We start from the raw sequence: 144,179 nt of genomic DNA on the forward strand, positions 1-144,179 counted from the left end.
TACAAGGTAGATACTGTTTCCTTATTGACTGGGGAGGATATGGAGTTTCAGAGGCTTTCATAACTTGCACAAAGAAACATAGTTCTAAATGGCAGAATTGAGATTCAAACACAGCCTGACTCGAGTCCATGCTCTTACTCTATACACCTTTCCAGATCTCTGTTTATGCATATGATGAAAATGTATGTAACATGTTTCCAAGTTCACCTCCTATGGCTAACCTTTCCTTTAACATCCACTTAAAATGGCTTAACACCCCATTCCATGCAACGTGGGAGTCCAGTGTGCCTCCTCTGTAATATTTCTGTGATTTCTTGGAGGTATTTGTGTGGAATCTAAATCCTACTGCCTGGCAGCATCATGTCTAGGCATTTGCTCTCCTCTCTCTTCATCTCTGGATACCACCTTCTTTCTTCTTTTCCCCAGAGTACCACTGATATAAATAAGGCAGTTGTGTGTAGAGAACTTTTCGTGAAGATCTGGGGGTAAAAGAGAGGATTGCAAATAGGGGAAAAAATGAGTACAGTATTTACAATGATTGTTCTCAGAGCCTAAGGGAAAACTAAAACATAAACTTTTTTTTTTTTTAATGTAAACATTTTCCAAGTAGCTCCTCCTTGGGCACACTCCATTTCTCTCTCTCTCTTTTTTTTTTTTAGGTTTTATTGACTTGAGAGTGAGAGCACAAGCAAGGTGAGAGGCTGAGAGTAAGAAGCAGACTCCCTGCCGAGCATGGAGACCGACGTGGGGCTCGATCTCAGGACCTGGGATCGTGACCTGAGCCGAAGGCAGACACCCAATAGACTGAGCCACCCAGGAGCGCCTCCATTTCTTGGTAGTACATACTTTCCTGTCTTGGGAACTTCTTTCTCTCAGACTCTGTCCTTCAGTTACTTTTTTCTCCGTCCAATATCCTTGTCCCCTTTACACCCAGGCCGTCACTCTTAAATACCACATCACTCTTCTCTTATTATGCAGAGTGATATTGCTCTATTTCTAAATTTTCCTTTCCATTTCATGGTAAGCGTTATCTTTCACAACAGAAACATTTTATGGTTGGAACTTGTTTTTCCAGGGGTCCTCAATGGGGATTGATTTCATCCTCCAGAAGATATTTTTGTGTGGAAACAAAGAATTATCCAGCCCCAAATGTCAATAGTGCCAAGGCTGAGAAAATCTGGTGTACAAGAAGTGTCCACCTTCCTTTGGGGATTGTTTTCTCTGAACTGGACAATGCAGTTTTGGTGGAGCCATAAACCATACACCTACTCTCTGACTCAGATGGCAAGGACCTCACTAGGCTGGGTCCAGGTTTGGAGCCCCACTTCCATGGCCATATGACCAAGAATGGACATTTGGATCAACCTGCACCGATCCTGGCCTGGGGATGTATCCTACAGATGCATTCCTACATATGTGCACGGCGATTGACCAGGATATTCAAGAATTATTTGTAATAGCAGTTACCACCCAAATTTTTATCAAAGGGTGACTGATTAAATTATGGTAAAGTCATACAAAGAAATACTGTCTTGTGTTTGTTTGTAAAGAGCTAACTGGGTAAGCTAGAACATTTCCCAGAATGCCCTTTCCTGGAGGATACCTGAGTTAGAATTGTCTAAAAGAGGAATTGGTGGAAGCCTTGGAAGATGGAAGTGATCAGCATCATGACTCTCTTAGGGGCGTAGAAGTGAGATGTAGTGCCAGACAGACTCAGGGGTGCTGGTGGTTTTTAGCAGGCCCTTGCTCTTTTTTACCCCATGTCCAGCTTTGCTCGATGTCCTTTTCTTTGCTCCATGTCTTCCTGACTGGTACTTTGCCACAGACCTGCAGAAGGAACAGCTGCCCATAGACTTGCCCCCCATTTTCCTTTTTGGTCCTGTTTTGGCAGCAGGATGTGCCTGGCTTCTTAGGTTGACTGGTTGGTGATTCCTCTGAAATGTCAACTCCCCCTTTTCGATCTCTGCTTCCCCAGCTACCCCCCAATATAGAGTCTAATTTCTATAATATATCCCTAATATCATAACTCTAAATGGTTTTGCTTCCCTGAGCGAACCCTGGCTGACACAACTGTGTAACCTTTGAAAGCAATGAGGCAGCTCTATATACTGATGTGAATTGATCTCCTAGATATATTACGTGAAAACAGCAAGGTGCTAAACTGATGAAAAATATTACAGATAAAGCTAGAGTCCGTTTTGACCAATAACTCTAATCCTGGTCCCCATTTCTTTTCCCCAGAGGTAAATACTGTTATTCACTCTAAATCAATTCTTATGGTCTGGGGAAGAGTCCTCAGCAAATTGCAACTCCTGTAGGAGTTGTCGTGACAAGATTATTTTATTGACATATAAGTAACGTAGAATAAAATGCACACATTTTAAGTGCTCACCTTGGTGAGTTCTGATAATTGTATAAACCTGTGTAGCCACCGCCCCAAACAAGACATAGACCATCCCTCCTCATTTTTCTGGGTTCTTTTCTGGTCAGTTATCCTACCCACTATTGTAACCACTACCTCATTTCTTTTCTTTCTTTCTTTTTTTAGATTTTATGTATTTATTTATTTATTTTAGAGGAGGGAGAGTGTGTTGGTGCATGCGTGAGTGGTGTCGGTGGGGGGATGGGTGGAGGGGCAGAGGGAGAAGGAACCTCAAGCCGACTCTGCACTCAGCACAGAGCCTGATGCGGGGCTCAAGATCATGAACCTGAGATCACGACCTGAGCTGAAGCCAAGTCGGTTGCTTAACTGACTGAGTCACCCAAGTGCCCCACCACTATCTCATTTCTGTCTCCATTAGTGTTACTTGGCTTTCATATAAATGGAATTATATAGTATGTATTCTTTGAGTCTGGCTTTTTTATTCAGCTTAATGTCTTTTGAGATTTGTCCATATTGTTTTTTATGTATCAGTAGTTGATTCTTTTTATGGCTGAGTAATATTCCATTATATAGATAGGCCCACAGTGTGTTTATCCACTTCCTGTTGCTGGACATTTGGGTTGTTTCCAGTTTGGGGCCGTTATAAACTCTTATAGCATTTTGAATGTAACTAAAAAGAGATTGCTGGGGCCCTTATTTGTAGTATTTTAAAGACTGTGCAAACCACTACCTTAATTTTCCCAGAGAACCTTTACTTCCTCTACAAAGAATCAGAAATTAGATAAGAAATTGTAATTTGTACTTTTTTCCCCCAAAGTCTTACTATAATTTTGGGTAAGAAAATGGATGAATTTATTCTTACTTTACAGATGAAAGACTCATGCCACGTCTTTAAAGGACCTCCAGAATCACAGAAGGAGTCACTTGTGAATCTAGGAGCAGAGGCCAGGCATGGTGTCTCCCTCCAGAGTGCCATCTAGTAGACCACATGTGTATCCAGACCCGTAGTCCTTGGGAAACAGTGGAATGCTGGATCCCTGTCCATAGGCCCCAAAAACAAGTCTAAAGTGCAGTTTTTAAAGGTATGAATGGAACAATTCTAAGCCCAGACCAGAACATAATTTAACAGGAAAGAATATCCAAAGGAAAAAAGACCATCTCTTCAACAAATGGTGTTAGGAAAATTGGACGGCCACATGCAGAAGAATGAAACTGGACCATTTCATTACACCATACACAAAAATAAACTCAAAATGGATGAAAGACTTAAAGATGAGACAGGAATCCATCAAAATCCTAGAGGAGAACACAGGTAGCAACCTCTTCAACCTCGGCCGCAGCAAGTTCTTCCTAGAAACATCTCCAAAGGCAAGGGAAACAAAGGCAAAAATGAACTATTCGGACTTCATCAGGATAAAAAGCTTTTGCACAGTACAGGAAACAGTCGACAAAACCAAAAGACAACTGACAGAATGGGAGAAGATATTTGCAAATGACATATCAGGTAACGGGTTAGTATCCAAAATCTATAAAGAACTTATCAAACTCAACACCCAAAGAACAAATAATTCGATCAAGGAATGGGCAGAAGACATGAACAGACATTTCTCCAAAGAAGACATCCAAATGGCCAACAGACACATGAAAAAGTGCTCAACATCGCTCGGCATCACGGAAATACAAATCAAAACCACAATGAGATACCACCTCACACCAGTGAGAATGGTTAAAATTAACAAGTCAGGAAATGACAGATGTTGGCGATGATGCAGAGAAAGGGAAACCCTCTTACACTGTTGGTGGGAATGCAAGCTGGTGCAGCCACTCGGGGGAACAGTATGGAAGTTCCTCAAAAAGCTGAAAATAGAGCTACCCTACGACCCAGTAATTGTACTACTAGGTATTTACGCCAAAGATAGAAATGTAGTGATCCGAAGGGGCACCTGCACCCCAATGTTTATAGCAGCAATGCCCACAATAGCCAAACTGTGGAAAGAGCCCAGATGTCCATCGACAGATGAATGGAATACAGTGAATACAATGGAATAATATGCAGCCATCAAAAATGGAAATCTTACCATTTGCAATGACATGGATGGAACTAGAGGGTATTATGCTAAGTGAAATAAGTCAATCAGAGAGATAATTATCATATGATCTCACTGATAGGTGGAGTTTAAGAAACAAGGCAGAAGATCATATGGGAAGAGAGGAAAAAATGAAACAAGATGAAACCAGAGAGGGAGACAAACCATAAGAGACTCTTAGTTACAGGAAACAAACTGAGGGTTGGTGGAGGGGAGGGGTGTGGGAGGGATGGGGTAACTGGGTGATGGACATTGGGGAGGGTATGTATTGTAATGAGCACTGGGTATTACATAAGACATGAATGACAGACCTGTACCCCTAAAACAAATAATATATGTTAATTAATTGAATTTAAATTTTTTTAAAAAGGGAAAAAAACATAATTTAAGTTTTCTGTGACATGGTGATGAAAATCTTTACGGGAATTATGAGAGCTGAACTAACAGTTTCCAGATAATTGAAGTATGATAATAAATCCAAAGATGATTTCTTCTTTTTTCTGTGATAGGATTTAAGTGGAACTTTTATTTTTAACTCAAACTAGATCATTAAGACCATTGGAACTGTGACTTAGAGTGTTTCATATTTATTGGAAATTGAACTAAAAAGATTTTTGTTCTATAAACTTTAAAGATCAATGGATTATTTTCCTTTTAACATCTAGTGTTAATTAATGGGGCTGACACAATTAATGGCATCAAGAACATTTAATTATGTTTCTTATAATGATGTAATCACGTAAGTGTTTTAATAGGTTAAGTGATCAGCCTAATCTTTTATCTGTTTTTGCAGCAACTTTATCCTGATTTCTTCTTTGTGAGAAAGCTTTTAGTGCTTTAAAAAATTTGAGATAAACTTTTGTTAAATTAATATGCTAATGAAAAATAGTATGTATTCTTCAATAACGAGATTTTCCTGAACATCATCAAAAGATATGATATTAAGAGGTCTGTTTTTATGATAGCTGCTTTAAATCAAAGATGTTGATGAATTTTGAATTCGACTGCTAAATGTCCAGGCTGATGAGTTGCTTAGAAAACAATAAGAATATTTGCTGAATCCATTTTCAAGGAAGTCTCAATTAATAGAACTGACTCTTAAATCTCCTCCTAAAAGAAGGCATTTCTTTGAAAAAATGCTCTGGGCTCAAAGTTTAAGATATGCAATAATTTATTATGCTCTTAGAGTCTGATCTCAAGCAATTTAATATCATTGTGGCAGATACTTATTTACCATTGAAGTAGGAATCGTTATTTGCTGACACTTTGTGGTTTTTCTTTAAGTAGTCCTATTAGATGTGATAAGAATGAATCAACTTAATTTCATCATAATGCTCATACTTTATTTTTCCAACAGAGGCAGCAAAGCAGTGTTGTTCTATGTTATACACCTAGCTTCTTTCCCCTTAGTGCTGTTTTTATAGTTCATGCCTTCGTGGTAAAAATATGTATGGCTTCTAATTTAAAGGACATTCGACTGGGAACCCAGAATAGTCTTTAAATGTTCCTTAGGTATTTTGAGTGGGTCAGTGCTCTCAAAAGATTGCTTTCATCCAAATGCAGTGTCTATTTGCAGTTTTGTAGTGTAGAATAATGGGCAATGCATAAAAAAGAATAAATGCATTTTCAACATTGTTATTTACCTGTAAGTTCTTTACCTTTATTTTTGCTCTCTCTGCAAGTTAAGTGACCACCCCAAGGTCAGAGTCAGATTTGGAGCTTAGAATCTGAGTCATGAGAGTGCTTTATTCTCTGAGCCAAGCCACGCTTCTTCTTCAGTAAAGGAATTAGTGGAGGCCTCAGCTTTCCTTCCTGAAGATAACTGCTGAGACAGTAAGTCACGCCCTTGTTAAACATTAAAAAAACTTGTTCATCCTTGTTATTGTTTTATGACATCCTAACAGTGCAGAGTGAAGGCTTCTTTGTGAGGGATGTCGACTGAAATCAGGCTGCTGGACAAAGCCATGGGTCTGAGTTTTAGTGGACCACTCTGTATTAATCATGGAGAAATAAGAGACTGAAAGTCAGAAATGACAGTGCATGTGTGAAAAGAAAACCTACATTTTGTGATTTGCCTGAATGAGAAAGTGCTCTCTCCAATGTCTTCTCTGACCTTACCTGTATGCCTATAACACTTCATAGTCTAAATCAGCACACATTTTAGAACTTGCTGACTTATAATACCATGCGTTACTGTTTACTTACTATTTAGGTATCATTCATGTCTCCCTCAGCAGATACTGATCCTTTTGACCACAGAGACTTTTTAAGGATTTGGTGCATAATCATATGGATGCTCTTTCTTGCCCAGCAATACCTACTCTGTGATTTGTGGAGCATGGTTATTAAGAACTTGGGTTCTGGAATCAGAGTGCATTAGTTCTTCTGCTTGCTAACTTTGGGACCTGAGACAAATTCCTTAACCTCTTTGGGCCTCAGTTTCCTCATCTGTAAATGAGAATGACAATGGCAACTACCTCATAGCTTTGTTATGAGCTTGAGATGACTTAATATACACAAAGCACAGAAAACAGTGTCTAGCACATAAGCGTTCAGTATTGCTATTTTAAGACATATTTAATGTCATTGACATTTAGGTTGGCCATAACTTATGGATTCAGGAAACCTAAAGATTCTATTCACAGCTGGCCTAGGACTTCTGTGAGCAATTTTGAGTTATAATGGAGTGGTACGGCTCTGGAAAGTTCCCAGTTGTTCAAATGACATGTGAGAAATGGAGCTGAGCTATGAATATAGCCATTTGGGAGAAATTTGGCCTAAGGTTAAGCTGAAGTAAATGGATTGACTCAGAGATCATGACAGTAGGTTGGCACTATATACTCAAAATTATCTTAGCAAGAAATAATTAAAGACAATTCATTGGAGGATTCCAAGGCTCGATAAAATCCTGAATTCAAAATCTCTTTCAGCAAAGTCCTTTAAAGTTGTAGTAGGTTCCTTGGTTGAAATCCAGTAACTCCACTTTGGTTAAATAATCACGTGGTTCTGAAATACAAATGGTGGTGGAGAATGTGGCTGCTTGTATCCAAAGATGATCCTTGGGGCACCTGGGTGGCTCAGTTGGTGAAGCGTCTGCCTTCGGCTCAGGTCATGATCCCAGGGTCCTGGGATGGATCCCCGTGTTGGGCTCCCTACTCAGCGGGGAGCCTTTTCTCCCTTTCCTTCTGCCATTCCCCCTGCTTGTGCACGCTCTCTCTCTCTCTCAAATAAATAAATAAAATCTTAAAACAACAACAACAACAACAAAAATGGCCCCCAAAGAAGTCTACTTTCCAATATATACACTCGTTCAGTCTTCTCCCCATTACTCTAGGATGGCCATGAGACTTGCTTTTGACCCACAGAATGCAGTGGATGTGACACTCTAGGACGTAGGTCATAAGGCTTTTAGTTTTTGCCTGTTCTGTTGGAATACTAGCTCTGGAGGAAGCCAGTCATCAGGCAAAAAGTCCAATTATCCAGAGAGAGCCATATTATGAAGCAGTGGTGTACCAAGACAGTGGGAGAGGTCCACCAAGGATGTAGAGAATAAAGGGATGCATTGGATATAGAGAATTTGAAAACAATATTAAAATCAACTAAAGGGGCACCTGGGTGGCTCAGTCGTTAAGCCTCTTGCCTTCGGCTCAGGTCATGATCCCAGGGTCCTGGGATCGAATCCCACATTGAGCTCCCTGCTCAGCAGGAAGCCTGCTTCTCCCTCTCCCACTCCCCCTGCTTGTGTTCCCTCTCTCTCTCTGTCTCTCTCTGTCAAATAAATAAAGTCTTAAAAACAACTAAAAATTAGTCTGCTTTTTATTATTACCATGCACAACCAATTATAAACAGTGATAAAATATTCCTTTCCACTCTTGCTGCATCTGTCACTCACCCTACCCCCTGTAAGCCAGTGTGGTGGAGCCCAAAGCAGCCATATGGAAGGAGAGATGTCTGACCAGCCTCCAGATGCACCAGCCATTGCAGACCAGGCACCAGGCACAAAGAGAAGAAGCTATCTAGGGTATCCAACCCACTCTGGCTTTCAGAAGACTCCAGCCCCTGCTGCCATCTGACTGCAATTGCACAAAAGATCAAAACCATAACCATTCAGCTGAGCCTAGTTAAACCACAGAACTCTAAGAGAGAATATAAGTAGTTGTTTTAGGCTACTAACTTTTGGAGTGGTTTATTATGCAGCAGTTGATAAGCAGAAGAGAAAAGAAACATACAAGAAGGAAAAAGCCTCATCTCTCTTTTTTTTTCCCCCTCCTTCTAGGGATAAAATAGCACTCAAGTCTCCTTTGCTGTGTAGGGTATCTAGATATCAGCTTACCTTCATATTAACAAAAATACTTGATTTCACCACTAGATGGAAATTATATCATAATGATGTTGCCAAGCAACAAGGGATTAAAAACCTCTAAGGAGTGGCCATAGAATGCAAAGAATTTGGTCGGCCTACTAAGTTCCTGCTGCACTTCTCTTTTAAAACCTGGTTGTAGGAAGAAGTGATGTCCACGGGGAGAGAAAGAGGAAGGTATCTAGGGACCTTAAAAAGACAGTGCCCACTTAATGATTATTAGCCTGAAATGATGAATGCACAAGAATGTCAACTTATAACCTTGAAAATAGTCATTGTTTGTGATTTAAAAGGACAATAATTTTTAGGAATAAATACTAGGAACTTTGTCTCTTCTCAACCTCACTTCATTTGAAAAAGCATTTGTAAAGGTTAAAATCCTTTTCCCTGAGATACCTTAAAGCTTTGGACATTTATTACAACACTCAAATTCATATGCAATAATGGTTTTCTGAGCTTTACAAGCCTATTATTGAGTGATAAGCAAATTCAATGTTTTTGGGGGAGGAGAAAATCAATAGGTTGGGGGGGCTATAAACTTTTCCTTTGGCTGGTCAAAGAGTAGGGCGGAGACAGGGGTACTCTTACTGAGGGCTTTGGGGATAGCTTAGTAGCAGGTACATATGAAGACACTCATGATCAACATAAAGTGTATGTCCCTTAACTCACCAGAGGTCCTTTTCATTATTTCCTCTGGGTGACCTTTCAGCCCTCCATTTTTTTCCTGATAATTAAGTTTTTTGTTTTTGTGTTGTTTTAATTTATAAGTTGGGTGGGGGGAGGTAAACCCAGAAGAAGTCGAATAGGAATTGAATGCATTTTCAATGTTTTAGCAAAACCTATGTGGAACCCCAAACATGCACATTATGGGGGCACCCCCACATATCCCAAATCTTTCCTGAGACGTGGGTATTGAGGGAGAATAACCATGCACGGTGAGTGGCAGAAACCCGCCCTCAGCCTGCCCGCGTTGCTGTGGTGAACACTCTGCCGAGCGAGCGTGACTAGAGCAGACCCACCAAATCCCATGTAAGTGGTCAGAACACAAATGAGGCTGTCGGTGGGTAGTCCTACCCTATTCATGAGCTCTTTCAGAACAATTTTCATTATTTTTTTTAAATACTGTTTTTGGCAAACACTTGCTACTTGAAATAAAAAATACATGAGTCACCTACTGGGATAGGCACAGTGTGTGGTTCATTGAATTTAGCTAAATTGTGAGTCATCCATCAATAGTCCTCTTGGTGAACATACTTGTAATAATTTCACACGTTACAAACAAAAATCGGTATGATTTTCAGGATTCTTGAAGCTATTTCCCTTGGGGATTTTTTGGATTCTGTTTAGTGTTTTTTTTTGTTTTTTGTTTTTTGGGGTTTTTTTGTCTTGCTAGGTGGCGAGAAACTTATCAGCCTGGTTTTCGGATGGATCCAAGGCTTGTCTCTGTCATGTTGTAAAAGAGGGAGGCTTAAGGGGGGTGGGGGTAGAATGTGGAGCTGGAGACATGAGTTGAGGGAAATAATTAATGATTACTATTTGTCCTTGTCAGATCATTGACTTGTAAGATTAATTGTGGCATCTGAAAAATAATCGGCCCCACTCTCAGAACAGTCTGAGAGCTGCAAGAGTATCCACTGGGGCCCCTTTCTCCTGATAGGGGAGGGCAGGCACGGTGGTCCCGAGTGTCTGTGCACCGCTGCCCTCTATCGGATGGCACTAGCGTCTCTCCGGACCTGCGCCCAGATGGAATGAGTGGTCCTGGTCAGGTGGCCTGTGACCCAAGCAAATAAGCATTGGACTAAGACCAACTCTTTTTTGGGGGGGGGGCGGTTTATAGTTGGCCTGTCTAAACCAAAAGAGACCGCTTTCTGGCTAGAGCAGTGAGTCTAGGGTTTCTGGCTCGAATGGCCCTTGCTTCCATCCCGGTGTCTGCCTGGGAAGACACTGGCATCTGTGTTGATGGCATGACAGGTGTTGTGATTAAAATGCTAAATCTCTGTTTTTTCAAGAGGTGAAAATAATCACAAAAGAGAGTATCCCTACCTGTTATTTTTCTCTCTGATAAGTTGCAATAAAACTTACTATAAAGGGACTTTTGCCTTTGGCTACAACCAGAGGTGAGTTTGTATATGGATATGAGAAGTTATGGTTCTTTGCAAACAATGGGTAAGGTGCCCATATCAACAGGATGTATGCAGGAGGCACAGGAAACTGGCTGGGCAGTTTGCTTCCTTTTGGCACATCTTTCTGCCCTCCTTTACCTTCTCCAGCTGGACTAAGTATCCAGGTGGCAGCCTGGGGGTCCTGACTTGCCTGAGTAACTTGGGAAAGTTGTGTAACTTTCAAAACCTCGTTTTGCTCATGTGTAAAACGAGGCACTCGGAATAGATGATTTCTTAGGATCATTTTATTTCCGAGATGCAGTAAATGATCTTTTCTCCCTGGATGGTAACAGAAACACAAAAATCAATTTAAATATCATACACACACTTTTAGACAAATCACTTTCTTTTGAAAAAGCAGTGTGTTCACTGTGATAATTTAGCACCAGGATGTGAGGTGGTGGAAATAGCTTTGGCTACTTTGGTGCTCTAGTCCTTTCATGAACCAGCTGGATGGGACAGGCATCCTTGCCCAGTGGCCCCGCCAGAGTCTCTAGGGCCAGCAGATGGCGCACTTGCACAGTCCACACGTTTTCCAGGCTCCCAACCTAAACAGTACTGATTAGCATCCAGAAATAACAGCTACTAATGTTTGAATAAATTGCAATATTTTCTAGGCAACTAAAACCATGACTTTTTGAGCTGGAACATTTACTAATATTTGTAATTGTTTGGAAGGTTGTTAATCTATAACACTTTCCACTGCTAAACAGCACCCTTCACCTGGGCCTCAAAAAACCCTTAATGAATTAATTGGCTTATTTTTTTCAGGTGGAGAAATTAGGGTAGAGGATAAGTTGGTTAAGAGCCCCCAGATAATTCAGATCATACTTCCTGGTGATCTTTTAAAATTGTCATTCTTACTCTTCCTTTCTTTAATGCTCATTTCTGATTGTGGAGGGGAATGTGTGTATGTTGGGGGTGTTGACTGAGGGTATGGGAAAAGGAATTGACACCTTAGTCACTTTGGGAGCATTGTCACCTGCCACAGTCACTGTAACTTGACCTCCACAGCCTATATGTGGAAGACCCTGCTATAAGGTAGCTGGAGTTTATTGATTACTTGCTTTGTGCCAGGCATCGTCTAAGCAGTTCTCATATATTAATCATTGAATCCTCCCAACAACCCATAGAGGAGGCAGAGTGAGTGTAACTTGCCTAGAGTAACAGATATTTGTAACTTCCTGGGCTCTGAATCAAAGTGATAAGGGCAATAAATTCTTTTTTAGTGGTAACCACTCTGACCCAGGCTATTTTCCAGCTAATATAGATCATGAACTGATTTTTAACTTTTAAATTATGGGAAATGTACGGGAACTTTGATTATATCATGTCAGCTTTGGCAGTATCAGCTTGTGAGGTTATTGTTCGTTTAGAAGAGTTCCTTCCCCAGTCTCATGCTTAGGAGAAACTGGTCACCGGAAATGCGAATAAGATGTGAATGAAATGGGGAAGTTTGGTGATTTAATTACTCCAGTAATAAATATATTCCAAGCACCACTTTTTCCATTAGCGACCAGTGGCACCAGGGATGTGTAATAAGTCATCAACATTTATTTATTGCAGAAGCCTACAGAGTGCTACGGCCTGTGGGCCAGGTACAAGCATTAGTTCACATAATGAATCACAATTGTGATGAGTCCCGTTTTACAGATGAGGAAACCAAAGTTAGGAGAGTTGAGTATCACAGCGAGTAAGGGGCAGAGCTGGGATTCAAACCAGCCTGTAGGGCTTCTGATCCATGCTGATAACCTGTAGGCTGTGCTACCTCCAGCAGTAAGGAAGCACATATGTTGGCAGGGAGTAGAGCAATTTAGTTAGAGTCAAAGACAGAAAGGAACACTCATGGTGTTGATTTCCTCCTACCTAACAAAAATCCTGGTATAGCAAATAATTTCTAGAAAAGTAAGAGTAAAGGGAAAGAGGAACTATAAAAAACAGGAAACTGCAGGGAGACCTACAGACGTTTCTTTAAATGAGTCTTAAAATTTACTTAGAACAATGATCCATTCTTCCACTGAAGGCTAAACAAGAGGAAGTTGCATTTTCAGAGTTGTGTTGGAGTGCACATTTGGTATCTTTACCCGCCACTCCTATAATGATATCAGCCCCCACTGCATCTTTCCTAGGAGAAAAAGTTTCTTTAACACTAATGTGCATGCAGATCACCTGGGGATCTTGATAAAAATCTGGATTGTGCTTAGATAGGTCTGGAGTGGGGCTTGAGATTCTGTATTTCTAACCAGCTGCTGATACTGCTTCTGTCTGCCTGGCTCTGAGTGGCTAGCCTCCTCCCCGGTGTGGTCTGGACTTGGCCAAATAAGGTTCTTAACTCTTCTCTTGTCCCCAGCTCTCAAACACCTAGGAGAAAGCTGACTTTAGGAGGAGGCAATGAGGCCAATTCACTGAGAGACGCTGAAGGGAAGAAAAAAGGGGAGAAACAGAAAGAGAGGGAGAGAGACCTGCTAACATACCTTGAATTCTGGACACCAGCTCTGTCCTAGAACATCTCAGTCACACAAGCCAAAAAAACTTCCCTTTGGATTAAGCTAATTTGAACAGCTTGTGTTGCTTGTGATTAAAAGGGCTCTAGCTCAGAAGTGATTTAGGTTTGATATGAAAGTAGCTATACAAAAATACTGCAGATCCTGCGCCTGCTACAAATGGAGACCACCCATCCTCTGGACTAGAACAATGCCGGGCTGCTCCACAATGTTGCTTTCTTACGTCAAGGCCTTTTTACTCTTCCTGGAGAATCTTACGCTCTGCACCTGAGCTTGGTTAGTGTTCACTTTGAGAGCAATGAATAGCACCTTATTCCTAGGAAGAGATTCTTCCCTTTAGTTTGTTGTACTAAATGCTGTTGACAAAAAGACTGGGGCTCAGGGCACTGCTTGGAGAAAGATGAGGTAGAGGTTCAGGGTGGATTGCCAAAAAGGCATTAGACTAAAACCCAGATCCCGGGGTTTGTATTGCTACTGAATTCTTTAAGCATATAATTTTTCAAAAGAGGTCTTCAGTCATGTTTATAAAAATACAATGTTCTTTTACTGCCTATACATTTAAAATTTCCATTCTCCAGTGTTTTTACTCAGGGTGCAGTTTTCATGCCAGGTGATCACCATTATGCCTTCTAGAATAATCTTCAGACCTTCTTAAAAGTTAATTCCAATAGACAGAGCCTTCATTTAAAATAATATATTATTCTAAATGTATTAAGTGGAAATGAATATTACAAAAATGTAAGCCTTTAATCTTCAGGATTTTTAGAATGTTAAGTGAAGTTAAAAATATTACAATTTTGTTTTATTAAACATGGTAAAAACCTACCAAAAGGAGCCCAAGAAGAGTCAGTTTTTACAGAGTTATTACAACCATGGTGAACCCTATCTGTAAATGTGCTGTTAATTTCACCAGGAATAGAAGAAATTCTTTGGATTGGTGGACAAAGAACAATGGTGATGGGGAAATTTAATTTCTTTATTTGCTTTAGGCCTCATCACTTTTTTAAAGTAATCTCTACACCCTTGGGGCGTCTGGGTGGCTCAGTCGTTAAGCGTCTGCCTTCGGCTCCGGTCATGATTCCAGGGTCCTGGGATCGAGCCCCACATCGGGCTCCCTGCTCCGCGGGAAGCCTGCTTCTCCCTTTCCCACTCCCCCTGCTTGTGTTCCCTCTCACGCTGTCTCTCTCTCTCTGTCAATTAAATAAATAAATCTTTAAAGTAATCTCTATACCCAAAGTGGGACCTGAACTCATCACTCCAAGATCAAGAGTCATAGGCTCCACTGACTGAGCCAGCCAGGGGCCCTAGCCTAATCACTCTTTCAATGCTTTCTTTGCTTGCTTAGTTTTTTTAAAAAAAGATCTTATTTATCCACTTGAGAGAAAGAGAGCATGAGAGGGGGCAGGGTCAGAGGGAGAAGCCGACTGCCCGCCGAGCAGGGATCCCAATGCAGAACTCGATCCCGGAGCTCCAGGATCATGACCTGAGCCGAAGGCAGTCGCTCAACCAACTGAGACACCCAGGCGCCCCTGCTGACTTAGTTAAAAGGCAAGGGCTGTGCATTAGATGTTCAGGGATCTGGGTTTTAGTCTAATGCCTTTTTGGCAATCCACCCTGAACCTCTACCTCACCTTTCTCCAACCGGTGCCCTGAGCCCCAGTCTTTTTGTCAACAGCATTTAGTACAACAAACCAAAGGGAAGAATCTCCTCCTAGGAATAAGGTGCTATTCATTGCTCTCAAAGTGAACGCTAACCAAGCTCAGGTGCAGAGAGTAAGAATCTCCGGGAAGAGTAAAAAGGCCTCGATGTAAGGAAGCAACATTTTGGATCAGCCTGGCATTGTTCTAGTCCAGAGGATGAGTGGTTTCCAAACCCGGGACTGTGGAAATAGTACCAGAGATCTGTGAGTCCTGAACACACCTCCCAACTCGTGGACACACCGCATGTAGACCTCACACATCCTGGGCTGCTGTTTCCTAATACATGGAAGTGCTGCTTGAAGGATCAAATTCCAAAGTTCCTTCCACAAAGTGATGTGGAAATGAACTCACAGTAGCTTTCTGTTGGACTTTTTCAGAGGAGCCAGATCACAATTCTAGCTCCTCAAACACAGCCCATAGAAGAAGGAAAGATTTTTCTTTCTAAAGAAATAAGACCAGAGTTTAACTATAGAGAACAAACTGATGGTCACCAGAGAGGAGGTAGGTGGGGGATGGGTGAAATAGGGGATGGGGATTAAGGAGGGCACTTGACGTGATGAGCACCCGGTAATGCATGGAAGTGTTGAATCATTATATTGTACACCTAAAACTAATATGACACTGTGTATTAACTACACTGAAATTCAAATCAAAACTTAAAAAAATAACACCAGAGAGTCTAGAATATGGGACACTAGGCGACATGGAGGCTGAAAACTAGAGGGTTTGGTTCCAGTCTACAGATAGAATGTGGATCCTCAGGATGCCTTCCTTAGCCTGTTTCCAGATCACTGGCAAACAGACATTACCCCACTGCCCTGCCTCAGACAGAGGGTTGCATTCGTGTTCTCTCAAACCTGCGCATCTACACCCCAGATACTGACATTTGGGGTTACCTCAGTGAGAAGGTCAACTATTTAATTTCTTTAAATTATATGCATCTGTTAAATTGCAAGAATGGGGTATGAAGATGTCCAGTGTCCTCCTCGGGAGGTTTGCTACTTCCTGGGGTGTGTAGTCATCCTCACTCTGCCTCAGTTTTTCTACTGTCCTTGAACCCTTGTTTTCATGACATTTTATAGGTAACCTGGACTTAAAAAGATGAAAACTGAAATTCTTTCAGCAGCAACTGTTGGTTTTTTTTTTTTTAATTCCCTGGACTGATCAGAGGGTGCTCCTTATATATCCTTAGGACTGTGAAGAATTACCTAGAGGCAAGATAAGAGCTCATTAATTAAACATTTCTGTACTGGACACTCATCATGCCTGACAGTTCTCTCATTATGCCTCTGAGAGGGACACTAGCTGTCAGCAGCTGATGTAAAATAATTTTCTCACTGCTGCAACTGGAGGAGAAAAGGCTTGATAGCAGTTTTTCATGTCTATTAGGTAAATTATTTGAGAAAAATGGTTTTGCACAGAAGGGAAAGTCAAAACATCTCATGTGAAATCTTAAATAATTTATTTTTCATGACAAGAAAAAAATTAACTTTCTTCAAATGTAAACATCTTTTACTGTGCCCTAGGGACCCCTCCACTTTAGCATTTGCTGCCTCTTTCCTCAGGTACATTTGTCTATTTATTATATAGAGAATATTCTACGTGCCCTGATGTACTGTAACAGAAATGCTGAGGTTAAAGAATTCAGTTGTTTTTAGTGAATGTTGTGAACTGAGAAATCCAGTACTCTGTGGACTTTTTGGTGGGTGAGATCTCTGGGTACTTTTCAACATTCTTTTCCTTGACAGAGATGAACATATTTAAAAATCCATATCTATGTCCATGATCTACATTTATATATCTATCTATACCCAAACCTGATGAAAAATTTTGCTTTGTGATTTCATTTTTACATTAATTATAAAAGCAGAGCTCTGGTTATTTGGCCGATCATGCTGGTTTCCATATATAAAACTAGTGGATCATATCCTGATTCCATAGCTGATTATAGCCACATGTAGAAGAATGAAACTGGACCATTTTCTTACACAATACACAAAAATAGACTCAAAATGGATGAAAGACCTAAAGGTGAGACAGGAATCCATCAAAATCCTAGAGGAGAACACAGGCAGCAACCTCTTTGACCTTGGCCACAGCAAGTTCTTGCTAGATGCATCTTCAAAGGCAAGGGAAACAAAGGCAAAAATGAACTGTTGGGACTTCATCAGGATAAAAAGCTTTTGCACAGTACAGGAAACAGTCGACAAAACCAAAAGACAACTGACAGAATGGGAGAAGATATTTGCAAATGACATATCAGGTAAAGGGTTAGTATCCAAAATCTATAAAGAACTTACCAAACTCAACACCCAAAGAACAATTCGATCAAGGAATGGGCAGAAGTCATGAACAGACATTTCTCCAAAGAAGACATCCAAATGGCCAACAGACACATGAAAAAGTGCTCAACATCGCTCGGCATCACGGAAATACAAATCAAAACCACAATGAGAGACCACCTCACACCAGTGAGAATGGTTAAAATTAACAAGTCAGGAAATGACAGATGTTGGTGAGGATGCAGAGAAAGGGAAACCCTCTTACACTGTTGGTGGGAATGCAAGCTGGTGCAGCCACTCGGGGGAACAGTATGGAAGTTCCTCAAAAAGCTGAAAATAGAGCTACCCTACGACCCAGTAATTGTACTACTAGGTATTTACGCCAAAGATAGAAATGTAGTGATCCGAAGGGGCACCTGCACCCCAATGTTTATAGCAGCAATGCCCACAATAGCCAAACTGTGGAAAGAGCCCAGATGTCCATCGACAGATGAATGGAATACAGTGAATACAATGGAATATTATGCAGCCATCAAAATTGGAAATCTTGGGCGCCTGGGTGGCTCAGTTGGTTGAACGACTGCCTTCGGCTCAGGTCATGATCCTGGAGTCCCTGGATCGAGTCCCGCATCGGGCTCCTTGCTCAGCAGGGAGTCTGCTTCTCCCTCTGACCCTCTTCCCTCTCGTGCTCTCTCTCTCTCATTCTCTCTCTCTCAAATAAATAAATAAAATCTTTAAAAAAAAATGGAAATCTTACCATTTGCAATGACATGGATGGAACTAGAGGGTATTATGCTAAGTGAAATAAGTCAATCAGAGAGATAATTATCATATGATCTCAATGATATGTGGAATTTAAGAAAAAAGGCAGAGGATCATAGGGGAAGAGAGGAAAAAAATGAAACAAGATGAAATCAGAGAGGGAGACAAACCATAAGAGACTCTGAATCAGAGGAAACAAACTGAGGGTTGCTGGGGGGGGAGAGGAGGTGGAGGGATCGTGTAACTGGGTGACGGACATTGGGGAGGGTATGTGTTATAATGAGCACTGGGTATTATAGAAGACTGATGAATCACTGAACTCTACCTCTGAAACAAATAATATACTATATGTTAATTAATTGAATTTAAATTAATAATAATAGAATGAAGCAAAGGAAGGCACATCTTGAAGGTCGTCAGAGACTTACCTCCAGGGCAGCACTGGATCCAAAGAGTCTTACAAGCAATTCCTGGAAACTTTCCTGAAAGAAACACTATTTTAAATATTTCAACCCTTCACAATTGGGTTTTATAATAACTGATGCTCAAAGAAAACCATGTATAAAGCTAGCCTGATGCAAAAGTATCAGATTAGAAAAACAAGCGGGACTAAGGTTTATTCTGAAATACAGGTATTGTGGATGTGTTGATGCCCCGCCCACATCAGACTTCCACCAAAGTGAATCCTCAGCTATTCTGCCCCTGGGGCATCTCCCAGCCTAGGGGCTTGAGCTGTCTACAGGCAGGTGCAGCCCAGAGGTGTGCAGGAGTTTATGCCTCAGAGACAACTCACAGCCATTGGGATGAAAACTCAATGAGGATGAATTACAAGGTGCATCATACACAATTCCTCTGAGGGAGCTTAAAAGAAATTGAACACTAGTTGCCCTCAGTAGTCATGAGCTTATCAATGCATCCTTTATTTTCTTCACCTCCTTCCCTGTCTTATTCTCCCCACTCCCTCACTCCAGTTTCCTGGTCACCTCTCAAGTAGACTACCTGTACCAACATACCTGCCTCTGGTTCTGCTCTTGGGGAAACACACTAAGATGTGGAAATGATTCAATATTAGGAAATCTCTTCATGTAATTAATTTCATGAGTATATCCACAGAGAAAAGCAATATAATCCTCTTAACAGATAAAAAAAAATTCACTATAATTCAACATCCATTCTGATGAGAACTACTGTTAAAATTTGAATGGAAAACATTTCCTTACTATATCAGTTAGGGTCCATTTAAAAAAAATAGAAACCACTCTAGACTTGTAAAACAAAAGTAATTTGATATGGGAATTGATTACAAGCATAATGGAAGGACGGGAGGAAGGTAAGGTCACTAAAAACAGTAACCGCAGTGAATGACCAGTATCCTCGGGCTTGAGGGACGAGGTTTTCCAGCAGTTAAGGGAATGATGCCACAGAGGCTCCTGCTTTTTGGTCAGCTGCTACACAGGACTCAGGAGCCTGCACCCCCCAACCACTGTTGGCCATTGCCACGGTCACTGTTGGTGGTGGTGTTGCCACTGTCCTTGCTGTGCTGCCACCAGATATGCCATCAGAGACTGGAAGTAGGAAGAGGGTTCCATCCTCGTCTTCTGGTCTCCCACCAGCAGAAAGATCAAAAGTCAGCTGGTGACAATACCTGCGAAATGCGGTCTTTGGTATTCCAGCCCTCCTACTATATATATCAAAGTACAAACTTGGTAACCAAAATCATACAAAACGGAAATAGTAGCCTGGAATATTTTCCTTTATTGTCAGGGACAAGACAAAGAGGCAAGGTATCACAACTCCTTTAAAATATATATATATGTATATCTGCATATATATATGATGATATACATATATATCATCATCCATTTTAGGTGTACAATTCAGTGATTTTTTAGTATATTCATAGATACATGCAACCAACAGCACAGTCAATTTTTGGCAATTTTTATCACCTCAGAGAGAAATCCTGTGCTCTTTGGCTTATCACCCCCTTTGCCCCCTCCCCTGTCTCCACATGTTTCCTCCATCCAGCCCTAAACAACAATTAATCTATTTTCTGTCTCTTCAGATTTACCTATTCTGGATTTTCATATAAATGTAGTCGTATAATACTTGGTCTTTTGTAACTGGCTTCTTTTGCTTAGAGTATTTTCAGTGTTCACCCATGTCTAGTATGTATCAGTACTTCATCACCCTTTATGGCCGAATAATATTGCATTGTATGAATCTGCCCATATCTCACAACTCTTATTTAATATTTTCCTTAAAACTGTAATTTGGTTGGCTAATATTTTTCTTTAAGTTTCCTTTAAGTTGTAGCTCTTATTTAATATTTTCCTTTAAGTTATGAAAGTAAGCATGACTATTGGAAAATAAGAGAAAATTATCTTTATTTTCCGATTATATGATTGTCTACCTTGAAAACCAAAAGGATTAAGGAAAAATGATTATAACTAATTAAAAAGCTCTGCACAGTGACTTTCCTGTATAACAGCCAGTCAGCAAATACTGTAGAAAAATATTTCATCCATAATATCAACAAATGCTTCTATACTTATTAACAAAACTATGGTGCAATGTACAGGATACCCACACACACAAATCTCAGAAACATGAGACTTCCATAATGAAGCTGTCCTGTTGCTAAAGAGAATATTGTAAATGTACTGTACATTAATTTATAAATATGTTGCTCTCAAATGAAAATCCTAATGACACTTATGTAGGAGCTTTATAAAACAGTTCTTAAGATTACCCAGAAGAATAAATGGATGGGAATATATCAGTAAAATTTTAAAAAAGAAAAATAGTGAAGAGAGAATTTCATTATTAAATATTTAATGTATTACAAATAAAATAATTTAAGCAGTTTTCTTATGTACCAAGAATAGACAGAGTAATTGGTAAAATGTAATATATAATCCAGAGGCAGTGTTAAATATGAGTAAGAAATTAGTATATGATAAAAGTATAATTAAGATTCATCATTATTATTCAATAGGACACCTGACTAGTCATTGCAACCTTGCAGTCATGAACGCTCCTAGTTGCAGACATAAAGAAAAAAAAAACACTTTAATAAGCTGTCTTATGCTACATTAGCTAACATTATTAGGTAGCTTTCAGAATTTTCAGAGTTGAAAGAGAATAACTTGTATACCTAGCAAAAATATCCTTCAGAAAGAAGGTGAAATGAAGGTATTTTCAGGTAAAAACTGAGAGGATTATTCACAAACAGATTTGCAGTAAAAAAAAAAAAAGCTACTAAAGGAAGGTCTTTACGCAAAAGCAAAATGATCCCAGAAGGAAATAGAGAAATACAGGAATAAATGAAGAACCACAGAAGAGGTAAATAGGTAGAAAAATATAATGGATAATGGAAAAATTGTATAAAAAAACCATAATAATGATGTTATTGGGTTTTAAATATATGCACAATTAAAAGGCATGAAAATAAGAGTTTAAAAAGGCGATGGTGATGTAAATGGAGTTGAAATATTCTAAGGACCTAATATTGTCTGGGGAGTGACAGAAGAATTGAATATAGATACAAAAGTTCTAAACAAAATATTTGCAAATAGAGTATCAATTTATTAAAAAAGGTAATATATCATAATCAAGTTACTTCTATTCTAGGTAGGCATGCAAGGTTCTTTAATATTAAAAATGTCAATCAATGTAACTCAACACATTAAAAGAATAAAGGGGAAAAATAATATGATTTTCTCAGAAGATGAACACACAGTTGGTAAAATTCAGTACTTACATTTGTTATTTAAAAACTTAGGAATAGAGAAAGCTTCTTTAATCTGTAAATATGTGTCTTCAAAAAAACCTACAGTAAAATCATAGTTAATGGTGAGATACTGAAAACTTTCCCTCCGATCCCAGGAATGAGACAGATGCCTGCCATCATCACTTCTGTTCAACATTTCCTGGAAATCCTAGGCACAGAAAAAGGCAAACAAAAGAAATAAAATATATAAAAATTTGAAACAAATGAACAAACAAATACATCTTTCATGAATTGTAAATGTCATGATTACATGTCTAGACAATCAAACAAATCTGCAGAAACACTATTAGAATTAATGAGTGAATTTCGGAAGGTCACTAGATATAAGATCAGTATATAAAATTCAAGATGCAACAAACAATTAGAAAATAAAATTTTAAAAATAATATTACAATATCACTGAAAACATTAAATAACTAGGAGGAAGATCTAATAAAAGATATGCAAGACTTTTATACAGGAAACTATAAAACTTTATAAAAACCACAAAACTATATAACTAAACGAGAGATGTATCATTCTCATGGACTGTAAAGCTCAATATTGTAAAGACATAGTCCTCCTAAATTCATCTATAGATTCAATGCAATCCCAAGTAAAATTGCAGCCGACAATATTTACAACAAAACGAGGTGACCATGGGTGGGAGACAAGGACATGTGCCCCTGAAGGAAAGACTGGCTGCCCAGCTCCGAGGAGCTCTCAGCGATTTCAGGATCTGCCTCAGCTGCAGAGAGCCACCTTGCCTGCAATCATACCTTTCCCGGGGCAGGCCACTTCCAAGAGCTGAACAAGAGGAAGTATACACTTGGCGCCGTTTGCATCCACGGTGGGACAGTTGTGACAGGCAATACTTTCTCCAGACCTCTGCTGGGTTGCTGGAGGCATTGCCAGCATGCACTGAAGTTCTGCAAGTCCTTCTGCCCCATCATTCCTTTCATCTGTGTTGTTTCCTAAGAAGCACTCTGCCCTCTAAACTCCATCATAATGGATGCTTCTGGCAATCCCCAACCTGAGACATAAGGCATTCCTGTGAACTGTAAAATACTAGCAAGCAGGAAAAACCAGTAACTATCATGATACCTGCATGGGACCTGCATCTTCACTGGGGGAAAGCAGAGGGAAACAATGCAATGTTTGACCTGAGAAGAGCAGATCTCTAAAGTCGCCTCTAAGTATTTCCTAAAAAGCCTGATGGGCTAGGTTGCAATCCCTGAAAATGATATATCCCCTCTGGGAGAGGTTTTGCCAAGTCTGATAATGGGTTAGTGCAAGGGGACAGTGGTAAGGCCTGAAGAAGATGAAGAAATCTAGCCCTTGTGAATTTTCAAAACTGACCATCCAGGATTCCCTTCTTAGTGTCCCAGATGAGTATGACAGGGATAACAGGTGAGGGGAAGAGCAGGTGTAGGTAAAGGTGGGAGATGGGGACAGACCTGGGGAATATAAGAAGTTAAGCTGCTATATTTTTGAACACCAAGAAAGCAACAGAAGAGGGAGCTCTATAAAGAAAGCTGCCCCGAATTAGGCCTCCATATAAAAGTTGTTTTGTTTTTTTTTTTTTAAGATTTTATTTATTTAGGGCGCCTGGGTGGCTTAGTTATTGTGCGTCTCCCTTCGGCTCGGGTCATGGTCCCGGTGTCCTGGGATCGAGCCCCGCATCGGGCTCCCTGTTCAGCAGGGGGCCTGCTTCTCCCTCTCCCACTCCCCCTGCTTGTGTTGCCTCTCTCGCTGTGTCTCTCTCTCTCAAATAGATAGAATCTTTGAAAAAAAAAAAAAAGATTTTATTTACTTATTTGAGAGAGAGAGAGACAGAGCATGCTCAGGGGGCAAGAGGCAGAGGGAGAGGGAGAAGCAGGCTCCCTGCTGGGCAGGGAGCATGATGCGGGGCTCGATTCCAGGACCCCGATTCAGGGATCATGACCTGAGCGGAAGCCAGACACCTAACCGACTGAGCCACCAAGGCGCCCCTCCATATAAAAGTTTAGGAAAACAAATTTCATGTGATAAATAAGCCACAGAAATTATTGAGGTAAAATCCTACATAAAACTGTAAGAAAAAAAATCACTGTTAGAGATAATTATACCATTCCAGAAAGACAAGCCAATAGGACAGATGAAAACTGTAAACTCCTATTTTAATGTGAGCTAGAAGACATGAAGAAAATACAAGACATGACCCACTCCCCCCCGAAAAAAATCAGAATTAGAAAAACAGAGAAATGAAGTGATAGGACTCAGAAAGAATTAGAAGAAGAAATACCATATGACCCAGCAATCCTGCTTTATCTATCCAAAGGAATTGAAATCAGGGTCTTGAATTGCTATCTTCACTCTCAAATTTATTGCAGCATTATTTACAATAGCCAGGACATGGAAGCAACCTAACTGTTCATCACAAGATGAATGAATAAAGAAGATGTAATATATAAATGCAATGGAATATTCTTCAGCCTTAAAAAAGAAGGAAATCCTGCCATTGGTGACAACATGAATGAACCTGGAGGATATAAGGTAAGTGAAATAAGCCAGACATGGAAGGAAAATTGCTACATGGTACCACTGAAATGAGGAATCTAAAATAGTTAAACTCATAGGAGTTTAGAGAGTAAAATGGTTTAGAGAGTAAAATGGTTTAGTTTAGAGAGTAAAATGGTGGTTGCCACAGCTGGGGGCGGGGAGAAACAGGGAGGTATTAGTCAAAAGCTATGAAGTTTCATTTTTTCAAGATGAATAAGTCAGAGAGATTTACTGTAAAACAGACTGTCTATACATAATAATACTGTATTTTATACTTAAAAATTTGTTAAGAGATCTGATGTTAAGCGTTCTTATCACAAAGCAGTAAAAATAAAAAAAATAAGTAAATAAATAGGGCAGGAGGAAACTTTGGGAGGCAGTGGATATATTTATGGCATAGATTGTGGCAATGGTTTCACAAATGTATATTTACCTCCATATTCAAGTTGTGTCAATTAAATATATACAAATTTTTCTATGTCAATCATACCTCAATAAAGTGGTTTTTAAAAGAGAGAAAGAACTAGAAACTAAAAGAAAACAATAACTTCAGACATAAATACTAAACTAGAAAGAACACAGGGATAAACATTTTGGAAGAGCATTTAAATATTATTTTTATTTATCATGCATGTAGGTTTACATGCTTAATCATGAACATCTAGACTCTTAGACTTCCATTCTTAAGAAAGATATTCACACAGAAAAAAATCTCTCAGTGAATTTATGACATCATGAGTTAGAAAAAAAAAAAAAAGTTCCCTGACTTCAGAGGAAGAACTTTTAAGTCACCCAGCCAATCTTCCCCTCCACCCGCTACCTTTCTTGCACACCTGGAATACTCTCTTGCCCAAGTTGCCAAGGGCTTTACTGCCACACTGACATGGGTTAGAATCTTATTGCATGATCTCAGACAAGTTATTCAACTTCTCTAGGCTCTATCTTCTTGATCTGTAAAAGCAGATAATATATATAATCTACCAATGGTTTAATATGTGAACTAATGTCTGCAAACGATTTGGCACATAATAGTCAGTGCTCGGGAAATGTTAGCACCCTTTCTTATCACTCATGAATTGACCCTTCGGTTTATCATATTTGGCTAGGCCACAGTACCCAGATATTTGGTCAAACATTATTCTAGATGTTTCTGTGAAGATATTTAATTTTTTTTAAATTTTTTTAAATTTTTTTAAAAGATTTTATTTATTTATTTGACAGAGAGAGACACAGCATGAGAGAGAAACAAGCAGGGGGAGTGGGAGAGGGAGAAGCAGGCTTCCCGCCCGGTAGGGAGCGGGATGGGGGGCTCGATCCTAGGACCCTGGGATCATGACCTGAGCCCTGGGATCATGACCTGAGCTGAAGGCAGACGCTTAACCACTGAGCCACCCAGGCGCCCCAGGCTACTGATTTTAAATGTTAATCTCATCTTTAAAATACACAGAGGGGCGCCTGGGTGGCTCAGTCGTTAAGGTTAAGCATCTGCATTCGGCCCAGGTGAAAGAATGAAAGAATCTCTGAAATGTCCTTTTTCTTCTTTTTTTTTTTTTTAAGATTTTATTTATTTGAGAGACAGACAGAATGAGAGAGAAAGCACATGAGATGGGGGGAGGGTCAGAGGGAGAAGCAGACTCCCTGCTGAGCAGGGAGCCCGATGCGGGACTCGATCCCGGGACTCCAGGATCATGACCTGAGCCGAAGGCAGTCGCTCAACCAACTGAGCCACCCAGGCGCCCTGAAATGTCCTTTTTCCCCACTCCTGGCCAAACACTGTGCCCCAAAGCTACCCCTTTTCTCTTGCCTACCTCATCTTATGAATCCTGCTTATGACTGGGGCGCCTGGGGAGATGATGATGCTTTCGAATTGAATACGTTCGGTGCATTCTTCAAGGAGGGCCCTCTCTGGCTCTGACAAAGGCCGTTCAGATCCTAGAGGCTGGGACTTTTGTAGGGACAAACGGCTGAGGGAAAAGAGAAGCAGGCTTTGTGCGAAGCCCTGAATGAAGCACTTTCCATATAGAGAGTCTGAATGGGAGTGGTCTTATCTTGTATTTTTGTGAAAACCAGCTTTCTTTTCCTCTCTTCTCATTCCCTCTATCCCTCTCTGTCTTCCTTCCCTTCCTTCCAAAAAACAGTTAATTAGCTGGTACTATGTTCCTGACACTGTTTATATGTGCCAGAGATGCATCAATGACCAAGACAAAGTACCTGTACTCGTGAAGCATGAGTTCTAGTAGGGGAGAAACACATATAAAATACAGATAAGAACAGACAGTGGCAAGAGCTAGATAGAGAGAGACTGAGAGGTGCTGTTTATCAGGATTAGGCAGGGAAGTCCTCACATTGAGGTTGAAACCTGAATGGAAGGAGGCAACATACAGAACTCTATGGGAATATGATCCTGGACAGAGGGGACAGAGTCAAGAATGTGGTGTGTTTGAGGGATGAAAAGATCAAAGTATCAGGAGCATGGTGGGCGAGGGGAAAATGGCAAGAGATGAGATTGGAGAGGGAGGCAGAGGTCATATCACATGGACTTTGGAGGCCAAGGTAAAGAGTTTGGATTTTATTCTAATAATCGAGGGAAGCCATTGGCAGGTTTTAAGCAGGAGAGTGATGGCGATCTGATTTATGCATTCCATATATTTTTGACCTTTTCACTTGAACCCTGGCTAGTAATTTTGAGTCTGGCAGTGCCATTAGAAAGCCTCAAATTACCAGCTCTAAATCAAATTGGTCAGAAGTGCTGTCACCCTTAGTTGAGAGTTGAAGTCAACATAGGAATCAACCCAATTTAAAAATGAGCAAAGGATTTGAATGACGTTTCGTAAAAGAACATATATGAATGGTCATTAAGCACATAAATACATGAATGAACATTAGTCAGGAAAATGCAAATTAAAATCACAGTGATATGTCACTATACACACACTAGAATGGCTAACATTAAAGACAGACAATATTGAGTGCTGGTAAGGATGTGAAGTAACTGGAACTCACATACAGTGCTGATGGGGCTGCATAATGGTACAGCCAATTTGGAAAATAGTTTGGCAATTTCTTATATTTTCACTTTACTGTAAGATTCAGAAATCCCCCCCTAAATATTTACCCAAGAGAAATGAAAGCATATGTCCACACAAAGACTTGTACACACATGTCCATAGCAGCTTTATTCATAGCATCCAAAACCTGAAAACAATCCAAATATCCATCAACAGGTGAATGGATAAACAAACTGTGGTGTATTCGTACAGTGAAACTCTACTCAGCAGTAGAGAGGAATGAACTTCTGCTACAAACAAGCAGGAATAAATATGAAAAATATTTGTTTAATAAACAAAACATTGTTTAGCAAAAGAAGTGAGATGAAAAGACAGTGTTTAATGTGGGATTCCACTTATATGAAATACAAGAACAGACAATAATCCACATCGACTGAGAGGAGATCAGTGGTCGCCCCCGGGACTTGGGGTGAGACAATAAAAGCCTTGAGGAAATTTCGGGGGATGATGAAAATATCCTGTATCTTGACTGTGGTGATGATTACACTTATGTAAACAAATCAAACCATATATTTAAAATGGGTGCATTTTATTTATGTGACTATAAAAACCAGCAGGAAATACTTGCAGGATATTCCCACGAGGGAGCCCCTGCCTTTCAGAAAAGCTTGTAATCCCAGGCTCTGTTAAGCCTTGGGGAGTCAATACAGAGACACACCTATCTTCTTCCTTCTTTCCTTCCGTTTCCCACTTCTAACTCCAAGTAACCCCAACTCCAAGTTTCCCCACCAACTGAGTCAAGTATGACATGGAATTATCATTTCTAATAGGCAAGACTAATAAGCTACCCAAATATCCAGCAACAGTAGAATGGATAAAAGACATACTACGTAACAACAAAATGAATGAATTACGGCTACCCACAACAAAATGGGAGAATCTCACCAACAGTACCGGGTCCAAAAAAAAAAAAAAAGAGCACTCACCTAAATATACCCCTCTACCCCATGGAGTTTTCTAGGCACCCATGTTGAAAAGCAATTAACCACAAATTTAAGGCTTTGTTTCTGAACTTTCAATTCTGAATTTTTGCGAGTTCTATGCTGTCTACATTATTCTAACGTTGAATAAAGTTTTGGAATGGAAAAGTGTGAATACTAAAATTTTATTCATCTTTTTCAAAACTGTTTTTCACTATTCTGGGTCCCTTCTGTTTCCATATAATTTTAAAATCAGCTTGTCAATTTCTGCAAAAAAGTCAGCTGGGATGTTGAGAGGGATAGCACAGAATATGTAGATCAATTTGGGGAGTACTGCCATTTTAACAATATTAATACTTCTAATCCATGATATCTAGGATGTCTTTCCATTTACGTAGGTCTCCTTTAGTATATTTTGACACTGCTTTGTACTTTTCAAAGTACAAGTGTTGCACTTTTGTTGCTTATTCTTAACAATTATTTCATTTATAAGTATTTTATTCTTTTTAATGTTATCATAATGGAATTTTTTTCTTAAAAAAATCACTTGAGCCTTTGGGTGTGTCTATTTCTGGGTTCTCCACACCATTCCACTGATCTTTATTTCTTCTTACACACTGTGTTGGTAAATAAAGCTAGGTAGTATGCCTTCACATCAGGAAGTGACCCTTCTCACTCTATTCTCCTTATGAAGGCCGTTTTTGCCATTTTAGCCTTGACAAATTAGTTTTAGAATAAGCTTATTGTGTCTAAAAAAGTAAAAACAAAAAACAAAACTTCGGGGCACCTGGGTGGCTCAGTGGTTAAGCATCTGCCTTCGGCTCAGGTCATGCTCTCAGGGTCCTGGGATCGAGCCCAGCGTCAGGCTCCCTGCTCCATGGGGAGCCTGCTTCTCCCTCTCCCACTCCCCCTGCTTGTGTTCCCTCTCTCGCTGTCTCTCTCTCTCTGTCAAATAAATAAATAAAATCTCTTAAAAAAAAAAAAAACCTCGCTGAGATTTTAATGGGAACTGTATTAAACCTATATTCAATTTTAGGAAAACTGGAATTTTATAGTGTCTTTGATTACTTTCACGAACACAGTTATTTTCAGCATACCTAAGATTTTGTTTTCATTAGTACTGCCTATAAGAGTACTTCATTTTTAATTTCAGTTTCCACATGTTGGAAATGGGATTGGTATTTGAGTGGTGATCTTATAATTGGCCACTTCGCTGAACCTATTCATTATCATTAGTTCCAGGTTTTTCATCAGTTCCTTGGGATTGTCTATATACACAATCATGTCGTCTGCAAATGGGGACATTTTTAGTTCTTCCTTTCCAATCTGAATTCCTTTAATTTCCTTTACTTGCCTTATTCTATGTAGCTAGAAATGTCAGTTAAATAACAGTGGTTAAGAACAAACATCCCTGACTTACTCCCAGTCTGAAAGGAGAGGCATTCAGAATTTCACTGTTAAGTATGATGTTGGCTCTATGTTTTTACAGATGCCCTTTAAATATAATTAAGGTAATTACCATCTAATCCAAACTGTGGATAGTTTTTATCATGAATGGGTGTTGGATGTAGTCACATGTTGATATGATCATATAATTTTTTTTTAACCTGTTCATAGAGTGGATTTCACTGGGTGATTTTAGAATGTCACAATGGGCCTTAAGTACCTGGAATAACCTCCACATCATCATGATGTCGAATTTTCTATATATATTGCGGATATCAACACGCAATTATTTTCTTAAAGAATTTTTTTTGTGTCTCTATTCACAGGGAATATTTGTTTTCTCTTGTTGTGCTGTCTTTCTCTTGTGCTGACAGGAGGATAGTAACTGGACTCCTAACACGAGCCTGGGCAGTGTTCCATCCTCAACTATAGTCTGGAAACTACTGTGTAAAAATGACACTAGTCTTCTTTAAGAGTCTCAAGGAATTCTTCATTGAAAACATCTGGACCTAGATATTTCCTTCCTGGAGATTTTAAATTGCTAACTCCATTTCCTTACTGTTTGTAGAACCATTCATACGATCTGTTTAATTCTGACCGAGTTCGGACAGTCTGTGGTTTGGGAAGAATCGGTCCATCTCATCTAAGCTGGGGTACAGCTGTCGGTGGCGTATTCCGCAATGACCCTTTCAATGGCTCGGGACCAGCGGTAATGTCCCCTCTGTCATCCCTGAGATTGGTGAATACTTTTGCTTTCACTGATTTACTATCTTGTCTTCCTATTCTCTGTTTCACTGATCTGCTCTGATATTTATTTCCTTTCTTCTGCATGCATTGGTTTAATTCTGCTCTTCTTCTTCTAGTTTCCCAAGCGAGGAACTTGGATTATTAATTTGAGATCTTAAGTCGGCACTGACTGCTATGAAATTCCCTCTCAGCACTGCTGTACATGCATTCCGTGTACTTTGTTGTCTTTTCATTTTCATGCAGTTATATATATTTTGTTTCTGAGATACTTATCTCATAACTAGAGCACACTGTTTACTTTTCACATATTTTAGAGTTCTCCTGTTGCGCTGTTTCTAGTTTCTACTTTGATTCTACTGTGATGAAACAACCGCTGTATGATTTCAAATTCTTTTCCAATTTTTTGAGGTTTTATGGAAATGCTTTATCTTGGTACATGTTCTATGGACACCTGAAATAAATATGTGCTCTCCTCCTGTTTGGTAGAGTGATCTGTATACGTCAGTTAGATCTGACTGGCGGATTCAGTGAGGATCTTCTGTCACTGCTGATTTCCTGCCCAGCACTTCTATCCAAGGCTCAGAGAGTGGCGCTGAAGTTCTCACTCATAACTGTGGATTTGTCTATTTCTTTTGTTCAGCTCCAACAGTTTTTGATTCATGACTTTTGTGATTCCGTTATCTGGTGAGTGCAAATTGAGGATTATTTTCTTCTTCCTGATGGGTAACCCTGATATCATTATGTGATGTCCTTCTTTATCTCCAGTCATTTTCTTTACTCTGAGCTCTATTTCACTGGATATTAATATAGGCCCTCCTACTTCTGATCAATTTTTTGTGGTTTATCTTTCCCATCCTGTTACTTTCTTTCATCCTACCTGTGTCATTGGATTTAAATTCCTCGTGAATGGCACACAGCTGGGTCTCACTTCTTTATCCACTCTATCTCAGGATTGGTATATTCAGACTGCTCATAATAAAAGTAATTACTGACACATTAGAGTATAAGTCTGCATTTTATTATTTGTTTTCTATTGGTTTCCTCTGGTATTCATTCTTCGGTTTCAAATTTCCTGCTTTCTTGTGTGTTACCTGAACCCTTTTCAGGAGTCCATCTTAGTATCTCAGACTGTATCTCTATGCATATTTTTTGTAGTGTTTGTTCTGGGTACTAAAATATACATGCTAATACTTATTAAATTGTTTAAAATATTTATTAAATTGCATTCCCTCAAAAAAACAGGATAAAGAAACTGTCTTTCAAATTTACCTGTTAAAAAAGATGTTTAGGCTGAGTAACGAAGGAGGACCCCTCAAGTGTCACCTTCAGTCCTGCTCTGCTTGTGTCCCTCTGGATCCTTCTCAAACACCTGGACTTCAGAGCCGATGTTAGGACCTGGACAACCTTCCACTTCTAAGTCTCCTGTTCCAAACAGTTACCCTCCTTGACACATTCCTCAAGTAGTAATATTGAAGTCGACAGATTCGTCTACAATTTTAGGTGCTTCTTAGGAGGGTGCCTTCTTAAGCCAGGAAACAATCTTCTTCGGGTTTTCCTTCTTCGCCCTGCAAGCATGATCTAACCTTGACTCTGCAGAGTTCTAGCCTACCACTTTCTAAGTGCATGTCAATGAGCTGCTTCTCCTACGGAGAGTTTGAGGCTGGAAAACGAGGAGTTTAAACCCGGACTCATCTAACATGAAAGCCCACATTCTACTCTCTCCCATTGTCCAGGCTGCTGCTCTCCTGTGAGCTGTACAACACTCCCTATACCCGCAAACCTGGTCCAGGTTTGGTGAACACACTTCAAACACCCACACAATGACTATCAATACACTAAGTTTAATTTCACATTCAGATACAGAATTAAAAGGGCTACCCTCAAATGTAAAATCCACCATGGAAATATCGAAGCATTAATTCCTGAGTAGCAGTATGGTCAAATAACAGAGAAATTACTTTTCTGGTTAGTGATAAGTACTGCTAGGATCCTTAAATAAAAAATAAAAGGACAAAGCAATTTGCAACCATATTGTTACTATTTCTTTATGATGGTTAAGTCAACCAGTAACTTTTATCACTACAAAAATCACAAAATTGGTTTAACAAATATAAATCCACTAAAAATTTATCATTTCATAGTAATTACTAGAAATTATATCTCAAATTTTTCAATATGAGTGTAAAACTGGAAATATAAAAAAACTAAGTCAGGTACAGAGGCCACCCCTATTTTTTAGCGTACAACAACATTTCCTAAAGGCTAGTGAAAATATTTTAGAAGTCCTGCTGCTACCAAATCTGTAAACATCAGGGTCAGGTAGGGACCGTACACATGCTCGTATACAATATGGATCTAGTGCGGGAGGACTACCCACACCGCGCTGCCCAGGGAGCACTGAAGTGACAAACAGAAAGAAAGACGTACAGCTACCACCGCATTCAAGTAAAACGTTTCCCTGGACGTCTACAAAGGCCCACGTCACTCATCCATCTCTCACAGGTGGAGAGCAACCTGGGGGCCAGAGAGAAGCTCAAGGGGAAGGCCCAGACACAGATCTAGATGTCTGTCTTTCACATCCATCTATAGAACTGAAGAGATGAGCTCTTACAACGTGGCCAAGATGGGCTCACGTGTGACTCAGTAAAAATGGGAGCACCAAAGGGTGCACCACTCCACCAACCTAGGCTGCAAAGGGAAGGAGAATGCGCATAAACAGGAGAGCAAAGGAAATGAGAAGGCCAAACAGCATTCCCTGAATCACAACGAGAGACTATCTGCTCTTCAAACCCCACCATCAACACTATACCGTCTCTTACAAGGGAAACAAGAGGTGATGGAAGTCACTGCTGACAGCAGGTCCCAGCCCCGAGTCCACACTGCTGGCACTCCCACCTTCTCCAGGCAGGCCACTGTGAGCTGCCCTGTGGAGGGCCCCCCCCACCCTCCCCACTGTGGACAGGAATGAGGGAGGCCTCCAGCCAAAATCTCATGGAACTGAGGCGCTGAACCTGCCAACAAGCCTCGAGTGAGCTGGAGGTGACGGCCACTTGGCTGACTACAGCCCCGAGAAGGACCCACACCAATCTATACCCCAATTCCTGACCACAGAAACTGTGAGGTAATCAACACTGGTGTTTGACTCACATATGGCTCAATCATCTCTCATGTCAGCATTTATCCTACAGAAACAGGCAGAGATGGATGTAGAAGGGTGCTCACACAGCACTTTATAATAACAGCACAACACAGACACCACCTGAAAATCTAAGCATGGATCAAAAGCTAGTAACTTACAGTGTCCAGACAACTGAATGCTATAGAAATGAGCTCCAAAATCAGTTTGTTCAATTTAGTCCCATTTTGTAAAATCAAACATACCCAAAAACATTCTCTGTATACAGATTACTGTAGCAAGATAAAGCCCACTTTAGTCTTGAGGAAAAAGACCTTCTTGTACCAAACATCTCCACGATGTGGCTCAGGCTGGGTACATGGCACCAGATGGCAGCATGGGCTCCAACTATTCTTGGAAGAGGCCCTAATAGAACTTCTCAAACAAGAATGTTTTTTCAAAGCTGTTCTAGAGCCTTAAAAACAGAGAGAAAAAAAAAGAAAGAAAGAAAAAGAAAAACCAGAGGCTGTGCATTCATGCACCGTTCCTCAGAGAAGTCAGGACATGCAGAAGTACTGCATCCACAGCAGGTGGCCCACCCAGTCACCCAGCAGGGCACCTGAAAACTTCCCAGTCTGACACTGAGGGGTTTCTTAATGGCCTTTTCCTACAATGGCCTAATAAGCCTTTTCTTTCTAAGATTCTCTTACTTCCACTGACCTTTCCTTCTTCAAGTTTCTCAATCCCAAGAATAATATCCAATTCCCATGTGTAATATATCTGTCTATAAAAGGAGGTTTTAGAAAATGAAACATATTCTAAATAGGTTCTAACTAATGTAATTCTTTGGTCCAATGAAATAATCCTAACAATGCAATATTAAGCAGTTCACACGTCTTCTTTTAGACAAAATACACTTTCACCCGCACACACTGAGTGCACTGAAGCCGGCTCCGGAGAGTCTGGGTTTCCTTTATGTCCATCGTATCTTACACAAGGAGTCACGAGTTAGAATCAGTGTCTCAGACCATTTCTCTTCAGATTCAAAGTTACTGCAATCAGGCTAAACGTTAATCACTGGCATAGACAGGTCTAAAATATATAAAAAATGCATCAACCTTTTCCACTATGATGAGGTCTCCAACTTGTATGTCTGAACTCTTAACGTGCACTTTACCTTAAAAAAAAGAAGTATAATCAACTCAAGGAAACAACAGCACACCAGAGTTAAAGTTTCAATTGACAAATAATACTTCAGAAATAACTTTTGGGGAGGGGGGGAAACACTAGGAATTTATCTGTACTTATACTTTCAAAATAAATTTATTTCACACAGACACAGTCACTAAAAATTAACTTCTCTCAGTCAGCTCCAAAGTGCAAACAGTTAACTGCCCCCCAATCAAAGATGCGGGGTGTGGGACATGGCTCCAGCCGGAAGGTTCTTCCCAAATCTGCCATTATTTCAGGTCTGGGTCCAGCAATGACGACGAGAAGCAGCACTAAAGATGATTTAATGAGTGAATAAAATGAAGATATAAGATCCTCATATTAATATTGTGAATGCCTTGATGGACACGGAACTGACAGAACAAAAGTAAAGAAAACGATACATAAAATCACCGTGCACTGGTAGCTTTACAGATGGTTCCGTACTGGTAACTGATACCGATAAGGCTGAAAGCCTTATCGAGAAGTGATTCTTCTACATGATACAGTGTGTAAATTCTTAGATTATCTATATAATATCTAGTATCATAATCATCTATAAAATTTAACAGACAGCACTATATAATGTGAAGATCATACAGAGTAGATGAAATGTTATATACATAACTCGAGATGCCATCCTACATGAGTAACAAAACTTACTCAAGTTCTCTCTCTCCCTGGGACTCTGGACCCTCCCTCCCTCCGTCAATCTCCCTTTTAGAACTGGCAACAGCCTTGTGGATCTGTTTTTACCTTTTAGTGGCTCTTTTAACATGGGAAAAGACCTATGTCTTTACATTCAATTTATTCTGAAAGCTCACAGAACAAGAGGTAAGTTCCTATCACATTATCAAAAACTAACATTACCAGCCATACCACTTTTAGACCACGTTCAACTTATTACAAACTTATTTCCTAAATACTTCTTGAAGCAGCTGAGTTTCATCAGTGTCACACCTGTTCCTAAAGATGTTTTGAGGACATCAAAAAAAAGTTCTGTAACTATTATATTTTTTCATGTTCCTCAAATATACAATAAACACATAAGGACTAGAACTAGTGGGGGGGAGCTATTTTTTTATTCATATTATAAAATAGCAATGTTCTTTAAAATTACATGTGAAACAAATCTTAAGATATCTTCATAAGTGGTAAGTATACGTCTATTCATAGCCAGAAAGTATACTTACAAAAGAATGTCTATTTTAATTATTTTTTCATTTGGTCCCTTCAAGCTTCATTGTCTGTGCTCCCACGATTATGTTTTCTATAGCTAAGCACCAGGCAGCAAAGTTACTCACTGATCTCATGCTGAGTATTACTCAACAGAATGCCTGTCTTATCACTTAATTTTATTTTCTCTCCTACTATCCAATCCACTTTTGCTTCCCTTCTGCTTTTCTATATTCTTTATAATGGACCCATTCAAAAAGGAGAGGTAGAGAAAGAGCTGTAATCATAAGATAAAATAAATGTATAAACAATTGATACATATTTTGAAACAGAAAAATATATCCTTTTCTGACTCCTTAATCAAGATCTTATATTTCTGAGAAAGAGAGATATTACTCACTCGGTCACATAACAAACACAATTTATATTTAATAGCCTTTAGTTTGGGGGCATTATATAGTGATTTTTATTCGTTTCTATGGAACTTACTTACAATTATATGTTTCAGGAAGACAAGTGAAAGTAAAATACACTGGAGAAAGTTCTCACGTTACGAATATGACAATATGAACAAAACAGAAGAAAGCTATCATGTCAAACCAGTATGGCAATCTGCCTCACATACCTCCTCAAAGTACACACTTCTGAATTTTGAAGAATTGGTCAAATTGCTTAATGGCTCTTGGCTCTCTAACAATTTTAATTAATCTCTGTGCAGGGGACTCCTTGTACTTCCTTTACAGCCTTGGTCCCATGAACTCACTGACTTCTCTTCTCTTTCTTCAAGAGCAGTTAGGACATTAGACAGAAAAGATGGAGGAATATTACTTGCTCCCCAGGCACCTGACCCCCTGCAGTGACAGCCCAGCACCATGACCCTCGCTGCCCAATGGGAACAGCTCATGCCCACAAGAACGGTTTGATTTCCGGCCACCCTTTGTGAACTGAGCTGACAGCTGACCCTAGTGACATACTATTATCAGAGTTGGGGGACTGATAACAGAAGAAAAAAAAGAAAATCCCTAAATTTTACATGTCATAGCACAAAGAAAAGACAGAACTGCCACCTGCTCTCACAACCCAATAGAGCCATCAACAACGCAAAGTGTTTTTGAAATGGGCATTTAATATTTAATAATTTCAGGGGTGCCTGGGTGGCCCAGTTGTTAAGCATCTGCCTTCGGCTCAGGTCATGGTCCCGGGGTCCCGGGATCGAGCCCCGCATTGGGCTCCCTGCTCAGCGGGAAGCCTGCTTCTCCCTCTACCACTCCCCCTGCTTGTGTTCCCTCTCTCACTGTGTCTCTCCCTGTCAAACAAATAAATAAAATCTTAATGAAATAAAATAAAATTTAAGAATTTCAGAGTTACACTTGAGAGAAGCAAGTTCTAAATACAGTAATGATGTATAGGCCAGCACTTATACCTAAGGACAGTTGTTTTTAAAAATACTGTTTTCAATTTACCTGGAGTACAAGCTGGGGCCTTTTCTGGTGAAATGGTTAACAGTGAATGTTACCAAATAAGGTTAACAGCCATCCTTCCCCCTCTCTAAACGACTGCAATGAAATCCTTCCATTAAGCTCTCCTCCTAGCAAAAAATGTTCCCAGCCACCATGCTTCCAAAGTGCAGCAGCTTACATGTTTCTCACAGAAGAAAAGCATTCGACTGGCTTGTTGCATGAACCAAGTTTCACAGGCTTCTTTGAAAGATCAAGAAGTAACTCAAAGGACTACTTCTCCTTACTCCAAAGCTTCTTAAACATAGACCCTGCCCACCAATCTCAGTGCTATTCATTTTTTACCTGAATAAAGAGAATATTCCCCTAAATGGTCTCCATTACTATCAACTCCCTAATTCAATATGAATTCCAGATGAAGTGGGTGGCAAAAGTAAGGATTATGTTTATCTCCACCAAAAAAAAATCTCCATTATTTGACAATTACTTAGAAGATAATTCAGACTTACATCATTATACACATATTCTTCACAACCAATCTCAAATTAATTTTCTGGCTTTAAAAGGGTCTACATTTGCTTTTAGCACTGTATGCTACAACTCTCTGGGGCCCGAGTTCTCTATACTTGCTGTTTCTTTTGACTGGAAGCCCTCCCTTCACAGCCCTCCTTAATTCCACAGCAAACAGAGCCTCCCAAAGCCTTCAGGGACCCACAGGAGCACCCAGTATGCACGCACACCTCTGACAATGTGCTTACCTGCTATGAACAGACTAACATCACAGTGTCTACTAAACCCAGATCCTGTGACAGGTTCAAAGCATAACTGAAATATACTTTTATGACATTTAGTTTGTTTTTTGCAAATGCATCAAACTTACCCCACTTCAAAACAAGACAAGTTTATGACCAATCTATTCTTAATCAGTTAAATGAGCCAAATGTCGTAATGGACCAATGGCAAAGTAGCTCTATAAGCCACACTGAACCAGACACAGATTACCAAATAAGGATGAAATTATATCATTACTTCTTTCCCAACAAAACACACACAGGCAATAAGAGTGGAAGATAATTAAGCAACTTTTTAAAAAAGGAACTGATGACATATAAATGGCACTCTAGAAGGTCACCAGGGGATGACACATGTAGTTCCCAGGCAGACAACTGCACACTACATTAGCAGGTCGTGTGGCTTGTCTTTGTTGTTTGGGTGGGACCGGCACCCCCCACCAACTCTCTCAACACTTTAAGTGGCTGAGGAGGTCGAAGCCGAATTTAACATGGATTATGAAGCAAAGTGGGTAGCTGGGAAATGTAATTAATACGTTTATTTACATATAGAAGTAAACTATATTTTAAAAGAGACCTAGACTCTGAAAAGAAATATTGCTGAGAGAAATTTTAAAACTTAAATAAAGGGAAAGATCTATCTCATTCATGGGTCAGAAGACGTAGTATGAATAAGATGTTGATTCTCCCTCAAATTTATCTATAGATTCAATGCAATCCCAGTCCAAATCGTAGCAGGCATTTTCTACAGAAATCGACAAGCTGATTCTAAAAGTCATATTGAAATACACAGGACCTAGACGACACTCTGAAAATGAGAAACAAAGTTGAAGGGAAAACAGTACATGATTTCAAGAATTATTATACAGCAATGGTAATCAAAAAAGAATGGTATTAGCATAAAGAGACAAACAGATAAATGGAGAAGAGAGTCCAGAAATAAACCCACAGATAAAAGACAAGTGATTTTTTTTTTAAAGATTTTATGTATTTATTTGAGAGAGAAAGAGAGAGAGCACAAGCAGGGGAAGCAGCAGAGGGAGAGGCAGAAGCAGGCTGAGCAGGGAGCCAGATGCGGGACTCGATCCCAGGGCTCTGGGATCATGACCTGAGCCGAAAGCAGGCGCTTAACCGACTGAGCCACGCTTAACCAACTGAGCCACCCAGGCGCCCCAAAACACAACTGATTTTTGACAAAAGTGTAAGGCAATGCCATGTGAAAAACATCACTCTTCCAAAACACGGTGCTAGAAGCATTTGGATATCCACATGCGAAAAAAGTACTTACACAAACACCAGGTACTGGTACAAAACTTTACTCAAAATGGATATACCTAAGGCAAACCCTAAAACCAAAGAACTTCTAGAAGAAGAAACATAGGAGAAATATAGCAGAAAATCTTTCTGAACTTTAGTTAGGCCAAGCAAAAGCACAATCCTAAAGGAAAAAACTGCCAAATCAGACTTCTTCAGCTAGAACATGACAGGGGCTGGAAGCAGCATGAAGGCATTAAGAGCAAGGAATCGGCAGCTGAAAGCCACTGGATCGGGTGTATGAGGGAGGAAGAGGGAGAGACAGGAGGAGTGCCTTGCGCCAGGTGAAGCAGCCCTAGGCCCTGCTTGAAAAACCACCAGCACGTGACAGGGCTGCAGAGGAAGAGCGCACTCAATGAAGTCCAGAAGGTACACCAGGTACATCAGAGAGGTCTGCAGTGGGAGCCAGAGGCAGGGAAGGAACCTGAGGGCTAGAAACACAGCGGAAAAGGCAAGGGTACGAATAGAGATGGACAAAATCTCGTGACAATGAAGGGCGCTTTACAGTCTGAGGCTGGCCCCGGTAAGCGATGGAAACAAAGACGGGCCCCGTGAAACCCGTCTGGGAGCACACAGGCCAGGACTCTGCTCCGGCTGGGTGGCCCATTCTGCCTTCAGCTGAAGGCGGGCAGGGGCAGGGAGGCATGTGGTATCCCTCCCCCAACACAGGCTGGGGGCAAAAGTGGGAACAAAATGGGCAAGGCCCTGCCCACAGGAAACCTACACTCCAGAGAGCTGACAGAAAGCAGAGTGAGATCAAATACAGTGATGTCTGAATGGTAGTAATTACAGCCTAGGAAATTAAAAAAAAAAAAAAAAAAAGGAAATACTGCTGTTTTGGGGTGAGGGTTATAAAGCATCTTGCTGGAAGTAACCAACTTTTACTCTTAAACATTCACTAGCAATAATTAGAGTAGTTTTAAAAAGCATTCTTTAGCAATAACAAAAAAATTAAGATGCTCAAGTTAAACAAAATCAAATCTTTTTCTTGTTCCATCAGTAAAAAAAATGAGATAGCTTTAGAAAGAATATGGAAATAATAAAATATTCTATCGTGGTAAGAAACATTTAAAGCACATAATGTTCTTTACTGGATCAATTATATTAGGCAACCACTTCCCCTCTAAAATGATGTCCCTAGCTAAAACAGTCTATACCATCCATGTAATTACCAACAGAGTTCAGAAGCTGCCAGAAGAGCGTATCCATACAGAATACTTTATAGCCCACCACGGCACACATCTTTTGCCTGAAGCAATATGCAGAACTAAATAATGAAATTAAGTATCGATTGCAATTCACTGCGTTAACTGAAGATTTTGTAGAAAAGTACAAGGGTTTGAAAAATTAGTATCTCAATACTAAATATTTTCTCAACTAACAGGTACAAATGAAAATTTTTAGGGTCTTACTACTGACAGGACATTTCAAAGTCTTGGTGAAGCCTGCTGGTGTTTGCATAAGAGAAATGTCTAATCTTTGTTTTCTGTGCTTAGAAAGAATTGTTATACATCTACCAAATGTTAAAATACAAAATATTGTTAATATGAACAGTCCATAATTAACAAGTTCTAAGGTTCTCAAACACGAAAACCAGAAGCTTTAGGAAAAAGCCTTCCTCTCTCCTGGGCCTACAAAGGTACAAAAACTCCAAGGCCCTACATGAATCAGCATGGTGACATTACTACTGAGAGGTATATGAACTAAAGATGGTTCAAAATTGTCCCTAGTCTCTCATTTCCTTAGATTTTCAATAATCCCATGGCAGTTTCTTACTGCTCAAAGACTCCCAAGCGTGGAGGCTGACATCGATCCTTGGTAGAAGAATGAAGAAATCACGGATGAAGACGGCAAGCCACCATGAGCCTATTTATGAGGTTTCGACTCCACTGGTCTAACTCACAAGCAGAAGGAAAAACTCCCAATCATCTTATATTTAGAGTGTTTCGTGTTTCTCAGGGAAAACAAGAAAAAAATGAAAACGAAAAATAACTGATGGAGAAAGGGAGGGGAGGAGGGAGCGAGGGAAAGATTTTCCAAGACACTAGAACATGCTAAAAAGGAACATTATTTAAAACTGGAATGGAACTGGCACGGAAATCTGGATGAGCCCGTGCAGCAGACAAGAAAGCGAAGAAAAGGGCCCAAACAAATCTGATCCATTTCTCCAAGGTCTGAGAAAAGAGCTTTAGTCACGTTAATAACTGCTTTTAAAGGAACTAACTAACCATTTGAGGAGAAAAAAGAAGACAGATCCCTTTCTCCATACAACGCACACCTGATACGTAAAATTACAAGCGGCTACGGAAAATGAACACACAGAAACACTGTAGGGAGATTAAAACACTCATTTACATCGGGGTTGAATGGACCTTCTAAGATTGAAGTAAAAACCACAGAGGAAAAGATCAGATCTACATACATAAAAAGTACAAATTTATCTACATTTAAAAGAAAAAGATACAAAAATGAGTCAAGACAAAAATATTTGTCACCAGATAAATTTCTTAGAGAAATTATGAAAAGGTAAAGATGTATGAAAAAAGATGAATAAACTTTTATCAAAGATCAAAATGAACAATGAAATGTTAAAAGGTAAGCAGCAAGCAAAACACAAGGAGAGCATTTTTCACCACGGAAGTTGGCAAGTTAAAGAAAGTAAAGCGGGCAAGGACGTCAGGAAAAGGGAACCCTCACTGGGCGGCTGGCTGACAAGATCAGGCTTCAAACTTTTCCTATTTGATCTGGAAATTCCTCGGGTGTCATCCCATTTCCTGAATCCCTACATATGCCAGCCGCCCTGCGTAACTCGGGAGAAAATAGCGGTATGAACACAGCTGAGAAGCCGATAATTAAGGGTGACCACCAGAGTGACACCAGGTAGCAGAGAGAGGTCCCAGATGCTAGCACATATAGGTACCTACACACAAAACAACAATCACTTCTCACCTGTGAAAAGGTACTTTGTGTTAGCCAGTTTTTTCCATTACTTTCTCGTGGCCCCTAATCTCCAAACAATGCAATAAAAAACACGGTGTAAAGGGGGATGCCTGGGTGGCTCAGTCGGTTAAGCGGCTGCCTTCGGCCCGGGTCATGATCCCAGGGTTCTGGGATCAAGTCCCACATCGGGCTCCTTGCTCAGCAGGGAGCCTGCTTCTCCCTCTCTCTCCCTCTGCTTGTGCTCTGTCAAATAAATAAAAAATCTTAAAAAACAAAACAACACAAAACATGGTGTATGAATATCATGAAGTTAAGCTCATACAGATCCTCTTAGGGTGACGTGAGGAAGAAAGACTGGTGAGGGTAATGAGTCCATATCTAGTTCCGGGTATCTATGTCCACCTTGGTACAGCCACAGAGAACTGAACTGATGAGATAACAAATCTCAACTGTCTGTGTGTTCCTGACACATACTAGGATCAAGAACTACTGGGCGCCTGAGTGGCTCAGTTGGTTAAGCGACTGCCTTCAGCTCAGGTCATGATCCTGGAGTCCTGGGATCGAGTCCCGCATCGGGCTCCCTGCTCAGCAGGGAGTCTGCTTCTCCCTCTGACCCTCCCCCCTCTCATGTGCTCTCTATCTCATTCTCTCTCTCAAATAAATAAATAAATAAATCTTAAAAAAAAAAAACTACTATTATATGGTACAAATGTAGTAATGTATACTGTACATTCTTCTATGGATGCTTTCCAAACGCTGCTCAGACCACAGACAGGAAAGAAGACCGCATGATGTAAACACGTGAGAAGGTGAGCACATTTATCAAAGGACTGCTCTGACTACATACAGAAAACACACAGAAAGGACTTCCAAGTACCCACTGTTCTTCATCTGCACTGTCACAAAAGTGGACCACTGAGAGATGAAACCACTCGAATAAGAGAAGGAAAGTCACTGACGCCTCTCTGCGGACTGCATGGCGACAATCCATTCTGATTACTTCTGAGTTTAGGAGCTCTCAAGCAATTTCTGATGGGAAAATTCTGCTAACATTTGAGAATACTGTTTTTTAAAAAACCCAACTATCTGAAGACATGACTGTCACAAAAGGAAATCCTTCTTACCAAGTGGAACATGCAGTAACTCATGAAACCAGTTACATATTAGGATTTCCCTGTGAAAGTGCACATCACCCACAATGTGTAAAAGGCAGTAAAGACGGATTTTAAGATCCCTTGATTTTTCAAGAATAACTATGACACACAATTTCATTAAAAGATGAATTTCATTAAGATAATTCATGATATTTTATGTAAAAAAAAGCTACTAAGAATTTTAACAAGTATGTAGCAACAGTGTTGACGGTAAGGATCAAAGATGCTAAAACAGACAGGAATAAAGGACATGGCCACTTTCTGTGGATAAAGTTCCTTTTTGGCAAGGAAACTGGAACACCAGAAGCATGTAAATATGTAAATGTTCTTCCTCGCATACACACACGTGCACACACGCACAATGCCCACAATGTTCAAAGACAACAGACTTCCCTCTCTCCTATGTCTGAATATTAGAAAGCCCGTTAAATAACAAAATGCCGTAACCATGACAAGAAACAGCTAAGACTGACTGCAGTCATCACCTGCAGTCACCTGCATCATTCTGCAATCACAGAATTCCAGATCCATTTCTGAATCGAAAGTCCCACATTAGCTTTAGGTGTAAATTTGGAATTTCCACCAACAGTGGGTGACACGATGTTGTCCTGCTGAGATCTGGTGGCTGATGAAGACAAAAACAAAACTCTGAATTTATCGTCCCTGCTAGGATAGTGCATGAACTCTTTAAAAAGCGTCGTCCAGGACTTACTCATGTTTGAATCCCGTCAGGTCATCGCAGTGTCTCACACACACTGGGTTCTTAGGGACTATCGGGAACCGAACTGAGAGCCAGCCAGTGGAATGACTGCAGCCAAGTGTGCAGTTCAGACACCTCTCCTGAGCAAGAGGTAAAAAGAATCAAAGTACAGAACGGCCCCACAATTCAAAGTCCTCGTCAGGGATTTTTGTAAGAGCTGCCAACAATTTCACATTCTCCTGCTAGGCTCTGACTCAGATGCTGTCCATTGGGCTAAACATGAAGAATAAAGTCGTCACAAACAGGGAGAAAGCAGTGACAGGGGCAGCAGCAGACACAGAGAATTCCCACACGGCAAGAGAAGCAGCTTCTCAAGTAACGACACATGCAGCTAACTAAACAGCGTCCGTGTCAGGGCACCCGGCTGGCTCCACAGGAAGCACATAACACCCCTGATCTCACGGTCGTGAGTCTGAGCCCCACACTGGGTGCAAAGATAACTAAAACAATAAATCAATAAACTGAAAAAAATAAATAAAGAATCTCAGTGTTGACTGACATTGCATACCAGTTAAAATACTCTCTGCTTCTAACAAAGCACCCCAAAGATAGGAGCATACTTAAAAGTGGACATGGCTTTCCTTTTCCACAGAAAACATAGAGAAAACTTTTCCCAGAGTATTTCTACAAGAATGTGCTTAAGAACTCCAAATACAAAAAGATCAAATACTGTAAATATAACAAACCACAGTTAAGTCACATAAGGAAGTAGCCATCAATGCCATTCAAAGAACAGATCACTACGAAATACTAGAAATTAAGGAGATGAACGTATTCTTCACAAGAAAACAAATTTCAAACTAAAGTCAATGAGCATATACATGCATTTTTTTTTACATCCCAGATTTTACCTATCAGTCATTTGCATCAGAATAACCAGCCACGGAGCAAAGCACTACAGTTGAAAGAACACTGGGTTTGACATCAGAATGGTCTGGGTTCAAATATGAACCCTACCAAAACTGCAGTGGCTCAGGGCAAATCACATGGCCTGAGCTTCAGGTCCCTCACCTGTAACATGGAGATAAGCCAACCTACCTTGAATGGCAGTTATGCAAATGAGCAAGTTACTGACACTCACGAGGAAGTCAAAAAAAAAAGCAGTATCATCATCATCTACACGTAAAAATGTCCTTCCAAAGATCACCAATGATGATCTATCTTGTTTAAAAAGGTAAATTTGCATTTGTCTTTGAAATAAACCCACTGACAATTATTTTTAAAATATTCTGAGTTGGAGTGTCACAGAAGTGTAAAAGATATGATTAGTATGCCTTCTTCATTTTTTACTATTTTTAGGTGACAATGACATAACAAAATCAGCCATTTTAAAGTGAATACAGCACTGAGTCCATTCACGATGTTGTGCAACCCACTCTATCAAGCTCAAAAACATTTTCCTCACCACAGAGGACGTGTCATGCCCACTAAGCAGCTGCCCCCCGCCCGCCGCTGCCGCCACTTCCCAGGGCCGTGGCGACCACAACCTGCTTTCTAGCTCCATTCATCTACCTGTTCTGATACTTCGTGTAAATGACATAGAGTCCGTGACCCTTTGTGTCTGCTTTCTCTCACAGAGTGTAATGTTTCCAAGGGGCATCCGGGTTTATCAGTATTCATTAATTTTTATGGTTGGATAATATTCCAGTGTGAAAAAACACCATAATTTGTCCATTCACCCACCGGTGGACATGTGGGCAATTATAAATAGTGCTGCATGAACATGGGTGGATGCCTATCTGCCTGAGTCCCTGTTTTCGATTCTAAAGGCATCTGGAAATGTCTCAATCCGCCTTCATTTGTGAATGAGAGGTTTACGGACATCCAATGCTTGGTGGATCATTTTTTTCTTTTCCCATCTTAATAATGTCACCCTACGTCCTTCTGACCTCCAGCGTTTCTCACTCAAGAGCCCTTCCTTGTGTGTTTCTCTCTTGCTGCTTTCAGAATATCCTCTTGGTCCTCGGGTTTCAACAGTTTGATTGTCATGTGTCTCAGTGCGGATTTCCTTGCATTTATCTTTCTAGGGATTCACTGATTTTCCCGAGTATGTAGAGTCATGTCTTTCATCAAATTTGGGAAGTTAATGGCTACTACTCCCTACAACATTCTCTCCACCCTTTCTCCCTTCCAAGATGCCCAGTGTGTGCACATGTAGTACACTTGGCACCACCCACAAGTCCCTTAGGACCTGCTTATTTTCCTTCACTCTTCCTTCTGCTTCTGAGAATGGGTAATTCCACTTGAAATTATCTAGTTATTGAAATTACCTAGGTTCAAGGTCACTGATTCCTTCTTCTGCCAGCTCAACTCTGCTGAAACTCTCCAGTGAGTTTTTCCTTTAATTTATTGTACTTTTCAGCACCAGAATTTTTGCCTTTTGCTTCTTTTATAATTTCTATACCTTTATTGGTATTCTGTATGTTAATACATCATTTTTCGGGGTGCCTGGGTGGCTCAGTCGATAAGTGTGTCTGCCTTCGTTTCAGGTCATGATCCCAGGGGTCCTGGGATCGAACCCCACACCTCGGGCTCCCTGCTCAGCGGGAAGCCTGCTGCTCCCTCTCCCTTTGACCCTCCCCCTGCTTATGTGCCCTCTCTCGCTGTGTCTCTGTCAAAGAAAGAAATATAATCTCAAAAAAACAAAACAAAACAAAAAAACCCATCATTTTTCCTAATCCTGTCAGTGTTTTTCAGTTGTTTCCTTTAGCTCCTTGGACAGACTTAAGGCAGCTGATCTAGACTTTGTCTCCTAAGTCCAGAATCTGGGCTTCTGCAGGGACGGTTTCTGTTCATTTCCTCTGTGACTAGGCCACATGGTTTCTCTGCATGTTCTGTAAGTTTTTTGTGGAAACCTGTACACTTTGACTATTATAATCTGGTAACTCAGGAAATCAGGCACTTCCCCCTCTTCTGGGTTTGTTTTGTTGTTCGGTATATGCTGCAGCCATGCACGTAGAGTGACTTTTGTAGACTCATTTTGTAAAGTGTGTATTCTTTGTCATGTATGGAGAGAAGTCTTTCAGCCAGTGTTTTGGAAAGGATTTCCTTGCATGGGGAGGGGGCGAGACTAAGAAAGGGAAGGATGGTGGGAGGGAAGAAGGAAGGCGTTGCGAGGGGGGAGGAACGAAGCAAGGGAGGGAGAAAGGGAGACCAACCTCTCCCGATCGTCGCAGACTGCCTCTGTGCTGGGGACTCCAACACAGAGCCAGGCTGCCTAGAACTCAGCCTGAGCTTTCACCTCTGCTTGCACTGAGCCTAGAGACTGGCCAGAGGCAAAACGCTTTCTCGGGGTCTTTTCTGAGTGTGATCTAGGGCTGGCCTTGGATGTGACTTTCAAAACTCCCCAGGAAACCTTGAACACAGAATGCCAAGTGAAAGAAGCCTGTGACAAAAGCCCACATACTGCACGATTCCACTTCTGTGACCTGTCCTAAGAGGCAAATCCACGGAGACAGAAAGCAGACCGGGGGCTGCCTGGGCCTGGAAGAGGGTCAGAAGGGGCAAGAATGGGATGATGGCTAATATGTTCAGTTTCTTTCTAGAATGTTAAAAATGTTCCAAAATTAGGGGCGCCTGGGTGGCTCAGTTGGTTGGGCGGCTGCCTTCAGCTCAGGTCATGATCCTGGGGTCCTGGGATCAAGCCCCACGTCCAGCTCCCTGCTCAGCAGACAGCCTGCTTCTCCCTCTCCCTCTGCCTGCCACTCTGCCTACTTGTGCTCTCTGTCGAATAAATAAAATCTTTAAAAAAAAAAAAAAAGGTTCCAAAATTAGATGGTGCTAATAGTTTCATAACTCTGTGAACATACCAAAAACCACTGAACTGTATACTTTAAATGGATAAACTTTATGTTATATGAAATATATCCCAATAAGCTACAGAAATATTTTTTGGAGAATTCTTTCAAATAAATAAATCCAGTGTACAAATGTCCACATGTAAACAGAAGATACAAACTCCACTTTAAGCCTCATTTTATAAACAGGCTTCCAAGTTCTTATGCATACTTGTCTAGCTCTTCAGTGCCCTCCTTCACTGTCCCTCGCTGAGGTAATGACTGTCACGGTGTCACTTTCCGACAGGCATAAGGCCCGCCTATAATGGCTTCTCCCACACTCCTCTACACATCGCTTCTTCTCCACTGGGACTGAGAGACCAAATAAACAAGCTCCTTAAAAACATACAATTAGGGAAGGGTTAAAGCCCTGAATGAAGTGAAGGAGAAATGGGCATAAAGCAGTTATCATTTTGGATCATGACATTTATTGTAGGGGCTCCAAGTCCCTTCACTTAAGGCCATGGTACCAGATGTCTGTCCGACCCTTACGACTGCGTTTAAATAGAACACAAACAGAGATTTTAGGTAAGGTGATATTCACAGAAAATGTGCATACACCAGTTGGGTTTCACATGTGTTCTCTTGAAATTGTAGTCATGAGATTACTAAAAAAAATTAATTAGATACCATATGTAATCGAAAAATACTATTTTGTAACAGAATGAAGACACGTTTTCTTTCACTTATGTTCACTCTAAAATGATGATTACAGTTAGCAAATGATAAGCTAGATCAAAAAGGTCTTGCTAACCTCTTACTGTAAGCTTGCTGTAGAGCTGTGAATTCACTTCCTTGTCTCGCTGAAAACGCCGGAATTCATCAATTGCTTCCCTCATGATAGTAACAGCCAAAACAAATCCCTATAAAATAAAATATGGTATTTGAGAAAACTAGCTTTAACAAAAAAGTTAAGGGAATATTCTTTTACCAAAGCAGTTTTACTTCCCCCCCATTTATATTACTTCTAAAACATAAACGAAAACAAAGAAAAAAGACAAAAAAGTAATAATGAAACACTACAAGAGGAATATAACACATACTAAATGATTTACAATTCTCCCTATTCCCAAATAATTTTTTTAAATTCATATCATAACATGTACAAGCTAAACATCAGAAAATACTTAGTAACCCAAAGAAAAAAGAAATCAACAATCTGAAAAAACAAAAAAACAAAAAAAACCCCAGGAATTCTCTTTAGAACGCTCGTGCCTTTAAATATCAAATTACCAAAGGCTGACATAAAATCTTATGCTTTCTGCGCTTGAATTCTGTTGGTGGAAGAAAGCAGGAAGGAACGCGGCGCAATCCCAACACGACAGCCTCCTCCTGTGCAGGCTTGTCCGCTTTGTAAGCAAAACCTCAACAGGTCAACTTGAGGCTACAGAAATAAACTCTGATGTGCTTGTGATCTCTTGTGAAATCTGTTATGCCCCCGACATGTGGCTGACAGCTCAGAGGCTACACTTGTGTTTTCCGAGTGTGAACACTCTTCAAGTCTACCTCTCTATGACCACAGACTCTTCAGAAGGCTGCATGTTACACGGACGCGCATTCCCCAGGCTACTCTGTGAATGACCCAACGCTGGACAACTGCCCTCAAAGGACAACAGTCTGTCACTCCAGGGCTGTGTCTGTGTCACCAACAGGCCACATGAGGTGAGCCCGTGTGTTTACTCAAAGTTGATCCTCCCTGCTACGCTGAGTTGTACCATCACCGTCATCTGACTGTAGACTATTCTCATCACCCCAAAGAGAGAGAAATCCCACACTGGACAGTGGTCACCCTCAGCTCCTCCAGCCCCCAACCCCTGGCAACCACGAGTCCAACTTTCTGTCTCTATGAATTCGCCTCTTCTGGGTGATGTGGCCCGTTTAGCATTTTGATGAACAGCCAAGCTTCCTCCCAAAGTGGTTATAACCCTTAACGTGAGCTTATTGGCCATTCGTATCTTCTTGGGATAAATGTGTGTTCAGATCCTACACCCACTTGTTAACGGTGTCATTTGTCTTTTCACTGTGAAGCTGTAAGAGCTCTTTGTATTATTCTGGAAACAAATACCTCGTTAGACATGGGATTAGCATATGTGAGAGTACAAATATTTTCCCCCACTCTAGGTTATCATTTTATTTTCCTGATGGTATCCTCTGATGTCCAGAAGTTTTTAATTTGGATAAATCCAATTTAAGTTTTTCTTTAGTCACTTGGGCTTTTACCGTCCAAGATCACAAAAACTGGCCTCTATGTTTTCCGCCAGGAGTCTTACAGTTTTAGGTCTTCCGCTGAGGTCTATGATCCATTACGAGGGGTTTTCTGGGTATGACCTGAGGGAGGGGCCCAACTTCCTTCTTTCGCATCCAGCTGTCCAGGTGCCCCAGCACCATTCGTGGAGTGCACTGAACAATCCACCGGACGGTGTGAGCATCCTTGCCGAAAACCAATCTGTCATGAATGTAAAGGTTTATTCCTGGACTCTACGTTGTGTTCGTTGGTCTATTCATTTCTCCTTCTGCCAGTCCCACACCTTCTTGATTACTGTGGCTTTGAAATGAGCTCTGAAATGGGGAAGCAGGAGTCCTCCAATGCTGATCTTCTTTTCTGGGTTGCACTGGCTACTCTGGGTCTCCTGCATTTCCATATGAATTTTAGAGTCAGCTCGTGAGTTTCTGCCAAAAAGCCAAGTGGGATTTTTGACAGATTGTGCTGAATCTGCAGATCAATTTGGAGAGTGCTGCCACTGTAACAATACTGTCTTTCAATTCCTGAACATGGGATGACTTTTATTTATTTAGATCTTTGATTTTTTTTAAAAAAAATGTTTTATTAGTTTCCAGCAGGCAACCCTGTATTTTAGCTAAATCTATTCCTATTGTTTTCTTTCTGATGCCACAACAACGGAACTGTTATTGTAATTTCATTTTCAGATGATCACTGCTGGTATGCAGAAATACAAGTGGTTTTGTGTATCTATGTTGTACCCGACAACCTTCCTACCTCATTTCTTAGTTCTAACATTTCTCTGTGTGTGGACACCTCAGACTTCCCAGTGTACAAGATCACGCCACTGTGAAAAGAGCCCAGGCCTCCTTCTTCCCTTTCTATCTAGATGTGTTTTAGTACAGGTAAAGACAGAGAAAAAACTATGAAAATCCAAAGCAGGAGACACCAAAATATTCTCTTAACAAACTTAGTGTTATCAAAAGCCTTAAAGTTTGCACACACTTTAACCAAACAGTTTCACTTCTGGAAATTTATCCTAAAAAACAAAACAAAACAAAAAAACAAGGATCCCAGCAGCAGCCAATATAAAAAACTGGAAATAACCTGAATGTCTATAAATAGGAAATTCATGGTACACCCATATGTTGAAATACTGTATTTCCTGAATTCAAAGATGTGGTTAGTCTCAGGTGGGAAGACAATACCACTTTAAAAACAAAAACTCTAAGTCTCAACTGAGTTTTAGTAACAGGAAACATAACGCATCCACCGAAGCAGGAAATACAGTTCTATGCAGCTGTTCTCATGCAGGAGAATATTTACTGTTGCACACCATGTTCACAGTGTATATGTAATTCTTACAATTCTACTTGTGACCCCCTTGCCTTGAGAGAGAGAGGGGACAATGGCTGTCAAGCCTATGTTCCTTAGAGACTGAAGACAGTATTGTCAGAGGAGGGGCTCTGAATCAGGCAAACGTGGCACCATCACCGGGAAGGTTTTCTGCACTACAGATCTGCTCGAGCCCTCTGCCTGGGACGTGTACTTTCACCTCCCCTCTCCAAGGAACAGGCCCACACATACATATGTCACCTAGACTCTCCAGGTCAGTCTGCCTTCCACCCTGGACACCTATGACTTAAAGACAGCAAAAGTTACTTCTCCATTCATCAAGTAATTATAAACCACAAAACATAATAGTTCCTAGTGCTTCCAAGAACTCAGGAAGTGAAAATAAGCTCTCATTTCTAAGGCAGTAATATTAGAGAAGATCACCAAATAGGGGCAGGTCCCAACTTCTGAAACTGGAGGGAAGCACTCTTCAAGGAGACAGAGCCCTGGTCACAGGCAAAGACTGCTAGGACCTGCAAGCCACTCTGGGCCACACCTCAAATCTAGGGTTGACCCGAATACAGGACAGATGTGCAGGACCAGCAACAACCAAGAGGTGTCACGCCCATACTACCATGTCAGTCGCCGGCATATCTACCCTGAGAAAAGCCCCAAGAGCCAGCCTTGCAACATAAAGCAGGTGACGAGAAAGGCACAGCCGATGCCATGCCACCATTTCCTTCTTAACAACTGGAGTCTACCACACATGGGCCTCCACCTTTAGGGTTTAGATCTACTGGGTCGTAACTGGATCAGAACAGACCGGTGGCCTATGGAAGATGTGGACAAGTGGCCCCACAGGAGTACCTGGACCTTCCCGTGACCTCAGCACCAAGCAGGTCAAAGATGGAAGCTACAGTAATGCCACCTAGAAGAGCCAAAAGCAAACCCAAGAGGGTGACGGTATTTCACAGCAAAACCACAGTATTTGTGGCATCAGTCTGTCAGTCACAATGCCTGACAGGAATGTGTCACACAGCCGGTTCATGGGCCGGGACTAAATCTTGTACCACAAAGTAGAATTCCTTCTTCCTACTTCTCCGGATGGCCCAGGGGCCATGTGGAGTAAGTGCCAAAACAAGAGGTATTTTTATAAAAAGAGAAAAAATTCTACTGATATATCATGTATTAAATATTAAATTATATAATTATATAATTCTATTGATAGAATATCAGTTTAACCACACCAGAAACTTTTCTATGTATTTTAAATAAGCTACCTTTTAAATGCCACAGAAACGCTCAGCTCTACTTAAGACAGGGAAACTCAGACACAAGCAGCACACGTACCTTTGCAAAGGTCACACTAAATGTGCAGCTTATGTTAAGCATGTTTGTCTCTGGACAGCAGGAGGTATAAGTCTAGGTATGATTTGGTTTCTCCTTTCTATACTCCATCCACACCTCCAACATGCAGAGACACTCAGAAGAAAGAGTGGACAGAAGGAAGGACCGAAAATCAGAGTCCTCGCAGACTGACTGATCACCTACGCAGTCTATCTGGCTTTCCATTAACAAAATACCACGAACACAGCTTATGTGGAAGATGCCGTGTTAACGATCCAGACCTCCTTTATCTAAGAACCGCTTGCATGGCTAGATCTATTCTACCCGATTAACTGATAGAAGCATTACAATCCGTTTTCTTACTATGATTACACTAGCTTTTCCTCAAAGAGCTGCTGTGGAAACTGAATGATGCAAAAGGTAATCTTCATTCTGACACAAGAATGCAGTAAAATCACTTATTTTCAGTTTGCTCTCCTGTTCTATGGCAAATGTAACAGAAATTAGATCAGAGCTGAAGCTAGTAAATAACATTGCCCAGAGTGCTTGATATAGAAAGATTATTAAACCATCACTGTCTTCAGAAATACCCTCGAGGTGGAGAGCAGAACAAATGTGAAGTGCCCTGTTTAAAACTAGTGGACGTGAGACGTAAGATTTTATAACTGCCGGCTGTATGATGGTTTTATGCTTCCCTGGCAGGCTTCTGGCAAGGAGGAATCTGGAAATGCTAACTAATTCCTTCCTCTGGGCAACCTTACAGGTACTTACAGAACCTGAGAAAGCAGGCAGAGAAAAGACGTCAAACACTGAGTGTGTGTGTAAGGACCACATGCTAGTGCAGGCCCTCGACACAGGACAGGGCCAAACACAGTGGTCAAGAAAGAGCAAGGAATCGGGAGCTAGGAAGGAATCCCGCTGAAGCACACCTCCTTTATTTAAAAAAAAAATATATATAGGGCGCCTGGGTGGCTCAGTTGGTTAAGCGACTGCCTTCCGCTCAGGTCATGATCCTGGAGTCCCGGCATCGAGTCCCGCATCAGGCTCCCTGCTCAGCAGGGAGTCTGCTTCTCCCTCTGACCCTCCCTCCTCTCATGTGCTCTCTCTCTCTCTCTCTCTCATTCTCTCTCTCAAATAAATAATCTTTAAAAAAAATTTAAAAAAAAATAAAAAATATATATATTATGTGTGTGTGTATACATTTACACATTTTAGATGTAGATTTAGTTTAAAGGTTCTTTAAGTTTGCCTAGATTAATAAAAAAGATCTTCTGTATATAATATCTGAATTTTCAGTTTAAAAAAATTTTTTTCTGAGGTGACTTTGGATCAACGAACCAATATACCTCAGCCTGCCTCTTGGATTCAAAGGTGAATCTAATGGACACATCACCCTTTTAAGAGTTTTGCTAAATCAGAGGTTAAGATGTATATAGCAGTGCAAGCATAGATACTAACAAATCTTCAGTATCGATTATCTGATGAAAGGCATCGATCGTGGCTGCTACCCAACCAAAGAACAACAGGACATGGTTTCGTAAAGCAGACCACTTCTGAGGTCTAATGGTGCGGTATGAGAGCAGGGACATGAGAACCTGGCCAGGCATGTCACCAGGCAACATTAAGCGTTACGCAAATGGGAAAAATGGGCTTTTCATCTTTCTTTGGGGCCCCTGACACACAAGTGCAGCAGAGTAACAATGTCCCTTCCCTGAACACCGCAGCAGGGGCTGACCTAGGCACTTCTGTAAATGCAGTCGTTAATTCTCACACGCCAACAAGAGAAGGACTAAGTACTTCCAACGCCTCTAGCTGACAATCGAGTCAGAGGACGTAAACATCACACGGAAGCACAAGAAGGACAGGCACTGACGCTCACACGCACGCTCTCACTCCAGCTCTGGCCGACACAGTCAATTCTGTGCATGAATTCCTCATCAGGAATCCATCTAAAACTAACATTTTCTTTGGTTAAAAGCTACTGAAATCACAGTTAATAGGAAAGATGCAAAAGCAAAACAGAAATGAACACACTTTACCTTAGATTTTTAAGAAGATCTTAAATTCTGAGACTATCACTGCTAAAGTGAATTTCAACCCAAGATGGGAGTGAAACTGAAGAGGTTCAGGGCAACCTCGTGAAGCCGGGGATAGAAAAAGTGGCCAGAAATAAACACACTGAAATCGTAAGTATAGTTGTGTTTTTAGGATGAGCCAGTATTTTCTCTATGCTCTAAAATTTCTGTCATGCTCTACTGCTTTTATTGGAAACTGGGAAAAGTAAGGAGCAGTCTGTCACTCAGACTTCCAGGATGCACACAGCCTAAGGGGTCTCCGGCTCACGTGCACAGGGAACAACATACAATCACAGTGACCATTATAGCAAAGTCTGTAACTGTGAAAAATGAGAAGAAACCTCAAAGTCTCTTTTTCTGGAAAGATGGACATGTTCATTCAATGGAGTACTTCAGAGAAGTGAAAAGTGAATGTGTCATCATGGATCCATTTTAGAAATAAATGATAAGCCAAAAAAGCGTGATACAACAGGAAACGGACAGTAAGATAATCTTTATATAGATTTTTTAAAGCATGCAAACAATACTATTATTGTAGTGACACAAACATAAGTAGTAAAATTATTAGGAGATGTAACAACTGAATTTCAGACGCAGAACAGAAGTTGCCTGCGGGGGAAGAAAGGTGCGAGGAACAAAGCCAACAGTCTCTGTCCTCTCTCCAGAGCTGTCCGGCCTGAACCAGCTGTGCTGTCCTGTGACAAGTGGGGTCCGAGCCTCAGTGTCCTTTGTGTGCTGTGTGACACCCACAGACACAGACAGCTCCCTCTCCCGCTCAGGAGGAGATGGGAGCCCTCACTGACCTGCCTTCCAGCACAGCCACCGCGTCCCTGTGCTCCAGCAGCACCCCAGCACCCGGCCCCTTGGCCTGCACATCTCTTTTCCATGTTCTGCACACGGCCCAGCCACTCTGCCATCTGGAGAGCATTTGAGTGCCGCCCCTCAGAGGGGCCTTCCTTGACCACCCTATTTAAACAACCCCACTGTCCTCCAACCTTGCTAATTTAAAGAGTGGACATGTATTCATTCATTCGGTGATTTTGTATTTGTAGGACAATGCAGTGACTTTCACCGCTCAAATCCATGCTACTCGAAAGTCTGTGTGGATGGGAGCAGGAGGGGCTAGTTGAAGGGACCCCGTCAGGGAGATTTCGGCCCCCTCTGCCAGTCCTCCCCGGTGCATCTGAGAAGACCCTCTCTGGGGGGCCAAAAGGAAGCAGTACGTTTTTCCAGGTGAGAGGAAGAAAGAAGGCACACATTTTGTCTGTATAAGCTGAAAATTAATGAAAATTATTGGCAAACAGCATCAAACCATTAAAACAGCATTATGTCTGAAGTTGAAATATTTGATGTTAAGTGTCATCTGCCTTCCAAAAACTTCCCCACACTGAGCTGCCAACCAGAAACTGTCTGGACTACTGACTGAGCTACTTCAGCCAAAAGGGAAGAAGTGCCCATCTATCAGGATGCCAAGAGAGTCACTGAGGAGACCCCACCCCATCGTTCCCAACAGCGCCATCGGCATGGGGGAGCCGGGCTGGAGAGACAGACCTGGTATCACAGGGCACGTACAGGATGCCCCAAGGAGACCACCCCCCATGCCCGCCAGCAAAGGCGCCCAGTGGCCTTTGAGCCAAGACGCACAGGCAGCGCACGGGCCCAACACCCCTGACGAGGCTGCGAAGTCGGTCAGTGGCAGAGCTCTGGAAAACCCTGTAAGTGAAGTCCAATGGTGCACAGCAGCAGTATCATGCTTCTGAAAACCTGATCGATTTATCTCTCAACCATCTCCACTCTGAAAACCAAATACTAAATATTAATAATTTAACTTAATTTCAAAAATCTTTTCTTTTACCAGAGAAGCCCAGTAGGTGTAGAGATAGCCTATTTTCAATGCTGGTACAAACTGTGAGCAGGATAGAGATTCAAGAAAAACTTGAATTGTTCATATAAAACCTAAAAAGGAAAAGAAAAAATTAACACAATGTCTCCAAGGACAACCTTTAAAACTTCAATTAAATAATTAAATCAGCACAATAGCTAACTATATTTCCATCAAACAGTGACAATATGCCCTCAGTTACAGTAAATTAAGTAATTCTGACACTGGCTTCCCAATAACTAAAGTACATATATATTTATTTAAAATTATATTTAAAATAAACTGAAAAAACAATTAGAACTTCCAATTATGTTAAAAGCATCCTCTAAAAGTTTTTATTTTCTTGTATACAATTTCCAGTTTTGCACACTCCTCTGTAAATCTCTGTATGTATATCAAAGCAAATGAGATAGCGAAATCTTCCCAATGTAAGTCAATAAATATATTATTTATATACACACAAATGTGTATCTTGATAACTCAGAAACTCTCAATGGGAAAGTTCTATTAACCTTATATTTATGAAACGGTAAAAAATAAAATATAATAGCCACGTTTCTGAACACGAACATCTGGGTAGCTTTAAAATAACTGAGCGAGGGGCGCCTGGGTGGCTCAGTTGGTTAAGCAACTGCCTTCGGCTCAGGTCATGATCCTGGAGTCCCGGGATCGAGTCCCACATCTGGCTCGCTGCTCAGCAGGGAGTCTGCTTCTCCCTCTGACCCTCTCCCCTCTCATGCTCTCTATCTCATTCTCTCTCTCAAATAAATAAATAAAATCTTTAAAAAATAAAATAAAATAAAATAACTGAGCGAACAAGCAAAACATACACAATTTGACTTCACAAAAACTGTCTTAATCTCCTCTATTTACTTCTCTCGAAGTATAAGAAATAATGACATAAAAAAGTATGTGAATTGCACACCAACTCCGGAAGACAGCGACCTATATATTCTTTATAATCTCTTGGCAGTTGATCTGCAATAATATTTTCAAATACAAAAGAAGTATCCTTCAACAAAATTTTAGGAATGCAAATCCTGCAACTTTGTTTTTGTTTTTTAATTCAAATAGAGTTATTTTTAAGGAAGAAAACCCAAGAGCCAGTATATTAATAGACTTCTATTTACAAATTCTCAAATTATTAAATTTAAATTGAAAATCAAAATGGAACAAATTTCATGTTTATAGATGAGAATAATTCAAACGGCACACTATCATTGCAATTAAACTTACAACCTTGCAACTTCCAAATCAAAATCTCTTTGGATGCCATTTTATATGCAACTTGGAGGGTATGGAAATTTTAACAAGAGCAGAGCAATGGGTTAAGTACTTATTGTTGACTTTTTAAAGAGTCTGGAACCACAGTTTTTATATAATGAAGTTTTCTACATTACCATACAGCTGTTTGTGCAACTCAAAAATCAGCTACAATGATAACACGTTTCTATTCATAATCATATTCAATTGCTGTCTAAAGATGTTTTGAGTCATTTCATAAATTAATCTCAGCAGGAGAGAAAGCTCTTTCTCCTCAGTGATTTCTTTAAAATCTCAGGTAGCATAAATTATATCTATTAGCAATTCAAAAATTGCCATTTGTGCTAAAAATGGCATAGAATTCCTACTGTGCAATTACCAAATGTTTCTAAAATACTACGTTTTAGATGAAAAGCCTAATTTAAGAGACAATCTAAGAACGAGAATTCACACGGTAACAGTGGTGCAGCCACACCAACAGGTGCTCTCAGGACACAGCCCATCCTGGTGGGCTGCAGGGATTTGCTCTGGTCAGAGTGAGGCTGCACTGTGGGCTTTAAGCCACTGTAATCAATACTCTGTTGTCTACTGAATGAACTCTGTGACCTTTAGGAAAATGTACAATGCTTCGCCAATCTGCGAGTATTTAAAATTTAAAGAAAACAGGGCGCCTGGGTGGCTCAGTTGGTTGGGCAACTGCCTTCGGCTCAGGTCATGATCCTGGAGTCCCCGGATTGAGTCCCGCATCGGGCTCCCTGCTCAGCGGGGAGTCTGCTTCTCCCTCTGACCCTCCCCCCTCTCATGTGCTCTCTCTCTCTCATTCTCTCTGTCTCAAATAAATAAAAAAATCTTTAAAAAAAAAATAAAATTTAAAGAAAACAGTAACTTCATTCAAGAAAGATGAGAATATTTATCTGCCTGAAAGACAGCTTACATTTTATTGTCCTGACAAAAGAGCTGTCTTTTAATGACGGAGACAGTAGTTTTGTGTGTTTTACTAAAGAGTTAATTAGATATGAAGCATTCACCAACTATTAGATGGATGGGGGAGGGTGGTGAGGGGCAATCAATGCCCAGTATAAAATCAGCATGATTATTTAAATTAAAACATGAAAAATAAAACAGCCCTTATTTCACTTTACCAAGACATTTTCTTGTAAAGAGCGTAAGAGCAAATAACTAGAATGTGTCAGAAACTTTGATATAGAAATATAACCAGTACCAGCTTCCTTTTGCCTTTAGAAAGACGAATAAATTGGTCTATAAAAATAGGAAATGTACAAAAACCAAAAATTAGTCAATCATCCTAAATACATACTCAGTTTTGTAACTTAAGCCAAAAATACCACTAGCAACAAAAAAAGTAATCAAATATTTAAACTTCATTATTTACACCTAGCATAATACCTAATTAAAGATAACTAATGATATAACAACATAACATGGCTTGAAATTTATAATGTGAAGTAGAAAATATTATCTATAAATGCTTATAGATATTTTGTTACTGAGTCACGTTTCTATAAAAAATTATTTTACTTTCAGCATGAAGTTCCTTGGCAGGCTTTAAACTTAACATTCCACTTCACCTCCAAACAAAACTTAGGACTTATTTTCTGTTAATTTAATTTAGGCTTGATTATTTCTACAATAATATAAATATATTTATCTAGGACTGAAGTCAAACTATAAATTTTCTCACCTTGAACTTCATGATGTACCCATTAAAAGTGCGCATGAATTATTTAACAACTACTTGAAACATAAATGGTTCAAAAGCAAAAGGTCACTGATTTGGACAGGACACAATTAACGGGAAAAAAAATTAAAAAATAAAAAAAACAGTGAAAACAAAAGGAGCCAGCAATGTCTGATATGAAACCCATTCTTAAGAATGTAATAGTCTTACCCCAGGTATAAAGGTAAATACATTGTATTTTTGATTTTTTATAGAATTTCTGGGACGCTTTTCTTCACACTTTTCAGGATATCCAAGCCACACCGTGCGAGCTTTCAGTTCTCTCTTTCTTTGACAAATATTTATCAGCCAATCACAGCAACTGCATGAAACAAAAGACACTCGTTATATATGCTTTTTAAAAAATGTTTAAATTAATGCTACATATTTAGAGCCAATACTGATTGTTTCTGTATTTACCAGACACCGAAAGCATATCTAATGTTAATCTGTAAAGGTTATCTTCAAATAGGTTATACTGAAATAACTTTGACATAAAACACTGAAAGAGACTTGTATGAGTGCATAATGACTTCTAGAACCTCAGGGAAATGATCTTCCCTGTTTAGACCCTCTCACTGACAAAACCGTTAAGTTTCTGAAGCAATCAATGCTCTTCTATGAGGAGAAAAGGAGAGCCGTGTCGTTTGCAATTCTCAATACACCGCTCAGTGATCCGATGACAAAGGTCCTCGGACATCTACTCTCTCAGGTAATCACTCTTTTCCTCTCTTAAAGAGGACTATTTTAGTAGCATTAATAAAAAATTAAGACTTACGGCTCCATTCAACATTGGGAAAGAACACTGATGTTTAAGGGGATAGGGCCAAAGCTATCTTCCAGTCCGTCCATGTGCCATAGTGTCAGGACTCCAGCAGCACAAACACTTCCACTTCCTGGACATCCAAACCATTATGTTTGGATAGAGAGAATAAACTTTTCTCAAAATACTTAAGAAAATGGTGAAAAGGTATCAAAATCGCCTAAACTAAGCATAAAATAATAATCGTGAATTTAAACTTCAGCATTAACAATTTGGCTTTGCTCAAATCTCCAAACTGCAGAAGGAGACGTAGAATGGCTTATGAAGGCAGGTTGTTGAACTGTATCTTCTAGGTGTAGTCTGGGCTACACCAGCAAGCCAGCAGCAAAAGGCAGAAGCTCTGAACTTCACTCTGTGACAGACTCAGCTGAAAAATTAACATGAAATTTTGTGTGACAATGTCAGTCTCAGGAGGTGTGATTATAAAATGAAGTTGGCATATCAGGACTTCCATCTTGAAATCACTGCATGTCTTCCACGGCAGGTGGGGAGGGCGCACTAGCCCTTTACTCCAATCACACTGACACAATCTTCAGAAGTCGCCTTACTTTGGATAGCACCCACGGTGGCATCCTATAAACTGAAATCGGTGTATCTCTACTGAATCTCTGCCTATTTCTTAGCTGTGCACAGAAAATCTTCAGTCCGGAAGGACAGGAGTGTGCCCTCCAGGTGTGGGCATCCACCTCTCGCCCGCCTGCAGGACTGGGAGCACTGCTACCTTGAGGAGCTCCCTTGGGATGGCAATCCTGAGTGCCAGGGGCACAGCCAAGCAGGTCGGTTCTAAACCACCCCCTAGGACCCATCCCACTTCAACTTTTAAGAACAGATAGCATCCTCCACACATAAAGGATACTTTTAAATCCCAGCAGTTACAAACCAGGATATTGTTAAAGCGATTTAAGATTGCCACAGTACGTATTCCCGCCTTTACTGCCTTTTGTTGGCGGCGGGGGGGGGGGGGGGAGGGTTAAGTAGATTTCAGTAAAATATCAGGGATATGTGATCTTGCTCATGCTTGAATGAAACAAAAACTTAAGTAAGGCTTCAAATACAATATAATCTGCTTCAAATCACTCTTTCTCACCTCCTGTCGCTTTCACCACGCGGCCTGCCCCAAGGTCAGGCTTCTAGCGAGGCTTCTTCCCTCCAGCACGACTCCCCTGGCCACCGGCAGACCTCGCGGCCCCACACGCACCCCTCCCCGCAGCACCAGCCCGCACAGCCCAGCGCTCCAGGGGCGCCTTCCCCAGTCCTTCCCGGCGGCAGCTCTGAATCGCCAACCTCTTACTAGTTGCACACAACACGTTCTCCTGAGGCGCGAACACCTCCGGTCCCGCTGCACCAGACAGACACGCCGCGCGAGCTCGGAGGGGCTCTGCCCTCCTCGGGATGTAATCAGTCCGACACCTGCGGCGGCACCACAGCGACGGGAGACTCACACATTTTACACAGGCGGGAACGGGAGGCCGGAAAGGTACATGATTTCTCTGAGACGAGACAACCAGGCGGGGGCAGAGCGGAGAGCAGAGCCCGACTGCGCGCTGCCCGTCAGCGCAGTGCTCACGCCGCCCCACGGCAGGCCGGGCCCGTCAGAACGCGGCAAACGCCCGGCACAGACGCCACAGGAGCGCCCAGCAGCTCGAGGGGCTGCGTGCGCGTGCGCGAGAGCGCGGGTGATGGGACGGAGCGCGCTGGGGGGCGGGGCGCACCGCGGGGCGCGGCCGGCACCGCGCAGCCGCCCTGAGTCACACTCCGCCGGCTCCAACTCTCCTTCTGGCACAACAAGGGTCCGTGCCTGCGCTGCCCAGCGAAGCGTCCACCGGCCACACGTGACTATTTTCCTACGAATTCACATGAAGTGCAATAAAAAGCCCAGTTCCTCGGTCACATTAGCCACATTTCAAGGGCTCGAGAGCCGTCCTGGCCACTGGCTCCCACAGTGGACACCACAGATCTAGACCATTCCCACGTCACGGGAGTGTCAGGGGCAGGGCTGCCCGTGGGAAGCGCAGCGCAGCAGGTCCAGCAGATGAGACACAAGCCTTCAGCGCTGCAATGACGGCGAAAATCCTCCAGCGAGGTATTCAAATACGAATTCTTGTTCTGAAACACCTAACTGCCTAATATGACAGTTTAATGTACACAAGTCAGACAAATCTAAGATGAAAGAGAAGACGGGCAAAATTAAGTGTGTGAAAAATAAATACAAAATTTAGGAAACGTAATTTTACCGAGTTTACGGCAAAAGGCTCTATAAATGCAAAACCACTCTGTGCGTCACACGAACGCTGCAGACCACAGCCAGAAGAAAAACCTCAACACAACACACTGTGTGCTGTACCTGCAACCGAGGACCCACGAAGTTCCAAAGGCTTCCACGCTATAAACTCTAAATTAAATACCAGGGGCTAAAAACACATATAACTCAACAGTTTACTAATTTTTTTCTCTACAACCTGGTAGAGGGAAAAAAAAAACCCAAGATCCCCAGACTTCCGAGAGGTAACTCAACTATTTGTAACACTTTGCTACTAAGAACTATCAAGAAACAAAAGTGTTATTACTAATTATTTGCTTATGCAAGCACAGAAGCAAGTTGTCGTTAGCCATAATCAAATCACACGCTATTTCACAAAATTAAATGAATACAACGCTTGAGGTTTTACAAGCCTGGAGCACCACCAGAATTGCCACTGGATGATGCAGACAGAAAACAGGACCAGAAAGGAAGACAGGTGACTTGAATGCAAAGAGTAAAGGGCATAAACACCAAACATTTAAAACAAAACGAAACAAAATCTGTAACCCAAAAAGTAAATGTAAGCCTTACTAAGTTGTAGAGCTAAGCAGGAAAATAAAATTATGGACAATTTTTTAGTAAAATATACTGGTAAATACTGATACGGAAAGGGAGAACCTCAGAGACGGTGGGAGAAAATAACCAGGAGCCACAGCTCATAATACTTCCATGCAGACGGAGCATTTTCTAAATGTGTGATCACTCAGGGGACACTCCCCATTTATATATAAGTCACCTGCCATCATCAAGGCAAAGTGACACTAAATCCAATATTGCACAAAGTGTACTCTTCCTTACAACATTGTAGGAGTAGCAGCTTTTCACAAAGGCCTCTATAATCAAAGTAATACTCTCATATTAAATAAAGTACCTTTAATATACCAAGATCCTGTCTCCTAAAGCTTTAACTAGCCATAGTTATATAACTCCCAAACTTTAGAGAGCCTTCTTCCCAACACAACCAAATTTAGACACTTATGCTATCCAACAGGTACCCATGGTTACCAAGAGCGGCACAGCCTACTATCTTCTTCAAAGATTAGCATCTCCCCATGCTTCTGCACTGCAAATGTGCTGCAGGTTCCCTGAAAGTGTAGAGACCCACTAAGAACAGGAACAGTTCCGGTATCTGACATCCCGCCCCCGCCCCCGACCCACCTATCCACCCCACTGTTCCTATGAAAATGCACTCAGTGGCTCCACTTTCCTAAGGGACAGAGTGACTTTTGGTAAGAAGTGAAATCTAAGTCTCCTGAGAAAGACACCACCACCAGCCCCAGAGAACTAGCGTATCGACGTGCATCACAGGAACTCACAGGAAGGACAGTCCAAGTTTTAGAGGGCAGATTACAGTAAAATTTCAATGTGTCAGAGCTGCAATTTTTACCAAATAATAAAAATGAGAAAGCAGTTTTTAAGCCATGAAGAAATTAAAGCCCACTCAGTTGCTAAAACTCGGAAGAATAATTTTAAAATAAGCCTCACTAGTTGGAGTCTACAAACAGAAATACACTGAAATACTTACAACTCATTATTGTTATTTGCTACCTACCTTTATTGCAATATTCACCAACATTTCCTCCTGCAATTAAACTAAGTAATTTTATGTATCTCCTACTCATTGATCCAACACCTAATAATGTTAATAAACATTGTATTTTATAATGCCTAACATTTAGGGGGAAAAAAGTAACAAATACTCAAAAATAAAAATCTGTAAGAAATTAAGAAAATAAAGCTAATCTAAGTTGTTAGATGTACAATTTTGTTGTGTAAGGTGCAGTTTTTATTTATTTTTAAAGATTTTATTTATTTATTTGAGAGAGAAAGAATGAGAGAGAGCATGAGGGGGGGAGGGTCAGAGGGAGAAGCAGACTCCCCGCCGAGCAGGGAGCCCGATGCAGGACTCGATCCCAGGACCCTGGGAGCATGACCTGAGCCGAAGGCAGACGCTTAACCGACTGAGCCACCCAGGCACCCAAGGTGCAGTTTTTAATTTAAACAGTAATTTCTCAGTATGGCAGATAGCACTGAACAAGAAGCGCGCCGACAATATCCCGGATCACTGCTTATTCCGTACAGCAAAAAAGACACACGTCAGTGCCATACAGACTGATTAGAACCCACCAACACGGTTCAGTTAGTTTTATCTACACGATCACCACTTACAGAGATAAAGAGTTTATATACACATCTATTATGTGTTATTGTTTTAATGTCCCCCAAACATGGGTGTTTTGCTAACATCTACATCTGGAATATTAACATTTTCCTTTAAAAAAAAGTAATATATTACAAATAAAATCCAAAATTTGTCTATGTTCCATTTGGTAAAAACAAAGTGCTATAAAAGACCAAACATAATTAATTCCACAATGGGGGCATCTGGCTGGCTCAGTCAGAAAAGCGTGTGATTCTTGATCTCGGGATCGTGAGTTCAAGATCCATGTTGAGTGTGGGGATTACTTAAATCAATAAAACCTTCAAAAAATAAATTCAACAATGTTTTCAACACTATGAAAAGACTCCTAACATTAAAAGTCCGTAACTGTTGGCAACTCTTTGGGAGCACGGATTAAGTACCACTTCCATAGCACACAAGCCCCCTAATTTTAGAGTCCACACCATTAACACTAAACGGTCCATGTCCTCAGAGTTTGTGCCTGTCAGTACCCACGCCCACCTCCTCTGTGTTTTCAGCCATCTCTGACGGCTCCTGTAGCATTCATTCAGTGATTCTCCATGCACACAGATACAGCTTCTCAGCCTCCTCGACTCCAGCGATCCTCATGCCGGGTTCCCCTTAGGATGGCGAGACCGGCCTTTATCCACTTACAGACACCAGTCAGGATTAGTCTTCTTGGGAGCACAACTCCTCACCCTAGCACTTTTCCCAGACCACAGAGCAAAGAGCAAGGGCTTTGGTTTGTCAAAGGAGACCTTGGTTCAGTTTCTGGCTTGGCCCCAGACCATCACAAGAGGGACTTTTCCAGTTCTTGGCTGTAGACAGTGCTGAGCATGGACGCCCAGCTCCCGAAGAAGGTGCGTACCACGGAGAAGAGCACCGGCAGGACGGCTCCCACTCATGCCTTCGCCCTGCGCGCGTGGAGGACACACAGCTGTGAGCTGCACACCACAGCCATGAAAAGATGACTTCTAATGGCGGCTCCACCCAGATTCCTCTGCTGCAAGCTCTTTCCTCGGTTCACAGCCCTGGGCACCCCCCACCCCCAGCTCCCACAGCCACACTTCCACTGCCAAGTCTGCGACAGGTCAGGCTCTCTCACGGACAGACAGTCCTAACATGACACTGGATTCCAAACAAATGCACGACTACTGACCTTCCGTCGTCGGTGACTGATCTCTCCACCAAAGCACGACCGATTCTCCCACGTTCTCAGTCCTCATCTGAATCCCCGTCGCCTCCCCACTCAAATGACCCCACGTTCCCAACTAAGGGTAAAAGTCATCCTCTCCACCACCACTTCACTCTTCCACTCCTACCCTTCCCCCTGCCTAAAAGGATGGACAGTAGTCTGCTTTCCCAAAACTGTCTTTCTCCCCCAAGGTGTCCCTTTCCTTTATTTTTCAAAGACCTACACCACATGTCCCTTGACGTTTTCAGAAACGTCATCCTTCTGTGTGGCTTCCCTTAATCCCAATGATAACAGGACACTGAAACCTCCATCTCCAGATCCTGCTTCTGAATCTGACAGGATTGTCTGTATGGACACTAACCCAATACAAGATAGATTTTAATTAAGAAAACTGTCAATAGTTTTAGATGAGCAATCTAGGAAAAAAAAACAAAAACAAAATCCATCGCTCACATCATACTTAATGGTGAAATACTGAAAGCTTTCTAGGACTATGAACAAGGAGCAAGAAGGTACACTCACCACTGCTATTCCATATAATAGTGTATGTTCCAGACAGACCCATAAGGCAAAAAAAGAAAAGAAAAGGCATACAGGCTATAAAACAAAGACATAAAACTGTTTGCAGATGACAGGATTGTCCAAGTAGAAAATTACACGGAATCTACACAAACACTCTTGGCACTAACAGTAAGTTTAGCAAGGCTATAGGATACAAGACAAACACAAAATCCAACTCTAGTTCTATACACCAGCAATGAACATGTGGAAACCAAAATTTAAAATACCAGTTACAAACATGAAGAAGGAAAAAGAAAAAAAAAAAAAAAGAAGAAGAAATACTTAGGAATAAATCGAACATGTATAAGACCTGTGTACTGAAAACTACAAAATGCTGATAAAAAGGTCAAAGTTCTCAATAAATGGAGAGAGGTAAACCGTGATCTAGACGATTCAACACAATAAAATGTCATTTCCCCCAAGTTAATATACAGGTAAAACATAATTCCTATCAAAATCCCTGAAAAGATTTTACAGACTGGGCTAGATTATTTTAAAATGTCTATGGAAAGGCCTAATAGCTAGATGGCTAAGAAAATCTTGAAAAAGAATAAAATACAAGGAATCAACCTACCCCATTTGAAGACTTAGATAAAGAGACAGTTCTCCAGACTGGGTAGCACTAGCAGGGCAGACGAAGGGACAATACAGGCAACAAGCCCCACTCGTGTGCAGCCAAATGACCAGAGACACAGGCATAAAAGCAGTTCAACAATGGTGCTGGAGCATTTGGATATACATAGGCAAAAAATAAATCTAAACCAAAACTTCCCACCTTGTACAAAAGTAACTCAAAAAGGATCTAAATAATGTTAAACTATAAAACTTACAGAAGAAAATCTTTGAGACACAGGGCTGGGTGAAAAGTTCTTAGACGTGACAATCAAAGTGCAGTGCTCAAAAGAAAAAAAACAAACAGTTGGACTTCATCAAAATGAAAGACTTTGGATCTGTGGAAAAACTCTTAGAGGATGAAAAGACAAGCTACAGAATGGAAGAAAATATTTGCAAACTACCCACCTAACAGAAGACTCACAAGTGAAATATATAAAGAACTCTTAAAACTTCACCAGAAAAAAAACCAAACCAAGAAGAAAATAGAATGGACCTACAGACACATTTACTGAAGAGGACATGCCTATGGCAAATAAGACAGTGAACCTCACTAGGCCTTTAGAAAATGCAAACAACCTGAGGCCACAAAGAGCTGTCAGTACACACATATTCTAACAGCTAAAATAAAAAACAGCGACAACAAGGTTGACAAGGAGATACTGAATCTCTCCTTCACTGCTGGTGGGAATGTGAAATGGTACAACCACTCCGGGAAACAGTTCAGCACTTTCATAAAAAACTAAACATATGCTTATTATGCAACCCAGCAACCGCACTCCTGAGCATTTAGCCCAGAGAGAGGAAAACTTATGTCCATACAAAAAAAAAAAAAACCTGTACATGATGATTCATAGCAGCTTTATTTGGAACATCCAAAAACTTGAAACAATCTAAGTGTCCTATAGTAGGTGAATGCTTAAACAAACATTCATCCATCCCCTGGAATGCCAGTCAGCAGTTAAAAGGAAAAACTATCGATACAACTACGTGAGTGGTTATCAAGGGCCCTGTGTTGACTGGAGTAGGCCAATCTCCAAAAATCACAAGTTGAATGGTTTCACTTATTTGACATTCTCAAAATTAAAATTATAGAAATAGAGACGGATTAGTGGTTGCCAGAGGCTAGGGCCTGGGGTAGGAGAGAGAACATGACTATAGAAGGCAGCAGACAGGAGACACCTGCGGTAATGGGACAGTTCTGTATCTTTACTGCAGTGGTGGTTACACAGACCTACACATGTAGTAAAACGTAGTGAACTATATACAGTTTATACCAGCATCAACTTTCTGGTTCGATGCAACCACTGGGGGGCGCCTGGGTGGCTCAGTCAGTTAAGCGGCTGCCTTTGGCTCGGGGTCCCGTGATCCAGTTGCACCTGGGGCTCCCTGCTCAGCAGGGAGCCTGCTTCTCCCTCTCCCTCGGCCCCTCCCCACCTCAGGCTCACTCTTTCGCTCTCAAACAAATGGATAAAATCTTTAAAAAAAAAAAAAAAAAGATGCAACCACTGGGGGAAACTGGGTGAAGGATAAGCAGGACCCCTCTATACTAAGTTTGCAATTTCCTGTAAAGCTGTAATTATTTCAAAAGAAAAGGTTTTGTTTTTTAAGATTTTATTTATTGAGAGAGGGGGGGAGTGAGAGAGCATGAGCAGGAGAGAGGGGCACGGGTAGAGGGAGAAGCAGGCTCCTGATGTGGGACTGGATCCCAGAACCCTGGGATCATGACATGAGCTGAAAGCAGATGCTTAACGAACTGAGCCACCCAGGCGCCGCCAGAAAAGTTTTTTTTTTTTAAATAAAACAAAGTAAAAGGATGAAAATCATATACCATGCAAATACTAATCAAAGAAAGCTGGGAGAGAGAGAGAGCAAAAGAGAGAGACAAACCAAGAAACAAGTGTTAATAACAGAGGACAGACGGACGCTCACCAGAGGGAGGTGGGTGGGGGAGGGACACAGGTGAAGGGGATGAAGGAGGGCACTTGTGTTAAGCACAGGGTGACGTATGGAAACCTGAAGCTAATATAACGCCGCATGTCAACTAACTGGAATTAAAATAAAGAAATAAAAATAAAGAAAGCTGGTATCATTTCATAATGTCTATTGAAGATAGACATTATGAGCCCACATAGAAGAAATATTATCAGATAAAGATCAATCCAACAGTGAGTTAGTAACCCTACACTCGCATCATCTAATAACATACTCTAAAATATATAAAGCAAAATGACATAATTTAAAGCAGTAGACACATCCTCAAAGATGTTGAGACTCACACAAGCTTCTCAGTAACTGATAAGTAAACTTCGAATATGAATACAGAAGATTCAAACAAGACTATTAACAAATTAATCAAATAAGTGGATAAAATCTTTTTAAAAAAAAAAGCAACACAGAGCAACACAGTCAACAAAAAAGGACAAATTCTTTTCAAATACACACAGAAAATTGACTAACACTGCCCATATACGATGAATCATAAAGTAAGTCTCAACACATTACAGAGACTGAAAGAAAAAAATCCCAAGTATGTTCTCGGGCCACAGTGGAATTAAGATAAAGTCGATCACATGGCACCGGGGTGGCTCAGTCCATGAAGCGTCTGACTTCAACTCAGATCATGATCTCAGGACCCTGGGATCCAGCCCCAGTGTCTCCAGTCTCCCAGCTCAGCAGGGAGTCTGCTTCTCCCTCTCCATCTGCCCCTCTCCCACCGCTTATGCTCTCTCTCTCTTGCTCTCACTTTCTCTCCCTCAAATAAAAAATAAAATCTTTAAAAAAAAAAAGATAACAGTCAATTACAAAAAGATAATCAGGAAAATTCCTGACTGGAAATTAATCAGCATGGTTCTAAACTGAACATCAACTAAAGCAGAAATGGCAATGTAAATCAAAATATTTTGAACTAAATAGTAATAATAATACCATGTGTCAAAACTGAAATGCATCTATTTTTAAAAAAGAAAAAAGTACAATGCTGGTGACCTGAGAATCCATCTAACGAAGCCAGAAAAAGAAAGGCAAGTTAAACTCAGTATGAAAAAAATTAAGGGCAGACCAGACTTCAATGACACAGGAAGCAGACATCCTAAGAGGGACACAGTGTCACTCATACAGTGTCCCAGAGAATGTTTAACCTGAATCTAATGGCGAGGAGACCTCAGACAGACCAAAACCTGAAATGTTCTATAAAATACCTGTTGTGTAGTTCCCATAAACATCAATGGAATGCAAGACAAAGTTAGGGCAAGAGTGGCTCCAGATTCATGGAGATGGCTCATGGAGATGGCCACCTAAATGCCAGGCCAGCCTAGAGAGGAAGGGTGCTCTGTGGGCAGGAGACAGAGCTGTGTCAGAGCAAAATCTCCTGAACGTGGCAACTGCCTGGTGGCCATGTACGAAAATAGCCTCTTCCTAAGAAACATGCACGGAACACTAAGATCAAAGAGGAGTGAGGTAACAAGCAACCTCGTCTGAAATCACTCTGAAAATAACAGTGAGATATAAAGAGAATGGTCAATAAATGTGGCAAAAGATTAAACATTAGTGATCTTAGGCAAAGGGCATAGGAGGAATTCTTGCAACTTTTCTATAAGTTTGGATTTATTTCAAGATAAAAGTGAATTTATTTCAAGTCTGGATTTATTTCATGATAAAAGCTTAAAATTTCAAAAGCAAAGACAACACCAGAAGTTTGGCTCTTTGAAAAGAACTGATAACCTCCTATCAAGATTAACAGGGAAAAGGGAGAGATAAATTAACAATATCAGGAATAATAAAATGTGACATCCCTCCAGAACCTCATACATTTTCTATTACAGGAATTTATATATTTGAAAGTAGATAAACCCCTTGAAAAGCACAAAGCATCACAAGGGACACAAGAAAAAACAATTCTGCATAGCCCTGCAAGTGTTAAAAGGAATTAAGTCTAGACAAGGTTAAGTACCCCCAAAGAATACTCCAGGAATATTGGCTATTTAACCTAGAAAATGTTTTGTGAAAAAACTGTCTCACTCATTAAAAATTAATAACACAAGTCAGTGATTTCTAAAGCCTTGTTTAGCCATGAAATTGCTTCTTCATATGAACAGCTTACAATATACAGGAAAGATAAAGACAGACACTAATTGGAAGCTGAGAGGGGGTGATAAGCCTAAATCCTGCTCAGGCTCACTTCCCGATTCTGCGTGGTCGATCTCTTTGAGGGATTCCTCAGAGTCCCTGGGAGTCCACACACCACTGTTTGAATACCACTATGTGAGCCGACCCCAAAATCAAATTGGTTGTAAAAACATCTTTTTACAAACTTCTAAAGAGATAATGAGGATGATATATAAGGTATCTTTCTACAATGACTTGTATCTCTTTTATGGTCAAAGGGATCTAAGTTCATGATGGTTAAGAAAGGCACTGACCACAAACTTTAAAGAGCAGAAAGACTATCAAAGCAGTAATTTATTCGACATACCCCACTCAAGTTATGTTGGCATCAGTCAGCTGAAATCTTGCTCTACCCGTCCCTAGGGCTGGAGGACAGTCAATGGCCAAGTGTCCTAGACACAGAGTGTGGTTTCACAGACCAGCCTCTAAAGTCAAGGGTGAGCACAGCTGATGAAGTTTATCTCAACCACCAGTGAACTTGTTTAAATATGAGCAGGTCTTACCTTTGTTTCTTTCTGGTTAAATTTACTGAAGAATCTTCTTCCAAGTCAAAGCATTTGAGTCAAATAATACACAGAGTTCCAGTATTATTAAACTGCATTTTACAGGCCCATAATACACAGAGTTACAGTATTATTAAACTGCATTTTACAGGCCCCTACCTGCCTTTCTGGATGAGAGCAGGACCGAAGATGGAAGAGAGCACGGTTTACAAATGCTGACACAGTGACCAGAATTGACTCTACCATGCAATCAATACAAAACCACTAATCTTTCTCCACTTTCTAAACATTTAAACGTCGCATGAAAAAAGTGAACTTGAGGACGCCTGGGTGGTTCCGTCGATTAAGCGTCTGCCTTCAGCTCAAGGTCATGATCCCAGGGTCCTGGGATCGAGCCCCACATCAGGCTCCTTGCTCAGCGGGGAGTCTGCTTGTCCCTCTGCCGCTCCCCCTGCTTGTGCTCTCTGTTTCCCTCTGACCAATAAATAAATACAATCTTTAAAAAAAGAAAGTGACCTTGGCATTCTGTCCTTTTCTGATTAGCAATGTTTGGTTTTGACTAATGTTTAACACTTTCCGTTATGTCATTTTATTGAGAGTGTCTTCTTTATTTGATATAAAAATAAGTATGTTAGAAGCCGAGTTTCTAAATACCTTAACTGTATACCTGAGGGCATAGGAAATTAGGCAGCAAGAGATCACAAACCTGGTGCAGAGGAACTTCCATCCTCCACAGACAAACCACTCTAGTCCTCTTCTTCTCTGTCTGATCCTAGCTCGTGGTAACGTGTGGTAATCACTTTCATCATTCTCGAAGCCTTCTTCAGACATCATTAATGGCATTTCATCCAAATGGGCAGACTCATCTTCCAGCTGGTACCTGGTCAGAGGTAAGGAGAGAATGCTGAGGCAGGCCAAGCAGCCTTCTGTCACCGGTAAGGGTATTATTTAAGACAAGAGCTGGTCCCATTCTACTAACCACATTTTTCTTTTTTCTTCAAACTAAGCTGTCTACAGCAGAGGCAAACCATTATAAATGAGGGATGCTACTTTCCTTTACAAAAAATGTATTTAGCCAGGGTCAGAAGGAAAGGAACAGGCTGCCCAAGGAAGCGAACATGACCACGCTAGAAGGGGAGCCCTCCACAAAGCCACTGGTGTGAACAGTCAGCTCAACAGTACCACCCACTCATGGTGTTCAATTCAGGAATATAAAAACAATCACCCAAAATATTAGCAAAAAATGTATACTTCCAGGTCATATCTAAATACTCTGCTACAGATCGATTGGATATAAAATGTGCCCAACTTTACATTCATCAATCAAAGTCGTGGAAGTGACTTTTGAACTATGGAAGTATCTTCTTTTGAAAGGTGGGAACACGGTCCCTTGGTTTGTTGTCAGATTTGATATACGCAGCAAGGATGCTATGTCCCACTTACACTTACTCTCTGTCTCTGTTATTCCCTTTTCTGAATTTTCTATTCAAGGAAATAATTTCCTCCACAACCAGCATCCCTTTCAGAGTTCAATAATCCTCTTCTGATTCCAAAAACAGGCAGCCTACTGTATCAAGTTCCCATTTTATCTCTCCTCAATCACAGACATATGTACATTTTAAAACTAAAAGCTTACTTTGAGAACCAAAAATTCATCAGAAAGTAGATTGCAGAGCCCACGAATGCTATCTTATTTGATTTTACATCAAACCTGTGGTAGGTATTCACCTCAATTGTAAAAATCAGAGCACAGACCTGTGTGTCCCCGGGACATGATGGTAGTCACTGAAACTGAAATTTCCCATCGCACCCTCTGAAGTCCACAGACTTTATACAAGACAAATAAAACCAACCAAGCCCACAACTACAGCATAAATGAGTGCCAGACAATACTACAATCTACTTAAAGACAACAGCAAGCTGAAACAGGATAAAGTCAAAGGAAATCACAAAAAGCACACTCATCAAACTACTCGAAGCAAAGATGAAGGAAAAATTCTTGGAAGGAGCCAGAAGAAAACAACTCATTACATGGAGAAGCCCATCAATTCAAATGCCCATGGACTTCTCATGGAGAGAGATGAGGCCAGAGGACAGGAACTCCATGTCTAAGTGCTGAAAGGGAAAAAGGCTCAACCCAGAATTCTATATCCAGCAAAAAGATCCTCCAGGAATGAAGGCAGAACAAAAACATTCTCAGATGAAAGATAAAACTTGGAGGGTATGTTACCATCTGACCTCATACAAAAGAAAGCTAAAGAAAGTTTCAAGACGAAGAAAAATGATACCATCAAGAAACTTGGATTTTTGGAAATAAAGAACACAAAATTCTTTAAAACGTGTATGACTATTGAAAGCAAAAGCTGTCACATCATCTGGTGAAGTTTTCAGTGTAGAAAGATGTGAATGGATATGGCGGCTATCCTGTAAGAAGCAGGCAATTCCATAGCTTACATTAAGTGTAAAATATGAACAGTGAAAAGTTAGCTATGTATATTGCAATCCTTAGCGTGGAGCTTCTCAACAGCGGTACCATTAACATTTTGGGTCTCAGAATTCTGTTGATGGAGCTGTCCTGTGCATTGTGGAGCGTTCAACAGCAAACCAGGCCACTACACATTTGATGCCAGTAGCAGTATTCCCCCAGTCGTGACAATAAAAATGTGTCCAGATGTCACCAAATGTCACCTGGAGGACAAAAATCACTACCTACAAAAAAATAAAAATACTTGAAATATAATGGCATATAATGTTAAAAGATTAAAAGTAAAAAGATGGAAAAAGATATGATACAAATACTCGTTCAAAGGAAAAAAAGTAGCTACTATAAGACAAAGAAGACATCAAAAAAATAAAATGAAAGAACCGCCCAGGATAAAGAAGAACATTACATAATGATAAAAGATCAAATCACCCATAAGCTCTAACAATCATAAATGTGCATGCACCTACCACCAGTTTCAAAGTACACAAAGTATGAAATATGTAAGTAAAAGGAGAAAGAAACAAATCCATAATACTGCCGGAAGACTTCGTAACTCCTCTCTCAGTAATTAATGGAAGAAACAGTATCAGAAAGGACAGAAAGACATGGTCAGCACTGTCAGCCAACCTACCCTGGCACTCCACCCTGTCCGGCAGAATGTTCTCATCAAGTGCACCATGAACACTCATCCCCACGGACCACAACCTGGGCCATAACACAAACTAACAAATTCAAAAGAACTGAAATTAGACAAAGTATGTTCTCTTACCATAAAGGAATTTCTTTTTTTTATAAAGATTTTATTTATTTATTTCACAGAGAGAGACACAGCGAGAGAGGGAACACAAGCAGGGGAAGTGGGAGAGGGAGGAGCAGACTCCCCGCTGAGCAGGGAGCCCGATGTGGGGCTCGATGCCAGGACCCTGAGATCATGACCTGAGCTGAAGGCAGATGTTTAACGACTGAGCCACCCAGGCGCCCCATAAAGGAATTTCTTTTAAAAATCAGTAACAGAAAGGGACGCCTGGGTGGCTCAGGTGCTTAAGGGTCTGCCTCAGCTCAGGTCATGATCTTAGGGTCCTGGGATCGAGTCCTGCTTCTGGCTCCATGCTCAGTGGGGAGTCTGCTTCTCCCTCTTCCCTTCCCCCCACTCATGCTTGCACTCTCTCTCTCTCTGAAACAAATAAATAAATCTTAAAAAAAAAAAATCAGGGGCACCTAGGTGACTCAGCCAGTTAAGCGTCTGCCTACAGCTCAGGTCGTGATCCCAGGGTCCTGGGATCAAGCTCTCTGCTCAGCGGGGAGTCTGCTTCTCCCTCTGCCACTCTCTCCCTGCTCATGCTCTCTTTCTCTCACTCTCTCTCAAATAAAATCTTTAAAAATAACTTTAGAAATAAATCAGTAACAGAAAGATATTTGGAAAATCCACTAATAACTGGCGGGGGGGGGGATTTGGGAACAAATTTGGGAAGCAGCATTTGGGAACAAAACTGTCACGATGCTGGAGAATCATCCAATTCTTCACAACTGCAAATGGAAACTTACGAACAGCAGAAATTCTACAGAGATCAGCACCTTAAGCTAGAACTCACACTCAGAACCAGTCACCACAGGACAACCTGATGTCTGCCTGCTGGTGTGATACAAGCAGCAGCAGATCCAGCATTCCTGCCAACACATGTACACATTTACCGTATTTACTCAATCCCAGAGCAGTGGTTCTCAAAGTGCAGTCCCCAGAAATTCTTGGAGCCACCCCCAGAAACAAGAAACTTCTGGAAGTAGCCTACAGTTGGTATCAAGAGCCCTCGCACTCTGCTGCTTGAGAAGCACTGCTCTGGGGCTAATTTTCACGTGACGGGAAGTGCACAAAATAAGAGCACTACACCCAACTCCAGGAGGTACTAATCCAGACACTACCAACCACCAGCCTGGACTCTTCAAAAATGCCACATGAGAAGAAAGAAAACCACCACAAAGATTTCTCCAAATTAAAAGAAATTAAAAAGATATAACCAAATGAGGGGCGCCTGGGTGGCTCAGTTGTTAAGCGTCTGCCTTGGGCTCAGGTCATGACCCCGGGATTCTGGGATCGGGGGACTCCCTGCTCTGTGGGAAGCCTGCTTCTCCCTCACCCACTCCCCCTGTTTGTGTTCCCTCTCTCACGGTGTCTCTCCCTATCAAATAAATAAAATCTTTAAAAAAAGAATGAAAATGGTGAGTGCTACTCCAGATGGTCAGGAATATCCAAGAACAGAATTATTTCCATTCTGCTCTAAGACGTTATTGAAATACATCTTCTACAGTACATAACAAGCTTTAAATGTATATGAAGTATACACCCAGTGCAGAGTACATAAACGAGCTTTATATGTGCCAACTTAGCAGTCCCTCAGGGAATCTGTGGATGTGGGTGTTCACACACCTGCATGTGTGTGGGGGCGTGTGCATGTGCGGGTATATGCAGTGACGGTGCCAGGCAGTCCTTTGCTTACTAGGATTCTGTGAAAAGGTCAGAAGGCAAGATTCCAGAAGACTCCACCTTCTTGAAACTTTATTTTTTTGAAACAGGTGCCTAGCTGTCAAGAATCCAAACACAAGTGGGGCGCCTGGGTGGCTCAGTTGGTTAAGCGACTGCCTTCGGCTCGGGTCATGGTCCTGGAGTCCCGGGATCGAGTCCCGCATCGGGCTCCCTGCTCAGCAGGGAGTCTGCTTCTCCCTCTGACCCGCTTCCGTCTCGTCCTCTCCATCTCTCATTCTCTCTCAAGTAAATAAATACAATCTTTAAAAAAGAAAAAAAAGAATCCAAACACAAGTGGAATTCAATGACTATAAAGATGTCCTTGGACAATAAGGCCAATGCTGACCTGCTACCTAAGCTCCTTTTACCATCTTTTTAACATGTGGTAACTAAAAAAATAAGCCAGCAAGTGGATTACTGAGTTAAAGGTTACTGAGGTATCCCCCACTGTTGGACAGAGAAAACATTTATAAATTCCCACTAAATAACGTTTCCGTGCAAATATCTGTACACAGAACTTTCTCCATATTTTTACATGAATTCTTTCAAAGAATCCCAGAACTGCAATAGTTTGTACAAAGTCATAAGCTCTAAAACACTTGAAATATTATTGCCAACTGCAAATTTAAACTCCCACCACTGAGTGCTATGAATAATGCCAAAAGCAATTTTACCTCACCCTCATCAGATGAGAGCTAAATACATGTACCCTTCGCTTAAATAAAGGGAGGAAAATGGCATCTTGTCATCACCGGCACCGATTCACGTTTGCTAGCACACGGGGTCCTGCACTACTACTTACAAACTGTGGCTAAGGCTGCTCCCCATGCTGTTCAGTGGAGCTGGGCGTATTTGGGGCGTGTGCACTGGGGGCACCCCCGGAACTAGGACCCTCTCCCGTGGCACCAGCCTCCTCACAGGTAAATCTTCACTGGCCAGGAACTCAATGTGCCCCTTCAGCAAATGTCACCAGAACTATGACGGTTTTTGTTAGTGATGTGGTCCCCAGTGGTCTGCCCTAACTTACTTTTGCCCATAAACCCTGTTACTTCCAGCGAGCATTTCTACGAAATACGAAGTTTTGCAGGGATATATATACTATACAACAACAGAAATGGCGATGTTATTTATGCAAGAGTCCATCTCTTCCACACTGATTGGTAGTATCTCTTAAATGTATCGTATTAGAGTAATTTGGGCGCAAGAAAACAGGACTTTAACCTACAACCACATGGAACTGGACTCTCTGCAAGGACCTACAGGAGGAGATGCTGCATATTGACACCCTGACTGTAGCCCTGTGAGTCCATACGGTTCTGACCTTCAGAACTGGAAAATAATACATTTGTTTTAAGCCACTACATTTAGGATAATTTTAGAACAGCAATAGGACACTGATACAACTGCATAGCAATTAATGACGATTTTTTTCTTTGTATTCTGAGTCAATTTGACAATCCTGCTTCCCGCGACCTCGCTCTCATCTTTCCTCCCTCATGTGAAACGGCCCTCGGATAAGAGAGGGTGGTGAGGTGAAGACAGAGGTGCTCTCCTCGTGGAGGATGTAAGTGTGCCGACGGCCTGTGCTGAGGCTCCCCCGGGCACTCTGGTGCTTCAGTGCAGTGCCGATTAGGCATCGAGGGGACCCGACACACAGCACACGACAAACACAGGCACCACCTGCCCTGAGACCGTAAAGCAGAGAATAAGCCTGAGGAGACGGTGGGCAGATCTTTAGCAAACACTAACCACGCAAACACTTCTCCTCCTCCCAATATAATGTCATATAAAAAATAAAAACCACGAGACCTCTGAAAATACTGGAGTACAAAGAGTACGTTAGGCTGAGGACCCCAAGAAAAATCACCTCTCAAAATCCTTACAGGAAGGTGAGAAAACGCTCTGCAAGCCGTTTGGCTGTGCTGGGTACATACCCTCAGTCACCTGCTGAGCACCACTACATGCGTGCCCACACTGAAGACACGGCAGTCAGTAACGGACACAGCTTGTAACTCACAAGCTCAGACTCACTCACCAGGAAATCTTAAATGATAGCAGTGGCTACTGGCGAGACAGTCCCCTAGCCCTTGGAAGGTGCCGACTGAGCTCAGGCTGCAGGGGCTGCATCCAGGTAGAGGGGCAGGGTGCGTGTGGAATGACCACTGCGGACGGGAAGGTAGGGAAGGTAGGTGGGGCAGCGCACAGCTCAGGAAGGACTGCCAGTCCCCCAAGCTCAGCCACAGCTATCCGTGAGAATTCTGGAACTGGAGCTGGGACACAGAAGGCAGCCTGCTTCGAGATAACTACAACTGTCAACTCCTGTAAGGACAGCGACGAGAGGTCTACACCGCTCTGCAGATTAGGACGCCCAGAACAGCTGTCTTCTGAAAGAGAAAACACAGACAGACAGACACACAGGTAGAAAGGATTAGAAAGTGTTTCCCATAAAAATGGAAGATTAAATACACGACTGCCTTCAATACCAAAAACACTGCTTTTTCTTAAAGCTGAAACCTACAGAACAGAAAACAAGAGATGATAACAAAATGCAGAAAGCTAGAGAGCAGATAGATGGATGGTAAATAAGCAGATCCAAGAAAAACAGGAGTCTCAGCACAGCCGCGAGGAGGCAGGAGAACCCTGGGACCCCGGAGGGGCGGGCCTGGCGTCAGGGGGACCTCTGAAGTGGGTGGGGAGGGAGGAAAGAGTAGGAACTGACTGAAAGCTACTGAAGACCATCTGGATCCTCAGGTGACCCCTCCCAGCTACAGAGCAAGGGACAGCTACCCCCTGGGGGAGGGAAAGCAGAGGGCGAGGCTGAAGGAAGGACAGTGAACGTGGGTGCAAGCCAGCGTGGCCTCCCTTCCCTGCTGCCCAGGTAGAAATTCAGCGTTGAGAGGAGGAGGAGGGACAGGAGAAGCCGGCGGCCAGTGTTTGCTGAAACTGTCAGGCATGAATTTAAGCACCTCGCCTACGTTCATTTAATTCCTAGTTTTAGACAATTAACATAGGAAATTCTTACTATAAAAAAGAAAAATAACTGAAATGTCCAAGACCAAAGGTGGTCTATCCATACCACGTGACATCACCCGGTTTAAAAGAAGTAGGCAATGTGACGTGTGCCATGGCACGAAGCTTGAAAACATTTCGCTCAGTGCAATAAGCCAGACGCAATACGACAGACCCCGAAGGGCTCCACCTCCACGAGGTGACAGCAGTCAACTCCACAGACACGGAGGTACAGAAAGGCTACGGGGGCCGGGGAGGGGGGACAGCGAGGCGTCTCCCGGGTGCAGAGCTTGGGTTTGGGAGGAGGAAGGAGGCCTGGGGGCGGGAGGTGAGGACAGTGGTACAACAGCGTGAATGTGCTCACGGCCACTGCACTGCACGCTTGGGTAGACGTGCTTAAGATGGTAAGTTTTATGTTAGGTCTGATAAATTTTTTAAAAAGGAACACATTCTATAAATATCGCTGAAATCCAGCTTCCTAGCAGCCGCGTAACCCCCGGAAGATGGGTATTTCCTCATCACTACCCACATCTCCAACATACGAAGCTGGTTTCTACCCTGGGGTCGGCCTGAACGCACCACCAGGCCCCTTCCCCTCACCCTCCTGCCGGCTGCCGCAGTTAAGGAACTAGAATCGGTATGGCTATCCTGGAAAAGCCAAATCCTCACACACCAGGCACATTCAGGCAAGAGTTTGATCACTTGGGGAGCTGGCCTGTCAATGAGACCAAACACCAGAAGGAGAGAGAACACTCCTGAAGGCCTCCTGGACTGTGAGGCCCTGGAGAAGGGGGCTGGGGTCTACGGAGCCCTTCCCACAACCGGGCACCCAGGGTACCTGTATTCTGCATGGTCCAAGAAGAAAAGTTTAGCGCAAATGAGAAACTTTTACAGCACATGACAGTAAAACCATTCCTCAGAAACAGTTCTCACAAATAAAATTTAAAAAAAGCAAACACTTGGGTGCCTGGGTGGCTCAGTTGGTTAAGCGACTGCCTTCAGCTCAGGTCACGATCCTGGAGTCCCAGGATTGAGTCCCGCATCGGGCTCCCTGCTCGGTGGAGAGCCTGCTTCTCCCTCTCCCTCTGCCTGCCTCTCTGCCTACTTGTGCTCTCTCTCTATCTCCGTCAAATAAATAAATAAAATCTTTAAAAAAAAAAGCAAACACTTTGAATGACAGATGAGCAAAGACAATTCATAAAAAAAGAAATACAGCTGTACTTAGAGAATTATGTGCAGCCACATTAGGAACTCTAACCCTTCCCACACACACCTGAGGGACCGCCCTGGGCGAGCGCTGTCCCGACGAGGACAAGCACAAGAAGCGGGCTGCCTACTTGCAAAGGGAGACGTGCTGGGAAGACTCTAATACAGAAGGCGCGAGGGCCAGAAGGAAGCCGAGTCTCAAGAGGAGACACCTGCATGAAAGGAACCAACCACAGAAGGTCTTGGGAGACCTGGAAGGGGCTGCAGAGCCTTGAGGGCTCAGGACTGGAGAGAAAGCCGGGGCAGCTGGAGTGGGCAAGGCACGGGAGGGACACCGGATGCGGCTGAAGGGGTGGGCAGGGCTGAGTCCCGTGGGCACGGCCTGCCAGGATAAGGAGTCTCACTTTAACTCTCAGGGGAAGGGAAGTCAGTGGAAGGTTTTAAGACTAGGAGTCATTTTTGTTTCCAAGAGAACTTCTAAAACACGCAAATTAAAACAACTGAAAAAAATTCTTCACCCTTAGCATTCTTAACAGTCTTGGTTAACGAAGCACTCTTAATGGCTAGCAAGAGTGTGAACAACTTTTATGGAGGACAGTTTGTGAAAATGCCCTGACAGCCCTTTTTTGTAATGGGAGTAACTTTAACCATAGCTTCTAATGATCCATGAAAGCAAATATTTGAAAACATGAAAAATGTACAAAAGATTGATCTACCAAGATGACCATGACTGTGCTGTGCTGCTCAAAAGTCTACCCAAAAAGCACGGAAGACTTTAGTTCCAGTGATGAGACCCGGTCCCGGGTGTCGGACACCCACACACTGTCGCTGACAGCAGTAAGGCGGAGGGAGGGCCTTCCGAGAGTCACAGGGAGGAGCGGCAGCACCTGTCCCCGCCCCGACCAGCACCCAGGGTCCCCTCGCTCCAGTCACCATCCACACACCACACAACATCACAACAGGAGACTCGTCATTTGAGGGGCTCACACAAAAGCTCCTCTCAGCTGTGAGGGAGCGGGCCTAAAACAGAGTCAATAGGTTTCCTCAGAAAAATTCCTTTTTTCTCATTCTCTGCATAAGATCACTTCTTTTAAAACAGTCAACTAGAAAATGAATATTTATACAAAATGCAATTAAAATTCAAAATGCCACTTAAATATATTATAATATAGTATACAAAATGAGATTTTTAGTCTTTTTCATTAAGTTCTTTCAGCGATTGTGCTGCATTTTAGCAAAAGTCACAATCTTATCAAGTTTCATGCTAGAAAAGTAGTACAAAGAGTCTGAAAGATAATGAACATAAGCAACATCACGTTTAGTAACCTCCACTTCAGAGATGGAGCCTTTGAACTGGCAAGCAATTTATTCCATTTCCAAAGCAATTTTCCTATCGTATTGAAAATTTTACCTCAGTATTTAAAAACAATAAGATGATGAATAATGGATTTTTTCAGAGACAGGATAAGCAGAAAATCCTAAGTGTCTGTGTTGCCTAGTGTCATACACACTTAATTGGTTTGTCACTCAAGAAAAATCAACGTTTCCAGCAATTAAGTATAATTCTGGAAACATATTTTTAAAAAGAGTAAAAACAATGTGAACAAAGAGACAGAACAGATGATACCAAACCCAAGAGTACTGCCACACTAAGAAACGGAGACAACTCTCTTAGCTGCTGCCAAAGGTTTAGAAAAATTGGGAACCTTCAACAAAAAACACTCAAGTACTAGAAGGTGCGTAATTTACATGTATCTAAGTAAAAGTAGGTCAATACAGTAACTAGCTTAAACTCACATTAAGTATGTAATAGCCTTATTGTTTCCATTTTGAGGAGAAGCATTGCTGAGAAGCCAACTGATAGTAAAGGGAGAAACCATTTAAAATATGCCTAATGCTTAAACCTTCTTTAAGAAAAATAAACACTGCCCTCTTTGCCTACATGTTAATAGAGTAGAAAAACAAAGCAACAAAGTACTATAAAGAAATGGGTATGTTTCCTTCATCAAACACAGCTTCCAAGTTCAAGCGTGTCACTGATGAGTCACTAATAAGCAGCAAAACTGTATACTGGGAAACTGGGACTCTTCCCTTCCTACAGTAGCAGAGGAGTTAAACAGCAGAATAGTTGTGTAGAAAAAAAAAAAAAAAAAGGAAAGGAACATTGCCTGAAAGGCACGCCTTGACCTCAGCAATAAAAACAAGCAAGACGCGCAAGGGCCAGTCAGTGCCCACGCCCGGAGATGCCCCCCATGTGGACTATGGACACAGTAACCTCGGAGCCACCGACTCCTCTTCCACGGCGTTCTGTAAAAAAACCTCAATACCAATTTCTTAACATAAGAAATTACACCAACGCTATACATGAATCGAAACAAGCCTCTAAATTAGAGTAATGGGACAATATCTAATATTATGTAAACGCCAATCCAGATATTAAAAACATACGTGGGCCGATTAGCTCAGGACACATGACCCAGTTATACCCAAAACTGTCATGTTCACAATCACCAAATCTATCTTCATGCTAATACTGTCAGCTGTAGAAACTACAGTGAAACAGACCTGTTCTGGCAGGTTTAAAGAATTTCATGAACTCGAGTGAACTACAGATCCTTAAAAATATGTCTCTGATTCCAAGGAGTCCTGGGCCTGAGCACTTTGATAAACACTATCTTAAGAATCATTTGGTAGCGGCACCTGGGCGGCTCAGTCACTAGCGTCTGCCTTCGGCTCAGGTCGTGATCCCAGGGTCCTGGGATCGAGTCCCACACTGGATTCCCAGGGGGTCCGCTTCTCCCTCTGCCCCTCCCCCTGCTTGTGCTCTCTCTTTCTCTCACTCTCTGTCAAATAAATAAATAAATCTTAAAAAAAAAAAACAAAGGAAGAATCATTTGGTACTTGAAAAAACCTTTTCAGCTGTGAAAACACAAAAAAGAAGTTTCATCTTTATAACTAGAGTAAAGGCATTTTTTTAGATCATCATAACTGTAAAATTTTTAAAGATTCAGAGGAAATCGTGTATAGACACTCATTCTGAGTGTCTATAAAAAAAACTGTGTTGCCTCTATTAAGAAACACACGAATATTTTAGAGATAATCAGACAAGAGCCATCTGTTCTCAGCATGACTCTCTTCTCAAACACTAAAGTTTAACCATTATAATATTGCAAATGACTCTAGGCAGGGCCAAAAGCCACACTGCAACATGAAGCAAAGAATAGGTACTAATAGACATGGATAAACACAATGATGTCCAGTGTCAGTCATTCTCTTTTCAAATGTGAAGATAATTTGAATGACATGGGTACCATTTAAAAGACAGAAATGAAAAATATCAAATTAACAAATACCTTACTTTTACCCACCTATACATACTACAAGAAGAAAATCAATGCCTCACATTAGTTCACAGAAAATGATCTTAACAAGTAATTGCACTCTTACTGAACTATTAAATACTATGCGTGGGACACAGCATTTCATTCACCTAGTAACTTCCAAAAAAAAAAAAAAAACCCACCCCCCCAAAAAAAACCAAGAACATCCTCCTGTATTAACCATACTCAAATCATATCTAATTTGTCCCCTTGAAATTTTCATAAAGTACAAACCCAATGATGAAAAATTTTATACCAGTTGTAATAATTTATGATCACTACATGTTAAATATATTGTGTCCTAAACTAGCATGATTATAATGAAATAAAAGTAGTTTCACTCCAAGGAAAACCTGAAAACCTTTAAAATACATTACTACAGTTCCTTATACCTTATGAACACAAAATGACATTTTTATATGGTCAAAAAAAAGCCTTTTAAAGCTCACAAAGCAAGAAAAGCCCGTGTCAAAGCTGTTTTTCTAACAACTAATTAGCTTTCAATTGCCAATGTGGAAGAAAAAGACCCCATAATATAAACTTTTGTTATTGGAAATAGAAGACTGAATTTGCACTTTTTATTTTTTTATCTATTTTTTTAGCTGTCTTCTAATTTACAGCACACATTTCCCAAAACAGAAATACTAGAAAAGCCATAATTTGGATATAAAACTTTACTCACTTTACAGTTCTGAAATATGAAATTAGAGATTTGTTATATATTAAGTCAAAAGTACCCTAAACACAGTTAGCTTTGTTAAGTATATCTCACTGCAGTAAGAAAACCTCCAGAGATGAGGTGCGGGAGGTGCTGAGAGGCGGGGCGCTAGGTCTCTCTCAGAGGTGAAGAAAATCTTCCAACCCTGCCCGTGGTGATGGCTGCATTTACCTTGTGAATACATAAATAGTGTATTTTTTGAATACACTGAATTTTACACTCCAAACGGGAGGCCTGTAGCCAAAACTTGTTAGTGAATGGAAAAATAAATAATAAGACGGACTTTCAAATACAAAGAGTAAAGACAAAAACAGAACAAAGGTAAATGACTCCTTCCTGCCAGTTCCAGAACAAGACTTGAGCAGACAGGGCGCCCTCCCCCTCTCCCCCATAAGCTATAACCCTGGAGACGACAGAGGGAAAGGTGAAGAGAAGGAGGCAGACCAGGAGGGACCCAGACCCCAGAGGTCACACAACAGGGAGTTCCCAATGCGCTCCTTCAGCCTCATTTATCCCAAATTGTGTACCAGAGAGTCAGCAGCCAGAAAAACCACGGATATAAACCAAAGAGAGCCCCAAGAACAGCCCAGGCCCTCCTGCCCATCCCTACCACTGGGTTCACAGGAACCCAGACGTAAAGGCCCCCCAGGCCATACTGCAGGAGGCCAGAGGCTGCAATAAACAGGCATTCCTCCCCTCCCCAGACAAGGGGACATCAGCAGAGCCCCACGCGGCACCGCAGACCCCATGTCTGCCCAGCGGTGAAGGGGGCACCCTCTTCTCCCAGGTGTCAAAGGGAACCCAGCTTTCACCCCATCTGCCAGCAACAAGGCAGCACCACCTCATCCCACCTCCCTAACCCCAGTCCCATGGGGTGTCAGAGGAGGCCTGATAAAACAGAAGATTATTTGAATAAAGTCCAGAACCTCCCAGCATAATACCCAAAATGTCCAGGATACAATTTAAAAAAAAAAAAAGGACTCATTATACCAAAAGCCAGGAAAATCTCTAATCCTGAAGGAAAAATAACCAACAAATGCCAACACCAAAGGGATGCATATGGTGAAATTATCTGACAAGGATTCTCATATCCATCATAAAAATGTGTCTATGGGCAATTACAAACATACTTGAAGCAAATGAAAACAAACAAACAGCTATTTCAGCAAAGAAAGCTAATATGAAGAAGAACCAAATGGAAATTCTAAAACTAAAAAATACAATAATGGAGATTTGAAAACAATGCATAGGGTTCAGGGGCAGAAAAGAAGAGACAAAGGAAAAGTCAATGAACTTGAAGAGTGAACAACAGAAACCAATCTGGACAGAAAATGGACTTAAAACAAATGAGGAGAAACTCAGGACGTTTGAGACACAAGAAAGATCTCACAAGGTGTCTCCAGAGAGAGTGTTAGAAGAGATGAAAGAGGGTGGGGCTCAAAAAGTTCTAGACAAATAATGGCTGAAAACTCCTAACCTGACAAAAGATAAAACTTGCAGATTCAATATGCTACGTGAACCCCAAACAGTATAAACCCAAAGAAATCTATGTCAAGACCCATAATAATCAAACTACTGAACTAAAGACAAGAAAAAAAGCTTGTAAGTAGTGAGAAATGACATCTTACCCACAGGAAAAGAAAACATTCCAATGACATCAGATTTCTCATCAGAAATCATGGAGGCCAGAAAGAAGTAGCATAACATTTTCCAAGGGCTTAAAATAGAAAAAGGACTGTCAACCCCAAATTGTGTATCTGGTGAAATTACCCTTCAGGAATGAAGCAGAAATAAGACCTTCTAAGACGAAAGAAAACTAAGAGAATTTGTTTTCAGCAGACCTACACTAAAAGAATAGCAAGGAATTCTTAGAACAGAAATAATAAGGAATTCAGGACCTTCAAGAAATAAGAGAACAACAGAAATAGTGAAAACATGGGTGAATAGAATAGGCATTTCTTCTCCTTTTGAGTTTTCTAGATTATGTTTGAGAGAGAGAAAAATTAACACTGATGTGTAACTCTAGTCATATGTAAGGGAAATATTTATGTACTTTTGCAAAATTAAAGTATTTATGTAATTGTACAAGATAATTACTTTACCAGTAAGGATGAGTAAAGGGATGTAAAGAGGTACTGATTCTTCACTTTACTAACACTGATAAAATATCAACACCAGAATACTGTGATGAATCACATATGTATAATGTCATATCTAGAACTACCACTAAATAACATCTATACAAAGACATACAGTGGAGAAACACCATAGGTAAATCAAAATGGAATTCCAAAAATTGTTCAAGTAACCCACAGAAAAACAGGAAAAAGAAAACAAAGAAACAACGCAGCAATCAAAAAGGAAAATGGCAGATATAAGCCCTAACTTGTCAATCATTACACTGAACATAAATGCTCTAAATATATCAATCATAAGACAGAGATTGGCACAGGCTCAGGTCTTGATCCTGGAGTCCCGGGATCGGGTCCCGCATCGGGCTCCCTGTTTGGCGGGGAGTCTGCTTCTCCCTCTGACCCTCTCTCCTCTCATGCTGTCTCTCTATCTCATTCTCTCTCTCAAATAAATAATTCTTTAAAAAAAAACAAAAACAAAACATAAGCCAACCATATGCTGACTACAACAAACTTACCTTAAATATAAGCAGGTGGAAAGTAAAAGGATGGAAAATTATATGCCAGGTAAACATTAGTCAAAATAAAGCATGAGTGGCTATATAAATGTCAGAAAAAGGAAAGCCCAGAGCAAAAATATTACTAGAGACAGATGGAAATTATAAAATAATAAAAGCATCAGTCCATCAAAACAGAGCAATCCCAAACATGTCTGCACCAAATGACAGACTGGCAAAACAGTAAAGTAAAAATTGATAAAACCAAAAGGAAAAATAGACAAATGCACAATTACAGTTAGAGACTTCAACGACCCACCCTCAACCAAGAAAACAACTAGAACATAAACTAGCAAAGATAACAGGATCTTATCAACATTTCAGAACATTTCACCCAACGACAGCACAATACACCTTCTTTTGGGCCCTGAAATTCTTACCAATACAGACCATATTCTTGGTCACAAGACAAACCACCAAAATTAAATGAAGTAACACGAAGCATGTTCTTTAACCACAAAGAAATCATGCTAGAAATTAGTAACAGAAAAATAACAGCAAATTTTCCATACACATTCCTAAGTAATCCATGAGACAGAGGGGAAGTCTCAAAGTAAAACAAAATGCCAAAATTTGTGGGACACCGATAAATCAGTGCTGAGAGGGAAATTGACAGCACAAAATCCTTATGTTAAAAAAAGAGGAAAAGTCTCCAATCAATAATCTAAACTCCCACCATAAGAAACAAGAATGAGAAGATAAAAAATAAAACCTAAAGAAGCAATCAAAAAGAAGGAAAAGTAAAGCACAGAAATTAATAAAAGTGAAAACAGACAACTACAAAAAAAATAAGAAAAATAAAGGATAGCTCTTTGAAAAAACTCAAACCTCTAGTAAGACTAACCAACAAAGGAGTGAAGGCACAAACCACCAATATCTGAATGAAACAACATCAAAAAGATAGTAAGAGAATAGATGATGAACAACACTACACACATAAATATGGCAACTTTCCTGAAAAGGACCGATTCCTCAAAGGGCACAATCACAACTCACCCCAAACAAAATAGCTCATTTGAATAGCCTAGTTAACTATTAAAGAAACTGAGTTCGTAAAGTGAAACACCCAAAAAAGAAATCTCTTAGGTCCAGACGGTTTCACTGGGAATTCTACCAAACATTTAAAGAAGAGAGCAACTCTATTCGAAGTCTTCCAGAAAGCAGGAGAGAAGGGAACACTTTCCAAGTCATCTCATGAGGCCAGGCATCAGGGCTAAAATCTGACAGTCACTGCCGTTCCATTCATGGAAAAGAGACATCTACAGTCAAGTGCAATCTGTGCTCTGAGGGGGAACAGGGGCCTGTAGGAGCCAGCAGGGGCATCTAACTCTATCCTGGCTGGGGTTGAGATAATGGAAGGCTTCAAAAGAAAAGTAATTTTCGATGCTGACAGAGTCAGAAATATAGCCACTGAAATATGGAGATTTTAAATGCCAGAAGAAACAGCTAGAAGAATCCAAAATAAGTGCCTTGGGGGTGAGAGGCTGGGGTAAGGAGGAAGCAATAAGCGGAGTACAGAGCCACAGTATATTCTCATTAGCCTTTTACCATATGTTATTATGATAAAATACAACCAACCTTCACAAAATAACGTAAAAGCACAACTTCCAGTTTAAGATCCATCTCTCCCTGCTCCTCTTCCCTAAGCCCAACTATAAGCTTGGAAATAAAGCAAGAGCCAAACAAAGGAGAGCTCTGGAAGGGGGCGAGAAGGCAGCAGTGAAGAGGAAGAGGGTTAGGGGGGCTTGGGACCAAGGACTGAGAAACGACACAGCGGCAGGACGTCCTACAGGCCCTCACCCAACAGCAGGAAGGAGACAGGCCTGGCATTCCCTAACTCCCAACCCAGCAAGGAAAGGCAGCCCAGAAAGATCATTCCTCCCCTGGAGGGAGCAAGAGTACACCACCACCAGCAAGAGAGATCAAAAAGTGCCGTGGGAAACGGCATCCTTCCCCATGGAACTAAGACTCCCCTGTCCCATCGAGGGACAGGGGTGCATCTGGGCGGCAGCAGTTAGAGGAACCCTGCCACAAAAACAGGTTAGAAGCCTCAGAAAGCCCCTGTGTCCCCGTGGGCCGAGACGCCCCTCTCTTCTAACCAGGAGGGAAACCAGGCAGCATCACCAAGCACAGCCCCACTTCAGAAGCAGCCAGTCCAGGAAACCGCTTCTATTCAGGGCCTGAACTCCCCTCCTCTGCCACCAGAGACCAGAGCAGCAGGAAGCACCAGCAAGAGGGATTCCAAGGGCCACAGCGGTGCTGAGGCTCCTCCCCTAACCAGACACACCAGAACAGCCAGCAGGCTCGTGCAGAGCGGGTACAATCACAACCACTGCCCATCCAACAAGGCCTTTTCATCACATGGACTGACCATTCCTTCTCTTACCAAGAGACACTGGGCCTGGGGAGATCGCCTCTTCCTTTCAGCACGATAAGCAGGGACAAGAAGGAGTCCCAGTACACCACATAAACCAAGCACACCAAAAACTGTAACACAAAATTAAACTGTCACTGGGATCACAACCCACAAATGTAGGCCAGGACCTACAAGGTAAACCTAAACAGGGCGATCACCTGCTAAAGTAAAAGATATAAACAGAACCCACATTCTCCAGACGTAAGAAACAGAATGTCCAGGATAAAATAAAAAATCATCCATCACATCAAGAACCAGAAGATTCACAGTGTGAGTTAGAAAGGATAATCAACAGACACCAAAACTCAAATTAACTCAGATACTGGAATTATGTGACAATCATTTTAAGCAGCAAACATAAACATGCTTCAACAAGCAATAACAATTCTCTTGAAACAAACAGAAATTATAAAACTGACAAACACACTAGTTCAAATGAAACACTGCTGCATGGAATCAACAGAAGAGTGAAGATGACAAAGGACAGAATTAGGGAATTTGCGAACAAAAATCAATACAATGCACACAATCTTAACACAGAAAAAAGAAACTGGGGGGGGCGGGGAACCTAAGGGAATTATGTAACACTAACAAAAGATCCAACATTTGTATCACCCCAGTACCAGCAGGAGAGAGAAGACAGTGGAAACCAGAGTCCTTGAAGAAACTCCCCAACTTTGGTGAAACAAAACCCAACAGATTAAAATCTCTTACTAAATACCAACCAAGATAAACCAAAAGAAATCCACACCAAGATACATCACAGTTAAACTTGTAAAAATGAAAAACAAATAAGACCTTGAAAGCAGTCAGAGAGAAATGACACGTTACCCGCAGGGAAACGCCAACTCGCGCAGCAGTGAACTTCTCATCAGGAATCATGAAGGCAAGGTGGGCAGTAGCCAGTTTTCAAGGCTAACGAAAGAACTGTCAACCAGGAATTCTATACCCAATACATCCATCCTTCCGGAATGAAGGGGAAATAAGAACATTCTAAGGTGGAAGAAATTTCAAAAATTGGCTATAGGAAGCACTTCAAATAGAAGGGAATGGGGAAAAAAGAATCCTGGAATACAAGGAAGGAGTAACAGAAAGAGTAGAAACATGGGTACGTACATTAGACTATCCTTATAATCATGAGTTTTATAAATATTTGATGATTTAAACAAAAAGTGTAACACCATCTGATACTCAAGATAGGATATTTGAAGTGTAGGGGGAGAAGATGGGTAAAGGGACCAAAATGCAAGTAAGGTTTACACACTCTACTCCACAGACTAAAATACGAATCCCAACGCCCCATGGTGATAAGTCACATACGTATACTGCAATACCCAACAGAGCACACACTACAAAAACTACAAGAAGACCTACACTCAAAAACCCCGCAGAGATCTCCAAAAAAAGTTCAAATGACCTAAAGGAAGTCAAAAAGAGAAACAGAAGAGGAATGAGAATCAGAAGAAACAAAATAAACAAATAATAAAATAGCACCTACACTCTAATGTAGCAATAATTAACTTAAATGTAAAGGGTCTAAATACACCCATCCAGAGAATGACAGAGTGCATAACGGAAAACAAGGATCCAACAAAGAGACTCCAAATTCAACTTAGGCTGAAAGCAAACACCATGCAAACATTAATCCACAATAAAGCAGGAGGAGATTTCAGAGCAAAGAAAATTGCCAGAGACAAAGAAGAACATTACGCAAAAAAAGAAACACTCTACCAGAAGACGTAAGAATCCTAAATATGTACACACCAAATGACAGAGCCTCAAAATACCTGCAGCAAAAACTGAGATGCAAGCCGCGACGGAAACCTATTGTGAAATAAATAGCATATTTCCAAATAATGATCTCCCCAAATCAAGCACTCAGAGAATTTCTGACACAATCACTGTTACAGGTACTGTCAAGGAGGAAAAGAGAAATGGTACTTCTGGCCAAACGCTAAACACAGGCACCTCAGTAGGTTCTCCTGTAACCCTTCACCATCCTGTAGGAAAACAACAGTATTCCCCCCCATTTTACATCCCAGGAAATGGGCGTTCAGGTTAATGAGATCAAACAGCTAGTCAGTAAATGAGCCGCGATTCAATTCAGCTCTACAACATTACAACACATACTTTCTGACTCCATGTTACAGCTTCTCAAAGAGCCCAGAACCAAAGTTACTCTAAAACTCGAATCCTGAAGCAACTGGATATTGAAATTTTTTTTTCCTCTTCTGTACTAAAAGTTAGCAGCTTCTGCGGCACCTGTCCAACTCTCGATTTCAGCTCAGGTCCTGATCTCAGGTGCTGGGATCAAGGCCCGCCTAGGGCTCCACGCTCAGGGGGAGTCCGCTTGAGGTTCTCTCTCTCTCTCTGACCCTCCCCCCCCACGCACGGGCACTCTCTCAAATAAATTTTTTAAAAAGTTAATTGCTTCTACAATTCCTTAGGAATAAAATTTCGATTAACTGCAGAAGACAGTACTTCCTCTTTTTATAAGTTCCTTTTTTATAAAATATAGTATTCCTCTCTTCGGGCGAGAAACAAGTTAAGTGCGAGCTGAAACCAACTAGGCGAGGAGGCTTCCATTTTCAACGAAAGGTCTCTATGTTTTAAATGGACGACTGAAGTGGGGTCCCATTAAATAATCTAACCTTGTGAAGTTCCGTTTCTCATTGCTAAAAGCAAAACTTCTGGCCAACGAACATGATTAAGTGCACCTGGGTTTGGCACATGACCTGAACCCTTTGCGTTTGTGACAGGCCGTGCTTCTCCACTCAGGTTTGGGCTTCGTGTCTGCACGTTCACGGTCCCTACGGGAACCACGCCGAGGCTCGGACAGCAGCAGTGTCTGCGGGATGAGGGCCCCGCCCGCCCGGCTCCCGTGAGAGCGCCGCAGCCGCACGCCGGCCCCCACCTACGAGGGCGTCGATGGCCAAGGCAGCCCAGGACTGGGGCGGAGCTGGGGGTGACCCCGCCCGGCCCCGACGCTGAGTCCCGGGGCCTCTCCCAAGGGTGGACGCCCCCCCAGAGTGCAGGCGCGCGGGAGTCGGAGCACTGTGCGCGGCCTGCGAGCTGGGACAGACCCGCCGCCGGGGGCCGGGGGGCGGGGGGCCCGGACGGGGCGCGGGGGGAGGGCCGCCGCGGGGGGGAGGGAGGTCGGCGCCGTCGTTACCTGCTGGGCCGTTCGGCCCCCGGCCCAGGCCCGGCCGCGCTGTAGTAGGTCGCGCGTTTGCGGTTGGCCACGGCGGCCGCGCTGCGCACCGGGTACAGAGGGATCCGCTCCGCCATGTTCCGGCCGCCACTTTCCCGCCCCTTCTCGATTCGCTGCCTTTCCCCGCCCTCTCCGCTCAGCTCCAACCCGGCTGAGGCGCCGCCCGCGCGTCCGTGCCCGCCCCGCGAGCGCCGGAGCCCGAGAGCTTCACAGAGCGTCGGAGCCTGATGACGACAGCTTGCGGCGAAAGGAGGGCACAAAAGGCGGCGGCGTTAAGAGGCTCCGTCCCGCGTCCGGGCCCGATGACGTCAACGCCGCGGCGCGGGCGCAAGCGGAGGCGGCGACCCGCTGAGGCTCCGCCTCCCGCGCGCCGGGGCCGGATGGCGTCCCCGCGGCGCGCGGAGGGGGTGTGTCCCGGCGGCCTCGCCCCGGGCTCTGGGCGCTGGGGGCTGGGCGCGTGCGCGTGCGCGAGGGCGCGCGCCGGAGGCCGGCCCGGGGCTGTGCCCCAGGTGCGCGTGTCCGGGGACGGGGACGGCGGCGGCCGCGGCCCCCGGAGTCCTGCCTTTCCCGGTCGCCGGGGACTTCCCGGTCCCTTAACTCGCCGCCTTGTCGGGCTTCCCCTGCGCGCAGGTGTGTGCGGCGTTGTCCCGCACCTACGAATACAATTCCCGTAAGTGGCCTCCAAAGAGTGGGCCAACAGTCGAGTCCAGAGAGTGCTCAACTTCGCGCTCGTGTTATTAAAGTTTGTTACTGATTCATAGCTTGGAAGTGTGGTCTGAACTCTTTCCATGCTTTAAAATTGAGGTTTTCTTCTGATCAAAAATAAAGCCAGCTGTCCGCGATGTAATTGACCCAGGACCCACAGAGTTAGCTGTGCCTGCTCCCTTCAGTCATAATTTTTGACTGAAAAAACTTGACTTCCAATGCCTGCTGTTGGCCGGAAGCCTTACCGGGAAAGTAAACGGTGATGAACGCGTTTTGTATGTTGTATGTATAACATACTGTGTTCTTACGATAAAAAGCTAAAGAAAAGAAAATGTTATAGAGGAGCTCATGAGTTAGAGAAAATGCATTTACAGCACTGTTATGTATATTTATTGGGAAAAACCCCCGTAGAAACCCATATTATTCAGGGGCGCCTGGGTGGCTCAGTTGGTTAAGCCACTGCCTTAGGCTCAGGTCATGATCCCGGAGTCCCGGGATCGAGCCCCGCATCGAGCCCCGCATCGAGCCCCGCATCGAGCCCCGCATCGAGCCCCGCATCGAGCCCCGCATCAGGCTCCCTGCTCGGCAGGGGGTCGACCTCTCTCTTTGACCCTCCCCCCTCTCATGCTCTCTCTCATTCTCTCTCTCCCTCTCTCAAAAAAAAAAAATTATTCAAGGGTCATGTGTCTTGGCAAATAGATTTTCTGTTCCAAGATGGAAATGCTAACGGAGTAGTGGTGTTCTTGGAGACCTCCTTCTAATCCACCCCAGTAGGTGGTCATTTCCTTAATGCTCCTTGAGAGTCGGTTTGGAGGCACCTTTATCATGGGGTCACTTCTCAAGAGGATACTCACTCTAAAGAGTCCCAGCGGCCCCACTTGTTCCAAGGTGCGGCCCCCTGCAGAACACCTGTCTCTCCTAGCATCCCACAGTACGTCTTCTTGGAAGTTGCCCAAACTGCTTCCTGGCCCCCTTCAGACAACCAAGGACGGTCAGAAGTACCTGCAGACAAACTGAAGTCTCTTCTACTCCAAAATCCCACCTTAATAGGATGCTTCCCAGTCCAAGGCTTTTCCCCTTCTATGTGATAAAACTTAATTTCCTTTCTAAAACCCTTGAAAGTGACATCAGAAGGGCTCCCTTGCTGCAAGTTGATGGGTAAACAGCCTTTATTAATTTTGTCTTGAGGTCGTTTTGTTTGTGATAGTTTGAGGTATTTATTTCAATGACTTTTATTTTTTACTTTGAAGATTTTAATTGGTCCTTTTTCCTATGCATCTATTCTTATTTCATTTCTGTCTTTTGTTTCTTACTTTCAATTATCTAAGGAGAAGAAAATGTTTTGACTGTTGATTTGTTAACTTTCTTAGCATTGGGTTTCTTCACATGTCCTGGAATTTAGGTTTGCGGGCAGCGGGCAGGAGATAGCGGCTCTTCCCCCTTCCCCTCCTGCTCCTCACCCTTCCCTAGTCAGTGGCCTTGCCATCGCTTCCACCTGCAGCCCAGAACGGGGTCCCACGTGGCATGTCAAGGCTTTCAATAACAGGGAGAGCATGTCAGATGCAGGGTCTGCAGGCAGTGGTATTCATTCTTGGTCTTCAGTTTGGGTCTCTGTCTTTGTACTCCTAAGCCCCCACTGTGTTCAAAAGCCCTAGGCAGCTGTCAGCAACAGGGTTTTGTTGGTTGTTTGGTTTAGTTTCCTACACCACGTAGGACAGCCTCACCCACGCCTGTGGGGTGAGCCCCTTGCCCACTCCGGTGGCCAACTTCCAGCCCCAGAAACCAGCCGACAGGAGCCACTCTCACCTCTGTTTCTGGTCCAAGAACTTTGGTGTTTTCGAGCCCTGCTGTGTCTTTTTGTTTTCTGTTTCCATAATTTATAAATCCATTATGACTATGTGTTTGAAGCAATGTGTTCAACATAAACTTCTAAATTCTAGTCTCATCTTGACTATTTTCATGTATTACCTTCTCCATTTGAAAACTTATTTTTAAAAAAGTTAATATTCTTGAGTAGTTGCTCCAACTTTCTGGTTCCAGTTTGCTATTTCGCTGCTTTTTATGTGGCTTGAATACAGGCCACTTTGTAGACACCCCTCTCAAATGACGCCGTGGCCTCCTATGTGCAAAATGAACTTGTGCTCATTCTTTTCCTTACTCCGACTCACTGCGGCAGCTGACATTCACCTCTTTCAACAGCTGACATTTGTTACACCAAGTGCTCGACCACACTCCACAGAGGACACTGTTAACACAACAGCTCAACCACACTGAAGACTTAACATTGTAACACCAGGTCCTTACATGTTTCCCTTCTGTGATAACTTTGAGACAAATCCTCTGGCTCTCCTCGATTAACTCACTCTCTCCTGGATAGTTCTCTTTCACAACCTACCCACTTTAAATAAGAACCCCTCCAGTCTTTTTTCTACATGCTGACCTCTCCTGGCTCCATTTCTGCATTGCTAATTTAGGTCAGTTTAGCCAAGATTCTTCATTCCCATTCTGTGCCCAGGTGAGGGATGGGTGTGGTGGGGATGCAAATATAACTAAGACATGGCGTCTGCCCTGCAGGAGGCTCTTCCTGGGCAGGGAGGCCAATCTGCAAACTGCTGGCTGCAACTTGGGCCACAGTGGAATGAATACGTGCGTGCTGTAAGCCTAAAGTTCCGTTAGGGTCTTTGCAGGAGCTGGATGGCCTGCTGCAGCATTCAGTTGAAGAGTTTACTGGAGGAACTGTTTACAGATGTGTGGGTGGGAATAAAAAACCAAAGCAGTTGGAGGGACTTCTGGGGACAGGTAGATGGGAAACCGTTCTCACCTCCAGGCTCAAAGAGACCGGAAGAGGAAGAGTAGTACTGGAGCCAAGGGGAGCCCAGGAGCCAGATGCCCCCCCCAACCCCTACCCAGAGATGCTGAGGCTATAAAGCCGGGGTCACAGCACACTGCTCACAGGTAAAGTCTACCTGTCATCTGTTTGGTAAAGATAGTTTGTTTAGACATAACCATGCTGTTTTATCAACATATCATCTATGGCCGCTTTCAAGCTATAATGGTGGAGTTGAGGAGGCCCTACAAAGCCTATGTGGCCCTTTACAGGCAAAGCTTGCAACCCCTGTTACAGAGGCCCAGGGCCTTGCTAATATCTGGGAACAGGAGGGGGGCATGCCCTGACAGCGCAGGGATGGACTGTTTCTATGGGGACAGCACTTCCCTTGAGCAGTCCCTGAAGGAATAATGAGAGAAGGCATAATAACACGTTAATGGAGGGGACTGGAGTGACAGAGAATACTTGCATAATCTTTAGGAAGGCATGGAACGAGTTTTCAAAAAAAGAACAGATGGAGGAAAGAGCAAACCAATAAGATGGTAGAGTTACACCTGAATGTCACTGCATGTACATTAAATGTAAGCCGACTAAGTACACCAATAAAAAGTCAAATTTTCAGATTGGACTACAAACCAAATCCAGATATATGCCTGAGGTCTAAGAGGCCTCATATGGAGAAGCAGAAAGTGAAAGGATAGAAGACCATGTGATCACTGGCCATAATGACGCGTCGTGAGTGTCCCTCACCTCCGCAGATGAGGACCCCGAGGCACACCATGGGTACGCAGCTGACCTGGCTCACAGCCAGAACTCGAACCCAGGCTCCAAAGGCCATGTTTAGCCTCTGAACCAGAGTTGCCAGCTGAGCGAGAGTAAAGAGAATACTGACCGCCCGAGCTTGGACATAAGGCGAAAGGACGCTGGCATGTCATTTCTTCTCACGTAAGGGTACAGGCCACCCGAAGACTGGGAAAATGGACTTCGTTCAACTGACTGCTATTTAGTAGAGGTCCCCAACTTAGTGAAATTAGACATTTGCGTGAAGGTTTTTGCCGGTAGAGAAGCAAATAATTTCGGTCCGGGAAGAAAATAGAACATCAAAGGATATAGTTTATTGTCCTTTACGATATTAACCACTTTTGTGTCTAACTAAGTGACCTGATCCTAACAGCTGTGAATTCTAGGTCCTGAAAAACTCTCCGAGGCTGTCTTAAGGTCCTACTCACCCACAGTCAGCTAGCGGGCGATACAGAGCTAGAGCATCTCTAACACGAGACAATACAGGAGGCATGGGGCAGAGTCAGCCCTGGCGGCAGCTAAGATCTAGAACCATCTGATGCACTAGAACGTACCCCCGCGTTGACTCGAGCCAGCCATGGAAGCAGCTCGAGAGCCTGAGCCAGTGCCCCCACAGACTAGAGCCCCTCTGCTCCGACCCGTGGACCCCGTCCACAGGCAAAACCCGCTCCGGCATGAGGTCCGGAGCAAAGCCAACTGCACACCAGTTCTCTCATCCGATCCAGCATCATTGCCAGAGTGAGAGCCAGCCCGAGATCGAGAGCCACTTCTCAAGGCAGCTCAGTGCTGCTATGGGAGGCTGTGCGGGGTTTCCTGTGAAAGGCACAGGGACAGGCGGTGGGGATCAGCACAGGGTGATCACCCTGGCAGGGTGGTGGTCTTCTCTCCTCCTGCCGCTTCGGCACCATCTGCAGATGGAGGACTGGCCACTGCAGCGGGGCTGGTCACCACTGCAGGGTTGACGGAGCTCAGAAGCAGCTACAGACCCAAAGCCCGCTCCAGAGCTCGAGGCATTTCCATCTTCTGCTGCGGTGCCTTTGTCGGGAGCTCGGGACCCGGAGCCAAGTGCGCCCCAGTGTGGGTAAGCCCCCTGCCCCTGCAGCCAGCTCCTGCCCCCGCTGCACAAACACAGGGGTGCTTACAACCTGGCGAGCTAGAGCAGACGCTCAGTCGTGCGCCAAACGAGCATTACCTCCACCCACAAAGCCAGAGCCACCGCACACAGCAGCCCCCGCACCGACTGCGGACGACGGCCCCCCCCCGGCGGCAGCTCCCGGGCTAGAGGCCCCTCTACCTGCTCGCCTGGACCAGCTCCAGTGCAGCAGTCCTCTCTGCTGCCGGTTCCTCCACCAAATTTGGCAACAATGCCAGCCTGAGAGTTCACTGAGCCCTGGTGTCCATTCCAGAACCAGCTTGAGCCCCAACACCGGGGACGGAGCCAGCTCCAGCTGCAGCTCCAGCTCAGGTCCTGAGCTGGTTCCACGGCAGGAGCCGGGGGCATCCCTGGCATCGGCCGTAGCTCCGGCCCATGGCTCGAGCCACTCTGCCCAGGTCCACCTGTCACCCAATCTTTTTATTTTTTTCAAGAGAAACTTTTCTTTAGCATTTTATTTGTTAGAGAGAGGGAGAGAGCGCAGAAGCAGGGGGTGCAGCAGAGGGAGAGAGAGAAAGAGACCCCCCCGCTGAGCAGGGAGCCAGCACCAGGATTCGATCCCACGACCCTGAAGTCCTGACCTGAGCCGAAGGCAGATGCTTTAACCGACTGAGACACCCAGGAGTCCCCACCCTTCACCCTTTTCTGTTACATGTTTTATGATTTTTACATTTAACAGTTAATATTTAGATTCAGTAAAAGTTAAGCTTCCGTCACTTTCAGCTGTACCATTCAAGGCTACTTCCTCAGGCTCCTGCATGAGCTCAGGCTTGGGTCAGGTTGACCTGGGTTCAAAGCCACAGCGGAGCCATGTCACAGCCCTGGGACAGGCAAGCTCCTATGCGAACTCTTGGAATCCTGCCCGCGGCCATGGCGTGGGGAGGGGTAATTTGCCAGTCTGAATGCCAGGGGTCCCCATGATGCACAAAGTGCTGCCATGGGAACCCACATTCCAGAAACAGCCCCCTGCCCAGCTCATTTCGTTGGAGATCCTCGAACCAAAAACATGTTTGCATGTTGCATCCCAAAGACTGGAGGCTACAGGCTGAGGAAAGCAAACTGTGCAAACACTCCCTCGCTGGGGATGTCGTGTCAGGGCTCCCCGACGTCTCTGTCCATTTGGCTGGAAAGACCGAAAGGAGACACCAGGAGGCCCAGGGCCAGCCACCCAGCCCCACAGGGTCTAATCGATGTATGCAGCCCCAGGTCCCCTCCCCGTGTGTGCGTGTGTGTGTGTGAACAGGGGTCATGTGGGGCGGGCCAAGCCGTTCAAGAGCAGGCTGATGAGGGGTCAGATACCCAGTGGACAGGTCATGTTCAAGGTCAAGGCTGGGTGGGTGGGACGGGGTGTGGGGGGCTGCGCGCTTCTGCCTCAGGGTTTATCCCGATGGCCCTGAGGGGATGGGTCAGTGTCCCGCGTGCAGGGCTGTGCACGCACAGGTGTGTGTCTGATCTGGGAGCAACAAGGGAACGGGGCAGGGGGACAGGGAGGTTGGCGGGGCAGGGCTGTGATACCTCTGGGCCGGCTACCCGTCCCTGTCTTTGCAGGCCACAGATGAAATGGGGACGAGGCTGTCAGACACTTCCTCCTACTCCATGAGCTGGGGCGTGACCCCACAGGGGTCCCCAGGAGCAGGGGCTGGGGATTGTGGGGGAAGGCCTCCGAAACCACCCAGACCACTGTCCCTGGTGGTCATTGACTGGATTGTGCTCCAGGAGCCGGAGCCCATGGAGGTCAAGCCCGAGGCTGAGAAGCTTGGGGCTGGGTGCCTGTGGGTGTGTGCGACGGGTCGGGGCTGGCCCCACAGGGAGGAGCCCTAGAGGCTGGTGAGGGGCCAGGAGAAAAGACTGGGCTCAGAGGGCCCAGCGGGTGGATGGCAGGCGGGGAGACGCCCCAGAGAGGGCTCCTTCCTGGCTGCGGCTACTCTGGGAGGCCCTGGGCTGGGCTCTGTCTTCAAAGGCCCATGGAGAGGAGCCATGGGCTGAGCTTTTCTTCTCCTCTCTCAGCTGCTCCACCATCTCAGGAGCTAGAGCCAGGCTCCACCTGTGTCCCTAACTCGTGTGAGGAGCCAGGTGCAGGGGCAGAATCCAAGCCAGATTCCATGGGGCTCTGGAAACACAGGAACTGTCACTCAGCTCGGAGGCATCACAGCCCTGCCCGATGTCCTCACTGTCTGCCCAGCCCCCCTGCTGCTCCCAGATCAGACACACACCTGTGCGTGCACAGCCCAGAGTCTCCCAGAGATGCCACAGGTAGGAAGGAGACCTCCCTGGGACGTCTCCCGGACTGCAGTCCACCCACTGGGCGCTCGGAGCCCAGTCTTTCCTCCAGGCCCCACACCAGCCTCCGGGGCTCCTCTCTGTGGGACCAGCCCTGACCCTTCCCCCCACACACTCAGGCACCCAGCCCCGGTGTTCTCACCCTCAGGCTCGGCCACTGTGGGCTCTACGTGCTCCAGCTGGGTCAGCAGAAGGTGGGCTTGGTGCTCCAGGTCGGAACAGGGCATGTTGAGCTGCACATGGGCCACCAGCTGCTTGAGGCAGGGAACGTCTTTGGCTGACAGAAGTCCTCCGAGTCTAGTCCAGCCATGTGCCCAGAATGGAGGAGATGGCCCTGGAGGTAGGTGGGCAAGAAGCAAAGTCAGTGGCCGGGCCTGCCCTTCCACACACTCCCTGGGGCAGCCTTGGGGATGCTCCATCCAGAGCTCAGGCCCCCCCCAGCCCACCCACACTGGACATCCAGGCAGGGGCAGGTGTGGCCAGCAGGTGCGGGGGGCCGGCAATCTGCATGAGAGGGAGCCCTCCATCACGGGTGTGAGCACCCCTGCCTTCCTCAGGGGAGTGTGCCCCACGCCTCTATCTGTCTGTGGTCCCTCCTGTTGAACTGGAAACCCAAGGAGGGGGTGGTGTGGGTGCAGTGTCTGCTCTGTCCCAGCGCTGGGGAATCACAGAGGAACTGCAGAAGTCTGTGAGGGAAGAGGGAACCCAGCGGGTCCTGGGTTGGGGCTTGCTGCGCGGAGCCCACTGGCTCTAGCTCTGCAGGGGGAGCGAGCGCCTGCTCCGTGTCCGGGGAACACCCGCAGCTGACTGTGGAGCTGGGCCAGCTCGGATTTTGCAGTGGCTCTAGCTCTGGAGTTGGTGATGGAGCCGTGGTTCCAGCGGGCTTACTCACACTGGGGCGCACTTGGCTCCAGCTCCCGGGCTCCCAAGCTCCCAGCAGTGGCACCGCAACAGAAGATCAAATGCCTCGAGCTGCGGAGCGGGCTTTGGGCCTGTAGCTGCTCCTGCATCCACGTCGACGGTATAGTGGTGACCAACCCCGCTGCAGTGGCCAGTCCGCCATCTGGAGATGGTGCCCAAGCAGTGAGGACGCACGGTCCCTGCTCGCGTGGGGCTGGCCGGAGTAGAGGTCAAACGAGGACTTCACGACCCAGGGGAGTGTCTCTGATCAGGTGGGATCAGGTGCCGGGAGCAGCGGTTCAGGCCCTTGCCCCTGTCGGGCACCTCAGGACCGACCTGTATGGGGCACGAGGTGAAGGGCATGCAGGATCCTTGGGCTGAATCCCCCCGTAGCCATTACCCCCAGGTAGCCGGTCCCGTCACCGCCCCGAGTTTTGTCATCCATGAAATGGGCAGGGGAGGAAAGCCGTTCGTGGGTTCAAGAGCCTTATCCAAGTGCGGAACCGGATCTAGATCATCTCTGGAGGGGGATTCAGCTCTAGTACCTGCCCCAGAGCTCGAGGCAGGTCCAACAGCGATGCGAGCTGCAGCTCCCGAGACTGGGGCAGCTGCAGCTTCAGCTCTCGCGCCAGCTCTGGGATCAGAGCCCGGTGTGCAGCCTGAGCAGCTCCGACACCAGCTACGGAACTCGCCAGCCAAGGGCCAGCACCTTCATCATCACACCCTCGCCATCGTGCACGAGGTCAGGAGAGGGGCTGGGGAACGAGAGGGTCCCTCCTGGGCAGGTCACCCCGTGTGCTTTGGTCACTCCATTCAGAGCTTACCCTCCCCACCCCTCCCACAGGTCACAGCCCCGGGCGTCCCCACCCCTGCTTCCCAAACAAGGCTCAAGGTGGACAAGCAGACCATGGATGTTGGAATTCGAGACTTGTACCTTAAACACTGTATACGTGTTGACCCACAAACTCCCCTTTATGGATTCTGTTGCAAATAGGGGATTATGGACACGGGTCTTCCCTTCAACAAGCTGGGATTGGGCTGCCCACAGTAGGTGATGGGTGCACCTGCAGGCTGGGATGGGTGCTGCGCACTGTCCTCCCAGACAGGGGTGCCGTCACCCTTTCCTCCAGGGGACCTCCGCTTCCTCACGTTCTCCCCAGGGCTGCTGGTCCCCAGACCAGACACCTGCCCGTCTGAGGGTGACCAGCGCTGCCTCCATAGAGTTTTTTGTTTTTGCCAGAGTCCTTACCTGCTAGCTCCGCTTCTTTGACTCCCCCCGTGCCTGTCCCCACTTGGACTTGCATGCGTGTGGTCTCTCCCTGTGGAACCCAGTGACTTGGAGCGTGGTTTGGACCAGAGTCCGCTGAAACCTTTCTCTGGCCTTGGGTTGTGAGCAATGCATTGCCTTTTGGGGTGTGTCTTCCAGCTTTCTGCATTTCCCTGGTTTCTGTGTGGGCCACAGGAGGAACCAGCCCTGTCCTGTCTGGGGTCAGGCTGAGGTGTCCCAGCAGGAACAGGGGTCTCGGCCCCAAGATTGTGCCCATAATTCCTAAAGTGGCCTCTCTGATTACGTCTGATCTGTAAGCCCCAGGCATTTCAATATCGAATAAGGGAAATTCTGTGTCCAATAAACACAGAAGGAAACGAGTTCCCTTTGAAAATAGGGGGGCAGACACAAAGGCCCCTATTGTGTGATTCCACGTACAGGAAACACCCAGGAAAGGAACAGAGAGAGAAAGCAGCTTAGGGGTCGCCAGGGGCTGGGCTCGGGGAGAAATGGGCAGGGAGGCCTTCTGGTTCAGGGTGTCCTTTTCGGAAGCAGATATTGTGCAGCAATGTTCTGTGGTGCGGTGGCACAGCATTGGGAATATAATTAATGCTGCAGACTTGTCCAACAGAAAACAATTAATTTTATTTAAAATAAATAATAAACAGCGTAGAGGATAAGGAAAGATAATATAACAGTTAATATGTACCAGAGAGAAAGAACACAGGGGGAGGGGATGAAACAATCTGGCGGGGCATCAGGGTCGGGTGATGGAAATAAGGGGAATTGTACAAGGGGCTCTCCCCACGAGGATGTGGGCTCTGGCTGTGGTTCTGGGAGCCCTGCAGGAACAGGAGGAGGGGCAGGGCCAGATGGAAGAGCAGAGCCAGATACAAGAGCAGGGACGGGGTCCGGATGCACGGTAGGAGCTGGGTCATGGGCAAGTACAGGACCACAGGCAGGGCCAAGGGAAGGGCCCGTGGTGCTGGAAAGCAGGGGAAGGGGCATCGGCTCTGGCAGGGGCAGGGGCAGGAACAGGGACCCAGGCAGGGGAAGGGGCATAGGCTCTTGCAGGGGCAGGGGCAGGAACGGGGACCCAGGTAGAGGAACGGACAGGTGCAGGGGCAGGAGGTGGGTCATGGGCAGGAATGGGTGCACATGCAGGGGCAGGGAAACGGGTAGGGAAAGGGGAAGGAGCTGGGTCAGAGGCAAGCACCGGAGCAGAGGGAGGGGCAGGGGAATGGACTGTTGCAGGGGCAGAAGCCGGGACAGGGGCAAGAACAGGAATACAGGCAGGGGCAGGGGAAGGGGCAGGATCCAGCGCAGGAGCTGGGTCAGGGGCAAGAACAGGTGCACACGTCGGGGAAGGGGCAGGGGCAGGGGCAGAACCCGGGTCAGGGGCAAGAATCGGAGCACAGACCGGGGCAAGGGAAGGGGCAGGCTCCAGGCCAGGGGCTGGGTCAGGATCCGGAGCAGGGGCAAGAACAGGTGCACAGGCAGGTGCTGGGGAAGTGGCAGCTGCAGGGGCACGAGTAGGGGCAAGGGAAGGGCCATCGGCTCTAGCAGGGGCACGGGCAGGGACAGGGACATGAGTGGGGGCAAGATTTGGGTCAGAGGCGAAAACAGGGACACAGGCATGGTCAGGGGAAGGGGCAGGACTTGGGTCAGGGGCCAGAACAGGAGCACAAGCAGGGGAAGGGGAAGGGGCAGGTGCAAGGGGAGGGATGGGGTCTGCAGCAGTGGCACATACAGGAACCCAGGTAGTATCTGGGTCAGGGGCAGGGACAGGGGCACTGGCAGGGGTAGGGACGGGTCAGGATCCAGGGCAGGAGCGGGGTCTGGGCAAGGAGCAGGGCCACAGTTCGGGGCAGGCACAGGGGCCCTGGCTCCGGCAGGAACAGTGGCAAGAGCAGGGGCAGGCTCTCTGGGCACAGGTTCTCGAGCAGGCCCTTCCTGGTCGGCGTCAGGCTCTCCGTGGGCAGGTGCCGGGTCAACTGCCGGCTCCTGGGCTCCTGCTGAAGTCTCTGCAGGCACCACCCCTCCCTGTAGAGCTGCTGAGGGAGTTGGAGCCGGCTCTAGCTCCTTAGGTCGTGGAACATCTGTGAGAGGAGAAAAGCTCACCCCCGTGCCTGCTCTCCGTGGGTATTTGCAAGACAGAGCCCAGCCCAGAGCCTCCCAGAGAAGCCGCAGCCAGGAAGGAGCCCTCCCCGGGACGTCTCCCCGACTGCAGTCCACCCGCTGGGTGCTCTGCACACAGTCTTTGCTCCTGGCCCCACACCAGCCTCTCGGGGCTCCTCCCTGTGGGGCCTGCCCCGACCCGTCCCCACACACCCACAGGCACCCCGCCCCAGGCTTCTCAGCCTCGAGCTCGGTCTCCGTGGGCTCCATTCCTGGAGCACAATCCAGTCAATGACCACCAGTGACAGTGGTCTGGGTGGTGTCGGAGGCCTTCCCCCGCAATCCCCAGCACCTGCTCCTGGGGACCCCTGTGGTGTCACGCCCCAGGTCCCAGAAATATCATGGCTGTCCGCCAGCCTCCTCCCGATTTCATCCGTGGTCTGCAAAGACAGGGATGGGTAGCCGGCCCAGAGGTATCACAGCCCTGCCCAGCCAGCCTCCCTGTCCCCCTGCCCTGTCCCCCTCCTGCTCCCAGATCAGACACACCTGTGCGTGCCCAGGCCTGCACGCGGTACAGTGACCCCCGTTCCAGGGCAATTGGGATAAACCCAGGGCAGAAGCTCGCATCCGCGCACACCCCGTCCCACCCAGCCACCCTTGACCTTGAACAAGACCTGCCCACTGGGTATCTGACCCCTCATCAGCCTGCTCTTGAATGGGGTTGGCCCACCCTACATGACCCCTCTTCACACACACACACACACACACACACACACACACACACACGGGTGGGGACCTGGGGCTGCACAGGTGGATTAGACCCTGTGGGGCTGGGTGGCCGGCTCTGGGACTCCTGGTGTCACCTTGTGGTCTTTCCGACCAAACGGCCAGAGGCGGTGGGGAGCCCTGAAAGGACATCTTGAGACAGCATTTGCTGGGCGCGCTTTCTTCCGTCGGCAACCTCCGGATCTGGGAACGCAGCACGTGAACATCTTAGTTTCACTATCTGCAATGTAATGAGCTGGGCCGGGGGCTGTCTCTGGAATGTGGGTTCCTGGTTACCTGGGTTCCAAATTCTGATGGGCTCTGTTGTCAGGGAAGTGAGGTCACCATGGCCGGGGTCCCCTCACCCAACTTCCTCCTCAGACAAGAGCCCCAGCCGCGAGGGCCCCTCCCCCAGCTGTTCAATGCTGACCCCCCCCATGCCCCATCTATACAGTGACACCCTCACACCCCACCCCACCCACAGCCCACGCAAGGCCTGGGTGCAGCCCTTGTGTGAGGACACAGAGCTGGGTTCAGCCTGGGCTCCTGCGCGTGCCCAGGGCTGTGAGCCTCGACAGACCCTGTGCAGGCCCTTCTGCACTTGGGGTTTGGCCCCTTGACATGCTTCACTTAGCCGCTGAGGCAGAAATGCAGTCCTGTGCTGAGCCCTTCCTCCCAGCCTGCTGTGGCCTCGCCTGCTGTGGCCTCGGCGTGGCCGTGAGACGAGCGGGACGTGGCCGCCCTCGGTGAGAGGGGGACAATGGCAGCAGAGCTGGCGCGAACCAGTCACGGACAGTCACCCCCCAAGGCGGGCGCAAGCTGCGGAGACCCCCGCCGCCCAGCAGGGCCGGCCTGCGCCACCTGACCCCATGCTGCCCAGACGGGAAAGCTAAGTACATTCATGTCGGTTCATAGCACAGAGATCCTGTGGGTGGTCCTTACGTGGTAGTAGCTGACTGATGCCATTCTACTGTGTTCTCCTCGGGTGGCCCTAACCGCACCAGCGAATTGCATCGCCAACTACATACTGGTGACTCCACGTGTCCGGCTCCCACATCTCTCTGTCCTCTGAACTCCAGCCCCCCACGTGGCATCTCCGTTTGGGGGTCCTGGGCTCCAAGCTCAGCCCCCGAGCCTGCCCGGGGCTCCCTGTCCTCGGACTGAACCTCCCTCCACGGCCTGTGCTCTCCCCCCCCCCACCCTTCCCTCCGCTTCCACCACTCTGGGGTTTTTCACAAGTGGTCTCCTCTTCCGTGGAAGCCCACCCAACTTCCCTAACTACCTTTGTGCCTCAGCTCTCTTCCGAATGTCCCTTCCTCCGAGAAGCCCTCCCTGACCCCTCCTGCTCCACCCGGCGTGAGTCAGACCTGCCGTTGTTTTACGCTCTCTCCAGACACTTCCCCGAGTCTGCGGTCGTGTGAAGGGCGGTTGCGCTGGTGCGAGCCTGTCCTGGCATCAGATCTCTGAAACTGAATTTGCCAGTTTGCCTCTCTCCGGCAGCTAGCACGTGCCTGGCCTGTCACGGGTGCTGGGAAATGTTGGGCGAATAAGTGGAAGACTTCCTGAGGAAGTGTAGGACGTCAGGGCCCACGGGGACGGGTGGCAGACGCGCTGTGGGACACATACAGAAGGACGACGTTGGTCCAAGAGCCGTGGTCTACTTCCCAGCAGAGAAGTGTGGCAGACTCTTTCCCCCACGGAATCTGGAGGGCGTGGGCAGAATGGGTCCGGTCGGGCATCCTCCTGCCTGGCCAACACCTGCCCTCCTACCGCCTTCCTATCCCCATCTCTCCAAGATCATAAAGGATCCCGCTTGGGCTACGGCCATGGCCCTGGACTTCACCCCATCAGTGGCCTGGGGTATTCCAACGCGTCCCAATAGGCCATTGGATGTGCAGACCTGCAGTCTTGAGCGATGTTCCCGGGGTCAAGGGGGGCGCGGGTGGAGCCCCGAGGGGACGGGTGGGTGGACGCGGGCTCTCAGGGCAGGATGGTGTGGGCACACGAGGCTGCAGGAGGGAGAGAAGCACTGAGCTCGACGGGATGGATGGGGGCCGGGCGTGCTGTTGGCCTGCACGGGAGGGCCCGTGGCCGTCTGTTACCATCTTTGGGAGAACAGTCACACCGTTTGCGAGCTATCAAATGCACGTATGTCTACGAATTTTTTCATGCTCGGGAAGCTGGACCTGCTCTGTCTGCCTGCAGTTGAAAGCAGAGTCACAAGGTCAGAGTCCCCAGCTCTGGCCCTCTGGGGCCGTCCCCGAGCCCGTGGCCACCGCAGCGCCCTCCGAGCTGGCAGGACAGAGAAGCCAGTGTGCTGCCAAGGGAGGGGGCAGCAGGCGGGTGATGGGGAGTGTGCCTCTGTCCCCTCTGTGCTCCGAGGTAGGGGGGTGTCCCCAGTGCAGTCCCAAGGCGGGCACCACACAGGGCCACTTGGGGAGGCCCCTCTGCTCACAGGACCCATGGGCCGGAGCCTGATGCCCCTCCCGCTGCGCTCCTGGCCACGCCCTCCTCCACGGAGACTCCACGGGACCCCTCCGACCTCTCCGATGGCTGTCCTGCAGGCCTCGGTGCCCCGAAGTGGGTTTGTGCCCCCTTCCCCCCACCCCTCCCTGGACAGCAGCTCCCCGCCCACCCTCCCTTCACCACCTCCCCCTGCTCCCCCGATCCTGCCCTCAGCCCAGGGGGTCCCCTGCCTCCATGCAGAGGGTCAGTCCCACTCCGGGCCTGTTGCCCTCTGGGCTCCGCCCGTGCACTGGCCGCCCCCACTCAGCCCCGTGGCAGCCACACCAGAGACCCGCCCACCTGGTCCCCCCGTCCGGGCGCAGCACTCCGCCCGCCCACCTAGCCACCCGTTTGCTGTGTGTGTCCCGGCCCTGACCTCCTACTTCCCACTTCCTGCCAGCCCGCAGCGCAAGGGCCGTGACAGGAACGGATGTGTGTTCGTGTCCCCCCAAATTCATCCATCAGAGCCCCAGAGGGATGGTGTGACATCCTGGGGCCTTGGGAGGTGTGTGGGGTTAGCTGGGTGCTCATGATGGGGTCAGTGCCCGTATAAGAAGAGGAAGACACCGGAGCTCTCTCCCCGACACTTGACATAGTGAAGAGGCAGCCATCTGCAAACCAGGAATGGGGACCTCCCCGGAATTCGCCAGGTCGGCGCGCTGAGCCGTGAGGATCAATGTCCATCGCGGGCGCCCGTGCGGTGCGGTCTGTGGTGCTCTGTCAGGGAGCCCGAGCTGAGGCAGGTGCTTCCATACCTTGCCCTCTGAGCTTGTCGCCCCTCCGTCCCCCACCTGACCCGCACTCCGCACGCCCCCTCCCCAGAGTTTTCCACTGGACTCACTGAGGAGCAGCAGGGTCTTAGAGGTCCGGCCGGCCCGGCCCAGGCGCACGTAGACCACGCCGTAGCTGTAGTCAGTGGACAGCACGTGGAAGCCCTCGACCCCCTTCACTGGACCGGAAGAGAAGCGTGGGGCCGCCCGATCAGGCCTGCACAGCAGGGGCAACTGGGAAGGGTCAGGAGTCCCTCCCACACACCCAACCACCTTCCAGGCCTAGGCTGCGGGCACTTGCATGCTTGTGGGCTCTGGGACCGTGGCCTGCCTGCCCGCCCCGTGGGCCGCTGTCTCTCCCATCCACCCAGCCCTGGGACAGAGGAGCGGCCTCTCCCGGGCCTGTGGCCATGAAGCCGGGGACACGCCCACCTCCAGGTCTTTCTCTCCAGGCCCGGGCCTTCCTACGCACAAGTATTCCTGAACATCGCCTTTTTCCTATCTTTCCGCAGAATTAATGTGTGTGACTGACACCCCTGTGACCTGGGGGCGGGGGGTGGCAGCAAGGCGGGAGCCCTTTGTTGGCTCTGGTTTCCTGGAATTTTCCACTTTGGTGCAGGGTCAGTCCCACAGCTTAAGGGAAACCCTCGGAACACCCACTCTCTGCCGAGTGCTCCCGTGTACGTGGTGGCCTCTCCCAAAATCAGGCCTTAATTTTTAGGGGCAGGAAGGGTTTCGGGACTGCAGAGATGATCTGTCAGATGTGCAGGTGATCGTGGGGCTGGCTCCCCCCGCCCCCGGCTCCCTTTCCCCTCTTGACAGGGAGATGTCTGGGCTGTTTGTGGTCAGGGCTCCGTGAAGAATGTGCTGGGCCCCTCCCCGGTCCACTCACTGGCTGAAGGCAAGTACCACCTTCAGCTGGCCCGCTTTGTGGACCTCCAACATCGATGCCCCCAGCTTCCTCCTGTCTCTGCCTGGCAAGAATCTCTGATCCTCAGAGGCGACAGCCAGAATGTACCAGAACCCTGAAAACTGTGGAGAGCGTGCTGGCGTAGCAGCCCGTGCCAGGCTCCCAGCCGGGCCCTCAGGAACCCACCGGACACTGACATTGGCCTGAGGCCCAGGCCGGGTCCAGCACCAACAGGTCGGCGCAGCCCCTGCACAGGGACCCGGCTGCCCCTCTGGGCCTTGGCGGGCAGGTGCCGGGTGTGCTGGGTCCCCGAGGGCTGGCCTGTGGTTACCATCTGCTGGAATTCCCTTCCCGTGAAAGGCCTCCCCCTTCCTTCCAGCTCGGCCCTCGGCCCCATCCCTCTGACTTCCTGCCACAAACCCACATTCCCGGGGAGTCAGTTCCCACGGCCACCTCCACTAGGACCTTCCACCTGCCAGACATCTGGTTGTTCTGGAACACGCTCTGCTCGTTCGGTCTCTGCCCACCTAGCATCCCCGGTGCCCTGAGGCAGCACCTGCCTGGGGCCCTCGGCCCTCCCCCCTCTTGCGTGGCCACCAGCTCCTCAGAGAGAGGCCAGGGCCTGAAACCCCTTCCGCCCTTGCGGCACTGCCCCCTGTTCCAGGATGGCCCTTTGGAGATTTTCAGGGAGTGATCTTCCAGCCACCACACACACTGCATGCCTGGCCCCGGTCGGCCTGGCTGTCAGCCTTGGGGAACGCAGGTGTGTGGCTCACCTTGTTCCAGTTGAGGTTGTGGGACTCCCTGGGTAGCTGTTCCTGCGGCCGGGATCCCGTAGCAGGCATAAGCGCCAAGACCAGCACACACGTCAGCCTCCCTGGTCCCATTGTCACCCTCCTTCCTCGGCCACCGGGGCACTGAGTTTAAGTCTCCCCACCCACCTGACCCTGCCGTGGGTGTCCAGCCACCCCAGAGCCTTGAGCCAGCCTGGGGTGGGTCAATGGGGGGGGAGAGGGGCTTTGGGACACAGGCGGGCGGCCTAGGGGCTCGGCCTGGTGGGTGCTGCCTGAATTTGAAGGCCATCGTGTTCCCCTGTGAGACCCCTGGGCCTCCCATCCTAGCCCCCGCGGAAGAGAGGCAAGCAGCCGGGAGGTGTCCCTGGGAGTCACTTCATAGAGATATTTGCACGTGAGAAGCAGGACCACGGTGACGATGGGGCACAGATGGCACCAGCGTGACAGCAGGGCTTTCCGTCCCGAGCAGGTGCTGACGGACAGGGCTGCTGGATGTGTGTGAGCGTGCCCACCCCTAGCCTGCACGCACCGCCCCCCTCCGTGAGTGATGGGCACCCCCCCCACGACGTCAGGCACGGCCCCACCAGACCACAGGAGGAGCCACAGGCTCGGTCCCTCGGGAATCCTGCCCCCTGCCCTGGCCCCAAAGCTCCAGGCCTGGGAAAGCCACACTCTTGTGCCCTGGACACTGTGGCACCCCAGCCGCGCACCCTGGTGGGCACCCACGCCCACTGCGTCAGCCCGCACCTGTCCAGACCCCCGAGGGTCTGCTCTAACTCAGACAGTCCTCCCTCCAGCCCAGGGACTGTGGTGACCTCTGCTTGCGGAGCAGCTGCCCCCAGCCCAGCCCCCACTCAGGAGCCAAGACCCACGTCCACGTGCCCCCCACCCAGAGCTGGTTCTGGGCTGTATGGCCCAGCCCTCGGTGAGCCCCACGCCCACCTCCTCCCCTGCACCGACCGGAGCCCCGAGAGGGCAGCGCCCCGTCTGACATTGCCGTCCGCCCTCAGCACACAGGTGAGAGGCATCTGTAGGGCCTTGTGGGATCGTTTTATTTGGAACTGCCGTGAGTCCTGAGAGCAGCCCGCCCCACACCAAGCTCCCAGGCGGCTGAGCAAGGAGGCCAGCGCCTGGCCAGCCTCACAGGACTTGGCGGGCACAGTCCCACCGGGAGGTCGATGCATTCACTGAAACCCAAGCAGAGTGTTGCAGGACCCCAGATTCACCTCGAGGGGTGTCAGCCCCGTCCCGGGCCCCGGGCCTTCTCGGGGCAGAGCTCTGGGGTGTAGGATCTGGGGTGATGCTCAGGAGGACAGCTGACCTGGAAAGTCTTGTGCGCACAGGTGACTGGGGGGGAAGAGGACTACTGAGGGTGGGCACCCAGGACACACCGCGGCCACCCCGCTCTGCCCACGGCGTCGCCCGAGACGGGGCCGGCCCTGCAGGCCTGGCTTTGGGCAGGAGCAGGGGACTCCGTGTAGAGCTCCCCACCCCCACCCTGCCTGACTCCCTGAGGCTCGGAGGGACCCCGAGACCCACAGAAGTCAGCCAGGGGCCCGTGGGCATCGGGTGACACTCACGGTCCGGCCTCAATGTGGCCTGCTGCTGAGACAGGAAGCCCAGGACTGGCTCCACCTAGCAAAGAGGCGCAGGGCCTCCTGGCTGGCCAGCTCTGTCCGGCCTGTGGGGCGGGAGGGGAGCCCTCACTACGTGTGCCCCGTGCCCCAGCCACCCCTCCTGCAGGGGGCCGAAGGGCAGGGATGCTGCTCTGGGACCCTGGAGGCCCGGGGCTCAGCACAGTCAGCGGGAGTTTGCCCAGCCTGGCCGCCCGTGGCAGGGAGTTTGTGGGGCCGGCCCGTGGTGTCCACCACTTACTGTACAGCTCCACGGTGTTGAACGCCTCGTCCTTGAACTCTAGCTGGGTGAACACAATGGCGTAGTCCCTGAAGTTGGTGCCCAGCCCCCGGTAGTCCAACACTCCTAGGCCTAGGAAATACGTGCACCCCCCCAGGGCGGAGCATCAGACCTCACGAGAGGCCCCCCCGGAAAGCATTGTCCCATTGACCCCAGAGCCAGCACACAGAGGGCCTCAGGAACAGATGCCCGGCGAGTGCCTGTCCCAACTCATGCCGGGGGGAACCCTCCACCGATCATGTCCCCTCGGGGGCACCACCCCCGACGGAGGCCCAGGGTCACCGCGGGGCACGCCAGGGTGAGCCCTCTGTCTTCCAAACTCTGACAAAATGCATCCTTTCACTTTCTAGTGGAAGTCTCGGGGATGGGCCCGCTCCCCATCCCACGGCATTGGCCAGGCGGCAGGGGACGCCAGCCCAGGCTGTCGGTGATGGATCCCACTAGGGAGGGCCCAGAAAGCCAGCCCATCCCGCACCGCCCCATGCCCCACGCCCCGCATGAGACCGTGGAGGCCGTCGCCTTACAGGAGTTCTCAAACACCCATCCAGAGCTCTGTCTCAGCAGCTCCACCACGTTCACGTCACGCCTCTCCAAGCTGGAAGAGCGATCGTCTGTCCTCGGCTCAGGGTCTGGACTCAGGCCCAGAAGAGACAAGGGTCCTACCAACTGCACCTGGCCAGCCACCAGCATGCCGCGCAGGGGATCCTGGCTGCCGCTGATGGTGCCCGTTGCCCGGAAGCCTTGTTCTGCAACGAATCCAACCTGGCCGAGGAATGAGCAGACACGAGAGCCCTGCAAAGTGCAAATCGACTTCCTTCCACCTCCCAAGAGGCCTCGCGCGCTAGAAGCCACGTGACGGGCACAAAAGGAGCCTCGGACAAACACAAGGTCGTCTGTAATTTTGGGTAAAGGCACCCAGTATCCAAAGGGGCCTACGTCCCCGAAGCGGTCAGTCCATAAAGTGAACCAACCACAGAAATGCAGCGGTCTTTGCTCACTAAGATGAGCTCATGGCTGGGAAATTCCAGAAGGAAGAACAACAGGCAAGAGCCATCCAGTAAACTGAGGCAGTGGGGCACAAAGCTGCAACAGGTGAAACAACGGGGTTTGGAAAATCAGAAGACTGATCAAAGGAATGAATGGGAAGTCCAGAAACAGGGGCGCCTGGGTGGCTCCGTCCATCAAGCGTCCAACTCTTGGTTTTGGCTCAGGTTGTGATCTCGTGATCGTGAGACTGAGTTGGGCTCCGCGCTCAGCACACACTCTGTTTGAGATTCTCGACCCCTCCCTCCGCCCCTCCCGCTCGTGCTCTCTCACTCTCTCAAGAGTAAATAAATAAATCCTAAAAAAAAAAAAAGTCCAATAATAAAGCAAAATGGGAGCATGGGAATTTAGCACGTGACAAAGTCAGCCGGAGTCCGTGGAGGACAGAGAGGCAATTCGATTAATGACGTTAGAAATTGGGTAGTGATCTAGAAAAAACCAACTGGTTCCTCCTATTTTCCCAGGGTCAAATCCCAAATGCAGCGAAGATGCCAGAAGCACCAGGGAGTTGCAAGCCGTTTCCTAACTGACGGTGTCACAAAAGCCAGGAGCCCCGCAAAGAGAAAGCTAGTGTGCATCCTCAGAGAAATGGAAAGAAATCCTTCATGTATGAAAAAAAAAAAAGTCCTCCTCAATGTTATAAGAAAAATGACAAACTGGGAAGTATATTTGCAACTGGTTTCTGTCACAGACAAGTGCCTCATATTCCTAATCCTTAAGGGTTCTTACAAAGGAGGAAAAACACACCTTAGAGGAAAACATACCAGAGATGTGACCAGGCAGTGCGTTGGGCAGGGAGCACGTACGCTGCGACGCTCCCATCCTTAGAAGGGCCACGTAGAAGCTGAAGGGGGCCATCTGTTGCCTATCAGATGTCGTGGAAGCAAGAGCACGGGAATGCCGGGGCGCTGGTTCAGGGAACCTGCCACGTGGGGACCTCTTGGAGGCGAGAGCACCAGGACCCACGCCACAAAAGGTGTTTCCAGTTGCCGAAGATTGGAGAGCACTGTCTGTCGAGCAGCAGAGCCTGGCAGAAGGCCTATGGAGTCTCACACAGCGATCCAAAAGAGCAGAGCGCCCTGGTAAATGCGAAAGGACATCACTGTACGGCCCAGCGATCCCCTGCAGGGCGCACACGCAGGAGAACAGAAGGGAGACTTGCACACCCATGTTTATGACAGTGCCATTGACGAACCAGACGGTGGAAGAAACCATGTGGCCTGTCCACACCATGGAACATAATTCAGCCTTAAAAAGGGAGGAAATCCCGACACCGGCTACAACGCGGATGAATGTGGAGGACACGGTGCCGAGTGAGATCAGCCCGGTCCCCGGCGCAGACAGACCAATCCCCAAGGATCCACTCCCCGGAGGCCCCAGAGGAGTCAGACCCACAGAAATAGGGGCAGGGGAGGGGATGGGTCCGTGTTCAACGGAAACGGATGGAGGGGGTCGGCTGCACAACAGTGTGAATGTGCTTGACGCCCTTGTGCTGTGCGCTTAGAAGTAGCGAGGACAGTAAATCTCTGCGCTGTGTTTATCTTCCTACAACTTTGAAAAATGTCATAAAGACAAAAGAGAACAAACTTTGAAATGTTTTAAAAGAGAGCAGAGCCTCTGTGGACTGATCGGAACAACCCCCCAGCGTGCGTGGGCAAATGACACATGGGTGCTGGTGTGTGCCTGCCCCCACGTCCCTAACACGGGCTACCCTCAGGGAGGAGACGGGCTGGCTGAGGCAGGTGGGGAAGGACCCCCACGGTACACCCTGAGGAACCCTGATTTTTGAGCCATGCAAGTATGTTTGCTGTCCAAAGGCCAACGAATGAAATTTCATTACACAACAAAACGTGAGAGGCCCACTTGCCTCTCCTCCAAGCCCTGATCCGAATGTGTATCTGCAGGGGGCCCTCAGCACAATCCACCTCTCCAAATCAGCTTCTGGCCCAGGTCCCTGGACAGAGATGCGCCTTGACACTGGCACCAGGAGAGGCTGCTGACCAATCATTCCGTTGAGCAGATGCCAAAAATCGGCTCTGAGCCTTGTGGCATCCCCATGGCTCCTATGGCATCTTTGGCTTTGCATAGGGCCCAAGGCCCTCCAGAGGCCCAGCTTCTGTATTTGGATGTCTGATTCCACCAGCTTCACTGGGACGACCCAGCCACGTGGCTTTGGGGCCAACACCATGGCCCGTGGGACCAAGCTCACCCAACACCGTGGAGCTGCCATCTTACCCCAGACCTCCCCTGCCCTTGCTTGTCCCAAGGCCAGGCCTGGCCCAGGTACACCCGGGCCCCACATCTCCTGCAGGCAGATGCAGGAATGCGAGGGAGGGTACCTGGAGTCCCCCAAGAACCCGCGGCTCTTCAGCACAAGGCATGACCCACTTCAAGCAGTAGCTTGAGAAGGATTTGCCCAGGAGGCCTCTCCCACCCCGGCATGAGTCCCACCCAGACACAGGGCACACACCGCACTCACCTGTGCCTGGAGGACAACATTTTCAGGTTGTTTTCTGGAGTAAGGGTCACCATGACGCCCTCGACGTTCTTCGTGGCCTTCTCCAACGCAAAGCCCTTCTCACCTGAGGCCACGGCAAAAACATCCCAGGACCCCAGAAGCTGGTGGAGGAGGAGCAGGTGAGGGGGGCCAGTCCCTCAAGCCCTTGGAGGCATCCTCTCTCTATCTGGGAACCCAGGGCCCCTTCTTCAGGCTAGCCCATCCCCCCATAGCCAGTGCCGGTCTGGGTTGGCTCTGGGAGGGTAACCCAGAGGTTGTGTGGCCCCACGGGAGGGGCCTGGGCCCCTAGGACCCACAGGAGTGTTGTTACCGGCTTAGGGTCCAGCCTCCTGAGCCACACTGCCTGGGTCTTAGGCACTGAGACCAGAGCCAGCAGGACAGCTCACAGGACAGCCTCATCCTTGCAGGTATGTGCACACCAGCACACATGCCTCGGGGCCAGGGGTGTGCAGTGCCTCCAGCCCCTGAATACCCATTTATATGTCTCTGCATGGGTCTCTGTGGGCGGCCACTAATCGCCACGACACCATCCTGGCCTCCCTTTTTGCAAGGTGGGGAAATTACCCAAGGGCGGGTGGCATTATTATTCAGTGGTGGCCTCTGTGCCCTGCCCAGATGTGCTAGAGAAGGGGGAGTGGGCCCCTGGCGAATGTGTGCCAAGCACACACAAAGCGTTCTTTGTCAACGCTGCCATGCCAATCCCTGGTTCTGTATGCTTCCTTCCACTGGAAGCTTCCAGAATGAGCATCCCATTCCCAGTCACACCACCTGCACTCCTCCCTGGGGATTCAACACTCTTGAGCCTTGCTCAGTCTGGGTAGGCCAGTAACCCTGGTCCTTAACCCTGGCTGGCAGTAGGCCAAGGCCAAGTCCCAGCGGAGGCACAGACAGTTCTTCCAGAAGCTGAAGGTTCGATCTTTTGTTTCAATCTTAAAAAAAAAAAAAAAAAAACAGAAACCAAAATTTTTTGAAAAAGCTCCCACCCCTTCATGGCTTACCCATTATCCTGCTCTGTGGGTCTTGGCCTCCTGCCCCCACCCCCAGTCAGCACCCAGCCCGGAATGTCCCGTTCCTTCTGTCGCTCCACTCCACCCGTCTGAACGTGTCCACCCTCTCGCCCACCTTGGCCTTGCTGCCTCCCACCTCTGCACTCCATGACCCTGACCAGACACCCCAGGAGCTGCACAGCCCCCAACGTCCCATCGGAGATCTGTATGGGCCTGGCTTCTCAGCCCTGGATCATCTGAGCCCCTAGCTGGGAGCAGAGGACAGAGGGCTTGGTAGGATCTGTCTGAGCCCCTGAAATCCAAGGGGAGGTGGCTAGGAAGGTCCTTCCTTGGGAGGTTGGAGGGAGTGGTGGAATGTTCAGACTACATTTCCAGACCCCTTTGCTGGCTGGCTTCCAGGGGTTCTATCAACACAAAGACAAGGAAGATTTGGCGGGTGGAGGAAAGATGAAGCCATTTGTCTTGCCAGGCCTTTTTAAGGAGGGACCTCTGCTAGGCCACCACTCCAGCCCCTGCTTGGGAGATGAGTTTACTGGTGAACAAAAGGAAACCAGCCCTTGTACAAATGTGCAGCTCAACTTTGCACCACCCCAGGACCTGGGGAGTCTCAGGCCTCGACCACGGATTAGGGTGTCCCGTGACTACCAGCTTCCCCAATGCCTGGCAGAAGAAGATGGGATACAAGGACAAAAATATCACCCTACTCTTCAAATTAATCCTGTTCATCATGTTTTTTCAAGTACAGTTTCCTGACGCAACATTTGAGGAGACAAAGATGAAAGAAGAGAATCACAGCAGAAGAGAGATAAGGGAAGCAGACCCACCAATGCTCCCTGCGTTGGAATTACAAGGCAGGCTCTCGTAGTCCACTTGGGCTGATATCACAAAAATACCACACACTGGGTGGCTTATAAACAACAGGCATTTATTTCTCAGTTCTGGTAGCGAAAAGTTCTAGTCAGGGTGCTAGCAGGGTCAAGGAGGGCCTCTTGTGGGTCACAGACCTCTCACAGTGTCCTCATGGTGGAAGGGGTAGGGAAGTTCTGCTGTGGGGTCTCTTTCATAAGGGCATGGATTCCATTCAAGAGGCTCCACCGTCATGACCTAGTCCCCTTCCAAGGGCTCACTTCCCAGTGCGATCGTACTGGGGGCTAGGACGTCAACATGAGTATTGGGGGTAGACACACACATCAGGACCACACAGATTGTGAAAACAGCTATGATCACCTTGCTTAACAAGATGGGAGCCACATTTGAAATTTTATGGTATTTTTGCAATTCTCATAATACAGCTGGAAACCATAAAAAGTGGTATAGATAAAAGACATCTGTGTAACCCAAAATAATCTTACAGATTGCAGATTTGGAGAAAAATATATACAGTAGGCTCTCATGAGCCAGAATGCACAGGTTGTTCTACAAAGGAGACATCTTAAATCCTGGGAAAAAATTGATTTTTGGCAATAAATCCGGACAACTAGATATCCATTTAGAAGAAGATTAAGATGAAGCATATTCACCTCATGCATGGGAATAAACATGAAATGGATCAGAAATCTCAGTGCTAAACATGGAAATGGAATCATATGAGTAACAAAAGAAATCACTGGTGGGTTTCTGTATGATGTGGATGTAGGGAAATGCTTTCTAATTGTATCAGATTTCACTCCTGAAGGCGGAACCATCAGGAGGCATATAGATTCACAAATAAGGGGTTTGTGGCAGGAGGTTGACCTCACATCACTGTAGGAGCTCATTTCACAGGCCCCGTAAGGCTTTTGTCTTCTGGGGATTCTGTCATGCAGCCCAGGCAGATCAAGCCACTACAAACCCATAGGCCACACTAACTATGCATAAAATCCAGATGTAATAAAAGAAAGTACTGATAAATAACTTGACTATATTTTTAAATTTTTTATAGCAAAAATAAAGCCATAAACAAAGTCAAAAGATGAGTGACAAGTCTGGAGAAAATATTTCCAACACAGATCACATGCAAGGGCTAATAGCCATACTCTACCAAAACTTTTAGAAATTAAAGAAAAACAGGGCTGAAAACGCATCACAAAAAAAGGACAAATGACATAACCAGATAATTCACACGAAAAAGTTAAAATGACCCCTAAACATGAAAAGATGTTTCTTATGAATTGCATTCCACCAACCCCCCGCCCCCACCAATTTCTATGCTGAGGTCCTGACCCCAGAACCTTAGAATATGACTCTGTTCAGACATGGAGGCTTTTAAAGAGTTAGTTAAGTCCAAATGAGATTGTTCAGTTTAAACGTACCTGGGGTCCTTATCAGAAGAGATTAAGGTATACACACACACACACACACACACACACACACACACACTCAACTGGGGCGACCATGTGGGGACATGGGGAAAAGATGGCTATGTACACACCAAGGAGAGAGGCCTTGGGAGGAACTGGCCCTGCCACACCTGGATCTGACTCCAGCCTCCAGAGCTGGGAGAGAATACACCTCTGATGTTTAAGTCTGTGGTGCTTTGTAATGGCAGCCCTGGTGAATGGATACAATGTTCATTTTCATTCACAGTAAGAAAATGCAAATTAAAACAATGCGGAGATGTCATTTATCACCTATCATCCTGCCAAAAATTGCAGAGCTTAGCCACACCACCCACAATTTGGCTACACAAGCATGCCCATGCACTGCCTGTCAGACTGCAAATGGTACCATCATTACAAAGGGGAATGTGGCAACATCTAACAAAACTTAACTACCTGCCCGTTTGTCTTTTGTTCTAGAAATCCCACTCACAGGAATCTATCCTAAGGAAGTACCTGAGACAATACAAACTATATATACACACAGTGGTTACTCAGTAAAGCATTGTTTGTGATAGAAAACTGTTGGAAGTTGGCTAGGTGCCCACATCCAGGAGACTGTCTGAATCAAAGATGGTGTACCCACAAACAGTCCTATGCAGCTATAAAAGAATAACCCGAAGGTCTCTGTGAACCAACATGGGGTGAGTGCTATGACATGAAGGTGTATTGTAAAGTGGAAAAAGCCAAGTGCCAAAGGGCATGTGAAGCACACAGCCTTCTAGGTGAGACAGAAAGGATGATAAGGAAATGTACGTTGTCTGCCTATTTCTGCAAGAAGAAACACAGGAAGGATAAATCGGAGTCTAAAGAGCTTCGTCACCCACAGGGGTAGGCTGGGGAGGAAGTTAGACCCCCTCCCCACAGCATACCTTCTTTTATGTTGTTGTTTTTTTCCAGATTCATTTATTTATTTTAGAAGAGGAGAGAGAGAGAGCAGGGGGAGGGGGAGAGGGACTGGGAGAGAGAATCTTCCAGCTGACTCCCTGATGAGCTTGGAGGAGCCCGGCATGGGGCTCCATCCCACGACCGTGAGATCCTGACCTGAGCCGAAGGCAGACGCTTTAACCGACTGAGCCACCCAGGAGTCCCCACCCTTCACCCTTTTCTGTTACAGGCTTTATGATATTTACATTTAACAGTTAATATGTAGATTCAGTAAAAGTTAAGCTTCTGTCACTTTAAGCTGTACCAGTCAAAGGTACTTCCTCAGGCTCCTTGCATGAGCTCAGGCTTGGGTCAGATTGACCTGGGTTCAAACCCACAGCAGGGCCATGTCACAGCCCTGTGACAGGAACCTCCTATGGGAACTCTTGGAAACATGCCTGGGGCCATGGTGTGGGGAGGAGTAACTTGCCAGGCTGAAGGCCAGGGGTCCCCACGATGCCCAAAGGGCTGCCATAGGCATCCACATTCTAGAGACAGACCCCTACTCCCTTCAATTGGCTAGAGATGCTCCAATGATCAAACTGTTCTCCCGCTGTATCCCTACATGCTGAGGATGTGGTAGAAAAGCCAACAGTGAGAGCCATTTCCTACACTGCAGACCGGAGTCAGGTCTCACCCCTGACATCTCTGGCCATTTGCCTGGAGGTACCCAAAGGTAACAAGGGAGGCCCAGAGCCAGCCAGGCCAGTCAGACACTGCTGTGATCCGACTGTGCAGCCCAGCTCTCCGTGTGTGTGTGTGTGTGTGTGTGTGTGTGTGTGTGTGTGTGTGTGTACAGGGGTCTCATGCAGGGTGATGATGGGTCCGATGCCCGGTGGGTGGATCATGCTCACACCCCAGGCCAAGGCTGGCTGGGTGCGATGGGGTGTGGGGGGCTGGGAGCTTATGCTCAGGGTTTATCCCGAGAGCTCCACAGGTATGGGTCACTGTCTGGGGTGTTGGGCTATGCACGCACAGGTGTGTGTCTGATCTGGGAGCAACAGGGGGACTGGACAGTGTGACAGTGAGGACGGCCGGGCAGGGCTGTGATGCCTCTGGGCTGGCTACCCCTCACTGTCTTTGCAGTAGTCAACGGATGTAATGGACTAGAGGATGGCAGACACCCACTCCATCTCTATGACCTGGGGCGTGACCCCATAGGGCTGTCCAGGAGCAGGAGCTGAGTATTGCCGGGGAAGGCCTCTGACATCACCCAGACCACTGTCTGCGGTAGTCGTTCAGTGGATTGTGCTCCAGGAGCCGGAGCCCATGGAGGCCAACCCCGAGGCTGAGAAGCCTGGGGCAGGGTGCCTGTGGGTGTGTGGGGAAGGGTCGGGGCTGGCCCCACAGCGAGGAGCCCACAGAACCTGGTGTGGGGCCTGGAGCAAAGACTGGGCTCAGAGCGCCCAGCGGGTGGACTGCAGTCGGGGAGACGTCCCGGGGAGGGTTCCTTCCTACCTGGGGCATCTCTGGGAGACTCTGGGCTGTGCACGCACAGGTGTGTGTCTGATCTGGGAGCAGCAAGGGGACTGACTGGGCAGGGGGACAGTGAGGTTGGCTGGGCAGGGTTTGATGCGTCCGGGCCGGCTACCTGTTCCTGTCTTTGCAGAAGTCAACGGGTGAAACCAGCTGGAGGTTGGCGGATAGCCGTTACATATCCAGGACCTAGGGTGTGACCCCACAGAGTTCCCCAGAAATAGGTGCTGGGGATTGCCGGGAAGGCCTCCAACATCACCCAGACCACTGTCCGCGGTAGTCATTTACTGGATTGTGCTGCAGGAGCCGGAGCCCATGGAGGCTGAGCCTCAGGTGAGAAGACCGGGGCTGGGTGCCTGAGTGTGTGGGGGGAAGGGTCGGGGCTGGCCCCACAGGGAGGAGCCCCAGAGGCTGGTGTGGGGCCTGGAGCAAAGACTGGGCTCAGAGCGCCCAGCGGGTGGACTGCAGTCGGGGAGACGTCCCGGGGAGGGTTCCTTCCTACCTGGGGCATCTCTGGGAGACTCTGGGCTGTGCACGCACAGGTGTGTGTCTGATCTGGGAGCAGCAGGGGGTTGGGCAGGGGGACAGTGAGGACGTCGGGCAGGGCTGTGAGGCCTCCGAGCTGAGTGACAGTTCCTGTGTTTGCAGAGCCCCGTGGAAGCTGGCCTGGCTTCTGTCCCTGCACCTGGCTCCTGACACATGCTAGAGATGCAGATGGAGTCGCTCTAGCTCCTCAGATGGTGGAGCAGCTGAGAAAGGAGAAGAAGAGCTCAGCCCGTGCCTGCTCTCCGTGGGCCTTTGCAAGACAGAGCCCAGCCCAGGGCCTCCCAGAGAAGCTGAAGCCAGGAAGGAGCCCTCCCCGGGACGTCTCCCCGACTTCCGTCCACCCGCTTGGTGCCCAGTCTTTGCTCCTGCCCCCACACCAGCCTCTGGGGCTCCTCCCTGTGGGGCCAGCCCTGACCCTTCCCCTCACACCCACAGGCACCCACCTCCGGTCTTCTCATCCTCAGGGTCAGCCTGCGTCGGCTCTGCGTGCTCCAACTGGGCCATCAGAAGGTGGGCATGGCGCTCCAGGTCAGAACCGGGCATGTTGAGCTGCACATGGGCCACCAGCTGCTTGAGGCAGGGAACGTCCGGGCTGACAGAAGTCCTCTGAGTACTGGTCCAGCCAGGTGCCCAGAATGGAGGAGATGGCCCTGGAGGTAGGCGGGCAGGAAGCAAAGTCAGTGGCCTGGCCTGCCCTTCCACACAGCCCCCTGGGGCAGCCCTGGGGAATCTCCATCCAGAGGCCAGTCCCACCCAGCCCACCCGCACCGGCCATCCAGGCAGGGGCAGGTGTAGCCAGCAGGTGCGGGGGCCAGCAGTCTCCACGGGAGGGAGCTCTCCATCACTGGTGTGAGCACCCCTGCCTTCCTCAGGGGAGCCTGCCCCAATCCACTGTCTGTCTGGGGTCCCTCCTGCTGCACTGGAAACTCCAGGAGGGCGGGGAGATGCAGTGTCTGCTCTGTCCCGGCCCTGGGGCACAGAGAGGAGCTGCAGAAGTCTATGAGGGAGGAGGGAACGGGCAGTGTCCCTCGGCCCAGCCCGCCTGTGCTCTCACGGCCCCTTGGCCCCCAGCCCCTGCTCCGACGGCTGCCTGACCCCCTTGCAGGCCCGTGGGGTCTCCTACACCAACACTATTCTCGGGGATGTCTGCCCGGCCTGTCCAGGCCCCACATGCAGCTGGCCTGGGGGACCCAGTGTGAGCTGGTGGCACCCGGACTGGGTCAGAGCAGGCGAGGCCCCCAGCCTCCCCTCCGCTCCCTAGGCCCCGGGCCCACAGCCTCAGCTGTCTCACTCCTGTCCTGCAGGAGAGGCCCCCACACCGCTGCCCTCCAGCAGCCATGACAGACGCGGCGGAGCCAGGGCTCTGCCCAGCACCCCCAGCCCCGCCAAAGCCCCAAATGTCCCCCACCTTGGAGACAGGGGCTCTTCTTCGTCCTAGGGCCCGTCATCCTTTGGACAATGAGAGCAGAGGGATCCCCATCTAGAGGAGGCCGGCAGGGCGTCCCACGCAACGTCCTGTGCCCATCTCTGCTTTGTCGTCTAGGGTTACCGGTGGACCTCCACCTAGAACAGAGGCCCACGGGGCAGGGTGATTTGTCTGCCCTGTTCCCTGAATTATGCAAAATGTCTAGAAGGGGCTTCCTGTCCATGTGTGTCTGTGTGTGTCTGTGTGTTAGTGTGTGTGGTGGAGTGTGTGTGTGATTTGTGTGCGTGATATGTGTGTGTCTGGTGTGTGTGAAGGGAGCAGCCCAGACTCCTTGGGTTGACATTATGGCCAGGTAAGGGGCACAGCCGTCGTGGCAGCCCGGGGGGTCGGTGACCTGGATGGCTTTGGGGTAGGAGACCCTCCTGGCCCTCCCCGAGCCCAGGCCTGGAGAGCCGTCGTCCCCACGCTCCCCCTGAGCCTGCACCAGCCCTTACTGGCTGCCTGCTGCACGGGCCCCACGCTGGGCAGCCGTAGAGGGAGGTTCCTGTTGACCAGCTTCTCCCCAATTTCTTCCATGGGGCTCTGCAAAGACAGTGAGCAGCGCCCGGCCTGGAGGCATCACAGCCCGGCCCCGCCGTCCTCACCGTCGCCCTGCGCAGTCCCCCTGCTGCTCCCAGATCAGACGCAGCCCCGTGCGGGCACAGCCCCGCACCTGGGATGCAGTGACTTTCCTGAGACCACATCCTCGGGACATCGGGGTACAGCAGGATCGGAGCATCTCCAGCCAAGTGAACTGTTTGGAAGGGGGCTGTCTCTAGAATGCGGGTGCCAGTGACAGCCCTTGGGCATCTTGGGGACGCCCTGGCCATCAGCCTGGCATGTCTCCCCCATCCCCCATGCTATGACCCCGGGCATGTTCCCAGGAGACAATGTCCACACCCCAGGACCCCGCTGCCTCCAACCTCTTCCTTCCAACCCCCTTGTCACCTCCAGGGTTCATGCCCCCTTTGACCCCCCTGGGGAGTTAGTTTGTGTGTTTGTGGATGGGTGTGTGTGTGTGTGTGTGTGTGAATGTGCACGTAGAGCCTTGTGTGTGTGTGCGCCCATGCGAGGATGACCAGAGGAAAGGGCCCCACATGGGAGTGTGGGCCATGGTCCCCCAGGATCTTGGGGGCCCTCATTCCCAAAGGAAACCCCATGGGAGGTGAAGCTTGGCCTCGGAAGCTGGAACCCTCCCCGTTCCTCTAGCCTCTGTTCACCTGGTGCGTCCCAGGCCAGTCCCTCCGTCTCCTGCCCTCAGTTTGCGGACTGTCCCATGAGGGGTTGGAGGAGGAACTCCATTAGCGTGGTTCTGGGTGTCCGATCGGCTCCCACCTTTTGGATGGACATGGCGCAGGTGCACTCTGGGTGGGCGGGGTCGGGTGGGCGGGGTCCTCCCACCAACGGTCGGTCGGAGGCAGGTGGATCCTGCGCAGGCGCGCCTGCGCAGGCGCGCACACGGCCCAGCAGACGGCGCATGCGCGGGACCCCACCTCTCAGCCGGCATGAGCAACACCGAGGGGCTTGCTGTGGGGTCGGTCCAACGGGTCCCGATCTCCACTGTCTGGTCAGTGACCCTTACGTCCTCTTAGGCCGGGGGCCAGCCCCACTCCCGCCAGGCAGGGCCGCTGGACCGAGTGGACATGGAGACCTGGGGACTAGAGAGAAATGAAGTATACCCCCCACCTTGCCGTCCTGGCCGCCACGTTCCACTCCAGTGTTCGTCCAGGTGCATGGCTGGGTCAGGGGAGGGGGAATGGGGACACGTCTGGGCAGGGAGGAGGTCAGGTCGCGTTTTTCTCCTCTACATCCCCTCCCCTGTCTTCCTTGCAGCACCCCGTCTCCCCAAGGTCCGGCCCTCAAACACTTTCATCTCCCTGCTTTAATCCCCAACACATCCTCCTGAGGTGGGAGTCACTGACACCATCTTCAAAGTAGAAAACGGAGGTCCCAAGAGTTCCCATAGGAGCTTGCCAGTCACAGGGCTGTGACATGGCCCTGCTGTTAGTTTGATCCAGATCAATCCGACCCAAAACCTGAGCTTCCAGAGGAGCCTGAGGAAGTAGCCTTTGAGCCCAGGCTTGGAGGTGAGGTCATCCCGGATGGGGGTCATACGAAGGGACGGCTCGGGGCTCTGAGGGCAGATTCTTGATGGGCTCCCTGGGGAGGGAAGGCTCTACAGAGGCTGGAGTGGGGTGAGGGGGGCACACTGGGGAGCATGTCTAGACCAGCTCATGCAGGGCTCTCTGGATGCTGGGCAAGGAGTCAGGGGACACTGTGGGTTGGGGGGTTCAGGGGACACAATCCGGGCATTCTTATCAGAGCCACATCATCCTCGATTTAGAAGGAGCCTGGTGAGCATGTTATTGCCATGGTCCGGTTTCCTTCTTCTGCAGGTGGCTGTTCAATTTTCCCAACACCATTAGTTGAAGAGACTGTCTTTTTTCCATTGGACATTCTTTCCTGCTTTGTCAAAGATTAGTTGACCATAGAGTTGAGGGTCCATTTCTGGGCCCTCTATTTTGTTCCATTGATCTATGTGTCTGTTTTTGTGCCAGTACCATACTGCCTTGATGATGACAGCTTTGTAAATAGAGCTGGAAGTCCGGAATTCTGATGCTGCCAGCTTTGCTTTGCTTTCTCAACATTTCTCTGGCTATTCGGGGTCTTTTCTGGTTCCATACAAATTTTAGGATTGTTTGTTCCATTTCTTTGAAAAAAGTGGATGGTATTTTGATGGGGGTTGCATTGAATGTGTAGATTGCTCTAGATGGCATTGACATTTTCACAATATTTGTTCTTCTGATCCACGAGCGTGGAACTTTTTCCATTTCTTTGTGTCTTCCTGCATATCGTTCATGAGTATTTTATAGTTTTCTGAGTAGAGATCCTTTGCCTCTTTGGTTAGATTTATTCCTAGGTATCTTACAGTTTTGGGTGCAATTGTAAATGGGATCGACTCCTTAATTTCTCTTCCTTCTGTCTTGTTGTTGGTATATGGGAATGCCACTGATTTCTGTGCATTGGTTTTATATCCTGCCACTTTACTGAAATCCTGTATGAGTTCTAGCAGTTTTGGGGTGGAGTCTTTTGGGTTTTCCACATACAGTATCATATCATCTGCAAAGAGTGAGAGTTTGACTTCTTCTTTGCCGATTTGGATGCCTTTGATTTCTTTTTGTTGTCTGATTGCTGTGGCTAGGACTTCTAGTACTATATTGAATAGCAGTGGTGAGAGTGGACATCCCTGCCATGTTCCTGACCTTAGGGGAAAGCTCTCAGTTTTTCCCCATTGGGAATATTCGCTGTGGGTTTTTCATAGATGGCTTTTATGATATTGAGGTGTGTACCCTCTATCCGTATACTCTGAATAGTTTTGATCAAGAAAGGATGCTGTACTTTGTCAAATGCTTTTTCTGCATCTATCGAGAGGATCCTATGATTCTTGTTCTTTCTTTTGTTAATGTATTGCATCACATTGATTGATTTGAGGATGTTGAACCAACCTTGCAGCCCAGGGATAAATCCCACTTGGTCGTGGTGAATAATCCTTTTAATGTTCTGGTGGATCCTATTGGCTAGTATTTTGGTGAGAATTTTTGCATCCATGTTCATCGAGGATATTGGTCTGTAATTCTCCTTTTTGATGGGGTCTTTGTCTGGTTTGGGGATCAAGGTAATGGTGGCCTCATAAAACGAGTTTGGAAGTTTTCCTTCCATTTCTATTTTTTGGAACAGTTTCAGAAGAATAGGTATTAATTCTTCTTTAAAAGTTTGGTGTAATTCCCCCGGGAAGCCATCTGGCCCTGGGCTTTTGTTTGTTGGGAGACTTTTGATGACTGCTTCAATTTCCTTAGTGATTATAGGTCTGTTCAGGTTATCTATTTCTTCCTGGTTCAGTTTTGGTAGTTGATACATCTCTAGGAATGCATCCATTTCTTCCAGGTTATCTAATTTGCTGGCATAGAGTTGCTCATAATATGTTGTTATAATTGTTTGTATTTCTTTGGTGTTGGTTGGGATCTCTCCTCTTTCATTCCTGATTTTGTTGATTTGGGTCATTTCTCTTTTCTTTTTGATAAATCTGGCCAGGGGTTTAGCAATCTTGTTAATTGTTTCAAAGAACCAGCTCCTAGTTTCGTTGATCTGTTCTACTGTTCTTTTGGTTTCTAGTTCATTGATTTCTGCTCTGCTCTTGATTATTTCTCTTCTCCTGCTGGGTTTAGGCTTTCTTTGCTGTTCTTTCTCCAGCTCCTTTAAGTGTAGGGTTAGGTTGTGTATTTGAGACCTTTCTTGTTTCTTGAGAAAGGCTTGTATTGCTATATACTTTCCTCTCAGGACTGCCTTTGCTGTATCCCAAAGATTTTGGACAGTTGTGTTTTCATTTTCATTGGTTTCCATGAATTTTTTTAATTCCTCTTTAATTTCCTGATTGACCCATTCATTCTTTAGTAGGATGCTCTTTAGCCTCCATGTATTTGAGTTCTTTCTGACTTTCCCCTTGTGATTGAGTTCTAGTTTCAAAGCATTGTGGTCTGAAAATATGCAGGGAATGATCCCAATCTTTTGGTACCGGTTGAGACCTGATTTGTGACCTAGGATGTGATCCATTCTGGAGAATATTCCATGGGCACTAGAGAAGAATGTGTATTCCGTTGCTTTGGGATGGAATGTTCTGAATGTGTCTGTGAAGTCCATTTGGTCCAGTGTGTCATTTAAAGTCTTTATTTCCTTGTTGATCTTTTGCTTAGATGATCTGTCCATTTCAGTCAGGGGGGTGTTAAAGTCCCCCACTATTAATGTATTGTTGTTAATGTGTTTCTTTGCTTTTGTTATTAATTGCCTTATATAATTGGCTGCTCCCCTGTTAGGGGCATAGATATTTACAATTGTTAGATCTTCTTTTTGGATAGACCCTTTAAGTAGGATATAGTGTCCTTCCTCATCTCTTATTACAGTCTTTGGTTTAAAATCGAATTTGTCTGATATAAGGATTGCCACTCCAGCTTTCTTTTGGTGTCCATTAGCATGGTAAATGGTTTTCCACCCCCTCATTTTCAATCTGGAGGTTTCTTTGGGTCTAAAATGTGTCTCTTGCAGGCAGCGTATGGATGGGTCTTGTTTTTTAATCCAATCTGATAGCCTGTGTCTTTTGATTGGGGCATTTAGGCCATTTACATTCAGGGTAACTATTGAAAGATATGAATTTAGTGCCATTGTATTTCCGGTAAGGTGACTGTTAGTATATATTATCTGTGTTCATTTCTGGTCTATGCTGCTTTTAGGTTCTCTCTTTGCTTAGAGGACCCCTTTCAATATTTCTTGGAGGGCTGGTTTCGTGTCTGCAAATTCCTTTAGTGTTTGTTTGTCCTGGAGGCTTTTACTCTCCTTCTATTTTCAATGAGAGCCTAGCTGGATATTGTATTCTTGGCTGCATATTTTTCTCATTTAGTGGTCTGAATATATCATGCCAGTCCTCTCTGGCCTGCCAGGTCTCTGTGGATAGGTCTGTTGCCAATCTTTTTTCTACCATCGTAGGTTACATATCTCTTCTCCCGAGCCGCTTTCAGGATTTTCTCTTTGTCGCTGAGACTCATACGTTTTACTATTAGATGTCGGGGTGTTGACCTGTTTTTATTGATTTTGAGAGGGGTCCTCTGTGCATCCTGGATTTTGATGCCTGTTTCCTTCCCCACATTAGGGAAGTTCTTTGTTATCATTTGCTCCAATATACCTTCTGCTCTTCTCTTGTTTCTTCTTCTTCTGGGATCCCAATTATTCTAATGTTGTTTCGTCTTATGGTATTGCTTATCTCTCAAATTCTGCCCTCGTGATCCAGTAGTTGTTTATCTCTCTTTTTCTCAGCTTCTTTCTTTTCCAACATTTGGTCTTTATATCACTGATTCTCTCCTCTGCCTCATTAATCCTAGCAGTTCGAGCCCCCATTTTTTTGATTGCACCTCATTAATAGCCTTTTTGATTTCGACTTGGTTAGATTTTAGTTCTTTTATTTCTCCAGAAAGCGTTTCTCTAATAACTTCCATGCTTTTTTCAAGTCCAGCTAGTATCTTTAAAGCCATGATTCTGAACTCTAGGTCCGACATCGTACTAATGTCTGTATTGATTAGGTCCCTGGCGGTCAGTACCATCTCTTGTTCTTTATGCCGAGGTGATTTTTTTCGTTTTATCATTTTGTCCAGAGGAGACTAGAAGAATGAGAGAACAAAATGCTAACAGGGTAACAACGTCCCCAGAAAATATACTCTAAAGAAATCAGAAAAGACCTGAAACCAGGGGAAAAGAAAGGGATAGAAAGAAAAAAGAAAAAGAAAAAAAAAAGAGAAAAAGGAAAAGATAAAAACAAACAAAAACAGAACAAAACAAAACAAAAAAACAGAATATGGTCAAATATGATCAGCTGGTGCATAGATCAGTGCCACACACTAGATTTTGGGTGTATTTTGGTCTGTTAGAAGAAAGTGCCTCCCAAAATTTTAAAGAAAGAAAAACTTATATATGTACAAAAATAAGGGTTGATACGATGAAGGGATGGAATATGACCTAAAGATGAAAATTACAAAATATGTTATAAAAGGAATTGATAAGATCAGTTGTTTGAAAAAAGAAAGAAGAAGGTTTTTAAAAAAGGGTGGGGGAGAGACTAGGAGACTAGAACAAAGCCATACACTAGAGATTTAGGGTATATTTTGATCTGTTAGAAGAAACTGTATCTCAAAATTTCAAAGAGAGAACAACTTATTTAGTATATATGCCAAAAATAAGGGTAACTACTATGAAGGGATAGAATATGACTCTAAAAATGAAAAATAAAAAAAATTTTTTTAAAAAGGGATTGATAAGATGTTGGTTGAAAAAGGGAAAAAGAAAAGTTCAAAAAAAAGTTAAAAAAATTAACTTTGAAAGACTAAAGAATCATGGGAAAAAAGCCATGAAATCTATGTGCAGTATTCCCCTAGCGCTGGCATTCTGCAGTTCTCATTGATCAGTAAACTTGATCTTGGCTGGTTGTTCTTACTGATCTTCTGGGGGAGGGGCCTGTTGCCATGGTTCCTAAATGTCGAATTGCCCCACCCTTGCCTGGTCCGGGCTAAGTAATCTGCTCGGGTTTGCTCTCGGGAGCTTTCGTTCCCTGCAAGCTTTTGGTACAGCTTTGGAGGACAAGAGTGAACATGGTGGCCTCCCAGTCTCCGCCCCGGAGGAGCCGAGAACTTGGGGCCCCACTTCTCAGTGCGCCCCCAGAGAAAAACAGTCAATCACTCCCATGTCTCCAGTCTCTGGCCACACTCTGTGCTCACCCGGCCTGTGACTGAGCATTTCTATGTCTGGCACCCGACCCCGTGTGGAGTCTCCAAACCCAGCAGATCCCTGCGGTGCGCTCCCGTGCCGCTCCTCCCAGGGGAGGAAAGGGAGTCTCCCCGGTTCTGCCGCTTGTTGGGTCCCTGCTGGAGGAGCAGTGGCCCGACTGTGTCGCCGATCATGGTTTATGGCAACCCTGAGCTGAGACCCTGCGCCTCGGCTCTGGCTCTGCAGCCGGCTTCCCCGCTCTGATACCCGGGAGCTCTGCCGCACTCAGGCACCCCCGGTCTTTCGTGACCCCAAGGGACCTGAGACCACAGTGTCCTGCGAAGTTTTCACCTCCCGCTTAGGCGCTGGAGCGACGTCCCTTAGCAGAGCCGACTACTAAAAGTTCCAATTTTGTGCTCCGCTGCCCTATCACTTGCCAGAAGTGCCCGATGGAGGCCCCCTCCCCTGCCATCTAGCCTCCCGAATAGCACCTCGGATTCACTTCTCTGCACTTCCTACCTTCCAGAATGTGCTCGCTTTTCTGTTCAGAGAGTTGTTGCGATTCTTTTCTTCAATCTCCTGTTGAATTCGTAGGTGTTCAGAATGGTTTGATCCCTATCCAGCTGAATTCCTGAGACCAGACGAAATCCAGGTCTCCTACTCCTCTGTCATCTTGCTCCACCCCCCAGAGATGGCTTCTTGTCAGAGTAGCTTGCTGTTCCAGTGAGGTCAGTACCCAGAGAGGTCTGAGTGAGGAGACCAAGGGGATGCCCCACATGCCCAGTTCAGCAGGATGCTCTTGTACATGGTGCCGATCTTCATGTCCAGGCTGATGGGGATGAGGCAGCAGCGCCCACCTGCTACATGGAGAGCGGCAGCGAGGAGCTGTGGTTGCAGACCCTGAGACACGGAGCTCGTGTGATTCCGAGGCTGCCACAGATCTGATGGAGGCAGAGGAGGGGGAGGTGCTGACAGAGGCTGAGATGATGCCTGAGGTCTCCAGCGATGACTGGGAGGTCAACTCCGGAACCTGAGGAACGGCAAGGCCAGCAGAAACACCAGACTGTGCAAGGTAACCCCAGTCAGCATCTAGCCCAGAAGGTTCTAGAGACTGAGTCTTCTTGGCCCCTTGTGGCTGTGGAGTGGGGACCCAGGCTCCAGGAAGGGACGTCAGGGAGAAAGGGTGGGGAAAGTCCAGGCCTTTTCCTGGCCATCAGGGACCCTGGGACAAAACCCACACTAATGTCCTCCACATCTACATCAGGCTGGAGGAGACTGCAAAGCAGGTAGGCGATGTCCCTGCTGCACAGGGAGGGGCTGCATCTGAGCTGGTCTCAGGACTTGGAGTGAGGGCTCCTTTTGGTCTTGGGTGTTGTGTTGGGGGTGTGGTGGCAGAATTGAAGGGCTGACTTTGCATTCATCAGACACCCTAGGTGAATGGGTGCTCTTGGGTGTCCATGGGCATAGGTGGCTGTGACCCACACATGGCAAGGAGTGAAGGAAATGCAAAGAAGACAGTGCCCTGGGCTATGCAGGCTTTCCTGCTCATGCGCAGTGCTCCTTGGCAAAATTCAGCTAGTCTTCTTGTTCCTACAGCACAGAAGGCGCCTAAGGTCATGAGTGGTTCATGGGAAGCCAGGTCAGTCTGTTGCCTGGCAGGAGGAGAGGTACAGCCTGAAATGACAGTCTGGGGGTGACCTGGAACACCAGGTGAGGTAGAAATTGCCCAGGTAGCCTGATCCACTCCAGTCTGTCCTGCTTCTCTACCCAACAACCCAGACCTGGACAGCTGGCTGGCATCTGGAGCAGTGAGAATGTTCCTCTGCTTCAGTCGAAGGAGAAGATCAAAGTTAGTAGAGCAAAAGAAACTATGAAGATTAGGGCAGAGATAATTGGAAGAGAAGAGCACGTGAGAAAATCAGTGAAAACAACATTTCTTTCTTTTACGGATTTACCAAAATTGACAAGGAGACAAAAATGGAACCATTTTATACCAACAAAGTGGCTCGCTGAGATGAAGCAGATAATTCTGAGAAGCACACAAATGACCAAAAGTGACTCCAGAAGAAATGGAATCCCTGAGCAGACCTGTAATAAGTAAATAGACTGAAGCAGTAATGAGAACTTCCCAACAATGAAAAGACCAGAACCCGATGTTTTCCCTGGTGATTTGTCCCACACGTTTAAAGAAGACCTGATATCAATCTTTCTGAAAGTCTGCCAAAAGTACAAGAGGAGGGAACACTTCCCACATCACCCTAGAATGCCAGCATTGTCCCGATTCCAAAGACTGATAAAGACCTTACAAGAAAAGAGGACGCCAGGCCAAAATCCATGATGAAGAGCGAGGCAAGAATCCTCAACAGAATTCTAGCAGACCGAATCTAGCAGCACACTGACAGGACTATACATCCTGACCAAGTGTGATTTACACCAGGAATGCAAAGGCTGTTCAACATAGCTAATCGGTGTCCTAGACCACATCCAGAAGAAACATGATCATGTCAATTGATGTAGGATAATCTTTAACAAAATCCAAACCCTTTCATGATAAGTGCTCACAATAAAATAGAAGTAGAAGATTAAATTGTGATAAAGGAGGGGTGCCTGGGTGACTCAGTGGGTCGAGCATCTGACTTTTGGTTTGGCCTCAGGTCATGATCTCACGGGTCTTGAGATCAAGCCCCGTGGCAGACTCCTCACTCAGCAGGGAATCTGCTGGAGATTCTCTGCTCTCACGTGCACTCTCTCTGTCTCCTTCTCTCACAGTCTCTCATATAAAGAGTCTTTAAAAATTATCATAAAGGATATTGATGAAAAAAGCTCATATGTACATTTTTAGTGGTGAAAGACTGAAGGTTTTCTCCTTAAGACCCCAAATAAGTCAACGATGCCCACGTCCACCACTTCATTTCAATATTGTCATGGAAGTTTGGTCATAGAAATTATGCAAGATGAATGATTAAAAGCTCTGAAATGGAAAGGAGGAAGAAAGGGTTTATTAATATATGACATAATCTTATATGCAAAAACTCCTAAGAGTAAAAAACCTCTATGTGAGATTATAACATTTTCCAGAAGGTATGAGCAGAGAAGACCAACACATATGGATCAATGGAATACCATTGCGAATCAAGGAATACATACATCTACGGTCAGTTGTTTTTGAACATGGATACCGAGATTGTTCAATGAGGCAAAAACAGTGTTTGCCACAACTGGTGTGAGGAAACCAGATATCCGCATACCAAAGAGTGAAGTCACAGCATTACCTCACACCATGTAAAAAAGTTAACTCCAGTGGATCAGAGATCTAAATTTAAGAGCCAAAACTCTTAACACGCCAGAAGTAAACTAAGAGCACTTAGGGGCAAATCGTCATTCCCTTGGATTTGGCAATGGTGTCTCTAATACGGCATCCAAACCAGAAACAACAACAGAAAAAACAGATACATTGGACTTCATTATTGCTAAAAACTTTTCTGAATGAAAGGATAATCTCAAGAGAATATAAAGAAACCCAAAGAATGGTAGGAAATATTTAAAAATCATAAATCTGACAAGGGTCTTGCACCTAGAATATGTAAAAACTCCTACAATTTAAGAACATAGAGTACCCCGTTAAAAAAATAGACATTTCTCCAAAGAAGAGAGATAAATGCCCCAGTGGGCACATGGGGTGATTTCATCATGAGATAGTAGGGAAATGCAAGCCAACACCACAGTGACATACCTTCCCCCACCCAGGAGGGGGGCTCTAGTGAGTAAGCAGAAATAACAAGTGTTGGAGAGGATTTGGAGAAATAGAACCCTCATCCACTGCTGGGGGAGATGTAATATGGCGGAGCCACTGTGGCAAAGGGTGTGGCACGTCGTCCAAACGTTGAGCATACTGTTATCATGTGGCCCAATTCCACTCATCATCTAAACAAAGAATGGAATACAGGCACTCTAACAAGAGCCTGCACGTAAGTATTCGCAGCAGCACTCTTGACAATAACGGAAAGGTGAAGACAACCCACAGGTGCATCCACAGGTGAATGGATAAATACAGCGTGGTGTGTTCATACGATGGAATTCATTCAGCCATGACAGGAATGAAGTACTGATACACGCTATCACGTGGGCGAACTTCGAAAACATTATACTCAGTGGAAGAAACTAGCCCCCAAATACCACATACGGTATGATCCCACGTGTATGAGAGATTCATCACAGGTAAATGACAGGTGCCAGATTAGTGGTTGCCAGGGAGCAGGGGAGTGGGGAATGGCCGGGGACTGCCTGCTCAGTGGGGGTGGGGTTTCTCTCCAGGGCATTAAATATTCTGGGACTAGAGAGTGGTGATGGTGCCCAGCGCGGGAAATGTAGTTAATAACAGTGGTTTGCACACTGTGAAGTGTTTAAGATAACGCTTATTTTATCTGAAGTTAGAAATATACCTGGAAACATGAAGAGAAAAAGAAAAAGCCAAAAGAGAAGAAAGGAATGCCTTTGCTGGTGAGGACAGGCCGACTCTGGTGCTGGAACTGGCCCTGGTGGAGCTCATCAGCTGGTCCGGGAGCTGGGGCCGGAGCCGGCTCTAGCTCTGGAGCTGGTGCTGGGTTGGGGCTTGCTGCGTAGAGCCCATTGGCTCTAGCTCTGCAGGGGGAACCGGCGCTGGCCCCGTGTCCGAGGTGCTGCTGTAGCTGACTGTGGAGCTGGGCCAGCTCGGAGTCTTGCGTTGGCTCTAGCTCTGGAGTTGGTGATGGAGCAGATTATAGCTCTAGAGCTGGCAGCGTGCTGACCCCAGGATTGGTGACCCAGTAGTCTCTGTGTCTGGAGTTGTTGGTGGTGGTGGTGCTTGAGCTCCTGGTAGCTTGTGTGTAGGAATTAGAGCACCGGCTGGAGCTGGCATTGGCTCTGGAGCTGGCCAGGCTCCAGCTTGGAACTGGTGTGCCAAAGCGAGTTCTGGACCTGTCTCCGACCCGACCTCGTTCTAGCTCTAGATCTGGTGCTAGAGAAGTATCGCTGGAGCTTTCACGGGAGTTGGTGGTAAAACTGCCTCTATTTCTGGCCTTTGTGTTTGAGCAGAGACTAGTATTTTCTGCCTCCAGTTTTGGTGGTGCTGCTGCTGCTGGAATGTGTTCTACCTCTGGAGCTTGTCCCAGATGTCCCTGTCCTCTGGAGCCAGTGCAAGACTCCTGCTGCCTCCGGCTGTAACATTAGAGCTCATGCTCGAGCCAGGGCTGCAGCTGGCTCCTCCTCTGAGCCCGGCATTGCCCCTAACTCTGCAGGTACTTGTGGAGCTGGTTCTAGCTCTAGAGGAGTCCTGCTGCACTTGCGTCCTGTGGAGACCATGGGGCTATGGTATCCCTCTTTCCAGGGAGGGGCATGCTGCTAGGAAGTCCTGATGGGCTCATTCACAAGGAGCCTTTCAAAAGAGGTCTGTGCTCAGAGAGGAGGGCCCCACGGGGACTCCCCAGCTACAGGGCTCACCAGGATGCACTTGTCACATCCAGCGTGACGTGAACGATGCTGTGTTGCCCCTGTGCTGGGTGGAGAGCTGCAAGGAGAAGTTGTGGCTGCAGAACCCTGAGACAGAGGGTTTGCGGGTGCGTGTGGCAGTCAGGGACATGGTGGCAGCTCAAGAGGAGGACGAGCTGTGTTGGGTAAATGGTGCCAAAGATCATCAGGGATGATGAAGAGGTGGAGGCTCAGAACTGTGAAGACGGTAGGATCGGTGGGTTCTCTGGATCCTGCAGGGCGCTGCAGGCTGGGGTCCAGCTCAAGGACTTCTAGAAGCTCTTTTTAGGAGTTGGGATTCCCCGGCCCCTGTTGTGCATGTGGAGTGGGGATCACTGGCACTGGGAGGGGCTATCAGGGAGAAGGGATGGGGCAGTCACCTTCTTTTCCTGGCCATCAGGGAACTCTGGGTCACAGGTCGTGTTGCTCTCCTCCACTTTGGAGTTAGGGGAGCTGATGGAGCCAGCAAGGCCCAGCGCGGAAGGAGAAGAGGCAGAAGGGGGAGGGGAAGCTGGCGCCGCTGACGGGCAGGTACTACCGGCAGCTGCTGGAGCGCCTGCAGGCGCGGCAGGCTTGGCAGGAGGAGCTGCAGGACCAGGACGAGGGGAAGGGGCGGGAGCTGGAGAGCAAGATGCAGTGGACCAACCTGCCCTACAAGGCCGAGGGCGTGCGCATGCGCGAGGATGAGCACCTGGGGCGGGAGGCCCTGAAGCGCAAAGAGAAGCGTTGCTCAGGGGGAGCGCAGGTGGGAGAAGGGCACGGCCCATGTGGTGCAGAAGATGCAGCAGAGGAGGCAGGACAAGTGGCGGCAGAACCTGCACAAGAAGAAGGCGGCCCAGGCCGAGCGGCGCCTGGACAAGGCCCGCAAGAAGGGCCAGATCCTGCCCCAGGACCTGGAGTGGGCCGGCCTGGCATCAGGGCCTGCAGCCCGGGCGCCCAGACCTCCTCCCTGAACTGGGGCTGCCCTCCCACCTCGTGTGACCGCGGCCAGGAGCTCGGTGTGTGCGGTCTAGGCTCCTCGGGAAAGGGGGGCTCCGTGGCCTCAGGTGACTGGCAGAGGGTGGAGCCGACCTTGCCTGTGACTTGGAGGGAGTTATCCTGTGTTGATTTGTAACAGGAGCAAAAATGAGGGCTTAAGGTAAACACGCACCTGAAAAGAGTTAAGATGACCGCTGGGGGCTGCCTGGGGGGCTCAGTGGTTCAAGGGTGCCTGACTCTTGGTTTTGGCTCAGGTTGGGATCTCAGGGTCCTCTGATCAGCCCCACATCAGGCTCCGCCCTCAGCATGGAGTCTGCTTGAAATTCTGTCTTGCTCTCCCTCTGCTCTTCCCGCTCCTGCTGTTTCTCTAAAATAAATAAATCTTTAGTGGAAAAAAATAGATGCGGGCTGGAAGTTCAGCACAGTGTGCGCCATGCTGGGAGGAAGGGGGAGACGGGGGGTGGCGCTGGAGGACGTCAGTCCAGGAGAAGGCAGGAGACAAGGAAGGCTAGAAGCTACGACTCGGCGAGGCGATGGAAGATGGCCAGGGAGGCGGTGGAATTCCCCGCACACCTGTGGGCAGGCAGAACCGCTGCAGATGCACAGGACCCCGGGGGGGTGGGGGGGTGGATTTCATGGCTCCTGAGTAATGTTTCAGTAAAGCCGTCCATAACTCTTTTGACTGAGCTCCAGGTAAGAAACACTGTAACAAAGGCTGGTGTGGCTGTACTGGGCAGAGCGGACCAGAGGATAAACAGCACTGTGGAGGGTAAGGTAGGTCACGGCGGGAAGGAGGGGCTCTGCGCCCCCGGCAGGCAGAGCGATTCTGACGCCCCCAGTGATGGAGCTGCAAGTCTCCCAGGGGAAATCCGCTCACAGACAAAAGCGGAGGATTTCTGGTGCCTCTCTTAGGCCTAGAAACACCCGGCAGAATTCTGGTGGATACGGAAGGTCTAGATGAGAGTTGATGAGCTTGATCTAAGGACACAGAGTGGTGTGAGTGGGAACAAGGTGCAGACTCCACCCACATCTGGAGCAGCGAGAACTGACTGCCTGGTCCATGAAGCAAGTTCTCTGTTTCAAGGAACCGACGTCCTACCAGGCGTGTTGTCTGGCCGCGGCATGATTTAGTTGTTAAAGTTAAGACGTGATTGTAGAAATTTCGTGTTCAGAAGTTTAAAAACGTACTTCTGAGTTACCTGTGTGTCATTGTGGGAGATGGAACCTATCGCCAAGTGTCAACACTGAAAATGCCCTGATTCACCTTCTGGGCCTCCCCAGGCCTGGCCGTCACCCCCTCCCTGGCCCAGAGCTTCGGGGCTGCCGGTGTGCGGGACAGGGCGGCACGTGACGTGCTCTGGGGCGGGTGACAACACAAGCAGCGCATCCAGGGGCATCAGTGGGCGATAGCACATGGACAATAGAAGAGCACAGAGTGGGTCGGGGAGGCCTGACAGACGCTCGGATGCTCTGTGCCTCAGGTGGGGAAGAGCCGAGTGCAGCATCGTGGGAGAAAACCTCTGGGGCCGAATGTCAGGAACGTTTCCAGAACCAAATGGTGGCAGTCCCCAGTTTCAAAGGTACCCCCCGCTTGGGCGGAGGGAAGCGGATGAAGATTGCCCTAACCAGAACCCCTCCTGCACAGGAACTGGGGTTCCAACATCCCAAAGGTCGTGGTAGTAGGAAAAGTAATAAGGGAAAGCTCACTAAAACAGAACCAAGAGGCCAGAAAGAGGAGCTCTCGTGCACTCTGTCACCCGGAGTCAGTCACAGAAAGAACTGTCACACACCCCAGCAGAAGGATCCTCCACGGGAGGGAATCATGTCTACAGACCCGACAGAAGGATGGACGCTTCATCTCCTGTGAGAAAACCACTGCTCCAGCAACTCAGCCAGTGGGAAACTGCCCTCACACTGAACTCCTGCTCTTGTCCAGTGGACTTCGGTTCAGGACAGCCCCTTCTAACTTTCTCCTCGTAAAATAACACTTCTTTCTTTGTTGGAGTTGTCTGTGGTTTTACTGTAGCTTGCATGTCCCAAATTGCAATTCTCTGCTATTCCCGAATAAACCCATTTGTTGGTAAAGTACCGGCGGTTTTAAGGTCAACAGTAATCTCCTTTTGGCCCTGGCTCTTTCGGTGGGGCTTGGAGGAAGGATCAGAGTCAGCCTTTCTTCGTGTCTGGGGCCCCAGGACTTGAACTAATGCATGTTTAGAAGTTCAGTGAGGGGCTGTGACCAATCAGGTAGCTCAAGTGAGGCTTCTAGTCACCAGACCTGGGGGTGGGGGGCAGAGATAGGGGTCTCTAGACCCCGGTGGGTCGTCTCATCCAGTTCACTGCACTAGTCTGGGAGAAAGTCACAGGAACCTTGCATACGTTGCCTGTGGAAATAACACTTTGCTGCATGTTCTCTGCTGTTGGGTTGTGACACCTGTGTTGGTCCTGGGAGCTCAGTTACGGTCTCTTACCTGTGTTCCAGGTTCAGAGAAGAGCCACCGTTCTGCTTTTCCAGGATGTTTGAGCTCTGCGTGTGGCAAAGGTGTGTCTTCTGGATCCTCCTCTGACCATCTGTTGGGTGGATGAGCAGGTAACATGGTAAGGTTCCTCCAACAAGCCCACCTCTCCATTGGGGTTTCTTACCTTTCTGTTTTTCCAGGGGATTTCCAGAAGCATCACTTACTTTAGTGTTGACCTCAGTGACTCCAGGTCATGGAGCATTTTTTCATGTGTTTCTTGGCCATTTGTATGTCTTCTTCAGAGAAATGTCTGTGCATGTCTTCTGTCCATTTCTTGACTGGATTATTTTTCCATCTTTTAAGCTCTTATTTAGGCCACTGCTCCACTTTGAGTTAAGTTTTGTACACAGAGTGAAGTAGGTGTGACACTGATTTGTCATTCAGCTTCTCCTGCTCCCGTATCACCCTGACAAGGGGCCTCCGTGGGCGCAGTTCTGCTCCCCTGCCCTCAGCCAGAGGCAGGCCATCGTGTGCCTTTGGTATGATGCATGGAAGCACTGTCTCTTCCATTCCCAGTGGCTGGCACTTAGCGGTGGGGCCAGGCTGGTTGGCAGTGGTGGTGTGGCATCTCTGCCCTGTCCCAACTGGTTCCATCATTCCTCCCTCTGGGCCAGATGGGAGCGTGCACCGAAAGTCTTAGCAGGAGAACAGGGACAGAGAGATGGATGTCCTCTCTCTCCCAGGCTCTGTGGTGTGCCGTGTTTAATCCTTGAGTGGGCTCCCCATACCCTGGTGTCCCTGCACCCCAGGGACACTCTCTCCTATGCCTTCACTGAAGCTCCTCTTTAATCCAGTGTGTCAGAAATCTCTGGGACCTCCCCCTCCAGAGAAAATGAGGAGACCCAGAAAGCATCCGAGACCACTGTGCTGTTTGGAGGTTGGGTAGACGAAGTGCCAGGTGAGGAAAGCAGCTCGCCGGGCTGGAGACACAAGTGAGGAAAGGTGGAGAGGTCGGGGAGGGGAGTGGGAGTGGGGCGGGGACCAGCCTAAGCTGGAGAGGTGAGCAGGGGCCAAATCTCCCAGGGCTCGGAGGCTGTAATGCAGGCAGGCTGGGCCCTGAGAGCAGGGGAAGCCACCAAATGGGTCCTTCCATGATCTGAGGTAGGGGATGTTACTGCCCCTGTTCCAGCAGGGCAGCCAGCCTCGGGCATCTGGCTGAAAAGTCTGGTTTTTGTCATGGGACTGACCTAGCTGCCTCTCCCTGCCAGATCTGGGCAAACCGGAAAGCTGCTGAGGTTCCTCCCACCCAGAAGGGACAGGTGGGGTTGGGCCCAGGCAGGAGCCGGGACTTTGTTCCTCGGGCTGGTCTGGCTCTGAGCCTAAGGGCTACGCTGTGCTTAGCTTCTGCCAGGAAGCCCTCCACCTCCTATCTGAGCCTCTGCCTCCAGGGCACGTGCCCGTGGGTCCTTGGAGGAGCCATGGACCCCAGAGGTGAGTGGGGAGATGAATGGGGAGGAACTCCAGGCTGGGGCTCCAGGATGGGGCGACGGTTATCTCCACGGGCCTCTGGCCGTCTGGTCGGGGCTTCCCAGCTACGTAGAGCCGGAAGTCCAGAACTGGCCTTGGTGGGGACAGCTGGGTGTAGTGGGAGCAGGGAGGGTCTGGGGGCTATGTTTGCCTCTGTGGGTGGGAGTGGGTGTGGTCTTGGGTGGGGTCGATGGTGGTACCCAGGGAAGTACCACAGAATGTGGCCTGAGCGGTGTTAGCTGGGGGTGGGGTGGGGCAGACCCTTGGGGGAAATGTCTTGATTTGACATGCAAAGCCCCCTGCTCAGTTCTCTTGCCCAGCCGTCCTGCCCAGCCCTCCTCCCTAGGCCTCCTGCCCAGGCTTCCTGTCCCCATCCCCTCTCCTGGGCTCTCTTTTCTTTACTTGTCTGAGCCCTAGGGGTGGAGAAGGCGGTCGAGGAGGGGCCTTCCTCCTGCAGTGAAGTCTGCCTGTGACAGAGGGGGCTCAGAGTCCCTTCCAGAATTCTGCTTAGATCTCCGACATCGCCAGGGCTTGGAGTGGGGGACGTGGGGCACCTGCTGGGGGTGGGGATGTGGGGACAGAAGCAGGGAGAGAGGGAAAGGGAAGGAGGAAGTAGCCTGAGGGGACAGGAGTCTCCTGTGGGCGCAGGCTGGCTCCCCGAGGGCAGTAATACCGCCTGGAGCTGGCCCAAGGTCACCCTGTGAGGCTGACATCTAAGGGCAGAGGGGAGGGAAGGAGGGAGAGTGGAGGCGAGGGGAATGGAGAGCCAGGAGGAAGGCCCCTTCCCGCCCCGACCCCTCTCCTCCCAACCTGGCCAGGATGGTGCGGTCTGCTGCACTTTCCCCAGAGGGTGGTCTCTGCCGCTCTGGCTGAGAGATGGAGCCTTCTGTCTGGCCCTTGGCCCTCTCTCCCTGCCTGGCCCCCCTCCCTGCCTGGCCCCCCTCCCTCCCTGGCCATCTCTGTTGCTCCGTGGACACAAACCAGCTCAACAACTCAGGGTCTTGTCAGTGGGACCGGCAGGCCCCGGGCCC

General features: G+C 46.3%; 2 protein-coding genes across 29 annotated transcripts; both read right to left on the minus strand.

Annotated features, from left to right (window-relative positions):
• Positions 1-14,454: 14,454 nt before the first annotated feature.
• Positions 14,455-94,563, minus strand: LOC114203516 (putative phospholipid-transporting ATPase IIB). 28 transcript variants are annotated; one of them, XR_015767425.1, is made up of 12 exons: positions 94,290-94,563; positions 79,735-80,083; positions 73,400-73,573; positions 60,520-60,670; positions 57,321-57,421; positions 49,242-49,350; positions 48,660-48,823; positions 34,969-35,352; positions 22,793-23,046; positions 22,005-22,182; positions 18,670-18,723; positions 16,643-17,316 (listed from the first exon to the last, which is right to left on the minus strand). XR_015767425.1 is itself a non-coding variant. In XM_088020667.1 (10 exons), the coding sequence occupies exons 1-3, from the start codon at positions 94,403-94,405 to the stop codon at positions 72,567-72,569; spliced, it is 306 nt and encodes a 101-aa protein (XP_087876793.1). In that variant the 5' UTR covers positions 94,406-94,563; the 3' UTR covers positions 16,643-22,182; positions 22,793-23,046; positions 34,969-35,352; positions 48,660-48,823; positions 49,242-49,350; positions 57,321-57,421; positions 60,520-60,670; positions 72,498-72,566. The 28 variants fall into 28 exon arrangements, 12 of the variants coding, with proteins under 12 accessions (XP_087876793.1, XP_087876789.1, XP_087876791.1 ...); XR_015767421.1 differs by lacking the exon at positions 16,643-17,316 and adding an exon at positions 14,455-15,638 and having other exon boundaries at positions 18,670-22,182; XR_015767423.1 differs by having other exon boundaries at positions 16,643-18,723.
• A 14,806-nt stretch (positions 94,564-109,369) lies between these two features.
• LOC148161662 (epididymal-specific lipocalin-6-like) lies at positions 109,370-119,707 on the minus strand. The gene is given in 12 exon segments (XM_088020655.1): positions 109,370-109,461; positions 110,491-110,598; positions 110,892-110,962; positions 111,312-111,451; positions 113,445-113,470; positions 113,704-113,748; positions 113,751-113,804; positions 113,999-114,109; positions 114,562-114,632; positions 117,561-117,700; positions 117,910-117,999; positions 119,618-119,707. Coding segments are annotated over 12 exon segments (1,038 nt in total).
• Between the last annotated feature and the right edge of the window lie 24,472 nt (positions 119,708-144,179).

Source organism: Eumetopias jubatus, unplaced genomic scaffold (genome assembly GCF_037043125.1).
Source record: "Eumetopias jubatus isolate StellerSeaLion01/CBP00866 unplaced genomic scaffold, mEumJub1_p1.0 scaffold_99, whole genome shotgun sequence".
In the NCBI taxonomy this organism is placed as follows: domain Eukaryota; kingdom Metazoa; phylum Chordata; class Mammalia; order Carnivora; family Otariidae; genus Eumetopias; species Eumetopias jubatus.

Coding starts and splice junctions, on each gene's coding strand:
- LOC114203516 (XM_088020658.1), bottom strand. CDS start 94,405: ATGGCGGAGCGGATCCCTCTGTACCCGGTGCGCAGCGCGGCCGCCGTG. Junction 49,351..60,519: donor TATTTACCTTTATACCTGGG/GTAAGACTATTA, acceptor TTTATTTTATAG/GGATTTGTTTTGGCTGTTAC. Junction 48,824..49,241: donor CAGCAAGCTTACAGTAAGAG/GTTAGCAAGACC, acceptor TATGTTTTTAAG/GAGCTTGTTTATTTGGTCTC.